General features: G+C 43.3%; 1 protein-coding gene across 1 annotated transcript; it reads left to right on the forward strand.

Annotated features, from left to right (window-relative positions):
- Positions 1 to 6689: 6689 nt before the first annotated feature.
- Positions 6690 to 115145, forward strand: LOC147712369 (fish-egg lectin-like; the record flags this gene model as incomplete). Its single annotated transcript, XM_086920326.1, has 3 exons — positions 6690 to 6945; positions 68507 to 68849; positions 113876 to 115145. Coding segments are annotated over 3 exons (744 nt in total), but the record flags the coding sequence as incomplete, so codon positions are not given.
- Between the last annotated feature and the right edge of the window lie 29034 nt (positions 115146 to 144179).

Below are 144179 nucleotides of genomic sequence, written 5' to 3' on the forward strand. Positions count from 1 at the left end.
TATCACTTAAAAATTATACAAAAGGTAGAAAAACAGTGTTAAAATTCCAGACTTTTTCTATGGGACACAGCTTTTAGAATAAAGGTAGCGGTAAAAAAACAAATATCCAGGGTATCGAGTGCAAATAGTAATTTCATGGCATGAGCAGTTGTAGACACAGAGTATTTCATAAAAACAGGTTTAAAATAACACAAACGAAGGTGCAAATACAGTGGGCAAATTAGCATAAAGTGCAATGTGCTCTGTTTGGTGGTACCATCACACAGACAAGGGCTTGAACTATAAATTTTCATCTGTGGAAATCCCACCAAATTATGGACAATGCCTAATCTCAACCTTGTGAGAACAAACTGATGTGACGGTAATTGCTTTTAAATACTTAGGCATGCCATGACCTTCCTCCTTGTTAGAGGTATAAAAAACATGGGTTGTAAAATTGCTACATTGAACTCTACGGTATTGGATTTGATCCCCCCAAAAACTTTTTTAACCTCCTGTTTGGGTATATTAATAACACATAGGGGGTCATTGTAAATATCCAAATCAAAGATTTCCTTATAGGACGTTAAAACATATTTTAGCCAGGGGATCTTGCGGACTTTGTCCAGACGAAGACAGTCTTGAATAATTCGCCTGGTAAATCCAGTTTCGTCCTTTGCCCAGATTGACCTCCAAACCATAAGGCGTCGCAATCCCGTTAGATCTGTCAAATGTTCCAACCAGGCCTCTTTATGAATCAGTTTGGTGGATGCCGAGGGGGGGAGGCAAAGAAGTCTCTTAAGGAACGAGTGCTCAATTACTTGCAGATCCCCTTGGTTACGATGGCCCCATAATCCTGAGCCATATAGGGCAATGGAAGCGCATCTATGCTGATAGACATTTAGCATATCAGGGATGCGACGACTGCCCAATTTGGAAGCAATGCGAAATACTCCTGAGGACCCTTTACCCATCTTGGTCTTGACATTTAAAATCTCAGATGCCCACGACCCACTACTATTAAAAGTTATGCCCAGATAACAGAATTTATCCACGACCTGTATTCGGTGTTCCTTGAACTGGAATGATTTAAGTTGTTTCACCTTTTTCCCACAGGCCATGATAAAAGTCTTAGAATTATTAATTTTTAATTTCCTCCTCTGAATAAAATCATAAAAGTAATTCATAAGTTTTTGAAGACCTATTGGAGTTCGCAAGAGAAGGACCGTATTGTCTGCATATAGCAGTACGGGTACTGGTTGGCCCTCTATTTGAGGGGCGTCAGCTTGAACCCTCTTCAGTTCGGACTCCATAGAATTTATAAAAAGGGAGAAGAATAACGGGGCCAAGACACATCCTTGCCTTATATTTGATTTAACCCTGATCTTTTTAGTGCATTCCCCCGCCTGGCCAAAGCGAATCTGGGCTGACAGCTTATTATATAGTCTGACCAGGAAATAAATTATAGCTGTTGGTGCTCCCATTTCAAGTAGGGTGGACCATAGGAAGGTATGGTCCACCAGATCAAAAGCACTTGAGAGGTCTGCGAAACAAAGAAATAATGAGCCCTGTTTAGCTTTAGTGTATTTCCCTATGATAAGATCTAGGTTAATGCACTGCTCAATTGTGCCAAGACCGTTTCGGAAACCAAATTGGGAACCCGCAAGGATATCATTGGCTTCCGCCCACTCCTCCAATCTCATCAGTAAGGCCCTGCTCATGATTTTTAATGAGGAATCCAGAAGGGAGATAGGGCGGTAGTTCTTGGCCTCTCCTCTATCCCCCTTCTTATAGATCGGCAGGATTATGGATTCACTCCAAGTAGATGGTGTACTATCACTAACAGATGCATTAAACACCTGGGTCAGGAGAGGGCTCCAAAAGGCATTTTTTGGCAGCCAGGGTCCCAAGAGGCAACCACAGGTCAGCATCCCAAAATGACCACATCCCAGCCAGCACTGAATATACTTTTGTCCACCTTCTCACTGCCCCTAGCCGCATGCCCCTAACTCCATGAGGGCCTTAGTATATCTCGACACCCCTTTGTTGACCCGTACTTTTTTGCTCTGGCTTTCCCTCCTTTTTGATCAATCCTGACTTAGCCATTGAGAGCCTCCCTTTGCCATTCTTCTTGCTGTCCACATTCTTTTTTTACCTTGGCCTAACGTTTCAGAGAGTTCACCTTTTATGCTCTTTCTTCTGATTTCCTCTGATTTAGCCCATCCTTCTTCCCCAGGTTCCAGGAGGGCCTTTTATACAGCACCATCCCTGGGTTGTCCCTTCATGATTTCACCAGTCTTGTGTACTGAGGCACATTTACTAGCACCAAGAGGGACTTGCATTAACTTTTGAGGTTAGACCTAAGATACATATGTTCATCACAAAAGTATACGTGGCTTTTTACGATGTATGTATAGTTGAAGCCAAGATTCCAACCAAGTGTGGATGGTATCTACCATATGGACCTCCCTGGCACCACCAGGTGAAGTGTTCTGGAATGGAGAAATCAGAAGTCAACCTTACATCCGGAGACAACTAGAGTTCAAAGCTCCATTCATTTCATAATGCCTTTATTCTTGTGTGTGAGGCCCACTTTGGAACTGAGTCTCTTCCGACACAAGATGAAGATAGTTGTCCAACCCTCCCCAGTTGGGGTTAGGTGGTGACATGTCGCTAAGTCCTGATGGGAACCACATGCAGAATGAATGGGGTGAGGTGCAGGTGGACATTGCTGGAAGGGGGACAAATTTCCCTTATATGCTCCCAGGCACTACTGGTAAGAGACTTCTTAGAAGGGCAGAATATGATGGGATACAAGCTAAACCTGAAGGAGAAAAGCACAAATGTACTACAATTTAGACCTGAAAAAACTAATCAGCATTTTGTATTGAAATACTCTTACTAAAGGTTTTGCCTTATTAACATTGAGTACACACATCAAATAGCAAGATAATATATGCACAGAAACAAATATAAAGGAATACCCTTGATAAATAGTAAAAGTAATACAAGCTAAGAAATAATGACCGTTCAGTTCTTTTTAGTGGTCTCCACTAGTGAAATCATTTCTTTTTGTTTTTCAGTAAGATACTCGAGAACTGGTGATCTAGAAGTCATGGTCTGCGGCTTGTGACCTATGCTGACGACACTCAATTGATAGTGTCAGTCACTCAAAATGACCTTACGTCTGCTGATAGGTTCTGCGATGGTCTTTCCTCTGTGATGTCATGGTTGGAGGCAAATTTCTTAAAACTAAAGACCGAAAAAAACGAGATCTTGGAATTTGGCAAACAACCCTTATTTTGGAGCGATTGTTGGTGGCCCCCTGAAGCCGGCATTTGTCAATCGCCGGTGGGTATAGCCAGAAACCTCGGTTTTCTCATTGATTAAGGTCTTACCTGTGCTTTCCAGATTAACCAAGTAGTCTTACCTGCTTTTTTACGCTTAAGATACTACGTAAAATCCTTCCTTTTATTTCATTTTCCCTTAGGAAAACGGTGGTCGGCGCTCTTATTCTATCAAGGATAGATTACTGCAATGCACTCTACTTAGGTGCAGGAGTGAAACAGCTGTATAAGCTCCAGTCACTTCAAAATCTTGTACGGTCTACCTAAATATCACTCCACCTCGGCCAGCATCAAACAACTGCATTGGCTGCCAGTCAGGAGCAGGGTGGACTTTAAAGCATTATGCCTTGGGCACAAAGCACTTTATGGAGGTGGGGCGGAAAACATACAACGACTCTTCCCCCCGGTATGCTCCATCACGCTGCCTAAGATCGCTGGATTCTGGGCTGATTCTTCCTCCATTGATAAAGCAAAATACATGGGGCGGGAAACGTTTCTCCTTTTTAGCAGGTAAGTTGTGGAACGCTCTCCCCGCCTCACTTCGACTACAGCCCTCGCGGACCATCTTTAGGAAAGCTATAAAGACCAGGCTTTTTATGCAAGGGTAAAGTTAGTGTCTTCCTCGATTTTGTACCCAGCGCCAAGACGCCTTGGCATAAGAGTGCTTTATAAGTACCTTCATTCAGTCAGTCAGGATGCAGCACAACTCTTCATCATTAGAAAGTTATTGAATGTCTGCATGTTCACATTCTTGACACATCTCTAGGTGTCATAGTGTCTAATGTTTCTAAGTCCTATGCATTTTTCAAAAGTGCTGTAATAAGCCCTTGAGACATATAATCTTAAATTCAGGGCATTCATTGGTTCCCTACGTGACTTCTTTAGACTGGTTATCTATTTTAGGACCCCCTGTATTAAGAATCAGTTTTATTTTGGAATTTAAAACCGATTGTATTACTTCTCATTGCAAAGTATATGATTATACACTCTTTTATACAAAGAGCATTATCCAAATCCTTCCAAAATTGCCCTTTGTTTTTAACACTGTCCATGGAGAATATCAAACATTGTTTATTGGTCCTTTTTTTTGTAAGTGGGATGTGTGAGTGTGCAACTACACAAGAACAGGGCAACAGACGTATATGTGGATATGTGTACATTCAAAGATCTCATGCAGTTTGGCTTGGCAGTTCGGGCTGGACTGTTCCCATGAAGCACAGGGGCAAGACTGATTTGCATATGGCCATGTCTGAACTGGGGTGGTCTGGTGAGCAAAATAACAATGGATTAAACCCAGATCTGTGACTGAGGGTGAATGTTCTGCCATTGTGCAACATTCCGTCCATCAATTGTTGTTTTTGCATTTGCCACCCCGAGTTTGATGGGTATGCTCAGACGTGAGTACCGTGCTCTCCATGACACTGGACTCAAGCTATCCTGGCTGATGAAGGCTGATAGCCAGAAACCGGTCCAGGGATGCTTGATTGCGGTCCAGGGAAGACATGGCTTGGCAGTTCGGGCTGGACTGTTCCCATGAGGTAGTCAGGCAAGGAAGTCCCACAGTTGGCCCTGATTGGGCGGTATGACCTTGTGAATGCCCAAACTTATGTTTTTACAAATACCAATCACACATTGTTGTATGCAAAACCTAACCGTAGCTATGGTAGCTAGTGAAGCGGCCAACACCTAGACACAAACAAATCAGAATATTTTAGGTGCTCTTACATTCTTTTAGTTTAATCAAATTCTAAAAAGGACAGGACGTGTAGGTTTTTAGAAAAATATAACAATGTATATTTATTTCAAAGGTCATTCGCAAAACACAGGTAATTAAAAACAATTTATACAATAACTAGATTAAAAACAAGATTAAAAATACAGTGGTATGTACTTCAAGACAAAAGTTCATTCATAAGCAATATAAACACAACAATTTATTACAAGAACAGGGGTCGACGCGGCGTTTCGGTTTTTTGGAGAAACGATTAAAAACCTTCTTCAGGACCAAGTTCTAAAAAGAAACATATAATTACTTTTTTGCGTATGACAAGTATCAAGTATATATACGAAACATTTTTTCTACTACTTTTTTAACCTAAAACACCTCCTGACTGTTGTAGAGACAGAACACTTTGTTTCTATTCATGGTTGGCCGTGACCTGTTTACAAAACTAAGTAAACATATTGGTATTTGTAAAAAACATGTTAATTCCAAGACGGGGCATGTCACACTAGCTACCATAGCTACGATTAGGTTTTGCATACAACAATGTGTGATTGGTATTTGTAAAAACATAAGTTTGGGCATTCACAAGGTCATACCGCCCAATCAGGGCCAACTGTGGGACTTCCTTGCCTGACTACCTATTCTCCCCTGTCCCAGAACTGACAGTTAAGGGGGCCTCCTTCATTTGTTACCTGTTCCCATGAGGCACAGGGTTAAGACTGATTTGCATATGGCCATGTCTGAACTGGGGTGGTGTGGTGAGCGAAATAACAATGGATTAAACCCAGTTCTGTGACTGGGGTGAATGTTTTTCCATTGTGCAACATTCCGTCCATCAATTGTTTTTACATTTATCACCCCAAGTGGGAGTGGTATGCTCAGACGTGAGTCCGGTGCTCTCCATGCCACTGGAATCAAACTATCCTGGCTGATGAAGGCTGATAGCCAGAAACAGGTCCTAGGATGCTTGATTCCTGTCCAGGGAAGTCATGGCTTGGCAGTTCGGGCTGGACTGTTCCCATGAGGCACAGGGTCAAGACTGATTTTCATATGGCCATGTCTGAACTGGGGTGGTGTGGTGAGCAAAATAACGATGGATTAAACCCAGATCTGTGACTGGGGGTGAATGTTTTGCCATTGTGCAACATTCCGTCCATCAATTGTTTTGCATTTGTTTTATTCACCAGCAGCAGCCAGTGAGGTTGCCAACATTTCTTCTTGGCCAACGTGCTTTCTGAGTAAGGGACGTCTCTGCATGTTAGAGTAAAATGAACTACTGCCTGTCAGTGGAGCCAGGTAGTAGAGAGAGAGAGATGGGGACTACCCAGAGAAACAACAAAACAGGTTTCTCAATGCTGACTCCTGGCTGCGCAGACCCTATTTTAACCACACTGGCTTCCCAGACCAAACAATAACAGCCTCCTTGCAAACTGGGTTAAGTTACCATTAACATAAGACCACTTCTTCCCGGAGCCAACGGCAGTGGCAGTGGTGGACTTAGAGTTGTCATCCTTGAAATTTCCATGAACATGAAACTGAATCAAAGATCCTTCACAAAAAGAACATTAATAAATGACTTACACATATGTTCCAATAAAATCACCAGCATTAACCTGGTCTAAAACTTTTGTCTTTTAAAACTCTCACTTCTAGGTCAGGCTGTTCAACTGAACTGCCAGCAGGTGCCTGGAGCTCTCAAACAAATCGATGCCGGCAACGGGCAGGTGTTCGGAGTGAATGCAAAAGACAACATTTACACCTTCTACAGTAGCGGCTGGATACAGATCCCCGGTGCTCTCAAGCACGTCACAGTGGGGGCTGCTGGAGTCTGGGGCGTGCACAGAAACAACAACATCTACAAACTAGTGGGCGGAGTCTGGGCCCAGATTGATGGTAGGTGTAAGTCAAGGTTACTGCTTTTGAATGAATTAATAAATTAAGTTGGGTGGCTGTCTCGCGAATCCCTATAACCTGCAAAGCCTCAAAGCGCTTTCTTACACGAAGGGGAGCAGAACAGTCCAATAAGGTAAGGTCTCAACCTTTTATGCAAAAAAAGGTAAGGTCCTAAACTTTTATGCAAAGGGCTTCTCAGGTAATAACATGGAAGGCAGTGAAAACTGACAAGAAATAAGAGAACATGGCCAGCAAAGTGTATAGTTCCTGATACAGGCCCCTTGTTTGAGCAAGAATATATTTTAAGACTGTTCTATAACCCCTTCCCGGGACTAAGATATGCAGTGCAACCTACCCCTTTTACTTTCTCTGATTGATATCCCTACAGTAGTGACAATGCCTGCACCACTCACTTATTGTCTTGTCTGGAGTGAGTAGTCTCTGCACTCTACTGAACCCCGCTCCATCACTAGCCTTGATTGATTGGCAGAGAATGACATGAAACAGACTAGCCACGTGGAATCACCCTGCAGTGGTTGGAGTCAGATTAGTGTAGACCCATCCAGCCTTTGGGTACAGCAAGGTTCTGTCTTGCCTCTTCCCTTCCCACTGTGACTTCAAAAGGTGATTTCTGTTATCTTCAGCCCTCCTTCAAGTGTGGCACAGGATCTCCAATCTGTGCGTTACACCGTCTCCATTGCTCCTGACATTCTCAAAAAACTCTGAAACAACAAAAACGTTCCCACTTCAAGCATGATCCAATGAATCTTCAGCAGGCACCACCAATCAACCAGACCACGTATGAACTGTGGAGTCTCCCCCTCTTCCTCCTTTTTCTGGTACACCTGCTCTTTGCAGGCAGAGTACTTGGCATTGAAACATCCTGAAAGTTCTTGCTGTAAGGAAGAGGTCCTTACACCCAGATCTTTCTGACATTGTTAAAGCACCCCGGAGTACCAGAGCAGGGATTCTCACATTTACAAAGGGGTCAAGTCTTCTGCAAATAATGGAATCGATGTCACAGTTATGTTATGTTATGTTATGTTATGTTATGGAATATTTCTATAGCGCCTATCACCGCCGGTCTCTAAGCGCTTAACAGAAGAACATAACACACTGGTACCCATTAGAACCCTCAGCTGTTACACCGCCTAAACTGTCATCAATGCCTTTCTGAATAGATGGGTTTTCAGTTTTTTTCTGAAGGGTAGTAGCTGTGATTCTTCCTTCAGGGTGGCCGGGAGCTCATTCCACAGTTGCGGGAGAAGCACAGACAGGGCCCTGCCTCCTCTGGTTTTTAGTTTGAACCTGGGTTGAATCAGATTGGAGGTTGTTCCTGAACGCAAAAGTCTCCCAGGAACATACCTCTTCAGACGTTGCTTGATGTACTCTGGGGCTTTCCCAAAGAGTGCCTTATGGGCCACACAGAGACATTTAAACTGGACTCGAAATTTCACTGGAAGCCAGTGCAACTTCTGAAGCAGGGGGGTTGCGTGCGAGTTTCTGGGCAAGGAGTGGATCAGCCTAGCTGCATCGTTCTGTACTACCTGCAGCTTCTTCAACAGCTTCTGTGGCAGGCCAAGATATAAGGCATTGCCATAATCAAGTCTCGAAATGACTGTGGCAGATACGATCGTTTGCAGGGTGGAGGCAGATAAGATGGGGACTAGCTTTCGTAATTGCCTCAGCACACCTATGCAAGATCCGACCACAGTAGAAACTTGAGGGGCCATTGAGAGGTCCGCATCGATCCTCAGCCCCAAGCTTTTTACCACTGAATCAGGAGAAGGGGTGGTTCCTAACTCTGGAGGCCAATACAGGTCACTCCAGGTATTCTCTCGGTTGCTGATCACCAGCACCTCCGTTTTATCAGCATTCACTTTCAACAGATTGTTAGTCATCCAGTTGACCGTGAAGCTGAGCAGATTCCTCACTGATTCTTGAGCCTCTTTAGTGTCATCCAGCTGGACCAATAGCTGGGTGTCATCTGCGTAGTTGAAAATTTCGCAGTTCATATGCATGAGCTCCTCCACCAACGGTTGTAAATAGATATTGAAAAGCAGGGGGGATAGAGCCGACCCCTGGGGCACCCCCCAAGTCACATCACCGATCCCGGACAACTGGTCTCCCAGCTGCACTCTCTGAGTTCGACCTGACAGGAAGGATTCCAGCCACTTAAGCACCTGGCCTGTGATCCCCAACTTCGCGATACGGTCCAGCAAGATGGTGTGGCTGACCGTATAAAAAGCCGCCGATAAGTCTAGGAGAATCAGGGCGCATGGCTGTTTATTGTCTGCCCTGACTCTCAGCTCATCGGCGACCGAGGCCATGACTAGTTCTGTGCTATGTTGGGGCCGAAACCCAGCCTGCCTGGCATGAAGGAGATGGCAGTGGCACAAGTTCCATTAGCAACACCCAAGTGAGGCACATAAGCGGTGGTCTATAACTTATGCTTCCTGTTACCAGAAGGACTTTGGGAGGGTAACCTACAAAAGTCTAATCTGCCCACCCTTGCTCACTGGTTGTAATCAAACTGCAGCTACCTCAAAGTGAGTGATCAGGCTTCTCCTACTGCCACTCAATGCCCATGGGGCTTAGTGAGACACGAGGAAATCCACCAGGTGTCTGCACCTGAAGGTTTAATTGGCTCAGTGTGCTCAGCCCTTCAATTTATTAAAGTATCCATTCTAGGAGCAGACCCAACCAACTGGCTGAAAGGCCCCAAGCCTTCCTGACCAACAGCTGACTGCTTCCATTAACTAGTACGATTTGCGGATATTTCATTGCGTTGAAAACACAAACACGCTCTTGATACTGGTGTTTGCCCCACCGGGATGGCCTCTTGCTTTCATATTTTTTAGCGGGGAGTGCCCCCCATCATACCCCTGCTCCCCTACAGGCATTTCTCCACCTACAACCACAGCACCATTTAACTAAGAGCTGCAGTGAAAATGGCGAAGTGTCCGTTGGCAAAAAGAACGCTGCAAGAAATCTGCAATCTATTCTATTATTCTAAATGTATAGAGCGCATGGTACCCAAGAGGCCTACTCAGCCCTGGTAACAAGTATTAACAAATAGTACTGCTTGCATGCCCTAAAAAGCGGAATAGTGTTATATAGTTCCTATAAAACCTATACAGGATCTGTACATTTGGATAAAATACACTGTAGGATTGGTGTCGGACTGATTCTGAACACCCCCACTAGGTATGTTGGCCTTTTGTATCAGCTAGCTCACAGGGCCACTACAATCTCCTCTTATCAAGGAGAGAGTAGTTCTTGGCAACCATCGAACATGACGACCCTTATCCCTCCTGACCTTGGAAAAGCCATACTACTTTATGGTCAGTCACTTGTGCTTACTTAGTCTGTCTTAGAGAGCTACAAGGAATAAACAGGCTGGGCGTTTTCAATAAGTGTTTATTGAACAGTTGTCATTCTGGTGTAAAATATATGAGCTGCAAAAACTGTTAGGCAGTAAAAGATTTAAATAATTAACAGTACTATGAAAGTAAATAGATGGTATAGCTCTACCATCTTGAAGTAATCATGAATACATACAAGTACATAAAATACATGATAATAAAAAGATACGTACTCCTACGATGTTTCCCTAACAAGATGTACCTAAGTGTACCTAGCATGTGTGTAGGTGTTTAAGCCAAGAATCCCTCTAGGATAGTGTGAACCCCATTGCCTGAAGGGAGAGACTGTGGTACCCTGTCCTTGTCTTAAGTTTGACACCACGCGAGGGATGTTAGACCACTGCGAGCTGGGGTGTCTGTATGCAGGAACTTCAGCGTCTCTGGTCAGTGTGTCTGCTGGGAAGTCCTGGTCCCCTCTCTCTATCTTAGCAAGATGTGATGTATATATACCCATAGGTGTCCCCAGGGGTCCTACCTTCCTGTATTACTCTGTCGGCCTAAGGATGACAACGGGCATGAACTTTATACATAAATATTATGCAGGGGATGGTAGTCCTGCTGTGCTTCCAAGAATCCTCATGCAAAATGTATGAGATTTCGAACTAGGGAAAACCCGTGTTCTGAATGCAGTGTTGTATCTAGGTAAAAGGTCAGTCTATGTAAACTGTTATAAATATAATGTAGGGAAGAATATAGGTGAAGGGTATTGAAGTAACCTGGGCCTATATTATGGTACCTATATGGAATATAACAATAGGAAGGTTTTCAAAAGGCTTTCTGAAGCTAAGCTCTGACTGGTCAAGTCTAATATATGCTGGAAAAGAGTTCCAGAGCGTGGGTGCCAGATATGCTATGGAACGTCCTGCCCAACTTTCTCTCTTGATCCTTGGCACCTGCAGTAGTTTGGTACCCTTCTCGGAGTATAAAGAGTCACCAGATGCTGAATTAGCTGCAAAGCATTTTTATGAATGGCACAATGAATCTTGAACCAGTGCAAGGTTTCTAACGCTGGTGCAGCTGATTGGTGCTTAGGAATTTTGTGGAGAACTCGCATGCTGGGATTCTGGACTGTCTAAAGTCATCTTCTCACTTATTTGGGGCTGCCTGAGTACAGGGCGTTCCCACAACAAAAGGGTGGAGAAGGGCGTACTGCATGAGGATATTTACGGAAACATATCAGACCAAATATTTTACTAGCCAGGTATTGATCAGGCACAGCACAGACTGTTGCAAGTGTTTACAGAAATCCAGCCTCAGTAACACTCATGAGGCAGGGTTTTCTCCATGAATACTGGCAGCTACAAGTAAAGGTAGAGACAGGGGTCTGCAAGGCAGAGGCCACCTTGGTATTCTTAAAGTGCCATTGTGGACAGGTCTTGCAAGGGGAAAAAGGACCACTTTGGGAAAGGCACAACAGTAGGAACCTGAAGAGATCCAAAGGACTTACTCATGCAGCTGTTATTCGCACAGTTGACATCTTCCACTGAGTGTATGTTTACCAACTGATAAATGTAGTCATTTCCCGACGGTCATACCATGACATTATCTGGGATAAGCTGCCTTTAACACCTTCGCTGCTAAGGCAATTCCCCTCCTGTGCTGGAAATTGCTATATTTCATTGTTTTATGACGAGCTGGGCTCGTCATCAGCACACGACCACTGTGCACCATGACGAGCCCAGCTCGTCATCAGCATCGAAAGGGTTAAGGGACTATACATGAAATACTTGGATCTACTTAGCTCGGCAAACATTTCATGACTCTTGTGTAATGGTGGCCAAATCTATCAAAATAATTTTGTTCAGCTGATCCTTCTGATTTCGTCTAGCCTGTAGCCAACACACTTCACAGAGATTACCCTTTTGATAACTTTATATATATGAAATTTCTCAGAGTACATCTCATGTTTTATATGAAGTTGAACAGTATGATCCTGTATTCAAAATCTTTGGCGTGACCAAGTCTGAAAGTAAACACCTCAAGAAGTACAAGAACGTCATCAGATTTCTCAACAACATTTCCAGCAAACACAGACATGGATGTTCTGGAGTTAAAAGAATTACTAACATACCAACGTCTCTCAATCCATGTATGCGCTAAACTTCTTTGCAACATATTTTTGGGAGTCATTTATTTCACTATTGATTGTGCAACCTCACAATATCCCAACATATCTTTGTATTTATCAAATGTTTTTGGATTCATATCCAATGCTCTAAATGTTACGTAGGCCTAATATGGTTAATCATATATAACATTAATAGACTTGTCACACTTCACCAAAGATGCTTTCCTTACTAAAATGTAACAGTTGCATGACAGAACCATGCATGGCATTACAACACATTTCTTAATGATGCGGTCATTGCAACTGTGTCTTTACATTGCATGCCTTTGCAACGCATGCCTTCACCACGCATGCCTTTACAACGAAAAAAGTATTTAGTAGGTAAGTATAAATACTTTTAATATTAAAATATATATATAAAACAGGTTTTTAGTTATCTGCAAAATACTTACATGTTCTTTGAAAAGACATGCATGGTAAGAGCATATGCACTTAATATATGACCCACACTTTAGTCACTTGACCGTAAGAACAATGGGCACTCCTGGTAGCGAGTTCAAGTAAGTCTTTATTTTTCCAAGATTAACGCACTGACACATTTCGGCAAAAGCCTTTTTCGAAGTGCATAAACTCCCCCCATCATCACCAGTGTAGATACATGTTTGACAGCAAGACATAGAAAAAATACTATTTTACATATGAAAGGTGTAACTATAAAACCTCAAGAGCAAAATTAAAAACAATTCAAACAATAGCTCAAAAGACACAAATCTTTTCCCTATTTTCTAAACTTCATTTCTACCAACACTCTGCTGTGTCAATGCAACCCCAGTCAGTGTCCACTTTACTGCCCTCATGACCAGAAACATTCACAGCGTTTCCCTCTGGTCCAATTTTGGCAACCTTTAGAATAAATATGTCACTTTCATCACAACTCTGTTCACATTCCATTTTATGTAAATTTGCCATATGTTTGCATTTAACAACCCTTCAAGGGTTCCACAATTTACCTTCTTGTGTCACAGCGCTGTTGGTAAACCCCAATGACATTTATCACCTTCCCATACTAGGGCTCACCTTTGTGGAGTATACCAGGTTTGAGAATCCTCACCCAATCTCCCATTGGTTCTTTAATATTCCAGTTGACATCATACCATTTTTTAGTCTTCCTCTGCTTCCCTTTGACTCTCCTCCTCACACTATCCACATCCACTACGTCTGCTATTACCACATCTTTTCCTGAACCAAGATGGACACAACTTGGAAACAGGATCTCTTCCTTTAAGTAACTTGAATGGACTGCATCCACAAGTTTTCCCTTAGAACATTTCTCCATTAACAACCACTCTTATGTGCATCTACCACATAAATAATCCTTTAAACCATGGTTGAATCACTCTACTAATCCATTACTCTAAGGTTCATTTTACGTGTCAGTGGCATGCCATATTCCACACGATTTGAGAAATCTTTCCATTTCTCTCGACTTCAGCCGAGTTTCATTATCCGTAATTAAAACATCAGGACATCCTTCTCTAGCAACAGTCTCCTTAAAAAACTCAATTACTACTTGAGTGGTGTTTTGCATAGTAAATTTTACTTCCAGTGACTTGGAGTGATAATCTATCATCACTCAAGCAAACCTAGCCTTTTGAGGTAAAGAAGAAAATGGACCAGAAATTTCCAAGGCAATTTTAGCAATGCAACTGGTTTCAAAGGTGCAGGATTAACCTTTAAGGTTTTCTCACCATTAACATATTGATCACACTCTCTTATTACCCTGTCTGGTATCATGTCCATACCTCGCCACCAAAAACACGTTCTGATAAGCCTCTTCATAGCCGACATACGAATATGCTCCTCATGAGCCAGACACAAAATCACTTTTCGCATATTAACTAGAGCAATACGCTTACCTTGTTTGAATAATATTCCACCTTCCACATCCATATCTCTTGAAGCCTTAAAAAATGGCAATCACTCTAGCGAAATCAACTCATTAGGCCCACATTCCAAGACACACAGTTCCTTGCCTGTTGCCATAACGTATCCCTTGTTTCACGCTATGCTCACTTATTCTCTGTAATGGCATAAAAAGTCACAGAAACAACATCTTTTATAGTAGCAATCATGTCCACTTCACTCAAACTTACATTAATATCCTCCAACCAGCAAGGTAGCCTTCATAAGCAATCAGCCATCACATTGCACTTCCCAGGAACAAATTCTGCTTTAAAATAATACTCTTGTAGTCTTGAAGTTAATCTGGAAATGCGTGCAGTGGCATTCAACCCCCCACCAGGTGATAATATGTTCACCAGCGATTTGTGTTTCATCCTTAATGTGGATAGACTTGCCCACATGTAATTTCTAAAATTTTCAATAGCCTATAGGAATGCCAACACCTCTTTTTCAATCACTGCATACCTCCTCTGAGTATCATTTAAGTTCCTGGATGCAAAAGCTTCATTCCACTCTTCTTTATCACACCCAGCGACGGCTCGTGGAGGGAGTTACGGTAGGGCAGGAGGGCGGGGAGGGGGAGGGGCAGGGTGGAGGTTGCTAAAAACCGGCATATGGATAATTGCAGGTAAGTAAACAATTTAATTAATAAAACGAATTTCGTAGTGCGCCTTGCATCGCAAAATGCAATGCAGTGCGAGCTACGAAATTCGTTTTATTAATTAAAAAGCAAGTGTAAAATGATGTCCAATGGATTTATTTCCCAGTACAACTAATCCGTATTTTTTTAAAACAAGAAGCAGGAAATATTGTCCAGTGAACATGAAGATAAGATCACTTTTGCAATAGAAGTTTATTCCTCGGACGACCGACATCTAATAGAATAGATTGCAATTTCCAGCAGTCAGATGGCGTGATACACTTGATCCATACTCTTGAGCAATCATCCAATGAAAAAGCACATCCGCGCACTCGACACAGGACGTAGTACACCTAAACCAGTCCCTCCATGCTCACAAGCATGAGCAAGGTGACACACTTATAAATGCTTCACTCGCCAATTAAACAGTGCACTCAAGCCGGCAACTCTGTGTCCTCGAGTGATCCCAAAATGGGCAAAGGTGGAAATGAAATGTAAGCGAGTCTCCAGTAGTTGTACTAGTTCATCAACTGTTATCACAAAAAGGTTCCTTGAAAGGATACACGGGCAACCGTAGTCACACGTAGAAATCGAAATTGAGTCCATAAATAGAGATCATATTGTTCATGTGCCGCTATGATGACAGAGGTAAGTAGACATAATATCAAGTTTTTAATTTCGACTGGACACAATATTGAGATTTTAATTTCGACTAAACATAATATCGACTAGACATAATATAGACTACACAAATATCGACTAGAATAGCAATAATATTGAATCAAAAATATAGAATGGACATAATATCGACTAGACATAATATAGACAACAAAAATATCGAATTTAAGGTAAGTTAATATTAATGTTTAATTTTTGTGTAATATAAATCTGTAGCGGGTTGTGGGTTTATAGGGGAATAGAGTGGTAAGTAATTTAATTATAGTTGATTAAATATGTTAATTATTAAATTGTTATTTATTTAAAATTAATTGTTAATTAATTATTAATTGGTAATTAATTTAAATATAATTGGTAATTAATTTTAATTGATTAATTGATGAATATATAATTTTTTGTAATTTATTATCTGTAGCGGGTTGTGGGTTTATAGGGGAATAGGGTGGGAAGTAATTTAATTATAATTAATTAAATATGTTATTTAATTAATTGGTAATTATTTCAAAGTAATTGTTAATTAATCATTAATTGGTAATTAATTAAAATATAATCGGTAATTAAATGTAATTGATTATTTGTTTTTTTGTAATGTATTTTCTGTAGCGGGTTATGGGTTTATAGGGGAATAGGGTGGGAAGTAATTTAATTTATTTAAAATTAATTGTTAATTAATTATTAATTGGTAATTATTTAAATATAATTGGTAATTAATTTTAATTGATTAATTGATGAATATATAATTTTTTGTAATTTATTATCTGTAGCGGGTTGTGGGTTTATAGGGGAATAGGGTGGGAAGTAATTTAATTATAATTAATTAAATATGTTATTTAATTAATTGGTAATTATTTCAAAGTAATTGTTAATTAATCATTAATTGGTAATTAATTAAAATATAATCGGTAATTAAATATAATTGATTATTTGTTTTTTGTAATTTATTTTCTGTAGCGGGTTGTGGGTTTATAGGAGAATAGGGTGGGAAGTAATTTAATTATAATTATTTAAATATGTTATTTAATTAATTGGTATTTAATTAAAATTATTTGTTAATTAATCATTAATTGGTAATTAATTAACATATAATTGGTAATTAAATATAATTGATTAATTGATTAATTATTTATTTTTAGTAATTTATTTTCTGTAGCGGGTTGTGGGTTTATAGGGGATTAGGGTGGGAAGTAATTTAATAATCATGAATTAAATATGCAATTTAATGTATTGGTATTTATTTCGAATTAATTGTTAATTAATTATTAATTGGGAATTAATTACAATATAATTGGTAAATACATTTAAATGATTAATGAATAAATATGTTAATTTAATTAATTTAATTTCTGTAGTAGGTTGTGTGTTTATAGAGGAATAGATTTTGAAGTCATTAAATTGTTAGTAATTAAATTGTTTAAATAAATATATTGAGTTTATTTTGTAAAATATTTAAAAAAATGTAATTAATTGATTGTTAATAGGTAAATAATTAGTATTAGTAGGTAATTTATATTATTAAATAATTTTTATTTATCATTTTAATAGAATATGTAATATAATGTACACAATTCTTAAATATTTAAATTAATTTGCAATAGATTTTACTATTTATGATATTTATATTTATATAAGAAGTATTTACTTTCCTTACTGTTGCACTCACTGGAGTTGGAATAGTAATTTTAACCCCTACGCTATCCAACGTTTTCTTTACTGTTACACTCTCTAGAGTTGGAATAGTAAATTTTACCCCTACGCTATCCAACGCTTACCCCACTGTTACACTCTCTGGAGTTGGAATAGTAAATTTTACCCCTACACTATCCAACGCTTACCCTACTGTTACACTCACTGGAGTTGGAATAGTAATTTAAACCCCTACGCTATCCAACGCTTTCCCTACTGCTACACTCTCTGGAGTTAGAATAGTAAATTTTACCCCTACGCTATCCAACGCTTACCTTACTGTTACACTCTTTGGAGTTGGAATAGTAAATTTTACCCCTACGCTATCCAATGCTTACCCTACTGTTACACTCACTGGAGTTGTAATAGTAAATTTTACTCCTACGCTATCCAACGCTTTCCTTACTGTTACACTCACTGGAGTTGGAATAGTAATTTAAACCCTTACGCTATCCAACGCTTTCCCTACTGTTGCACTCACTGGAGTGGGAATAGTAATTTTTACCCTTACGCTATCCAACCCTTTCCCTACTGTTGCACTCTCTGGAGTGGTAATAGTAATATTTACCCCTACGCTATCCTACGCTTTCTCTACTGTTGCACTCTCTGGAGTTGGAATAACGCTTTCCCTTCTGTTACACTCTCTGGAGTTGGAATAGTAATTTTTACCCCTAAGCTATCCAAAGCTTTCCCTACTGTTATACTCTCTGGAGTTGGAATAGTAATTTTTGCCCCTACGCTATCCAACGCTTTCCCTACTGTTGCACTCACTGGAGTGGGAATAGTAATTTTTTCCCCTACGCTATCCAACGCTTTCCCTACTGTTGCACTCTCTGGAGTTGGTATAGTAATTTTTACCCCTACGCTATCCAATGTTTTCCCTACTGTTGACCTTACTGGAGTCGTTACAGTACATTTAACCCTCTCGCTATCCTATGGTAAAAATATTGTATATCTCTAGTTAATTATATATGGTAACAGGGAGAAATCCCTCAGACAATTAGAAAGCAAGTACATTTTACTACTGGACACGAGGATCCCAAACGGCCTTAATACTGGGGAGGACCTTCATTGCTTTTTATAACATCATTTCCATTGATTCAGCTCGCTGACTATGTTAGGTGCATTATTTAGCTCCCCTGGGTGGCCACTATCTAGCATCCTTAAATTTTGGGATAGCCTTCTAAGAGTTATTGGACTTGTAAGAAGTGTGGACAGTCCATATTGTACCATCATACCTGCATCTATATTAAGAACTCCATCTTATTATTGCAGTGCTGTCTGAGGCTTTCACCAGTATGTGTTAAATCAGTTCCCCTCTCTTTTGTGTGTGAATATCTTCTGTTTAACACATCATTGATTATAATTTGGACATCTTGTTGTATTCCATCTTCAATTCTGTGTTTACCAGCTGTCAAGCAATGTCCAAACTGTTACGTTTTGATACCCTTAAGGCACTATGTCGGAATGTTATCTCTTATAGTTGAGATTGTATATACACTCAGGTGTTTATCTGTATGGGGTATCCAATTTGCCAATACTTTTGTCACGTTTCATTTAAGGTTGGGAAGCAGGTTAAGTAGGTGTATTTACTCTTGCACATGCAAACCTCCTAATTGGCGCAACATGGTTAAGCATGAGTATCTCCCAATTTTCATACTTTTGACCAGTGTGTTAAAACTTTAATACTAATCACAAATGAATTTACTTATTTTGATCCCTTTTTTGAATTTTGGGTTATGGGTTTGTCTTTTCCCCCCCCCGTTTTTTGCACACTAGGTGGTCACGTTAGGGGTTCAAATACCAATCAACTCGGGAGTGAGAGAGGGGATTTATATATATATATATTGAATAAGAAATATAACTGCACACCATCCTTTTGATTTTGCAAATATATGTAATGGAATAGGGCATTAAGTTTGTAAATATATGAAAACAGCAATCTCGATGGATTCACATGTACATAATGTATAGTAACAATGATACAATGAATTGATGTTTTTTTCTATAGTGTGTGCGTGTGAATAGTGTAATTAGTATATGGATTGTAAATAGTCAGGTAATTTCAAATCCATTTCTTTGTCTGTTTTCCATGACAGGAAGTTGTGCATGTAGAGATTCTTTCAGTTTCCATTAACTCTCCCGCCCCTTTTCTTGATTGGTAGCCCTATATATACATTTTCATTGGTTTTGTTCGTCATGTGATCAAGGTCACCGTGGAGTGACCGAAACGCGTCATGCTGGCGAAATCGTGTGAATAAACTTGAGAAAATTTCATCTTTGCGCTGTGGAGTGGTTTGTACCTGTGTCATCCGGTGTGGCAGATAGGATCTTGGTCCTGATTTGAGGCAGCGGAACAGGACGTTGAATTGCATATATATATATATATATATATATATATATATATATATATATATATATATATATATATATATATATATATGTATTAAACATTTTTTTTAAGTTACATTAATTATTTCTTAATTTTAGGTTTATTTAAGTATTTTAAATATGTTTATATTAACTTAATGTATTGTTATATTACTTTTAAGTTACTTTTAACATATTTAAAAAATTCGATATTTTGACATTCTATATTTTTTACACTCGATATTTTGGAGTCGATATTTTTGCACTTACCTGTTTGAAGATAGGAAGTCGATATTCTGTCAGTCGATATTTTAACCTTGATATTTTGTCCTCTCAATATTTTGTCTGTCGAGGTTTTGTCAGTGATCAATGACAGAAACACCTCTATAACTCGTCGCCAATTGTTGCAAAGTAATAAAATTCAAGAGGAAGTTGACAGCTCTTCATTAGGGCAGACAGCAGCTGCTTTCAGCCAGGCAGTCAAAAGAGGAATTCACCTAAACATTCTACATTTTAATAGGAAACCATGGAGCCAGTTTCTCAGCTAAACATAAACAATACACGAACCACGATAGCCAATTTAATGTAAGATCAACATCTCCATTCTAAATACCCTCCAGAGATTCTGATGAGGAATGTTTCTAGGTACTTAGCCACTCCCTTTTTATTGAAAAGACTGTGATGACTGCTACATTAACAGTGTAAAGAAAAAAGTCTGTCTTCTTTAAGTGTTTGGAAATATCATATGTATATAGATTGAAGATAAATGAGCTGAGAATTGATCCCTCCCTGAGGCACTCAAGCAAGAATAGGACGTACTGTTGAACACTCCTCTCGTACCATAACATGAAAGGCGCATTATGCCTGGTAGCCAGCTGGTTTGCTGGCAAACAATCTTAATGAGCTTGTTGACCTGTGTGCCAAACCCTGTAAAAATGCTTTGGCTATAATCAGAAACACTACTCCAGTCGATCCGTTGATATTAAATCTAGGACTTGTTATGATCTTAGCAAGATGATGCAGTGTGTGTTTGGGAGCATCTAGAGTGCCTGGTTATTATTCCATTTCTTTCTGGTGCCTTGCACTTTTTCAGTTTTTTTACAAAACTTAGCACGTCATCTCTTGAGCATTTCTCAATGCTGACAGCTAATTGGTTTGAATCAGTGTTATTTCTGCTGGTAACTCTAGTGTAAGTCCACGGTGCCATCTCATCAGTAATAAGCATTTGCAATGCAATAGGTCTCGCATTAGGAAAGTTTGAGCAATTGGTATTGTAAATGACACATTTTTTATTTATGTGTTGGTTTTGAAAATAGCTACATTAATAGCTTTGTCATTACAATGCCAATAGTTTTAACTTTCGCAAATGTGACACCTATAGCATTTGTAATGCAATATGTGTTGTATGTAAGTGACTTAGATGTATTCATATTACAAATAACAATGGCTTTTATTTTTTTAAATAATTATTACTTAAATAAAAGTTTTTGTCATTTATAATGGCAATAGCTTAAACTTTTGTAAATAATTTTTGTGAAGATTATGTTCAGTGTTATTGTGACAAAAATCCAAGAACAGTAGTGAAATATTAACCTCTTTTTGTGACATTTGTAACAAAGCTTGAAACATTGAGAGAACAAATGTGAATAAGTTGTTGTTGAATGGTTGCACAGATTGATGCTGTGGTGGAGCTGAGTGATATTGTGGTGGTGACGAGTGATGCTGTGGCGTTCAATGATGCTGTGGTAGCGCATAGTGATGATGTGGTGCACCTGAGTGATGCTGTGGTGGTGCTGAGTGATGCTGTGGTGATGCGATAGATAGATATAGTGAGTGCTATAGCTAGAGTGAGGGCGATAGATAGAGTGAGGGCGATAGATAGAGGGAGGGCGATAGATAGATAGAGTGAGGGAGATAGATAGATAGAGGGAGGGAGGGCAATAGATAGCTAGAGGGAGGGCGATAGATAGAGTGAGGGCAATCGATAGATAGAGTGAGGGAGACAGATAGATAGATAGATAGATAGATAGATAGATAGATAGATAGATAGATAGATAGATAGATAGATAGATAGATAGACAGATAGAGTGAGGGTGATCGATAGATAGAGTGATGCCGATAGATAGATAGACAGATAGATATATAGATAGATAGAGTGAGGGCGATAGATAGATAGATGGATAGATAGAGTGAGGGCGATAGATAGATAGATAGATAGATAGATAGATAGATAGATAGATAGATAGATAGATAGATAGATAGAGAGATAGAGAGATAGATAAATAGATAGATAGATAGATAGATAGATAGATAGATAGATAGATAGATAGATAGATAGATAGATAGATAGATAGATAGATAGATAGATAGATAGATAGATAGATAGATAGATAGATAGATAGATAGATAGATAGATAGATAGATAGATAGATAGATAGATAGATAGATGGATAGAGTGAGGGTGATAGATAGATAGACAGATAGAGTGAGGGTGATAGATAGATAGACAGATAGAGTGAGGGCGATCGATAGATAGAGTGATGGTGATAGATAGATAGACAGATAGATAGATAGAGTGAGTGCGATAGACAGATAGAGTGAGGGTAATAGATAGATAGACGGATAGATAGAGTGAGGGCGATAGACAGATAGATAGATAGATAGATAGATAGATAGATAGATAGATAGATAGATAGATAGACAGACAGACAGACAGACAGACAGACAGACAGACAGACAGATAGACAGATAGATAGATAGATAGATAGATAGATAGATAGATAGATAGATAGATAGATAGATAGATAGATAGATAGATAGATAGATAGATAGATAGATAGATAGATAGATAGATAGATAGATAGATAGATAGATAGATAGATAGATAGATAGACTGAGGGCGATAGAGTAAGGGCGATAGATATATAGATAGAAAGAAAGATAGATAGATAGAAAGATAGATAGAGTAAGGGCGATAGATAGATAGATAGATAGATAGATAGATAGATAGATAGATAGATAGATAGATAGATAGATAGATAGATAGATAGATAGATAGATAGATAGATAAGCACCGTTCCCTTCAATACAAATATGACAAAAGAATTGGACAGGTACTGGTTCATCAGCTAGCAGACAACAGAGGTAACAAGGAAGCTGAAATAAGATGGGGCCATGTGCAACAGCTGGAAAGCTGCCAGCGAGGTAGGAGGCTCCTCCGAGCAACACGGACATAAACATCCATTAAACAACAAGGTTGATAACTCCACCACCGTGCTGTACGCCTCTCTAAGCAAGCTGCATGAAAAATAATTATGTAACAGTATCGAGTAACCAATAAGGAATTACTAAATATGCAAGGAGAATGTTTTTTCATTTTAACAAAATATCACTCTTTCCTCCTGTAATGTACCGATTGCTACCTCCATGTATTTTGGTTGCTCACTATTGTCACTTTTGATTCATGTAACTTAACGTTTGCTTTGTAATGTGTTCACTTGTAATTTTCTCCTCATGTATCATTACTGTTCCTATTGTGAAGCGCTCTCACACCTTCAGGTAAAGTCCGCGCTATATAAAATCGCATAAATAAATAAATAAAATAAGAAGGTACTGAGGACGGACTACACATCCTATGATCCCAAGGGCAGTTTCCATTCATGCACCATTCTTACCCCAGTTTCAAACACCATACCCCTTGTAAGTGAACACTCTGAGCCTTTCTCTCCGTGTCACTCTCGACTGGTATGCTCCTGCCCTCTGTTTATTGTGCAGTGGCAGAGCCCCTTTGTAGGGTGACCAACCGTCCGTAAATTTCACGGACAGTCCGTAAATTGGACCTCATGTCCGTTGTCCGTTAAGATCCCTCTTACGGACGCCCTTTGTCCGTAATTTGGGGGTTTACTGTGACCTGCACATGCTCACCTTTGTGAAGCCTCAGTGATCTGCGAGCTCCCTGCTGGGGCCGCCTTGCACTCCTCTCGGCTCAAGAGCAGCGCCTCCCCAGCCTCTCACAGACTGTGATGGGCCATTGTCATTCTGTATGCCGGCTGATTGTCGCATACAGAATGACAATGGCCCAGTCTGGGCAGTTAAGGCATGTGGTAATGTGCAGTTTATGTAAGTAAGACTACAGCTGAACACGATGTTTGGTCTAATTTGCAAGGGTGTTTCCAGATTACATGCAGTTTTTATTCACCACCATAAAGGGATTTAGTTTATCACCTTTAGGCAAAGGGTAGGCACGTTATTTCACACTGCTCATGGGCACTGTGCCAGATGTATCGTTAGTGTCCTTTATAAAATGCTAATATTTTCAAGCAACATATTTAGGAACATTTTTTGCAGGATAAAAAGTCGGCCCTATTTAAAAAAATATCTTGGTGTTGTGGGTTCCACCTTCTGTCCCAAGCCCTTTCATGGAGGGCCATTCTTGCTCAGAAACTCTGTGCAAAATGGGTCTGCGGTTCCGGTGCTGCCTTTGGCTGCTTTTCATCCTTTGATGAAGTGACCGGAAGCACAACAACTGCAGAAGGACTACACTATCTATTCCTCATTTGTTGCTGATTCAAGGCCAGAGTATGGAACGGTGTAAGGATTTTTAGCGTTCCAAGCAAAATAGGAGGTTTTTTTGTGTGCTCCCTCTACAGAAGAAATAAGGCTGTTTTCAGACCTTTATTGTGTTTGGTGTAACCAGTGGCAGTTCTTGAAGGGTCCTGTCTTACCTAGCTTTATGAAGTACCGGCCCTGCCTCCTGGCTCCATGTTTCCATTCCTGATATTTTCATTTGTAAACCATTACTATCGTTTGTGTTAGTCTAAATAGGTCAATGTAAATAAAAGTTATTAGTAAAAGCAATCCCAACCAACATGTTAGGTTTTAACTTCTGAGTTTCTAGTTACCTAAGCAACCCACTCTTAAGATATAATACCTACCAATATAGATGACATTCGAATCTTACACCTTGTAGCCTCATTGTCTTATGTAACATTTCCTATACATTGACTTAACATTTATATGAGTCATTGTCTCAATATAATTTGTGTGTCATTTAACGTGCTCTGACACCCTGCCATACATACTTGGCATGACAAGTACTATGTATGGGTTCCAGTGTAGCGTGCTACTCACCGAAAGAAAACACTTCAACCCCCCATCAGGGGTAGCAACCGCTATATAAATGCAAACTTTTTTTACCTTCTCTATCCCTCCACTATCCTTCTCAATCCAAATAATCTGACTGACATATCCACCACTCAAATTACTTTCATATTTTCACTATACGAATTCACCACTAATCCTTTATGGGTTCCAAAGTAGCATGCTACTCACCAAAAAAGCGCTTTAACACCCCATTAGGGGTAGCAAGCGCTATATAAAGCAAACCGTTTTCCCTTCTCTATCCGTCCACTATCCTTCTAAATCCAAATAACTGACTAACATATCCACCACTCAAATTACTTTCATATTTTTCACTATATTCAATTTTATTTAAATATGATTTTGGAACTCCTTGGAGATCCACATATTACATAGTGGCAGGCAAAATATAATAAAATAAGACCACATGTAAACAACTTATACTAGCAAAGAATATACAAATGATCATACCATTCATCTAATACATTTCTAAAAAACATTTGAAAAAGTTAAAAATTCTGTTACAGAAAATTTCATTTGGGGGACTAAAAATGGCATCTATCAGAGATCTTGCAGATAAAATACCAAACTGAACACATACAGGCTTTACCCAAAGACGGCGGTAGACCATTAATGCTGGACAAACTAGCAAGACGTGTATAGAGTCTTGAACTGAGACATTGCAAAAGTTACATACATTACATATACCGTGCCATTTGGCCAACAACTTATTCAAGGGAAGGAGATCCTGCCTAAGAAGTAGCCAAAAACGGCGCAAACCGTGGGGTATATTCCAGGAGACGTAAGGTTGTATTTGTCTAAATAAACAAGAATCAACAACTTGCGTAACCCCCTTCTTTTGTACAATCAAGTTGCGATCCCTTTCGTAGCTTAGCTTCCATGTGGCTTGTTTTAATGTTAATTTTAATTGGTGCATGGAAAGGTCCAAAAGAGTAGCTTCCTCCAAATCCAAGAGTATAATGGCCTTCCTGTAATTCTTTATAAGAATCGAATGCTCTTTTAGGGGGCCCATCAACTCTTTTGTAATTAGGGATCTTAGAGTGGCTGGCTTTCCTTTGATCAGACATATAACCCAGCGGATGACTCCTGCTAGGCCCTGTGCCCAGCTACTTCTTAGACCGAATTCTAAACGAAGGGCTGCTGCACTGCAACTATTATTAACCGAAGTTAAGCTTCTCAAGAGGATGCCCTCGATAGTGTCCAAGAAACCCCATTCGACTAAGTCGATTAATTCTACGCCGTAGAGCAGAGTTGGGGGGACTTTTGCCCGGAAAGCCTCCAGCAGGTAACCAAAGTGTCTTTTGCCGGTTGATTTGTACAATGCTCTTAAACCATTTCCCTGTGACTTTGCCTTACGGGAGCTATTTTCTATTTGGGATTTGTTGCTCAAGTTGCTATTAACAACCTTGCCCAGGAATACATATGCTTTTACTCTTTCTAATTTTTGGCCTCCCAGCTCCCAGCTAATGTGTCCCAACTTCAGTTTTTTTTCGCCCCTCCATACACATTACCTTGCTTTTGGAGATATTTATTTTCAGGAAATGCTCTTCGGAGAAAGTGTATAATGAGTGCAGACGGTTGTTAAGGCCTTTTGGGGTAAGGTCTAAAATTAGTATATCGTCCGCATACATTAGACAAGAGATATATCTGTCTCCCAGGCGTGGCGCAATTCCTTCGCATGCAGATATGGTAAGGGGGAGATCGCTAACGTAAAGGGAAAATAAGAGGGGTGCTAAAAGACAGCCCTGTTTAAGGCCGTTCGCCGATGGAATGAGCTGGGATAGGCCCCTTTCTCCTCCCAATAGCACTTTGCACCACGTGTTATCGTGCAGATCCTGTACCAAACATAAGAGTCTATGAGGCATTCCCAAAGCATGTAGTTTTCTCCACAATACTTGTCGATCGACCTTATCAAAGGGCAATTCATCTGGGCCCATGGCCCCTGAACGCCTCATTTCTCCGATAGCTAAGTCTATGTCCTTTTCTGTAAATGGCTCTAAAGGCAAACTCATTTTGATTGGCCATACTTGAGGGGTCACCGTATTGTTGCTTGCATAAAGGTTGGAGACTAAATCCCTCCATATTTGTTCCTCAATGGGGATGGGTAGAGGACTAGTTCTCAGACCGCACCCCTCACCTATAAGGGACCAAAATTGCCTCATTTCCCCGTTAATAGCAGCTTCTCTTATTTTTACCCAGATGGCATCCTCTTTTTCTTTACGTAATGTGGCTAAAAGCCTTCTCCTTTTCCTTTTTAGCATTGTTATTTGTTGTGCTATAACACCTGATCTATTTAAATATTGGGCCCTTACTAATTTATTTATTTCTATGTTAAGCAGTCTCAGAGGGCTAGGGAATATACCAATGGACTTTTTCTTGTTAAGCTTTTTTGCCCCTGTTATCACTGACTTCAAGAACAGGGAGAAATTTTCAATTTCAAAGCCATGCCAGGAAGGAAGCTCCGATATTGCTACATCGAGCATGGCTTCCAAATTTCGATGTGCCCTTGCATTCCAGTAGCACCTTCCTGATTTGGTACCGAAGTTTATTTGATCACTGTTCAAAGTCCACTGATCACTGTTAGAAGGCTTTACATTCATCGAGATGGAGAGGATTCTATGATCACTTAGCGGTGTATCAATAACATCGATGTCCTTCAACAACTCAAATGATTGGGTCCCCAGTATTACGTAATCAAGAATTGATTCCCCTTGGTAGGATTTATGCGTAAAATTAGCCGGGGAATCCGAAGGGAGTCTCCCATTTGCAATAATCCCATCCACTTCTGCCAACTCGTTTAGTAATAGTTTGCCACGTTTGTTTGTTTTTATATTTTCAGGGAACGTTGCCCGAGGAATATGGAGAGTTTCTTCTCTGATTTTGTCGCAGAATAAATTTATGCTAGAGTTGGAGATCTTACAGTTCAAGTCCCCAACTAGAATTATAGCCGTCCTTGGATCTTTCTCCCTGATACTCTGGATATGCAGGAAGACCTTTTTTAGGGTTGCATTAAAACCACCTTCCGGAGGTATATAAGCATTTATCAGAGCCAGACGATTACCAGCTTTAGGATTACCAGACCCAAATAAAGTTACTACCTGAAAGAGGTTACTCGGGTCCATAAAATGCTCATAGTTCCAATTTATTCGGTTTGATAAGAGGCAAGCTATCCCCCCGCTAGCATGTCCTTTTTTATTTGAGGTGGCGCTACCTTCCAATACATAATAGTCTTTCCTTATTTGAATTTTGTCGGGGCACCATGTCTCCTGGAGGCATATTATATTTGCCTCCAGGGACAAAAGGAATGCTGTTTTCTCCGGACTGTTTTTTAAACCGGCTGCATTCCAGGATATTATAGATAATTCTTTGCTAAACGTGCAAATTAGATAGTTGTTTATTTGAGGATTTTTCAGCGAGTACTCTGGGAAGACAGTTCCATTGGACATTTTCCTCTCCCATATCAGATTGATAAGATAGCAAGGAAGGGTTAACATAGGATACTACACGGGAACCCTTAGACTTACATATTTTTTACTCTGTGATCTCGCCCACCTTATTTATATTACCTGTTGCTGCTTGCAACAGAGAAAAGGGGGGCTTCTGTCGAGTTTGGGATTTAGGAATATTGTTTTGTCTAGTATGCCCTAGCACCGGAATTACATCTATTCCTCTGCTCTGCAGATCTTCTGAGCGTTGCAGAATTAGGTTGGCTACTAACTTAGAGTGAAACTTCACCCTGGTTATCATCCCCACTTCTGATTTTAGTAGTTGAACCCTATCTAGATCGGCTGATTGTATAAGTTTCAGGTTGGCAGATTCTTGAAAATATTTAAGCAGGAGGGATCTATTCAGGATGCATTCAGCATCGAAGAGTGGAGAAAATTCTACCCATACGGTATCTATATTTTTCTCCTTAGATTCTATTGATGAGACACCTCTAGCGGCTGCACCCAGGAAAGATGTTGCTAGGGGGTTAAGTAATGGAGCTACTTGACCAAAGGGGTTTTGCTCATGTCCTGAAAATGTTAGATTTTTAGACCCAATTATATCCCTATTGTTGGTAACTTGTTGACAAAGGGTATTTGTATCGATTGTTAATGATGGGAGTGAAGTATTTCGGGGTTCCCAAGGCCTACACGCTCCAGAGATTACCCACTTACACACAAGAACTGTTGGCACGGAAACTGTAAAATGCAAAGAACAAGTTTATTAAGACCCCATGGGGTGGTGGTACACTCAAACAGCACCCTTCGGTAATGCTAGAGGTATCACACCGAACACCGGTGTGACCCCGTTTATATACAATTTTGGGGCAATAAAAGTTTAGGCGGCACAAGTTAAGACACAGTTTTAGAGACATATATGGTCATGTTTTGGAATACTGCCAGCTCATTGGAGAGTTTCAAACCCGCTGGTCAGTTAGCGGCACATTCCTGAAGGTTTACGGGTCAGTGAGAACTGCGCATGTGTGGCTTGACCAGTACTAAAAATAGCCTGTTGCTGGGCAGATGAGAGTGGTCAGTGGAACGGACAAAGGACTAAAGGGCACGTCGGCCACGAGGCCGCTCATGGTCTAAGATGGCCGCTGCAACATTCAAAATGGCGTTTATCGTATATAGCCAAGTTAAAGAGGACAACGTGTAGATTCGGCTAATCGCTAATCCGGACGGGCCAATTACGACAGACGACCCTTTTAGCGTTTAGCTGAATCTACCTCATAATGAACATAGTCTGGATGTTCGTCCTCGATGTCTATTAACATAATTTGAGTCACCTCTTTGTGTAGCATTATTTTGTCATGGGCAAGAGCTCGCCTCGATGGTAAGCAAGCTGATAAACACATTGAACATAAGGCAGGGCCACATTGGATACACAAGCAGATAAAAAACAGTGCTCCCACAAGTATACAGAGAATTGTCAACAGTTTCCAACCCCACGTCGCAATCATGGACCAGAACCATCCTGAAAGTGTCCAAGTCCCATTGTCTGGATGTATCTCAGCCGCTATCTTATGCAGTTTGGAAATAGCATCATACACAGATGGGGAATTGTCCGGGACGTATACACAGCAGCTGCTTCCGATAATTCTGCATGCCCCCCCACGATCAGCCAAAACAACGTCTAGCACCATCCTGTTTTGGAGGGTGACAATTCTGGAAATCTGTAGTTCCTCAGTAATATTCCCCAGGGCAATGGCAGTGTAATTCGCAACAGCCTCGACAACGCGTGTCAGTCGTCTTATTTTCCGGCTGTTCAATGCAGCCCCCACAAAGGAGAATAGTCCCAGATTAAAATCCACATACTGTTGTAATGCCGTGTCCGTTTGATCAATGTCCTCCAGGGCAACAGTTCGTTTAACTCTGTTCAGAATGAAATCGTGGTACAGAGTATAATCATTATGATACATTGGAGGGGCAATGAATACGGGAGGTAGCACAAACGATACATAGCACGTGCCCAACCACCCCACTGGAAGCTGATGGTACCCCTTCGTTCCACAGATGAAGTAGGTGTTTCGAGATGCAACAAATGAAATGCCATTCGGGCTATCAAACGTGAGAGTAATATTACATTCGCTTTTCCCCACTGCAATCGTGCCCTTGTTTCTAATGCATAAATCGGCTTTTGTGGCAATGACATTTATGACATGAGCACTGGATACATTCACATTTCGCTGATTGCTATATATGCGTGGAGCAGATACATTATCAGGCCTGTATTCTTCCCACTCGAAACGTGTACCCTCAGCCCGGGGAAACCCATCCTTGTCATGGGAACATACTTTATTCAAACGAAAAAGCACCCCCCCTTTGGTTGGCCATCTCAGAGTAAAGAGGAGGGTGTACCAGGCATTGCATGACCCATTGTGCGAAAACGGGAGTGGAATAAGTGGGGTGCCCCCTCTCTTCTGGTGCCCAGGCAACATTCCACACACCCAGCAATTAGAAGTATTGGTCATATTATGCGTGTGGTGAAGAATCTGAATGAAACTGTTATTCAAATACGTTTGGCGATGACGCTCTTCATGAAAAGGCAATGTAAAATGAAAATGTTCAGACGGTGCCGGGGTAGTCGGCAGCAAATGTTCACGTACAGGCACCACAAGTTCGACTACCCAGGCTATAACAGCGATCACCACAATGGTCAAAACAAAGAGAAAGGCACCCAATATTTTCTTATCACGTGATGCCGTTGGTGCCATGGCTCAAGAAAGTTTGTGCAAAGTCTCAAGTGGCACAAATTGTTCACAATGTTTTTCACAAATTGTCTCAGATACACGTGAGTGTATACCTAAAAAAAGAAAAATGCGGTGCTGAACTCCGAGGTAGCCGTTGTTTTCTTCTCCGGGCCAAGACGGGTGTCTCTACTCTGGCAGAACTGATCCCCCCCCCTTGGAATTCCCGGTTTCCGTTTCACAAACCTGGAGCGGTAACCAACCAGTCTTAAAAAGGAACAAAAATCTTCTTATCGCGGTCGTAGATTGTAGCGCTCTCTTCCAGTAGCAGATTGGTCCGGGAAGGCTCCCTCCACTTCGGCCGACGTCACAGCTGGGCTCTTTTCTTTCTCCAAGATCTCCTTATAATCAGTCAGCACAGCAGGAGTCACCAGATCCGGAGAGACTCGGCGACAATGTGTCGAATGCACCCACCGCTTCCTGTTGGTCACTCGTACTGCGGTGCGGGTCGCCAGGAGGACCTGCTCGGGGCCCTTCCACCTGGGCTCCAAACTGCTTGCTCTTTCAAACGAACGGACCATTACATGGTCCCCAGGGCGAAGATCGTGGCCTTCTCCAGTGGAGTTATCAGGGAGCGCTTCTCGAACCTGTTGATGAGTAGAGAGCAAATCATTTGTTAATCGTGCCAAATAATCATTCATCATAACACAAGGCACATCATGTATTAATCGCGGCTTGGGCACCCCCCAGATATTCATAGGGCGGCCAAACACCACCTCATAGGGCGTAAGGCCAGTTCGTGAGTGGGGTACTGATCTGAGAGATAGTAGTGCTAGCGGCAATGCGTCTGGCCACTTCAATGATGTAGACGCCACGATTTTGGCCAGCTTAAGCTTCAAGGTGGCATTATACCGCTCGACCAAGCCTGCTGACTGAGGGTGGAATACAGCGTGGAACTTTTGCTGAATCCCTAACCCCTTCAGTACATATTTCACAATCTTTCCAACAAAATGGGGCCCATTATCGCTCCACAAAAATTTGCAAACTCCAAAGCGAGGAAAGAATTCCTTAAGCAACACCTTAGCTGTTGTCAAAGCCGTATTGTCTTTCGTAGGGTAGGCCTCAACCCATTTGCTAAAAGCACACACCACCACTAGGACATACTTCAGGTTATTGCAGCGCTCGAGTTGGATGTAATCCATTTGAAGCACTTCAAACGGTGCAGAAGGTGGAACGAACCCTCCTTTCGGAGTATAGGTCCCCTTCCCAGGATTGTGTTGCAAGCATACCAGGCAGGTCTGCACTACTCTCTTTGCAGTATTCGCAATCTCAGGATGTTCCCAAACTCGTGTTAAAAGCCGAGTTATTGCAAGAGCCCCGACATGGGCCAGTCCATGTGTCATCTGGACCATCGCCTGTAAGTAAGCCGCAGGCAATTTCCACTTCTCCATGTCTTTGCTTCTCCAACAACCCTCGTCATCTAGTACCCCATCTGCTGCCCAAGCCGCAAGCTCAGATTCTGTAGCTGAATTTTGAATATCCCGTATCTCTGCTCTAGCATCACTCCATCGCTCGGCCTGTGATTGTACCACATACATAGGGGAGCTAGTTCGGGACATAGCCGTTTGCCTTGCTATGCTGTCTGCAAAGGCATTTCCTTGACCCACTTTATCCGTAATCTTCTTATGGGCACTGCACTTCACTATCGCTACTTTTTTAGGACTAAGCAACGCATTTAGGAGATCACGCACTAGCTCTCCATGCATAATGTGCTCCCCGTGTGATGTCAGGAACCCACGTTCCCTCCAAAGAAGCCCGAAGTCATGGGCCACTCCAAAAGCGTACCGGCTGTCCGTGTATATGTTCACACATAATCCGGCACTCAATTCGCAGGCTCTTGTTAAAGCTATCAGCTCTGCTGCCTGAGCCGATTTTTGTGGTATTCTAGCTGTTTCTACCACCGTTTTAAGAGTCGTGATCGCATATGCTGCGGAGGTCGTACCATCTGGCAGCCTTAAACACGATCCATCAACCCACAGTTCCCCGTCCACATCAGGAAGTGGCACATCCTGTAAGTCAACACGACCCTTTGTCTGTTCCTCAGTCAGGAAAACACAGTCGTGATGTTTTTCTTCCTGACCCTCCTCGGCCGGATAGGGCAATAAGGTGGCAGGGTTCAAAGTAGCACATCTTTTCAATGTTATGTGTGGCGCTAAGAGTGTCAGCTCGTATCCTGTAAGTCGTGCACTCGTGAGGTACTGGGTCTTTGTTTGGTTTAACAGGGCATCTACCACATGGGGAACTAACACCAACAATTTATGTGATAACACTATGCCCTCACTCTGTCGTATGGCTACTGCTGTTGCCGCTACCGCTCGAAAACACCCAGGCAGCCCTCGTGCTACAGGATCCAAAATGGCAGAGAAGTATGCACATGGTCTCTGCTTATCCCCGTGTATCTGCACTAACACTGACAATGCACACCCATCATTCTCGTGTACGTACAATGTGAAAAGTTTCGTGTAGTCTGGTGTTCCTAACACGGGTGCGGAACAAAGGGCCTGCCTCAACTGTTCAAAAGCTCTCTGACATTCATCTGTCCACTCAAGAGGCATCGGTGTAGCTTTGGACAGTAATGCTAACAAAGGTTTTATGATATGCGAAAAACCCATAATCCATTGCCTACAAAAAGACGTCAACCCTATGAAGGCACGCACATCTCTCTGCGTGCGGGGGACTGGTGTGTCTAAAATTGCTTGAATTCGATCAGATGTTAATGCCCGCCCCTCCTTAGACAACAGATGACCGAGGTAGGTCACCTGGGGTCTACAGTATTGAAGCTTTTTCTTGGAAACCTTGTGATTGTTTTGTGCCAAAAAGGAAAGCAACGCAAGCGTACTCTGTTCACATTGTGCATAGGAGTCGGCGGCAAGCAGAAGGTCATCCACGTACTGGATGAGCGCCACGCCAGACTGCAATTTAAAGGAATCTAGTTGACGTTTCAAAGCCTGGCTGTAGATGCTAGGGCTTTCAGTATATCCTTGGGGAACACGACAAAATCTATACGATTTATTATTGAGCGTAAAACCAAACAGATATCTGCTATCTGGGTGAACAGGGATAGAAAAGAACGCATTCTTTAAGTCAATAACGCTAAAAGTGGTGGCTGTCGGTGGAACCAGAGTAAGCAAAGTCGTGATATCAGACACCACTGGATATTGGGGAATGACAATTTTATTTATTTCACGCAAATCAATAATAAACCGATAGATCTTGCCATCTGAGTCTCTCTTAAGAATCGGTAAAATAGGGCTGTTACAGACATTATAAGGGACTTCCTCCACCACCCCTGCAGAAATCAAATCCTGAACAATATGTGTCAGTGCAATTTCACCTTCCTTCGAAATCTTATACTGTGGCACTCGTGGTAGAGGGGCCCCCTCCTTAACAGTAATGTGTATTGGTGGAATGCGCATCTCTCCCACATCCGTATCTGACGTCGCCCACAACGAGTGCGGCAGAGAGGCCAAAGCAGGGATATCTAAAATGGCATAAAATCTGTCAGGGTCAGGGCAATCCTCAGGGTCAGGGTAGTTATCATTCAGAATAACCCGCACTCCCTCTGGAGCGCAGCGTATTGTTGCTCGAAAATATTTAAGCAAGTCAATGCCCAGGATATTGTCTGGGGTATGGGGTGATAACAAAAATTGGCCAAAACTAAAGTATTTGTCAATGCATAGTGCAAGGGACTTGGACAATGGGCTGGGGGAGGGTGTGCCATCAAACCCTACACACGTAATCATTTCGCCAGACAGGGGAGCCCTCGGAACCAAGTTTTTCGACAGAGCGCTACGAGTAGCTCCTGTGTCGACTAGAAATTGATCAGTAGAACCTAAAATACCCGCTGTTACATATGGACCTTGCTGATCTACTGGCACTTCGACTGATTCCTTACCCCATCCTACGCAATCCTATGCATGCACATAATCTTGATGTTCCACATTCTCTCCTTCCGAAATCTGATATTGATTCCGTCTATCAAACGTATTTCGTTCGTCCTGGCCACGGCCCCTCTCCTCAACCTGTCTACGATCACCTCCGCCACCTCTCGTTCCAGTATAACCTCCTCTTGACCTTCCACTACCTCGACCACGCTGACTACGCTGTTCACGAAGTACCGGACAATCGTCGGCCCAATGCCCAAACTCCTTACAATAAGCACACTGATCCTCCGCAATGTCCGTACGACCATACGATGCGTTTCCTCCACCTCGTCTACCTCTATCATTCCCTCTACTCTGTGTTCCCCGGACCTGCGCCAACATCACCTTCGTTTTCAATTCCTTCGTCTTTTTCTCTACACTTTCTTTAGCCTCCACTTCCTGCCGCTCATAATATTGAGCCATAGTTAACAAGGACGCAGGGGTAGCCGTGGCCCAGGAACTTTCACTCGACTTCAATCGCTTTGCAATCTCTGGTAGGAGATTAGCCACATACTTATCTACAAACAAATGCCGACCCGTATCATCTGTTAAAGATTGACCACTGTAATCATGAAAGGCCTCCTCGAAGCGCGTAAAGAAATCGGAAACCGTTTCATCGGGTTTCTGCTTGCACGACGTTAACATAGTCCAATCAATCTTTTTGGCGGGAACAAGCGTTTTTAATGTACGCAAAATAGCTGCCGGGAGTTCTAGGATTAGCTGACAAGGCTTGCATGCTGGTGCCCTGTCTAAATCTGCAGCATTTATTTCTTTCCATGTCCCTCCCAATATTGTCTCATCATTATTTTTATGAATCTGCCGCCACATATCAGGGGGTAATATCAACCCAAAAAACAAATCTATATCTACAAGAGTCATCACACAAGACGATATAGCCCCCTCCACCCCCTCATAAAATGCCGCTGGATTTTTTCGGAGATCAGGTAAAGAATTTTTCAATGCCATGACATCTGCTCTATTCCATGGCGTATATACCCAATTATACACAAAATACCCTTTCGCATCCTTCGACAACTTATCATCATCCGTACCTTCCCCTTTTGGTGGAACATACAAAGGCGCGGCTTCACGCATAGGCATAACATGCAACGCAGAATTCTTATCTGAACCACGAAGAGAACACTCCTTAGCCTCCCCGTTATTTCCCGGCTCGGACTCCTTTTGCCTCCGTTTTCGTTCCTGTCGCAATTGGGTTGTCTCATCCCGCAGCTTGATCAATTGCTTGAACAGGTCGTCAACATCTGTAAGATCAAAATCACCTTTAGCTAAATTCTCACGATACACCGACAACACTTTAGGCTCAAGCGTATCAGAAAGTTCACGATATGCGTTTACAACTTCATCCGCCAAACTGGACAGAAAATACATTAATTCAAGATCCGACCACCCTTTCTTCTCTGTTAACAACTGCTCCTGAGTAACACAATGCTTATTCACTTTACGAGCCCAACTACGTAAATGAGCGGACCTATCCGCAGTAAACCTGAGAGCAGATACACCCTTCTGGTTCGACTTATCCTGTCCATCATCCTCGGAATCCGCAGCCGGAGCCGTCGGCAGAACGTACGGAGGCGGTGACCGATCTAACAAAGAAAAATCATCAATTTCATTATTAAGGACAGGATAGAGTGGTCGGCGAATAGGAAACTGACCAGTCGTTTGCAAATTACGCTCCCGTTCCTCCCTTTCTTTCTTCTCCTGAGCCTCCTTTTCCTCAAGCTGTAAAGCCTTATCCCGAGCAGCCTTGCGCTGCTCTTTGTCTGCCAAGGCAACCTCACGCTTCATTCGCTCACGCGCCGCTTTCTCCCACATTCGCACGCAATCAAACATGTTTTGTCTAGACCTGCGTTGAAACATACATTGCTCTACAAATTGGATTTTACTCAAATCGTACGACCCGTGTAGGGGCCATTGCAATTCGGGATCGGCCTTAGTGTACTTATGCCATAATTTACTGTACATAATAGGTGGAAGGCCAAATTTGATATACATGTCCCTATTTGGTGTTCCCTCTGGGGGAGCCGGCTGTGATTCCGCTAACCTAATTGAGGTACCTTCTCCAAAACAACACATTCCCCGGAGTGTGCTAAAAACAGGCATGTTCAAAGAGTATCACGAAAGCGTGACACCGGACAAAATGGCACTTACAGTTCTTCTCACGATTGTGCCACTCAAAGGGAAAAAACAAAGTTAGAGAAACATCTCTACATGCCTGCCTATGTGAAGTGCACTACACATATAAGTTCAAAGATCACAAATTCACAATGTTAGCTAACTCAAATCAAAGTTCCTAGAACTCGGCAAGCGTCCGAAGACTACCTCACCGATCACAAAGCACAGATTTTCAGTAAGCGTCCGAAGACTACCTTACCGAACACAATTCGTAGAACTTCAGTAAGCGTCCGAAGACTACCTTACCGAACACAAAGCTTACCAAATACTCAAATGTCCAGGTTCCAACTGCCAAGGTCTTGTAAGCCAAATCAGCCAAACGGCACTTTCTCAGCGATGCGGACACTTCGAAAACTCAGTCGGAGACCGGCGCCACCTGGAAGGTCAGATCGGAAGGAAAGGAAAAAACACCGTGGCAGCCAAGACTCGGGTCACTCGTGGCAGCGCGCGCCCATGGCGGATTTCCAAGCCTTCGTCACGACCTCTCCTTCGAGCATCCGAGTCGCCGATGAGTCCCTTCGTGGTCGCCAATTGAAGTATTTCGGGGTTCCCAAGGCCTACACGCTCCAGAGATTACCCACTTACACACAAGAACTGTTGGCACGGAAACTGTAAAATGCAAAGAACAAGTTTATTAAGACCCCATGGGGTGGTGGTACACTCAAACAGCACCCTTCGGTAATGCTAGAGGTATCACACCGAACACCGGTGTGACCCCGTTTATATACAATTTTGGGGCAATAAAAGTTTAGGCGGCACAAGTTAAGACACAGTTTTAGAGACATATATGGTCATGTTTTGGAATACTGCCAGCTCATTGGAGAGTTTCAAACCCGCTGGTCAGTTAGCGGCACATTCCTGAAGGTTTACGGGTCAGTGAGAACTGCGCATGTGTGGCTTGACCAGTACTAAAAATAGCCTGTTGCTGGGCAGATGAGAGTGGTCAGTGGAACGGACAAAGGACTAAAGGGCACGTCGGCCACGAGGCCGCTCATGGTCTAAGATGGCCGCTGCAACATTCAAAATGGCGTTTATCGTATATAGCCAAGTTAAAGAGGACAACGTGTAGATTCGGCTAATCGCTAATCCGGACGGGCCAATTACGACAGGAGGGGGGTGGGAGTAGATAATGCTGGGATAGCCAGAGGCGGAGGGGCGATATTTTCTTTAATACTCTTATTTTCGGGGTTTTTGTCTTTTTCAGCTGCCACCTGAATTTGATATACCTCGTTCTGTAAGGGGGAATTTAGATGTTTTCTAAAGAGGATTTTCCTCCGCCTATTTTTTTTATCCGTCTCAATAATTTCCTCTTATTCTTTCCGTTCTTTTTTATTATCTAAAAATTCCCTTTATTGCTATTCTCTTCCGGGATAGCATCCACATCTCTGTCCCCTTCTCCCTGTTGCTTCTTAAAAATAGGGAAGAGGTCATTCCCAGTTTTTGGCGGGAGTTCCCCATAAACTTTAATTTCAGAATCATTAACTAAAGAACAATTTAGGGTAGGGGATGGCTGGGTAGCACTTGTTTTTACATCCTCATGTACTCCATTTGGAACATTGTTAACTGCGAATGATTGATCTTTTATTCCTACCTCATCTGGTGCTAAAGAGGGTGAGGACAGCTCCTTTGGGACTGTATCCTTCTCTTTTTGAGTCCCCAATAAAACTTTCAAAATTTGGGTCACTGTATCAAGTACACAGTCAGATCCCCCCCACAAATTTTTCCAGCAATTGTAAGATGGACGACAGTAAGTGTTCTAGTATATGGAGGGAATCAGAAAAAGGTTTGTCTGTCCCCTTACATTGTAATGCATTTATCCCGGTCAGATTTAAGTTTGGGCTCATGGAAAAATTTGAGTGTGAGGACTTGGAAGGGGTACTGCTGTAGAGATGCAAGCCAGCATGGTTCGATATTACTGGGGTATTCTGGTCCATCTCGGCTTTGACCGGGACAGTCTCTAGATACCTTTGACATAGGTCTTTATCAAGGATCATTGGAGACAGCCCATTGTTGAACGAAACTTTTGTTGGTGATATATTTACTGTATGATGGGCGTCATCATGTGGAATTATCCCTATATGCAAGTTATCTTGTTCTATGTCTTTCTTTGTTTTTATGACTACCTCTGGTACAAGATCTATATTATTTTTCATTGTGGAGAATAGGGGAGGAGAGAAACCACACTCAGAGGATGATGGTGCTGCTCTTGTTGCCACTGAACTATTTTCCACAATTGCCTTGCTATTTTCAGGCATCTCTCGCAAGGTATTGGGTAAAATGTCCAGATGGATAGCTCCAGAATCCTTAATAACCTCTGCCTTATTGTCCGCCCCTGTAGCTTTGTTCTTGCCCCTTTCCCAAAGATTGAAAATCTGGCAAGTGCTTTTCAAATTAGTGGCCTGACTAAGTTTATTTCGGAGGGGATTAGATCTGGTTTTTGAACCTGATCTTCCTACCAGTATTCTCCCAGACCTTAATTTCTTTGTCATCATCTCAATCAAACAATGGACAACGGTTAAGAAGTGTAGGAGAAATTTCTATTGGTACACCTAAGCTGAACTACTTGGTAGTTTTTCTGAGATCTGAATTTAATGAACTGATCCTGTATCGAACAGTCTATGTCTGCAGAATCTGTATAGGTAGCATAAACATTCTATAACATTTCTCAAATAGGTCGAAGAGGTCAAAACAATATGTAGGTAACCAGATTTTAGAGGACTGGCCTAGCCTAGCCTTCTCGTGCCTCTGAGGGCCTCAGAGGGCCCGCCCTTGTCCCGGGCTTCTCCCAGGCGCTTCCCGCGCGCTCCCGCGCAGCGGTGTAGTGACACGTTAGATATAGGTTAGGAGTGGAGGGGGGCGTGGTCTACAGGGAGAGCGTCACCAGGTGGGTTCGGTGAAGGAAACTGCAGGGACTCTTGGGAGATGGAGTCCTGCAGTATTCTCGCTCGCAGCCCTGTCTGCCAGATGCCCTTAGTGCGATGTAATCAGGAATCAGCAAGTCACAGCTCCGTGAAGCGGGACCCGCGGAGCGGGTCCGGCGAAAGGTAGCGCCTTACAATGCGCTAGTGGTTAGCCTAGAGACGCTTCCACAGTCCTCCAGCGTCAGGCACAGACTCCAATACAGCAAGTAGCAAAGGAATGGTATCTGCCGAAGTTCCAAGTCTGGAGTCTTTTCACTGATTTGCAGGGGGCGTGGTCTACAGGGAGAGCGTCACCAGGTGGGTTCGGTGAAGGAAACTGCAGGGACTCTTGGGAGATGGAGTCCTGCAGTATTCTCGCTCGCAGCCCTGTCTGCCAGATGCCCTTAGTGCGATGTAATCAGAATTCAGCAAGTCACAGCTCCGTGAAGCGGGACCCGCAGAGCGGGTCCGGCGAAAGGTAGCGCCTTACAATGCGCTAGTGGTGAGCCTCGAGACGCTTCCACAGTCCTCCAGCGTCAGGCACAGACTCCAACACAGCAAGTAGCAAAGGAATGGTATCCGCCGAAGTTCCAAGTCTGGAGTCTTTTCACTGATTTGCAGGGGTCGTGGTCTACAGGGAGAGCGTCACCAGGTGGGTTCGGTGAAGGAAACTGCAGGGACTCTTGGGAGATGGAGTCATGCAGTATTCTCGCTCGCAGCCCTGTCTGCCAGATGCCCTTAGTGCGATGTAATCAGGAATCAGCAAGTCACAGCTCCGTGAAGCGGGACCCGCGGAGCGGGTCCGGCGAAAGGTAGCGCCTTACAATGCGCTAGTGGTGAGCCTCGAGACGCTTCCACAGTCCTCCAGCGTCAGGCACAGACTCCAACACAGCAAGTAGCAAAGGAATGGTATACTAATTCACCACTAATCCTTTATGGGTTCCGGAGTAGCGTGCTACTCGCCGAAAAAGCGCTTTTACAGGGGTAGTAAGCGCTATAAAATGCAAATACGATACAATATAATACAAGAAATTAAATGCCCATGAGAGAAGGTCTAGGTGAAGGTGAAGGGCACCATTGGCAGATGGGCCTTACCAGGCATCAGGATTTTCCACAGGAGGCTGGAAGGGTAGGAGGCTGGTTTTGTTACTGGGGGGCGGTTTTGTAGCGGTGTAGTAGTTTTGAAAGCATTGCTAAGTTCCTTGTATATCCAGCAGTTTTCAGGCAACAATAAAAGTGTCACAATACTTATGGTGATTAATGTACCTGCTGGGGAGAGATGGGAGTTTTGTCCAGAGGCAGTTTTGGTAAGGTAGTGCAGAGGATTAATATGCCTGCTGCAAACATGTGTACTGTGCATATCAAAATACAGTATTTTATGTACGCAGCTCACTGGGTTACTGCTTTTGTTACAGAGATTCTTTAGTTATTGTGCAGTTCATAAATTACAATCATAATCTAGCACAGTGAGCTATGAACGGCCATCAAAGAGCAGCTTTGTATATGTTAGAAAGTTATGGCTTCTTCCCAGTCTTTCATTAGCCCGATGTTGCTAAAAAATGCATGTTTGGGTTGAAATAAATTCATATAATTAAAGTCAACCCTAACCACGATGTTATGTTCTGAATCCTGAGTTTGTGCTTCTACAGACCAAACACACTTACAAAAATGCCTACCGGTATGGGTGACATGTGCATCCTACACCTTGTAGTCTCCTTTGCCCTATGTAGCATTTTTTATACACTGATTTACACATGTATGATTAATTGTCTCTGTATGTGTGTGTGATGTAAAGTGCTCCAACACATTGGTATGAGAAGGGCCATAAAACAAATTAAATTCATGTGAGAGAGGGACTAAGAAGAGTTAGGAGGTAATGTTGGTGATAGTGAGGGAATCGCTGAAGAGCCCCAACAAAGATTGTCCTATCCTGGTGCACAGTAAAGTCATCATTTACGATGCTTTAGAAGATAATACAGTTGAATATCTAATGACAAATGTGTTGTAGAATGCACCATGCAATCCCACATTTTCTTGGGGATGTGAAAACAAAGGCTGTAAGCTGGCAGTATTTTGTAACACTCAACAAACTTTGAATACCTGTAAATCAAATCATACAAATCAAACAGCAATTGTAAAGTGCAACACGGTCACCCCTAGGGGTATCTAGGCGCTGTGCCTCAGTCGAAGAGCCAGGTCTTGAGTCTCATTCTGAAGTGTACCAGCGAAGGGGCTGTACGGAGCTGGAGGAGAAGGTTGTTCCAGGTCTTGACAGCGATGTAGGAGAAGGAGAGGCTACTGCTAAGGCTGCAACGGATTTGAGGTGTGTGTACGAGGGAGAGTGAAGAGGAGCGCAGGTGTTTAGCGGGTTGGTGGAAGTTCAGTTGATGGTTGAGGTAGGCAGGTCCTCAGTCCTGGAGAGCTTTGCAGCTATATGTGAGGATCTTGAACTGGCATCTTTCCTGGATGGGGAGCCAGTGGAGATTGTATGCGAGGCGAGGCGAGTTAACTTGTGGAGGTCTAGGATGACTCTGGCTTCAGCGTTCTATATGGTTTGGAGCCTTATGAGAAACTTATTGAGATGCCGGCGTAGAGGGCGTTGCCATAGTCGAGGCGGCTGGTGACGAGGGCCTGAGTGATGGTCTTTCTGGTGTTGATTGGGATCCATCTAAAGATTCTGCTTGTCACATGAAGTATGTGGAGGCAGGAAGAGGCGACTGCATTGACTTGTCATTTCATGGTGAATTGGCAGTCATGGATGATGGTGAGGTTGCGTACATGGTCGGTTGGTCGGTGTGGACATGGGTCACAGTTCTCCAGGCCAGCAGCTGTGGTCTAATGCGAAGGTGTTCTTCCCAAAGACCGGTACTTCATTTGTGTTGGAGTTAAGTTGGAAGCAGTTGTCTCTCATCCATTTGGCTACGTTGCTCATGGCGTTGCAGAAGTTGGTTTTGGCATTGGAGGGGTGCTCGGTGATCGAGAGGATCAGTTGAGTGTCATCTGCGGAGGGGATTTTGTTGAGTCCATGGGATCTGCGGACGTCTGTAATGGGGGTCATGTAGGTGTTGAACAGGGTGGGGCTGAGAGAGCATTCTTGTAGCACACCGCATATGATGTCTTTGGGTGCGGAGGTGAAGGAAGACAGTAGGATGCTCTGTTTGTGTCCTGTAAGGAAGGAGGGGATTCACTTGAGGGCGCCTTGGCGTATGCCTGTGTTGTAGAGTCTGTTGATGAGGGTGTTGCGGGAGACTGTGTCGAAAGCTGCGGAGAGGTCGAGGAGGATCAGTGCCATGGTTTCTCCACAGTTGAGGAGTGCTCTGACGTTGTCTGTGGCGCCAATTAGTGAGGTCTCAGTGCTGTGGTTGGCACGGTATCCTGATTGAGAGGCGTACAGTAAATGGTTTTGTTCCAGGAATTCTGTGAACTGTTGGTTAATGGCTTTCTTAAGAACTTTGGCCAGGTAGGGATCAGGAAGATTGGATGATAATTTTTGAGATCATTGTGGTCAGCGGATGGTTTCTTTCGGAGCGGTTTGAGGTCTCGGGTTTCCATCTGTCTGGGAAGATGGATGAGTTAAGGATGCTGGTGAGTTGAGTGTTGATTGGGTTCATTGCCAGGTTCTAGAGGTGGTGGAGGCTGCAGGTGGTAGGCGTCCCTGAGTGGATGGTAGACAAGATGGCTGAGGTGGTGATGTTTTGGCTGGTTGGTTGAGGTCGTCATGGTTGAGGGTGGTAGGTTGGATGTTGAAATTGTTGTGGATGGTGGTCTTGCTGTGGAAGTAGTCTGAGAGGGGTGAATGGTCTTCATGGCTGTCGGTTTGGAGAATTCTTTCACTATTTTGAAGAGTTCCTTTGTGTGGTTGGCTGTGGAGTCAATGAACTGTGCAAATTTCTCAAAACATGTCAACAGTTAGGAAACCACAAATGGACCACTTGTTTGTAATTCAGAAGTGTGCTCACAACAAAGTTTTAATAGGATAAAAACAATCAAGGCACTTTACTTGGTGATGTACAAATGATACATATTTGCTGAAACCACATTTCCAAACATTATTATTTGTGCACCATATGGTCTGCATGTTGACATTGTTCTTCTATTTCAAAAGAAAATGTTCTGTATGTAAAAGAAAGTGTCTCCTTCTGACCTACAATAATGTCTCAACAAAGTATACAGTTTGTAGTCTGTGCACTAGTGAGAATCTGCAGTTTAAACCTTACAGAAATGAAACAGCCCAATCATATATAGGTAAAATAAGGAGGGCTAATATATGGCTAGCCAGGACATTATATAGTAATGTCAACTACTATCTAATCGTTCTGGCCCACAATAATGCCATACCACTCAGCAGTGTGCAGCCAAGCATAACTCATGCAGGGTGGTTAATAACTCAGTTTTCCTGCTTCATGCTCTTACCCTCACATAAGACCTGTCCGCTACAGGTCTTATCCATCACTCAGTACTGTACCAGCCCCATAACCAATCATCACCAGCTGAACAGAAATGGAATACCTGACGCGATCTGAGACATAATGCTGGCCACTCAGAGGACTGCATTCTAGTCCAGCACTGCAGATCCCAATTAGTTAAATTCTATGCATGCTGCTTTACATCTCACAATGGAACTCAGATATGAGATGCTGGTAACGAAGTCCATCCATCCAACCAGTTCTGTCACCAAACATGCCTTCTCAGGACCATGAACTGTAAACGAAATATCAGACTGGACAACCCAGCGCAGTAACCATATAAATAGATCATGATCATATGAAATACCACAAACACCTACCCAGTTGCCCAAAGCTGCACGAAAAACTGTGACATGCACAATTGTCTCTACCTAATATAAAAATATTTTGACTTGTACTTATGTTGGTTGTCTATTTCCTTATATATTATTGCGCTACCTCCTCTAATGTGTCTGTAAAACGTACCTTTTGTCCCAAAGTTTTGTCCTGAATTTTGACCTTCTGTCCTGAATATTTGTCCTGAATTTTGACCCTTTGTCCTGAACTTTTACACTCCCCGTCCTGAATTTGCACCCATGCCAGTTGGTCACCCTACCCCTTTGGGGTGGTGGGAGATGAACGATCCTCATCGGTAGGCCAATGGCACATGAATGGAGGAGGGTACTGCCCTGTATAGAAATATTACACCACCCCGAATACATACACACATGACTACCAATACTTCCAAGTTCACATGGCACACACTACCCTCATCAGGTAACGATACAGCGCTCCTACAAAAATAGCTCATTTCTGCATTTAAACAAGCAATCGTAAGGGCTAGTAAATCAGAGGACTAACGCGCAATGCTTTCAGGGAATACACATTTGTAATGGATGGTAAGTGAATCATGCAGTCTCTTAGGCCTGCACAGTAAGTGGTGGAGCTGGCAGGAACAGAGAGACCAGTATGAAATTGTGCCCAGAGAGACCAGGGAACAACGGTTCTGGGAGGGGGGGGGGGGGGATGGGGGGAGGGTCTGATTGACCGAAGAGTGGCTGAAAGTGAAAAACCCTCTTGGGGCCATCTTGATGCCTGCCCAAACGCCCGGGATGGCATGCAGTTGACAATAAAGAGTACCGGGTGACTAGCAATTGGAGCTCGGCCGGGGAATGGCTCCAGAGTTGGAACCTGGTTGGCAGAGGTTTGGCGGGTAGTGTGGCTGGCAGAATAGCACTGTGTAAGCTCAAGGGTCGGGGGAGGATGCTGAGAGGGGCCCCTTAAGCGTGAACGGGGAAAAGGCTAATCATTGTGCATTCCCCATGAGTGTAGTTAAAGGAAAAGGGGAATAAATGCCTGCAGTGATGCGCAACTGATCGCGCGTGTCGGGAAGCTGCTCACATATTTCAACCGTTATTGGAAACCAAATGACGTGAGCTATACATGCTTTGCAAATGTTTACTTGTCTGCCAAGTAGGTGCGAACGTTACAGTTGAAGGATGAAAGGGTAGGTTTAGGGGATGTTCCACTTGTGGAGGAACGAACACAGCAAGAGGCAAATCGATGGCGACATAGATAAGAAGGTGCTTTCCTGCCGAGTAAAGAAGTTGTAAAAATTGCGCTATGTGTGGTAAAAGTTCAGGACTACTTGCTTTCCGCGGTGAATTTAGAGGTAGACAAGCCGGTGGACATGTAGTATATCATTTCTTGCAAAAGGGATAGCTTCCAAATGTGTACAGACAACAGCGGAATTGCTTTACTAAAAGAATGTTTACAAACTTTAATACTAATCCCAAAATCTAAATCGCTTTGATATAACTCCCCCTTAAAAGGTTCGGAAAATATTCATGTGTAAAAGGCATGAACTATGTTGAGTAATGTATGTGTAAAATGTTATTAATAAAATGATTACCATTGAAGCAAAACATGTCCACCCTTTGTAAATTGTTTTTATTAGGTCTAATATTGCAATGCTGGTAAGCACATTTAGCGCCATGAAGCCCCGAGTAATGTGATAAAACTTATGTTGCCCATAAATCAACATGATGTAAATAAAAAAAAGCGTTTTTTTTTAGGCTGTGCTCTCTTCAGGTATGCTGAGCCAATGTTAAGAAAAGAAAGCACACGCACAAATAGAGTGTAACAAACCCAAAAAATAAATGATATTTTCCTTTTAGTGCGAAATCAATACAAAACACATTATACATCAAATATATTTTTAATTACATAAGTATAGACATTGTGTTTCGTAAAGAAAGGTACAAGAACTGCAAGTGATATTTTTTTATTTATTTTGAAATGTAAGTGAAACCAAAGCCAAATCAGTGTTATCAAATAGAAGGGGGCTGTAAGAATATGCGTAGTAATGGTGAAAGGGCGTCCAAAGTTGTAGCTTGAAAGCGCATATTGAATGAGTTGTAAAAGGCTGGCGCCGTCGATAAGAATGACTCTACTTATGACTGTGCGAAGGTGGCAAAAAGTCATTAGATTGAATCTTCCACTTGTGCAGTATGAACAAAGCAAGAGGCAAACTGATGGCATTAACAAGAAGGCTGCTTCCCTGCCTTGTAAAGTAGTTGTAAAAAACACCCAGCATATGTCGCCAGGAGCTAAAAAGAAAAAACAAGCTCTCTGCATTGCTGTAGCGGGAGGGTGGGCGTGGTAGCGGCAGCCTTTGAAGTCTAATGCCGAGGCTCAGACAAATGGTGGTGTGCGAGCGGCTTCCTTTCAAGTCTGATGGGGGGGGGGGGTCAAATGGCGAGCGCGTGCCCAGCGCACATGCACTGGCCATAATCCGCATTCCAAAGCCCTCTTGGTAGGATTTTCTGGTGCCCCTCTTTATCTCTCGCCGGCAGGCGAGACCTAAAAATAGACACTCCAGAACACTGATGGGCATTTTGTGGCATCTCATGTTAAATGACTGATTCCTTCCTTGTGCAGTGATTAATCAGCCACTTGGCTCCCTTTTCTACACAATGCCTACTGTTCCAATAAACTTTGTATGGTTATCATTTCACCCGTAATTAACCTGCTTGTTCTTCAGGCCTCTGTAACTGACGTGTCTTTATGATCAGGGCTACCAACTTCGGAACTGGAATAAGGTACAAGTTCTGGCGTGGGCTCAATATTCTTTGGTCTTGGGCACATCACTTAATCTACCCGTTTCTAAGAAATTAGTGTGATCTTGTGTAATGTAACTGGTGCTCACATAAAGTGCTCAAATGGCCCTTGGACAGAATTTGTGCGTTATATTTAAAAAAAAAGGTGGCACACGGGCAAGACAACAGAGCATGGAGTTTGCACAGAAGCATACTGTGCTTCAGAACTTTTGAATGCTCTGGATCTAGCCTGGCACATGGGATAGCTCTGCAGATGATGAATTTGCAAGGAGATAGAGTATCCACCAGAAATATCATTACCCCAGGTAAGTAACTTTTTCTTCTGATGGATATTTCTAGCTGCAGATTTCTCACCTGCAGATTAGATTACGAAGATATAAACTACTTTAGGAGGAGCTGGTGGAGGTTATACAAGGCAGTCCTGTAAGACAGACATGGTAAATCGGCAGTCCTTGAGCACTTCCCAATCCAGGCAGTAATATTTGGATAAAGTGTGTAGATGTTCACATAACTGTCTTACATATCTCTGCAATTAGCACTCATCTTGCAAGGGTGAAAGTGGGTGATTTGGCCCTGGTAAAAATGGTCCCTAATCTCTTCTAGAGATTTATTTCTGGCCAAAGGGGAGCAAGTCTAGATGCAGAGGATGATCCACTGGGATAGGGCTGTTTCTGCACCACTTTGCCTTTATTGCCACAAACGTATTCAATGAAGAGCTGGTCGTCCAGTGGTGTTTCCTTGCTGCCGACTAGGTAGAAGCTCACTGCTCACCTGGGATCCAACTCAGCAAATGCTCCTCCTCAGTGGGATGGAGAGGGGGATAAATAGTTGGGAAGGTAATGGACTGGTGAAATGGAAAGGAATAACTACTTTTGGCAGGAAAGCAGACTGGTTTACAACACCAACTTGTCTGGATGTAAGGAGGTGAATGTTGAACGGGAACTAAGAGCTTCTAGCGCACTCAACTCCGTTTTTGGAGTCAACATCCTTAAGGGAAACCGTGCAAGGGCTCAAGTGGAGTCGCACTGAGAAATGACTAAATTAAGGTTCCATTAAGTCACACCAAAGGAGGTTAGAGGATACAGATTTGTGGACTCCTTTACAAAAACGTATCACAATTGGAGACCTGAACAACTAAGAGTTGTCTGAAGTCAGGGGAACGCCAACAACACAGCCAAATTCCTCTTGACAATGTCTGCTGCTCATCCCCGCAATAAAGCTACAAGTGATTCCGATGGGTAAGTACCACAAGGTGCTGGTTTAGACCCTGATTATTTCTTTCACAATCAATAGTGATTTTGTACTAGACTTTTATAAATGTACCACACCTCAGTAAGTTTTTATCAAAAATATATATATTATTGCATTATTTGTTTAGTTTCTCTATTTTTCTTGCCAATTGTGCAAATAATTTTATACAAACAGATTATACCAATGGGGCTGTCTGACAAATCAATCAATCAATTAATACACTTGTATCAAGGTGCGGGGGGGGGAGGGTGAGTGACGCTACTGCTGGAAGAGCCAGGTCTTGAGTTGTTTCCTGAATGTGAGGTGGTCCTGGGTCAGTCGTAGGTGGGAGGGGAGGGAGTTCCCCATCTTGGCTGCCAGGTAGGAGAATGATCTTCCTCCGGCAGTGGTTCTGCAGATGCATGGGACTGTGGCGAGGCTGGCGGAGCGGAGTTTGCGCGTTGGAGTGTAGAACGTGAGGCGGTTGTTGAGGTATTCGGGACCTATGTCGTGGAGCGCTATGTGTGCGTAGGTGAGGAGCCTGAACATGATCCTTTTGTTGACGAGGAGCCAGTGCAGGTCTCTCAGGTGGGCTGATATGTGGCTGTGGCGGGGGATGTCGAGGATGAGTCAATGAATTCCTCTTCAATCCAGAGGTCCCCTAGGGGCCAAGTAGTCCAACAGGTACCTCCATTTTGCGTCACGGAGCTGCGTTGCAGAGTACTGTAAAAAGGGGGCGTGCCCTCTGAACACCTCTCTACAACACAGCTTCCTGGCGCATACTGGAGGTACCTGGTGGGCTAGTTGGCTCACAGGGGACCTCAGGATTGAAGAGGAATTAATTCCCCAATCTAAAACGGGCCACAGGGCGTGTTTGCACACATGTCACCTCAGGTTTCGCCTCCTTCCTTCACTATTGAGCACAATATTCCTCTAAAATCAGCGGAACTACCAATTCCGATTTACTCACCTGCTATCACGAGAGACGTCAGTGCTGCATCTTTGAGCCCAGTACCGACCCTGAAAAGTAAATCTAAGCGTACTTACCAGTAACTTGTATTTCCTTCCATAGGAATCTATTGTGTGGTTTTCACCAGCAAAGTATCTAAGTGTCTATTTTTGAAACATACAGATATTCCTCTAAAATCAGCCGAATTACGAATTCGGATTTACTCACCTGTTATCAGGAGAGACCTCAGTGCTGCATCTATTTAGCCCACTACTGATCCTGAAAGGTAATTCTAACCATACTTACAGTAACTTGAATTTCCTTCCATAGGCTAACATTGGCTGGTTTCACTTGAAAATTCTTCGAAGTGTGGAGTTTTGGAACTTTAAAAAAAAGCAGCCGAACTACGAATTCCGATTTACTCACCTGTTATCAGGAGAGACCTCAGTGCTCCATCTTTGAGCCCAGTAATGATCCTGAAAAGTAATTCTAACCATACTTACAAGTAACTTGAATATCCTTCCATAGGAATCCATTGTCTGGTTTTCACCAGAAAAGTTTCTGTGTCTATTTTCACAAACTAAAAATATTCCTAAAAAATTGCCTGTATGACTTAAACACACTCTTTCAACTGTTTACAGGAGATGCACCAGTGCTGGAACCAGGATCCACCACTGAGAAAGAAAAAGTAATGATAACACTACTTACCTGCTAAGTGAATTTCCTCCCATAGGATAACAATGGTGATTCTATGTGAAAAAAATGTGAAGTGGCAACCTTTAAAATACAATAATATTCCTTAAAAATCACTACTGTAACTAAAACACTTTTAATCAACGGTTTACAGGAGATGTCCAAGGACTGAATCTAGGGTCCAATCCTGTGGTTAGAAAAGTAATCCATAAAGTAACCAATCGCATTTAGCTAGAAAAACACATTGAGGTCAATTTTGCATTGTATTTGAAATTGTGTGGCCCATTGCAACAACTGTAACTACTGTACTTAAAAGTCTATTGCCTATTTGCAAAGTATTTAAACTAACGTAATTCATTCTGAGAAAGTATATTTTGTAATGTAATGTATAATGTAATTACAATGTAATTTAAAAAATAAAATATCTAAAAATAAATAGTTTAAAAAATGTAGTAAATCAGTATAAAAAAAAATATAACAATTAATACATTTAAAAATTGTCATTTGAAAAACCTTCGAAATTCACTGAAAAAAACCAAAGGTTTCAGTCCTGATATAGTTAGGAATTAGCATTTAAAAAACCATTGAAATTCCCTGAAAAAAACATAGGTTTCAGGCCTGATATAGTTAGGAATTAGCATTTAAAAAACCTTTGAAATTCACTGAAAACACCATAGGTTTCAGGCCTGATATAGTTAGGAATTAGCATTTAAAAAACCTTAGAAATTCACTGAAAAAACTGTAGATTTTAGGGGTGTTATAGTTAGCTGGACATTTCACTCGTACAAAACCATTGAAATTCCTCCAATATAGTTAGTTGTACTAACTATATCTCGCGCGCCCGCAATCCACTGCTGATGATGTCACATATTACATCATTCATGACATCGTCAGTGACCTCACTGATGACATCTCAAATGACATTAATGATGACATCATCCACGTGACAATACACCTCATCATACACTAGTATAACCTTTCATCACTCACAGTAAAATACAGAGTACCATATTTGAATCATTTGGCACACCAATACAAGTTTCTAAAAACCCACTCAGTGACTCCTAGATCTATACACACATCTAATCACTTACCTACAGATTCACTCATACATGCAGTCAATGATCAATAGAACACTATCAAATATACTTATTCACCTATATCGATATTACACACCATCACACATCCTATTCACTGATAAAGTCATCTTATTCACTAATGCAAACAATGGATCATACTTGACATTTACTTAGCTATACACTTATACAAACACCACTTTATCTATTCACTAGCAGCCCGTCCCGACGTTGTCCGGGTATGAATTGCTGCCGGCCAGTAGTATATTGTTTTGTAGGATTTTGTTTTGATAGCATTTCTTATCTGTGACAGGCCTGTGAAACGCTCTGATTCACAGTGCACTGCTGATGCACTTAAGAGTGCGCGTTCAGTAGTGTGTGAACTCAAGTTTCCCTACTTTATTTTTCCTTGCAATATTATATCGCACGCACTCGACAACATGGCATTAGCACAATTTACAATACAGAAGAACACATTCATTTGTGGTAGGCACGGGGAGACAAAGCGATTTGCCTGGAATCACAGGATGTTGAGCTGATGCCGAGATTCGAACGTAGCTCCCCAGCTCTAAAGTTCGTAATTCTAGATCTTGTGGCGGGAGGTGTGTCTAAAAGTGTATGTCGGTGCTGGCCATCAATGAGAGAGACCTGTGCATTTTTCAAATGGGTGGTGAAAAAATATGAGTATGTTGCTGGAGATGTGGGCCGTCGTGCCACCAATGTACTTACCGGGGGAGGGTAAACACCCATTATTCCGCAACTTTCTTTCCGCATACCATCACTCCGCATACTTCCATTACGAAATTACCATGACTCCGCAATGCCATTATAACGCATGGCATTACATTTTATATGCTTTTACCACGCATACATTTACAAGGAAATTCGTTGTAAATGCATGAATGGTAAAAGCATGTTTTTTTAAAATGTTTAGATAAGGTAAGTATGGGTATAGGGTATATGTTTTGGGGTACTGAGGTATATGTTTTGGGGTGTTTGGGTATTTTAAGGGTTCAGATATAGTCTTGGGTTATGGAGTACAGGGGTAGTTTTAGGGTTTAGGGATAGGTATGGGTTTTGGGGTACAGGGGAATTTTTAGGGTTTAGGGCTAGGTTTGGGTTTTGGGGTATAGGGGTATTTTTAGGGTTCAGGGGTAGATTTGGGTTTTGGGGTACAGGGGTATTTTAAGGGTTCAGGGCTAGGTTTGGGTTTTGGGGTACATGGGTATTTTTAGGGTTCAGGGCTAGGTTTGGGTTTTGGGGTACAGGGGTATTTTAGGGTTCAGGGGTAGGCTTGAGTTTTGGGGTACAGGGTTATTTTTAGGGTTCAGGGCTAGGTTTGGGTTTTGGGGTACAGGGGTATTTTTAGGGTTCAGGGGTAGGTTTGGGTTACAGGGGTATTTTAAGGGTTCATGGCTAGGTTTGGGTTTTGAGGTACAGGGGTATTTTAAGGGTTCATGGCTAGGTTTGGGTTTTTTTTTCTCAAAAACCTTTATTGTACTTTCAAAGTTACACAGCGGAATGCCTACAACCCCACGGGCTGGCCGCTATATCAATTTGTTAAGCATATTGCAGCAATTAAACTTCTTTGCAGACATAGCCGGCACATGAAATAAAATCGGAACTGCCGCAGTGAAAAGGTACAGTACATGCATTATAGTCCCAAACTGTGCTGGTTTTTGGTTTTCTAGTTTTTCAAAAAACAACAACAAAACAAACCAAACTTCAGGAATCACAATGCGGTCATATACTGATTGGTATCGGTCGAGTACGGCTCCTTCGTGAAATGTTACCCTTCAGTGTCCCCCCCATGCCCACTAACCTGCCTAAGGTGAGTGTCCGTGTACGTGAGTATATTCTGTCTGACTGTGTTCCCTTGCACTCCCCCTCTGCGCCTCTGCGCCTCTGCGCCTCTGCGCAATAACGCCACTTATTAGTCGCTCCCATGTCTCATGTCCTCCCCCTCAGTACTGCTCGCTAGTGACACTAGCCCTCCTCCTCTTCCTCATCCGACACATCCTGTTCTTCCTCTGGCAAGGGATCACAGATCTCCCCTCTGTATATATTCCACTTGGTCCAGATTTTGTTCCACTTCCCCGGGCAGGCCCGGTTGGAATAGACCGCCCTTTCTGTTACCATCACCCTGTCCATATTCAAGCACCATTGTGTCTTAGTTGGTACTTCTGCCACCCCCCAACGTTGCGCAATATCCCTTTTGGCTACCATCAATCCTACCGTAACCCAGAGTTGACCATGTCTAGAGAGATCAGTAGGTTCCCATATATTCAGTAGGCACCGCTTTGACTCAGGTAGTAATGATATCTCCAGTGTCTGCGAGATTGTTCGTAGTATTTGTTTCCAATATTCCTGAATCTGGGGGCATTCCCATATGGTGTGAAAAAATGTGCCCTCCTCCCCACATCCACGAAGACAATAAGGGTGTTGTGACCTGTGGATGCGATGTAGCATACTTCTTGTGTAGTACACCCTATGTAATATTTTCAGCTGCACAAGTCTCATCCGTGCGGAGACGCCCACCTCCTTAGGTGACGCTGTCGCCTCATTCCACTCATGTTTGTCCAGTTCACAGGTGTCCCCCTCCCATTTCTCCTTTAAAGATGTCATTGGGTCTGGCAAGTTGTTGAGTATTTTACGGTATGTGAGGGACGTTGCGCGTTCAGTCATGAAATCAGTGAGTAGGCGGTCTTCCAGCGGGGAAGATTCTGGTAGATCTGTGTGTGTGGGCAGAACAGAGCTGTAGAGCTCTCTTTCACTCAGGCTGTACAATTCTCTCAGTCTATTGAAAGGTATCACCTCTCCCCTCTCCCAAAGGTCTCCCACCGTGGATATCCCTATAGTGTCCCTGGCTATTCCTCATGTTACCTAAGGCTCGAGTATCCCACAGTGGGGTGAGCTTCGTTATTCTCCCCTTCCAGCCCAGAGCCGTTGTCGCTGTATGCCATAGTATCACTGTTAGTCTGGTGGGGCCCACCAGTTTGCGCATTCTGCGTTGGTCATACAACGGAGCCAACATACTGTTAGTACCTAATTGCGCCCTATCCGCCTGAAAGGCTGGCTCAGTCTGTGGAGTATGGAGCCACTGGTTGATGGGTTTAAGATGTGCGGCCCAATAATACAGTTTTAGATTAGGCAACGCAATACCCCCGTCGTACCATCCTCTATGTAATTTGGGTTGTGCAATGCGTACTGGTAGGTTCCCCCATAGGAGATTGGAGATCAATGCTGCAACTTTTTGAAAGAATCTTGGGGCCACCTAGTAAAGTGTGTTTTCAAGAACATACAGAAATCGGGGCAGCGTCATCATTTTATATAATGCGGCCCTTCCCAGAAGCGTTAGTGGTAGTCCCGACCAAAACTTGACGTCTTGTTTGAGTCTTTCCAGGTGGGGATTCAGATTCTTGTCCATAAATTCTGTGGGGTCTCTAGTTATCTGGATGCCTAAGTATTTAAAGGAGGAACCAGCTACCTTCAGAGGGCAGTCTGCATCGAGTGCCGGGACCTGTCCCTTCAAAACATACATTTCCGACTTGCTCCAATTTATCGTATATCCGGATATCCTCCCATGATTATTGCAGAGATGTAATAGGGCCGGCACCCCACTTTCTGGATCCGTGAGATATACCAGCATATCGTCTGCATAGAGCGATAGCCGGTCCTCCCAGCCCTCCTTCCAACGTATGCCCTTCAGCAAGGGTGAGGTTCTAATAAGAGTGGCAAGGGGTTCTAATGAGATCGCAAACAACAACGGCGAGAGGGGGCACCCTTGTCTCGTGCCCCTCCCTAATGAGAATGTTCGCGAGATATGCCCATTCGCCACCACCTGGGCAACCGGATCAGTGTATAACAATCTAACCCATGCGATGAAGCGGGGGCCAAATCCCAAACGCGACAGCGCCTCAAACAAGTAGTGCCATTCCACAAGGTCAAATGCCATCTTGGCATCAAGGGCCAATATCACTGCTTGGGTTGCGATCGAGTCTGCCCTAGCCAACACTCCGTGCAATCTACGCAGGTTCAATGCCGTATTTCTGCGGGGCATAAATCCGGACTGGTCCGGATGTATAAGGGACGGCAGATGCGGCAAGAGCCTGGTTGCAAGGAGTTTGGCAAGGATTTTGGCTTCTGCATTAAGCAGTGAGATGGGGCGGTAGGAGGAGCATTCCTCAGGCGGTTTCCCTGGCTTGGAGATGGCCACTATAGTTGCCATTCACTGGTCTGTCGGAAGTGTACCTTTTTCTAGACAGTCCTTAAACATCCCTAGTAGATGTGTACTGAGGGTTTCAGGTGCTGCTTGGTACCATTCTATAGGTATGCCGTTGGGTCCTAGTGCCTTACCCGGGTTTAAGGCTTCAATAGCCAGTTGGATTTCATCAGCGGTAACGTCCGCCTCTAACTCATTGGACATGTCCGGGGATAATGTTTGGACCACTATTGGTGCCAATGCTTCTCTGGCCATCTCAGGGGTATTCACATTGTCAGGGGTGTAAACTCCCTCGAAGTGGGTTGCGAGCTGGTCCACTATGTGCGCTGGGTTCGTATATACCCTCCCTTGACTGTCTCTTAATCGTTGGATTCCCCTGTAACTGCCTTCCCGTTTGTCAAGCCAAGCAAGCATTCTCCCCGCCTTGTCGCCCACCTCATAAATCCGATTCTGAGTGTCGGTTATTTGCCCCCTCACTTGGAAGCGCAAATGATCGTTGTACAACCGCTGCTGAATGTCAAGTGCATGTAAGGTGGCCGGAGTCGGGTGTTGTTCGTGTCACCGTCAAATTTCTCAACGTTAATTCCAGTTTAACTAACTCCTGAGTTTGTTCCTTTTTGTATCCCGTAATTGAGGTTATGGCTTGCCCCCTCAAGACCGCCTTATAGGCTTCCCAAAGTACCTCGGAGGAGCGCACCAAATTAACATTCTCATTGAAGTAGTGTGTCGTTGCTCTTTTAAGAGCCTTGCGAACTTGGGGAATCTTTAGATAGGTAGCGTGTATGGGGTATATGCGTTTACGGGACCTCTCTTGAGTGGAGAGCGTGAGAGTGATTGGGGAGTGGTCTGAGATTCCCCGGGGGTGTATTTCTACTGTGTCTATAAGTTGGAGTGCATCTCCCAGGGTCAGGAAGTGGTTGATTCTCATCATACTGCCGTGTACTGCGGAATGAAATGTGTATTGCTTCAAATTGGGGTGGAGGAGCCTCCACACATCAGTAAGACCCATGGCTGTCAAGAAGCGCTGGAGGTGGGGGATCCCTGCCGTGGGGGCCAGTGCCGGAAACCTATCAAGTTGTGTATCCAAAATAGCATTGAAGTCCCCCCCCAAGGAAACCTCCCCCTCGGGAAGAGTCAGCAGAAAGTCGCCCAGCTTCGGGAGTTGCACCGAGTGTAGTGCCGGTGGGATATATACTGACACTATGTTAAGAAGCCTACCTTCCCATTGCCCCTGTAAAGCAGCAAAGCAGCCCTGATCATCTGTCTTGGTCTGTAGAGGGATAAACCGTGAGGCCTTTTGGAACAGTATACCGGTTCCCCTAGAGCCCGACGTGAAGCCTGAATGGACTATCATCTTGTAGCCTCTTCTATCCATGGCTTTGGTAGCCCCCCCCCGTCAGGTGTGTTTCCTGCAATAGTGCTATGGTGGGTTTCTGTCTCTTAAGGGCGGTCAGTACTAGGCCTTGTTTCACCTTATCCCCCAGTCCCCTCACGTTCCAAGTCAGCAACTGTAGGGATGAACCCTGTTTCCCCGAGTCTATTCCCCTTGCCCCAAGGATCGGGTTCTCAGCCATTTGGGATTATGGGGTCTATGGTGTGATAGAGAGGAGGTGAGTCATGGGCGTGCGGTACGAACTTGTTCAGTGAAACGCTGAGGGGTCTAACCAAGGAAGTAAACCGTCGTCTTCCCCACCAATCTTTTAGAAACTTCTGTGAAAACATAACTTTCTTCTTTGACCGCACATGTGTACTCCCAACTGTGTTAAAACAATCCCTCCCCTTTCCCCCCCTCCCTGCATCCCTGCCTAACGGACTTTCAACTGCCCGCCCCCCCAACTGAGCAGAGTGCTTAATCCATCCCACAACCAGAGTACTTGCGTGTAGGGGGGAGAGCGTCTCCCTGAGCAGGCGGCATCCCTGCGTGCTTCCAGGGCTTTATCATGCCAGTGTCCGTTTGCAGCTATCACACAGTGTTTCAATGTTCAGCGAGTACAGTCATTTCAGGTTCTAGAGGTCGAGTCATTCTTCTCCACCAGCCCCTGCAGATCCGAGGGGAGGGGAGCCCTCCGCTCCCCCTCGACCTGATGTTTGGGATCCTGCCCTGCTATCTTCTCTGTGACCGTAGTTGGACCTATGTGTTCTTCGTGGGTGGTCCGCAGTGCGCCATCCTTCAAGCCAGTCTCGGGCCGTTTACGGGGAATCAAAAAACCACACTTTTTTGTCTGCTACTACTCGCAGCCGGGCCGGGAAGAGCATCGAATAGGGCAACTCCTTTTCTCTCAGTGTCTTTTTCACCTCCAGAAAAGTCCTTCTTTTCCTTGACACCTCAGCCGTGTAATCCGGGAAGAAGGCAATCCTTGAGTTCTGAATCTGAATGGCAGGTGCTACTCGTGCCACTTGTAAGATGGCGTCACGGTCCCTGAAGTTGAATAACCTTGCTAGTATTGGTCTTGGCGGACCTCCTGTCTTAGGTTTCCCCCCCGGCACCCTATGTGCCCGCTCTACCGAGAAGAAATTCGAGAGTCCCTTCGGTTGGAGCCTGGTTTTGATCAGTTCCTCCACATAGAGGTCCATAGCACCCGTGTCTTCAGATTCCGGCACGCCTAAGATTCGGACGTTGTTGCGTCGTGAGCGCCCTTCTTGGTCATCCAGTTTGTCCCTGAGTAGTTTGTTATCTGTTTGCAGTCTTTCCACTGCCATTTGCAGTTCGGACACATCCTCTTCTAAGGATTTGGTCACCACCTCAACCTGCTTGACCCTCTCGTTGATCTTCTGGAGGTCCGCCCGTATCAAAGTTACTTCCGTGGCCGTGGCGCCCACCGTTGCCTGTACCTGGGCCAGCGCTGCCAATACGTCCTCTAGTGTGGCCTTCTTTGTTCCCTCCGCTTCCGTCGTCTTCCCGGTGGGCTTGCGTTGTTCTTGGGGAGGAGTCTGCCTTTCATAAGCAAATTTATCTAATTTTGCCTGTGTTGTACCGTGTTTGGGGCCTCTGTTAGACATGGTTCTCTTCTTACCAGCGTTCCTGTCCCCCGCAGTTGCTATATGTCAAGGCCAATAGAGGGCTAATCACTCGTCCACCTGCAGTTTTCCGTGTGATGTTTGCGACAAGTTCTCCACAGCAGCCGGAGCCAGTGTCTCCCAGTGGGTTTTTGTTGTCTGAGCCTTTTTCAGGTGTCAACAGGGGCTCGTGCAGTAGATTATCCCAGCTAAAGGCAATCGGGTGGTCTCCCTTCTCACGCTCGAGTGCAACGTGCTCCGCACTCTCTGGTCGCTGTGCTGAACAATATGTCTACTGAGGCGGCAAGCCGAGCCTCCACAGCTGTAGTGCGCCGTGTTCAGATCATTCGGGGTTTGCACTCCAGCCTGCGCTGTTCCGGGTATCAAAGGCTCTCAGACCCGGGGCCTCCCCTCCCTGTTGTTGCGCTTCTCCCTCTCCTTGTGTGCTGCTATTCGTGTCCCTTCTGTAGAGGGGGCGGGGGGAGGGGGGTATTCCACAACTCACCACTGGCACTGAGGTCGGCCGCCGCTCGACCCGATGCTTCCGTTAACCCCGCTGAAGCTGCCGCTGACCTCCGTGTACTCTCCGGTGCGCCTCTCCGCCTACAGCGTGGGAGATGGAACTGCTCCGTCACTGTATGCTCATGGTCCCGATGGTCGGGACGGGTCCGGCACTCAAGATGGCGGAGCCGCCCCCCTGGATCCAGTCGTCTTGTTCGTCCCTGTCCGGGCCGGACCTGTTGTCGCGCTGACCTCCGCTGGGCACCGCAGGTCGTCACCCCGTCTTCTGGGGCTCAGGATGGTGGTCCGATTGCGGACAGGCAGGTCATCCGCGAGGCCGGCACTTCCGGCCGGTCATGCCCACCAAGGCACCACTTCCGGTCGGGTCCGAACCGCTAGCCACACCGCTGCTTTCTGGAGGACAATAGGCCCCTCCTCTGCCTCGTCCTGCGGGCTGATTTCGGGTTGATTGCTGGCCGCCTCCGTCTCTGAAACGCTCCACTGGGCACTACAAGGACTCCGGGCACGGTCCGCCCCTTCGGACACCGATAGTTTACGGATGGAGATCGCGGATTAATGTGGGAAGCCGCCTTTCCACGGGAGCCTCCCTAAGCTGCGGCCGCCATCGTTGGCTGCTAGCCACGCCCCCCTAGGTTTGGGTTTTGAGGTACAGGGGTATTTATAGGGTTCAGGGCTAGGTTTGGGTTTTGGGGTACAGGGGTATTTTTAGGGTTTAGGGATAGGTTTGGGTTTTGGGGTACAGGGTATATTTATAGGGTTAAGATGGGTTAGTGTTTAAGGGTGTTGGGGTATTTTAAGGAGTAAGGGTGGGTTATGATTATGGGGTGCAGGGGTATTTAAAGGGAGCAGGGTGGGATTAGCACACGATATGAGACATGGCATGAAGGGCGTAACGCACCACACGCCCTCAGCGTTTGTCACGCCCCCAGCACACGCCCACAGCACAACGCAGACATGCCCACAAGGGACTACTTTGATGGCATGGTTCTTTTACCTTTTAAATGTATATGGTGGGCGTCTGCATAGCCTATGTCCTTCTGCTGCAACTGCCCTTTCCAACGCTGTATTGGGTGTTGTGATTGGTGCTGTGGTTCCTGAGATTACCCGCCTCAAAGGTTTCGGCTCCCTCTTTATTATATTAGTATAGATATAGATAGTAAATTATACTTAGTGTGTTATAAAATCACTAATACAAGTATACAGTGATCCATACAGTCACGCATACAATCACTGAGTCTTATGTATAGTTATTTATAAACAACAACTGACACATACATTGCCTTTTATTTTTCTACTTTGTTGGACATGTACCATTAAGAGAGATATTTGCTCATCACCACACCCATGAAGATATTCACTCACCCAAACAACTGGTATAACATGTAGTCTTAATGTCATATACCTACTAAATCAACTATTCACACAACTTTGGGCAGTCAAACAGCTCCCACCGAACCACATACACATTCACTCTCCCATACAAATACTCAGTTAACTAATCAATAACTAATATAGACTTTCAAATAGCTAGTAACCAACTGGAGAAGTAGTTTTTACAACAACTGACAAAGTGATACAGATGTTCACACAGTTTATTCACTATCCAATATATTTAGAGAGACACTTTAAATTTGTCAAGTAAACAGTCAATCACACTGCTACTAAATCCTCCATCCAGATATTTATATTTATATATCCACTCATTCTTCAATGCAAATTGCTACATATATATATATAATACATATTTAAATAACAAAGCAAACCACATTCACTGGATGATGTACTCAGTGATGTCATCAGTGATGTCATTTGAGATGTCATCAGTGATGTCACTGACCATGTCATGAATGATGTAATACGTGACATCATCAGCAGTGGATTGCGGACGCGCGAGATAAAGGGCCAGATGTAGGAGACCGAATACCGGTCGGTAACTTGCCGATTTCGGCCGTTACCGACCGGTATTTGGTGTTTGACATGTAGGGGGCTTGAGATTTACAGAATCGGTAAATTTACCGATTCGGTAAATTACCAAATCTGTAAAATACCGAATCAGTAAATTTACTGATTCTGTAAATCCAGATGTAGGTGGCACAGTAAACAGTGCCACAGGCCCTTAAGCATTCGTTATTTACCACCCAATGCTATTGGGTGGTAAATAACAAATTCCTGTGTACATGCACATCTGTGCATGTACACCTGTGCCATGTGGCACACATACATGACCTAAGGGCATGTCTGTGTGTCACATGGCACACAAGCCAGAAACAGGGGTGCTACAGGGTGTCAAAGTGACACCCTGTCCCCCTTGGCAATTCGGTATTTTTACCGATTCGGTAATTACCGAATCTGTAGTTGCCATTGAGTCCTATGGGCTTTAAGGCCCATAGGAATCAATGGCAAATACTGATTCGGTAATTACCGAATCGGTAAATACCGATTCCTACCGATTCGGTATTTGATACAGAATGATTACCTACATTACATTTACCGATTCATGAATACCGAATCGGTAAAATTCGGTATTTATGAATCGGTAAATCTAATCCATAGTTAGTACAACTAACTATATCGGAGGAATTTCAATGGTTTTGTACGAGTGAAATGTCCAGCCAACTATAACACCCCTAAAACCTACAGTTTTTTCAGGGAATTTCGAAGGTTTTTTAAATGCTAATTCCTAACTATATCAGGCCTGAAACCTATGGTTTTTTCAGTGAATTTCAAAGGTTTTTTAAATGCAAATTCCTAACTATATCAGGCCTGAAACCTATGTTTTTTTCAGTGTGTGTGTGTGTGTGTTTTTGTAGATACATTAAGTAGGGTCTTCTTCAGGACAAATGAAGGAGGTGCAACAGCCTATTTCAAGGATAATGAAATTCCTATTAGTATGGTGTGAAATAAAAAATGTACAATGTGTGAGCCACCATACTCTTGGGGTACTCCCCCTTACTGGTTGGGAATGCACAAGATTAAATCTATTAACTACTCTGAGCCGGGAATGAGTTCTCATTTTCTTTTTTACTGAATTTTATATAGCGTGAACTTGAACCGGTATCGGGTATCAGAGCGCTTTACATAGCACCAGTTGTGTTACATGAGGACACATAAATTTTTGTTAGACACAGGGAGATTGAGTGAATTGCCCAGAATGCAGGATGTTCAGCGTCATTGCGGAGACTCAAACCGGGGTCCCCAGATTTGAGGTCCTATGCCCTAGCCGTTAGGCCAACTCCTCTCCCCAAAGATCATCTTATTCAAAGATCATCTGCAAATTTATGAGATTGCCAGTTACTATCTGCATCCCTACATGTGTATAGCTACTACTCTATGCGGTTGTTGCATTAATTACATGTACTTACCAATCAACCAGCTTTTCAAACTTTAGCTGTGTACCTGTAATGAGAGGGAATGACTAAGTGTACTCCTCTCCCTTTAATAAAACAACTTCACACATGGACTACTAAAGATGACCCCTCAATGTACGGTCTTAGAAACTCACCACTCTGGATGTGCTCGTCGGCCTCCAGGAGGTGGTGAGTTCAAACGTATTCCGTCATTAGAGATAGTAATTTATTGATGCCAAAGTCCATCAGGGCTTGCTTCCCAAACCTCTTAAATACAGAAGGCAACATGGACATAAAATTAATTCAAGAAACTAAGCGCTCATCAGTGCAAAGCTACCTGCTCCTTCCTACCCCCATTCCAACAACAGTCATATTCTCCTTACGTGTATTCTCGAGTGTCTCTCATCAACTCGTGGTCAAGTGAGCTGCGTCCACTGTTCCCTACTTAAATGGATTGCAAGGACCCCATGTGCCATGTTAGGTCTGCTGTCCGTGAATGCTAATGTGGCAGCCATCTGGACCTCTGTTGCCCTGTCGGGATACAAATGAGTATGGAAGCAGTGAGGTGAAGTGAATGGTAACTACCACAATGCGAAGTGAAAGAAATACATTTTCTTGATAGACGCATGTCTAGCAGAGGCTCGTGATAATGTGAGCCGAGGCTGGAAATTCGTAATTCTATAAATCAGTGCTTATATCATGTGACAATGTCACATGGTCTAAAAGAGGTCTGACACCCGTGCTAGAAACATGGCGGCCATCTTAACCTTGGTTACATCATGTAGAGTGTAAAGGCTCAATGATGTGTTAAATGACTACTCACGCCCCAAATTGAACAAAACAATCACTAGAGAGATGTGCAACACCTGCTCGTGGTTGTGCGGGTTAAGAAGAATTTTTAGGGATTTTGCACACGTAAAAAAAAAACGTGTTGGCTTTCTTAACATCTGTTCCCCCTTACTGATGAAGAAGGTTAAACAAACATATATCAGAGGGTCATACAAAAAGGAGTGACTGGGGCCTATGAATGATTTAACATATACATTCACAAGATTACAAAGTAGCACTTGAGCCAGGACCTACAGCATGGTTGTGTATGTTCAGAGCATGTCCCTCTAAACATGATTCCTTGCTGAATCAAATGGTTAGAAAACCACGGCAGAGTAGATTACATGCGACCTGGTTATGTCATTTTAATGGTGGTGGCAGTTCACATAAAAGGGTGCATAACCAAGGGGTAGTATAAATAGGTCATGCATGGTAGGTTAAGGGCAAAAATCAGTTGCATATCAGACATGTGTCAAAAGGCCAGTTTGCCTATTCATTTCCTCAACCTCATTTAAACCAGTACTTACTAAATCCAAGACATGTATCGACTTGCACTCCCTGGTGTTGAGTTTAGACTCTATGTCTCCTCCTCTTGGGTCTCGTGTCACTTTCTCAATGACCCACCGCCTTAGGCTTTCCACTGAATGTTTTTGTTCATTGAAGTGTTTCTCCAGTGGTGCCCCTTGTGTTCCACATCTAATCCAGCTGCAATGCTGCAAGATGCGTTTCTTAACCTTTCGCTTCAATTGGCCTACATAGATCCTATTGCAGGGACACCTTATTGTGTATATAACCTCCTTAGTGTTGCTGATGGTATGATGGTGTGCTGTGTATGTATGACCCAAGTGATCAAAGTTCCTGCTTTCCGTGTTAAGTTCACAGGCCTTGCCCTGCCCACACTTAAAATGCATTACTAAGGGAAGGAGGTAGGTTGTGTGCGAATATCTGAATTCTTCTCGGGTTTTCAAGAAGGAACTCACCACATAATCACAGATGTTTTTGCTCCTTCTGGAAGCAAAGAGAGGTTTCTTGTGTTTCATACCCGCTAGGCAAAGGAAAGTGCTAACTGCAAGATCTGGGACAGCTTAGACTGTAATGGGTCCACATTGTTGTCCATGCACCATCACACTGCATCCTCCTGAGTAAGCAGACTTGGCGGAGGGGCGTTGGGCTGACAATATAACGTCCACCGTCTCTGGTGTCAGTTGAGAGGGGTTCATATGTACACACTCCAGACATGAAGGTGGTGGCCTCCGGTCTGACTGACAGCTTGAGTGGACGGCAAATAGAGAAGTGCAGAAGGTCTGCGTACAACACCCTCCTTGGCCAATCCAGGGCAATGAGAACGACTTACTCCAGGTCTTTGTGAATCTTCCTCAGAAAGGATCAAGGGTATGGGGGGACCATGTAATGCAGCTAAAAGTTCCACCTCAACTGAAACATGTCCCTCAAGGCTCCTCGCAATGGATACTGGAGGGCACAGAATGTCTGGCAATTGCAGTTTTATAAGGAGGCAAAAAGTCCACCTGAGTAGTGCCCTAATGGTCAAAGATGTTCTGAACTACGCACCTGAAGACTATATAGGGGAGCTAGAGCAAGGTCTGGACAGATGACAACTACACCTGTCGTCTTTGGCCTGAGACATAAAAAGCTTGGCCTTACACTCTTTGATGGTCTTAGGTGCAGCTTCTACAGGATTCACAGGAGCACAAGTTGTGATCTGACCGAAGGCACCAGAGTCCATTTGAGGGGGTTTAATAATTGATATCGGTAGGGCTTACAACTCGAGTGCTTGGACATTGTACTGCAATTATTTTTTTCTGTGAAGATAACTTGCAGCTCTGATTAGTGAGCTCCTGATCCATGTGGAAAGTGGGGAAAAAGGGGAACTGATGTTTTGTGCCAGGGTGGACGTGATATGACTTCGCTGAGGTCATCTACTGCCATTTCTGGTGTTGACACAAAGCCAGCATCACCTGCTGTAGATCTTTGAAGTTCAGGAAGCAGTTTAGCGCCTTGGAAAGTTCTACAGGTGAGGAATCTGCAGGTAGAAATATCCATCTGAAACTATATGTATATATATATGTGTGTCTGTATAGATGTTTATGTAAGAATATTAATGCATGTTTAAAGAAACATAAATTTCCACTCAAAACCACAGTTAAAAAAATGATGGTTACAAAACATTAAGAAATTATGAAAATTTGACACTTGTGTCTTACTGTGCAAAGAATAATGTCCTCAATGACTGTTCATCACCTCACTCCTGTCAAAGATGACATGATAAATGTCTGTGGCAATCACTGTTGACATCACTTATCAATGTGCCACTACACTCAACATCTGTGCACTCAGCCACTGCGGTCCATGGTCTTCAGCAGTGAGCAACAGGAGATGGGCTCATGGCCTGGCCAAGCCACTGAGCTGTCAACTACAGCTGCACCTGGTGTTTTGCCATAAACAATGGAATTGACCATAGGGCTTGGCCTATGGCTAGACCTTGCAGCATACCCAGTGTGTGGCTAACATACCATTGTGCATGGTGAAAGGCCATGTGCAGTGGAGTTTGCTACAGATCCTGCCCTCTGAACCTGTCCTGCTGCCAACCTCGGCTATTCGCAGCCTTTGGCTACAGCCAGTCCCCTTAGGCAACCTTCTATTTGTCCAACCACACCTGCACACTGCCTTTGATTTACACAGCAGTGGTTGTCCACAGGGTGCGGCCAATCCACTGTGCAGCCTTACAATGTGTAACGAGGGTTGGCAGCAACTGGCCCGATGCCAGACCTTTTCCACTCCAAACAGATGTATATGCTCTTTGGCTACATTGACTGAAAAATCAGCATTCACAAATGTAATACAAATTGCTTACAGGATCTGTGAATTCCAAGAGAAACTGTTTTTTATTTAATTTTTATGAGTAGGATGTTCCCGCATCCATGTCCAAAACATCCTCCTTTGGGTGAGGAGATGCTACTATGCTCCCCATATCCATCATTGCACTTTTTTCAGGATGCAGGTTCAGTGTCTGGCATCTGGTAATGGATGTGGCAATACATATTTTTACTTGCAGTCAGACAATCGAAGAGTGAGAATTTGCGTATCCTCTGTAGTAAAAAGAGAAACGTTCCCTCATCCAATCAGTTACGTTTAATTTTCAAAATTAGCAGCAGTCAAATTCTCTGAGGATCCTGATCTAAGGAGAGACCTCAAGGTAATATGCCAGATACAGCTCTGAGCCCCCATCACTCTTTTATACCAGAAATATCCAAAAACTAGTAAACAGATTAAACCAGCAACAAAAAACTGCTGTCAATCAGTTTTCGAATTTAACATTTTTAAACATGTATTTATGGCTTTGCTGCAGTTTCAGAGCCAATAATTAAAACATTTAAGTTCACAGTGAAACTCCACACTGCCGAAGGACCACTCAGCGCATCCAGTGAACACATCTTACAGCCAAATGATTAAATATATTTTTATGGATCCCCAAAATTTCACTGAAAATAACATGCATGGTAAAGTAATTAGAAGACAAAGAGCATTGGTTAAAAAGTTTAAATACTCTAAAAAAAGTATTGCTATGAATCAAAGCATAAAAAACACTGAAATGCACCAGTAAGGGAACTATAACTCCTCCTCTCCTCTCACCCAATTCACTGAACATGACTTAACATATGACAGATAATGCTGGCCACAGCTGAACGCCATGCCAGCTCATTCCAGGAGCTCATCTGCGTTAAGTGCCATTTGTAGTGTAGGCATTCGGGGCTTGCTGTAACTCTTTGAGAATCTTTGGAAATATGCAGTCTTGGCCGGCATTATTCGTGGGTGGGGGCTAGTGCGGGGACGGGGTAAATTTAATAATTAAAACAAAAAATGTACCTGTCTGTCAGCCGGGTCCTGCCTTTTCTCAGCTCTGATTCCTGCTTTCCTGCCTCTGTCAGGAACATGTAGCAGGCAGCCTCCCTCCCCTCCCCTAAACCAATCACAAGGCTGCAATGGCAGCATTGTGATTGGTGGGGACACCGCCCAGCCAGGGGCTTACTGGGAGGCCCTTTTTTCCATGCAGGCTGCATAGCAGCCTCCATGGAGAAAGGGCAGAGTGCGCACGACTGGTTTGGGCGGCCCCAGACGGCCAGCCAAACTAGTCATGCTCACTGAGGAGTGGGCACACCACTCCTCCCCTGCCCAGCCCTGCTTGCAGAGCAGCCCCATCAACCAAACCCTTCTACTTTCTCACAGTGCAAGAAGCAGAAACATAAAATGGTAGTTATTACCATTTTATGTTTAAAATTTTCACACTGCGTGAAAGCAGTAGTGGAGGAGCCACCCCTGGAAACATTTGATGGAAAACATCTGCACTGCAAATCCTTATTACGGACTCTGATCTTTGTATATTTGTGCATGTGTAACATTTGTTTCTGAGGAATGTTAGTAAATATCCGATTTTAGAAAATAATCTAAGATTCTGAATGGTTTGAGATATGTTATTTGCAGATTCCCACCAGAAATCTGAGGCCCTACTTGATAGAGATTGTTATGCCATTTGATCTTGATAAATACAAAGTTTCATAACGTTACCCACATTGCAGAACCAGTTTCCAGGGCAGTGTGTAGCAAATCTACACACATACTGGCCAATGGGGAGCAAAGCACACTTTGGTGGAGAGGAAAATGTCCTCAAAGGTTGGAGGGGGAAAGGAAGTCAGTTAGTCCATTCTTTCTCTGGCAGAGAGGTAGGTATGCCATTGCACTAGCATGATAGTCTAACATTGTCACCCACCTCAAATGCATTCCAATTGATGCAGTCAATGTTTGGTTGGGCGTTTGGGGCGGTCAGTCCACCTAATCTTCAGTTGTCCTCACATATTTTGTTCTTCATTTTACTTCCAGGGGGTCTGAAGCAGATTGATGCAGGTGGAGCCCAGTTTATCTCTGGTGTTTACATGAATGAGGAAATTTATTGCCTTCACAACCAAGCAACAGTATCAACCAATGATATGTCGCCTGTTCCCTGGTCCAATATTGAAGGGAAGCTGCTGAAGTACTACAGCTGTGGCCCTCTGGGCTGCTGGGGAGTCAACTCTGCTGATGACATCTATTTCCGATCTTCCGTAACACCATGTTCCTGCAGTGGTTCCAGTTGGCAGCAAGTGGAAGGCAAGCTCTCCATGATTGAAGTGGGCAGCGATGGTTCTGTGTACGGTGTGAACAGCGTGGGGGATGCATTTCGCAGGTATGACAAGAAACATCTTCCAAGATCTGTTACTGAGATAGTTTTTCTGCCCCAAAAAGCTCAAACTTTAAGTGTTTACATATGGGCCGGGATGCCCGCCACCCCTCCCAACACCAATTCCCCATGGGAGGAGACAGACACAGATTTGAACTTTTGGAAGGCGGGGGGTCTCACGACCCCCCCAGCCGTATTTATTAAAATATGAAACAAAATTTATAACTTTAAATTAAAACGTTTCATGAATCATGTACAAATACAACTTCATATACATCTTGATGAAGACAGGTTTTTCAGGCTAACCTTAACAAATCTCTAATACAAAGGTTTCCTAGCCGAGTCTAGCATCCTGATAAATGCATTACATTTGAATTTGTACAACCTAACATTAAGGGCCAACGGCAAGGTCTTAACCGGTGTCAGACCCCTATCACCAACTTCCCGCCCTCACGGTGTGAGTGGCGCATGCGCAGAGGACTTTACCCTCGCCGCCAATTGTAACTTCCCTTGTCGTGGGGGCCCCCTTTCACTCGACGCCATCTTAAGGTCGTCTGAGTTCATGTGCGAGGTATCCGTAAGAAGGACAGCGTGGACTCCCCCCCCCCCCCCTTCCCCACACTCTCTTCCGCCGGAGCGGATATCCGGCCCCCGGGAAATTCGTGGGAGGGGCATATAGTTGTCTCCCCCTGGGAGGGGCCTATGGCCGTCTCCCCCTGGGCGACCCATCCGTAGTGGGTGCCGCCACCCCGTGGGAGGGGCCAATGGCCGCCTCCCCCCGGGCGCTCCCATCCATAATGGGTGGCGCCCCCCCTAGGGACCTTGAAATCACTGCTCACCGATTATGACCTTACCGCCACAGGCCAGATAGTTGACCGACTATCTGGCCCCCCCACACCTCCTATAGGTCATGTCTCCTCAAGCCCACCAGCCAAGCTACGATGTCTCCTATCAGTAAGTCATTACCAGTCCTGGACAGGTGCACCCCATCATTCGAATAACCGTGATCGTCCCTGATACACCCATGAGAAATGCTTTGGAGATGAGCAGAGCGAAACAGTTTCTCAATTTTATTGTTGACCCTCTTTACCGAGTGGTTCAACGCTGTCATAGACAAACCTCCCCGCCATATCCTCCTGGAATCATGTGGGACCAGGCAATCGTACATCCCGGGAGCCTTTTGGCTAACTAGCTAACTACAGACAGTATGTGCTCAACTAACACCCGTCTTCCCAGTCTCACCAAGTCATTGCCCCCTACGTGCACTATGACTACAGATGGCGGTGACCTGTGCCGCCCTAATAGTTCCTCCACAAAACCTTGCAATCGGTCAATACAGAGGCCGCCCTTCCCATGGAAGGTCACTCTGAACCCATATTCCTCAGATGTGTGGATCGCATCACCTGCTTTGAATATGTCCCCGGCACGCCTCACGTATGAGTGGCCCACGACCCAGACCACTTGATCTCCATTCCGTGATCCTTTCCCGCTGGTCAGCTGATGCTGGGCCGATCCCAATTTCCGCCCCGCGTCACAGGCTCGCGAAACTGTAATCCAAACAAAAGACAACAAGCGTGAGTGCATTTCATCAGTCTTTTACAACATGTGCAGTCGCACATATCTCTTGAAACAATTCAAGGACCAACGACCTAATTGTTTCACCTCGTCTGCCTGCAGACCCCGAGCCGTAGCTTCTGTAGCGGCCCCTATTCTAAATGAATGGGTCTCAAAATCACACGGGTTCAAGCCCGCTGCTGCAATCGTAATTGCCAGCACCCTCTGAAATTGAAATCTTGTCAAAGGGGTCCCGTCCATATGTCTAAGCAGGGCCCCCCCATGTTGTCAACCTTTGTTTCAGGTAGGCCTCCACATGCCTCACTGGACAACCGGGATTCCCCAGAGCGCGCTGCAACACCACACTATTCCACAGGGCCTCCTGGTCCGTTTTTGACCTGGCTATCGAGATCAGCAGAGAATCCCCCCTTATCTGGATGTGATCCCTGCGTAACCCTCCTTCCACATCTTTCTTATTCCCTGCCACCAGTTCACTCACCCGCAGGGCCCCATAGAATGCCAATGTGAAAGCTGCTCGGAATAGTATTACCTTGCTGGGCGAGGAGCATGTTTCGTCCAGTTTCGCCAGTAAGGTGGTCAATTTATCAAACCCAATCGGGTGCCTGTTATCCTGTCTGCGACCTTCCAGGTGCCGCCAGCCGCGGAGAGCCTTCCTGACTAAGAAGGAGTTTGTCGGGTCCCTTATCCCGTGGAGCTGTGCCATAAATGATATGGCGGCCTTATACCTATTGGCGGTTGCCGCCGACCGGCCTTCCTTATGAAGCGCCACCAAAAATTGAAGCAAGGACTCAACCTGCCCCCATCTATGCTCCCCTACCAGCCCCAGAAAGGCGCAGTATGAACGGAACGCCCCTTCATATGCTTCCCTCGTCCTGGGCGCTAAACTGGCTGCCACAAGGTTTTGTAGTCCGGGGCACCGATCTGCCATAGTGCTTCGGGAAAGGTGCCGCCACTATCTCCACTGAGGGTAGACAATACCTGAAAGCCTGCATTTTGGAACAAGAGAGAGCATCAGCCGCATTATTCAGTACACCCGGCACATGGTTTGCCCTGAACTGTACGTTCAATCTCATGCATCGCAATACAATCTCTTTCAACAGTCGTAAGATCCATTTGCAGCGTGCTGCCTGCTGGTTAATGCACTCAACCACTGTCATGTTATCTGACCAAAACACCACCGAGCGGTCCCTAAAGTCTTCTGGCCATGCCACCAGAGCCACCGAGATGGGGAATAGTTCCAGGAAACCAATGTTACTCGTCAGGCTGCTTGTTCGCCACCACGTCGGCCATGTTTGTGCCGACCACCGGTTTCCGAAGATTGCACCAAACCCCACGCTGCCCGCCGAGTCGGTCCATAAGCCGAGTTCCACCGACGAGGCTGGGGGTTTGCTCCATACTACTCGGCTGTTGAAGTCCGCCAGGAATGCCAGCCAAATGAGCATATCCTGGCGAACCTCTGCCGACAGTCTGGTGCGGTGGTGCCCTTCCCTAAGGCCCACCGTGGATTGTGCAATGGATCGAGAGAAAGGGCGAGCCATCGGTATCACTCTCAATGCAAAGTTAAGCTGACCCACTGTCTGTTGCAATTGGTGCAGGGTCACCTTCTCCGTCCGGAGACACTGTAACAGGGAAGCCCTAAACTTGGCACCCTTCTCCGTTGCCAAACGGAAGCACCCCTCCTCCGAGTCTAGTTCTATACCCAGAAACTCGAGGGAGGTAGTCGGCCCTACCGTTTTACCTGGCGCCAATGGAACCCCGAAACCCCGCATGAGCACGCAGAAGTCCTGCAATGCCCGCGCGCAGTCCCGAGTGCCCGCTGGGCCAAGAAAGAGGAAATCATCATGATAATGCATCACATGTTTGTGCCCTGTGGCCTTCGTGAACACCCATTGCAAAAACGAGCTAAACATTTCAAAATAGGCACACGAAATTGAACAACCCATTGGCATGCACATATCCATGTAATATTACCCTTGAAACGTGAAACCCAGCAGGCGCTGGTCGCGTTTTTAAATGCTTTGGATGACATTTTACCTCACAGTGCTGCTGTAGAAGGATGCTCTCTTAGCCGCCATCACCTCCCTCGAGACCCGAGGCCACGCCCCCTGAACTAGCCACGCCCCCTCCTCCTCCCATAACTATGATCACTCCTCGGAGGCGCAGCGGACGAGCGCAGCGGTCGAGCCCTCAGCACGCCGAAGACACTCCAAAGACTAGCCCGTCTGTGCCCGTCCGTGCCAGTACGGGACACGGGGCTAGTGATCATACTCCTCTACCCAGGCTCTCAAAGGTAATGTCATCTGACCTATTAAAATCTTTGCGCCCTGCCCAACATGACAATTGCACGTTGCTTGAAATCCCTCGTCTGGGCACTGCTTCCTGCCCATTTTGTAGCTACACAATTATATCATATCAGCCCTACCCCCCTCGTAGAACTAAACGTAGTAAGCAGATAAAGCCAGCACACCCTTCTAACGAAAACCATCTATTCTACAGTTTAAATTGTCGTTCCCTACCTATGCATAAGGTTGAGATTTTCGACCTGCTAATGGACGACAAACCTAGCGCCCTGTTTCTCACTGAGACCTGGCTACATGAAGGTTCAGGGCCCGATATAGCTATGGCCCTTCCTTCCAACTATGCGATCGCCAGATTGGATAGAACCCTTAAAACCGGAGGTGGAATCGCGATTGTTTACAATAAACAATTTAGTTGCACATTTGAATCGATAGTTATACCTGACAGTGAGGCTGCATCTTTTAAATTATGTCTTAATCCAAACTTCACACTGTCCGGTATTCTTGTGTACCGACCTCCCGGAAATGGCACCAAATGGGCTATGGAACTAGTAAATCATATTACCCCTTTTATATTAGCATCCAAAAACTTCTCTATCATCGGAGATTTGAATCTTCATTTAGAAGATAATTTGAACACAACATGCATAAATTTGCTGGATGATCTTTTAGCCATGAACATTTACCTTATTAACTCAGGGCCCACCCACAAGGCAGGACACCTACTTGACCCGATATTGTCAAACCTTCCCTCACTTAACTAGATAGAAAACATCCCTGTATGCTGGTCAGACCATTTTCTAGTTAAAGCCTATCTTACTATACCCAGTACCTCAACAGACCAAAACAGGTCACTGCCGTCTCTGAGGAAAAACTGGAAAGCTCTAGACATCTCTAATCTTAACGCGAACCTAAACTCAAATCCCCCAAATAAAAATCACAATATGGAAAGCATTGCCATAGCTACTCAACTATGGCTTACCAATGCGGCAGATGGCTGTTTAACCCAGACTAAGACCAAGGGGAACCTACATCGTCCCCCGGCCCCCTGGTTTACTGACTCTTAAGGAAGAAAAAACTAAATGCAAGGCACTTGAGAGAGATTGGCGCAGAGATTTCGATCCTGAGAAAAAAACAGGTATCATATAGCTAGAAATCTCTACCATACTGCTTGTAGAAAAGCTCGCACTACATATGTAGCCACGTCCATAATGGAAACTGCGAATAAATCAAAAACGCTGTTTAATAGAGTTAAAGACCTCGCAGGGGCTCAAACTACTAATCCAACGCGACCCCTAAACATGAAGCAATGCCAGGACTTAGCTCAATTTTTCTCTGACAAAATTGACAATTTGATTGTCGAGATAGGTAAAAACACTTCTACAACCGCCCCTAAGGAAGATTGGGAGTACACTCCGATCATAAATCAGACCCTTCATAATTGGCCCCCTATCGTAACGGATGCTCTCATCTCAATTATGAAGACGATAAAATCTGGTTCTCCTCAGGATCCAATTCCTATTAAGGTAATAAAATTACTTGACTCGCCTGCCCTCAAAATCATTGCGGACACCCTAAATTCATCTTTGGAGCTTTCCACAGTGCCAAAGATATGGAAACATGCTATAGTGACACCCTTGTTGAAAAAACCTACAGCCGATCCGGATAAATTAGCCAATTATAGGCCTATTTCACTCCTTCCCACTTTTTCCAAATGTTTGGAAAGACATGTGCATTCAGCACTGACGCTTTTTTCAGAGGAAAATGCCTTACTTCACTCCACCCAGTCAGGTTTCCGAGCGGGCTTCTCTACAGAAACTGCCCTACAGGGTGTTTCTGAAACCATGAGGAAACTCCTCGATGACGGTCAAACGGTTGCGCTTATTTTACTTGACTTAAGCGCAGCCTTTGACACCGTATCGCATAAAAGGCTAATCGCTCTACTAGGAAAAAATGGAATAGGCGGAAACGCACTCCAATGGATTAGATCATTCCTGAGTCACCGGACCTTTCAAATATCATCGTCAGCGGCATGCTCGGAAACCTTCAATTCCCCTCATGGAGTACCGCAGGGCTCCATCCTTAGCCCGCTTTTTTTCAATATATATCTTAGACCCCTAGCGGACCTAGTGGAAAAAGCGGGTCTAACCTTCATGTCGCATGCCGACGATTCTCAGATTGTGTTCTCACTATCTGAACCCCAAACTTCTTCTCCATCTCTCCTTAAGGCTGGCCTGCTATCCATTTTCAACTGGATGTCAACTAACCAGTTGAAATTAAATGGAGATAAGACGGAGATTCTCCTTCTGGGCAGGAAACCAGAACTTTGGAACTCATTGCATTGGCCTGCCCAGATGGGAAATCTCCCGACTCCAGTGCCGCAGGCTAGAAATCTGGGGATAATCCTGGACAATTCCCTGTCCATGATACAGCAAGTCAACAAAGTAGTGAGCATCTGCTTTACCATCTTGAGATGGCTCAGAAAGATCCTGTGGATGCTGCCCAGCCCTATGCAGAAAACGGTGGTCAATGCCTTAATTACATCTCGGCTTGACTACGGGAACATCCTGTATCTAGGTGCAAATAAAGCAGTCACAAAAAGACTGCAGCTTGTACAAAATGCGGCCGCTCGTCTTCTTTGTGACATACCTAAAAACAGCAGCGTGTCCCCTTACCTGCGTGAACTGCACTGGTTGAGGGTGGAGAATCGCATTAGGTTTAAAGCACTAAACTACATGTCTAAAATTAAAGCAGGTATCGCTCCTAAATATTTGCAGGCACTAGCTTCCCCCTACATCCCTAATAGGAATTTACGATCCAAAGCAGCTGATAAATTCTGTGTCCCCAGATTTAAGCTGGCCAGGATGGGAGGCAAATCTTTTGCCTACCTGGGTCCCGTCATTTGGAATACACTCCCAATTCAAATACGCAAAGAGCAAAACCCTCTCAGGTTTCGAAAGGAGATAAAAACCTGGTTGTTTAACCAGTAATCCGATCACCTATGCTGTCTACACTCTATACCAGGCTGTGTGTTAGGCGCCGGGAAACCCTTTTTGGGTAGCTGTTGCGCCATATAAGTTGATAAAATAAATAAATAAATAAATAAATTGAGGATGTACTGGGAGCAACCTGATGCAGATTCAATGTCTGATTTAGCTAACAATGCACCGGGGCCCAGGCGATTCAACAGTACTACTGCGTCATCGAACGATGCATACTTTACTGAGCATACCTCGGGGTCAATCGCCTCGTTTACTGAAGCCCCCCTCGGGGCCGATAGATTGTGAATGAGTCTATACTCCGCCGGGTCCTTCTTCGGTAACACTCCTAATAGGGAACACACAAAATCAGCCCCTGGTGGGTCGCCAAATGGTCCTGCCACTCGCCCCAAGCTAACCTCTTTCGCTATCTTTTTGGCGGAAACTGCTGGGTTGTGTTGAATGGACAGCTGATTTTTACAGGAAGTGCTCCCATGAAAATTGCCCGCCGGGATCCTGAAGCCATATGAGAAGCCATCCCTCAGAGTCCCGGCGGACACATGATCAGGGTAACCGTTTAGCCAAGGGGTCAAAGCCAAGATATCTACGGGCAAAGACGTTTTCTACCGGGGCACTGTATCAATCCTGCTTGGGCCCTGTTATGACCAGATTCTCAGACCAGATAGAACCAGCTCACCAGAGCAACACCAACCTGGCCAAAACGTAACCACCTCCCTCCTCAGGACCCATCTATCCAGGCACCTGAGTACCTACCTGAGGATGGGGAACTCACAATATACAAGCTCATATCATCAGAAACACCACTAAATCTATAGGGATTACTAGGAATACTAACTGATTACTAAGGACATCCATGCCCTACACCACACTCATACCTCATAGTCTCGGGACCACATGGGTCCAGACTAATCTACCCTGGGGCAGTTCTGATTATTTACCATTACACACTGACTACAGTCAGTGCTCACTCGGCACCTCTGCAATCCTGCGTGCCTACACACCGGTCTGCAGCCCTAGTGCTCTCTTCCTCACAGCCCGGTCCACAATCCGGCGGACCTAAGCACTGGTGTCCTCCCCAGTGTTCTCTAACTCACAGCCCGGTCCACAATCCGGCGGACCTACACATCAGGCTTCCACCTGATGCTCTCTTTAACGCCGCTTACCAACGACGATCACTTTCCTATGAATACCTTCAGCTCTCTCTCTCTCTCTATGTTGGGAAGTTTCTCTCATTGACTACTCAGGATATGATACTACAATATTATAGTAAAGAAATATCAAGGAGTAACCCTTTCAGAGAAAAGGGATGGGGTCATTAGATGCTCTAAAACAACAAAAGTTCCCTTTTCATAAGTTTTTTGGAGAGGGAAAGCTCCCTCTGAGGGATTTTCGACCGACAGGTTAAGGATGGACCATATGATGTATTTACGGTTGCATAGAGAATGACAAATTTACACAAGTAACATTATTTAACACCCGTGTCCTAATGAGAATATGCACAATCACAGGAGAAATTTTATAAAAATGTCTTTATTGGGTGATTTAACCGACCAATTGATTAAAAACAAGATCATTCACATTTATTTATCAAAAACATTAAAATCTTAAAAGGGCTGAAAAAGTGTCGACGAGGCGTTTCGGTGATGTCAGTTGTCACCTTCTTCAGGACAATATTTCACATATTAAAATCACTACTTGGTAGTTCATAGATCGCTTTTGTCAATTTGCGATTTCTGAGCTTATTGTTCGTTTGGCACAGTTACTTAGTTCTGTGTCCTTTCCCTTGAAGATAGAGTTTTCAATTCTCAATGTGATTATTGGGTCTACTCAAGGTTTTTCTCTGGATTGATTTCGTTAAAATCCTACGGTAGACGGTGGTATTTACTCCTTGCCCAGCCGAACGGGGAAGTTTCCCTTAATTTAGATATCAAATGTATATCTCTGTATCCTCCCACTATTTCTTGGGCAGCGGTTTATGTTCAAGCCTGGGTTTTTTTCAATTAATTTTGTTTTAGAGGCTTTTTCTGGCGTCTCGAGTGGGCATCTGCACAGAACTAAGTAACTGTACCAAACGAACAATAAGCTCAGAAATCGCAAATTGACAAAAGCGATCTATGAACTACCAAGTAGTGATTTTAATATGTGAAATATTGTCCTGAAGAAGGTGACAACTGACATCACCGAAACGCCGCGTCGACACTTTTTCAGCCCTTTTAAGATTTTAATGTTTTTGATAAATAAATGTGAATGATCTTGTTTTTAATCAATTGGTCGGTTAAATCACCCAATAAAGACATTTTTATGAAATTTCTCCTGTGATTGTGCATATTCTCATTAGGACACGGGTGTTAAATAATGTTACTTGTGTAAATTTGTTATTCTCTATGCAACCGTAAATACATCATATGGTCCATCCTTAACCTGTCGGTCGAAAATCCCTGAGAGGGAGCTTTCCCTCTCCAAAAAACTTATGAAAAGGGAACTTTTGATGTTTTAGAGCAACTACAATATTATAGCACACAACAGTTTACCAAATTAGATAATGTACTAGCTATTCTCCTCCTCAAGGGGCCCCTCTCTCCCTCATTGCTCAGTCACTACTTACCTGACCGGGAATTACATCCGTTCATGAAAACAATGCCTGACTAGAAGAACAGGTTACCCTGATTGAACAAGAATACAAGGCACATGCTGGTTCACTACTACAATAATATTATAGAATGGCCGAATTACTTAGTGTCTATCTATTTTCCTAGCTCAAGGGCTCCTCTCTCTCCCTAATTATTCAGTGGCTACTTACCTGATCAGGGGCAGCATCTGTTCTGGCTGTAACACCTGACTAGAAGGAAAGGTTACCTGCGCTTTAAGAACAAGAGACACACACTGTATGCAAGAGTTATTCCCTGATTTAAACGCTCTCTATCATAAGAACAACACATGCACACTGGTTCACTAAGAACTGGGGTATCTTTATTACAATAACAATTAAATGGGAATTGACACATACACAGATCTGCGGGGTCTCTGTAACTAACAGGAACTGTAACACACCGCTGAAAGAAAAGGGATTAGACATACAGTATAAGGACAAGGTTATCTGCGGGGTCTCTGTAACTAACAGGAACTGTAACACACCGCTGAAAGAAAAAGGATTAGACATACAATAGCCTAGGGAATAAAGACAAGATTAAGGTGTAAGTGTAAAGCAAACTAGTTTAGACTACCTCACCTATTAGAAGGAATGTTTCTCTCTCTCTCTGGTGGGATCAGGGCTCTCTCTCTCTCTCTCCGTCACCACAGCTTCACTCCTCTGGCTCAACTGCTTCAGCTAGCAGCCTCAACTCCTCCATCTGCTTTAATGCATTCTGATAAACTGGCAGCCCCAGCTGATAGTTCCAACTTTGTTCATATGAGTGCTCTCTCCAGCTTCAGCAATCATCTGCCTTCTTTCTCCATTCCAGAAAACCAATTGAACTGAACTATACTCTTCAGCTCCAGCAAACATCCTACTCTTCACTCTTCAAGAACCAAACTGACCACTCCTCCTCTCCTGCACTTCGCTGATATGGAATCCTCTCCTCTAGTGGAAAGCTCCAGCCAGTAGCCTCCTCCCACCAGGTCCATGCACCGGGCTCCTTGCTCTAGACGCTCCCACAGTGATCAGCTGCTTGTTTCGTCTAGAGACCTGAGCCCAGGGACACTTCTTGATTAGATTCAGCTCTGGCTGGTTCTCTCCGGTTTGCTTAGGACGAACAACAGCTCAAAACTAAAATATTACCTTTACCCTTCAAGCATCTCAGCTCTGCAGGGACAGAAAGCAAAATGGAGTCTCTCTAGTTCTGGGCCTTGTAGGCCTGAGAAGGATGAAATAACCCTTAGCTCTGTCAGAATACCTACACAACCCATACCAATATGTAATATAAAGTCAGGACCACAGGAGCCACCCTCTACTATAGGCAGGATAATGAAAGAACACATAATTATGTCAAAGCCAATAGGCAATAGATGGATTAGAGTCAAGAATAAGGGATCTATCATCATATAAAGCAGCTATCCTCTTCTAGGTCTGGAAAAAGGGCTTAAAAGGGCCAACACAAGGTTAGAATACAGACTATAGATGTGAGCAAGCTTAAAGTCTTCATCACTCCGAAATAGAGCCAAAAACCATGTCAGAACATTTTACCCTAGACTTTATCTTGCGAACATCTATAAACAACAACAAACTAATAAACAAACATCAACATAATCTATTAACAAAAGCAAAATCCAAAAGACTCCCTAAAATAAAAGACAACTTAAGGAAATTCCACCTAAAACATGATGTAGGGAATACAAATCTAACAACCAACTGAAAACAAATCAAAGCACCCCCGACCTGAATGCTGAAATGTAACTAAGATTGATCTGATAACAACAGAAACTAACCAAAGCACCCTTGAACTAAATGTGCCTCAACTTCTAGTGATAACTGATGAAATCTATTGATGTAGGGACATGTTTGTGAAATGAAAACAACAAAGGGCCTAAATGGGGCCTACCTACTTCGGTCAACTTAAGAACTAAATGTGCTTCAACTCCTAGTGATAACTCATGAAATCTATTGGTGTAGGGCCATGTTCGTGGAATAAAAACAAGAAGGGGCCTAAATGGGGCCTACCTACTTTGGTCAACTTAAGAACTAAATGTGCCTCAACTTCTAATGATAAAACAACAAAGGGCCTAAATGAGGCCTACCTACTTCGGTCAACTTAAGAAAGAATTTGGTGAAATCTGACAAATAAACATGACAAAGGGTCCTCAAGGTCTGGGCAAACATTACTAATAGATGTAGGACATAACCTGACTAAAAATCACACTTCCCAGGACAACTTAAAGTCTAGGGTGACCACCCTTGGAACTAATCCCACTGTTCTAAATAAGAGTTGATGAATCAAAGTGAAAGTGTAATAACAATAAATAAGGGTAACCCCATTCCTACAAAATACCTGGTGTAGCACTATGCACATCAAGCAATAAATCAAAGAAAATTATCTAAATGTGGTGTATATATTGTCTAACAGATCATAGAATTAAATTTGAACCATGCCAAAGGCAATAGGTAAAGGTCACAAATCATCTAACTCAGAAAACAGTTTGCACCTAGTTCCTCTGTAGCACATGTGTTCACCATCATTTACTTAAATTTGAACCATGCCAAAGGCAATAGGTAAAGATCACAAATCATCGAAATCAGGAAACAGTTTGCACCTAGTTCCTCACTGTATCACGCTGTGGAACACATGTGTGCACCATCATTTAAAACACTGCTTTCTCTTCCATTGGCAAGACTGTTTTGCAGAAAACAGGAAAACTATGAAATAGGTGAAAGATAAACACGTGTATCCATAATGAAATAGCGTAGCATACTAAAAGCAAAATATATATGAATCTTGAATGAATGTGGCACTGCATAAACATCAAAACCATGAACAGGACTGTGATTTTTTCAAGTGGGGCCTGTATATGGTAACTGCAAAAGTGGCATAATGTCCATCAGAAATAGAAACATAGGAAAAATGCAAGGCTCAAGAATGGAGGCCAAGGAATTACTTTCAGGGCAATGAAAATTTTTTCAAAAATTGAGTATCTAGAAATTAAGCCTGACTGCTGAGGCAGTCAACTGTCAATTTATAGTTTAAAAGTTTATTTGCAAAATCCATGATTCTCCATCTTCATAAGTATCCGTTGCTAAGGACGCACATCCTCCAGTCTGGTCAGCCGGGTACGTTTTCTTCTAATCCTGGATTCAGCCTGGTACGTCTGCTTCTAATCCTGGATTCAGCCTCGGGGGTTTTGGGGGTTGGGAAACAATCATTCCGAAAACAAAAAAAACACTGCACTCCAAAATAAGAAAATGACACTCATCCAGGGTCCCCACACGACAAAGCCATCTGAAACAAGAAACACGCATCATCAATCTTGCAAAAATACATTTTCCATTTAAAAAGCACCCCAAGTGCTTTTTATTTTCGAAAGAAACCTCCTAAATCATGAAAAGAAGTCTTCTAAATCCAAGGAATGATTTAAACATTCTATATAAATCATATTCTTTAAATTTGTTTGGGCAAAATCTAATTTTGTCATACACAGCCAGAAGGGCTGGGGCCTAGCTACTCCTTACTCATCTGAGAAACAGCCCCTCCCTTCAGAAAAATGTTCGCGCTCAAATTTTTGAATCAGCTCCAACCATAATAATCAGGAGCCGGGCTACACTGCAATGTAATTTTGAATCACTGCCAAATGCTGATCTCATTGCAGGAGCAAAGCTACTGCCAACCATTCTGTTTAAGCATCTCTAATCACTAGTCAGGGAAGCTCACTGGGCCTACTGTATTTATCTAACTCCAAGGGCCAAGCGTCTGCCAATTATTCTGCATGTGCAAGGATCCCTTATCTGAAGTCAATGAAGCTGTCTGCGCTGACAGCAAGGAAGAGCGACTTAACCCCCCCCTTATATAAACATTTCTCCGCGGAAAGAAATTGTAACATAGCCAAGAATAACAAGCTGGCTTTCTCTGCTCTCAGAAGTTACCCACGGCCTCCGCCCTTTCAAAACTTGAGCCGTGAACAGATGCCGGGCTCATATCAGTCAAGGTCAAACAAATGCTTTCAAACTGAAAACATACAGCCGTTCCCAGGGCAGAATGACTGACGATTATTTTCTAACTAACTGAAGCAGATTTAAACGTGGTAAAAAGAAAATTATTAAAGACATATTTTTTGTAACTAAGTCACATGCTAGCATTTTAAAATAATTCTGTCATGAAGTATTGCTACTAGCTGAAAGGGGGAAAAAAAACATTAGAACAACGTTGCATACAGACACATTTCATTTTTTCTTTTTGAAAATAACATGTGAAACACCATCAAATTAAACAAGGGGCAACATGTAATTTTGCATTGCATAACCAAGAATTCATAATTTAGTGTGCAAGCTTTTCTACTCTACCTATTAAAAGGACCAGATTCATTATTTTTATTTTTTCAAATAGCCATTTTTTTCTAACTGAGTGGGTTAACTCACACACGCTGTTCTAAAGGGCAGCTTGCATTGGAAAAATAATAATGCATAATTTCTAGAACACATTTTTTTTAAAAGCACACGGTTGCATTTCACTAATCAAAAGCACATTCCATGATGGGTCTGTTTTATATTTTCTTCACAACTGTGAAAGCATTAAAGCACCCTCCGTGCAAGCCCTTATCTCAATCCGACTGGTTGATTTATAACTTTCCGACCTCCGAGTCAAACACATTAAATCATGTGTTCCAAGGCAAACCCACACAAATTCGTGGACGCATTTCAAATAGAAAGTTAAATGAACACTGCTTTTTTCTCCATGCAAGATGTAACCATTCTGTCAGCAAGCTGACAAAGCACATAGGCAGACCCAGCAACCAATGAAAAAGTTAAATCAAACCATCATTCATCCAAACACTCACTGACTTTTAGTGTCAGCTCACATAACCATGCATGTTAAACAGCATGTTAGAATAAATACTGCCGTCTCAATCCAAGATATTAACCCTTTGGCAGCTCAAACACAATCATTCCCCAATGTCTGCAGTACATGGGAAATTCGAGAACTTATCACTCCACGTTTTCACATAACACGTGCGCACATCTACAAAACATTTTCTCCAAGCATTTGAAAGAGATCCAGCTCTCTCCTGCCTAACGCAACAATAGCATGCTCTGTACAAGCCATATCCACATGGCGCTATTCACAAGCCATATTTACAAGAAAGTCAACAAGTCCAAATAGTGACATGCTCTTCACAAGGCATATATAAAAGGCGCAATTCACAAGGAACACAGCAAGTCAAAATGAGAACACACTCCTCACAAGCCATATTTACAAGGAGCTATTTACAAGGAAATCCACAAGTCATATTACATTGAACACAGTTCACATTGCACAGCATAGGCAAATGCAGCAAGCAATTTAATGGGCAATTTAAAAGCATTTTTCACACACATATGTACAATTGCATCATCACCAAGATGGAATTGGCTCCCTCATGTAATGTCACCCTTCAAGCCTGACAGTTCAAACACCAAGATGAAAAGCATTTCTTCCACCCTGCATACCGTATTTTCCGGCGTATAAGACGACTTTTTAACCCCGTAAAATGTTCTGGAAAGTCGGGGGTCGTCTTATACGCCGGGTACCAAATTTTATGGTATGTTTTCATGCACTTTTTCATAGCGAGGACTTCACTCGAAGGTGTCAGACCGCTTCACAATAGGAAATAACAAGAAACAACACACCTTATGTTAAAAAATACAGCCACCGGCACTGGCAACGTCCCCACCCAGGCCCCGCGCCATGAACTGTGCAAGTATCGAAAGCGAGCGTTTTTTTCATAGCGAGGACTTCACTTGAAGGTGTCAGACCGCTTCACAATAGGAAATACGTAACAAGAAACAACACACCTTATGTTAAAAAATACAGGCACTGGCAACGTCCACACCCAGGCCCCGCGCCATGAACTGTGCAAGTATCGAAAGCGAGCGTTTTTTTCGTAGCGAGGGCTTTACTCGAAGGTGTCAAACCGCTTCACAAGCGAGCAAATGGCGCCATGAGTCTTACCTCGACTGCCGCTGCCGCTGTACACGCGCCTCCAACCGCTTGCACATCCCAAGGCAGACGAGGCATCAGGACGAGGCAGCAGGACGTCCGAAATATATAACGGGCAGCCAGCGCCGAAGATGGCAGCCCCCGCTGTGTTGACACGTTTGGCACGCGCTCCTCTCTCCATGACATGGGCATGGGCATAGAAAGGGGACTGTAGAATGTTCCAGAATGTTCCCGAAGGCAGTAGAGCACTTGCCGTGATTGGCTGGTTGTTGCGAAGAGGAAAGGCAGTCTGGTGAGCAGATATTTGCCGTACCGTACATGTGGTGGTGAAGACAGTACAGCACAGCACCAGTCTCTGCACCTGTTCATACTGTACAGCACCAGTACATCCAGTGCAAATAGCTGACAGTCAAGAACCAGGCAAGGCTCCAGCAGCACATCTAGTGCAAATGGCAGACAGTGAAGAACCCGGCAAGGCTCCAGCAGTACATCCAGTGCAAATGGCTGGCAGTCAAGAACCCAGCAAGGCTCCAGCGGTGGCAAGAAGAAGGAAATATGAAGCCAGTTACAAACTTAAAGTTGTGGATTTTGCCACAGAACATAATAACTGTGCTGCTGCAAGACAATATGGAGTGACAGAAAAGATGGTTCGGGCCTGGAGAGCAAATGAGAAAGCATTAAGGAGTATGCCAAGGGGTAAGTGTGCATTAAGAAGAGGCACCCCACATTGGCCAGAACTCGAAAAGCATGTGACCGAGCATCGGCAAAGCGGTTATGTCGTGACCCGAAATAAAATCCGATTGGTTGCACTTCAGTGGGCCAAAACTAACCCAGATCTCAGCAACAGGTTTAAGGCCACTGTATCCTGGTGTACCAGATTCTTGGGAAGGCATAATCTGGTATTGCGGCAAAAGACAAAAATTGCCCAAAAATTACCTGCGGATCTTGATGCCAAAATGCATAGCTTCCATCGCTACGTTATTAGGCTGCGCAATGAACATGGCTATGCGCTAAGTAGCATCGGAAATATGGATGAAACTCCAATGAATTTCGATATGATTGCCAACAAAACTGTCCATCAAAAAGGTGAAAAGACAATTTTAATAAAAACAACAGGACATGAGAAGTCCAGTTTCACAGTGGTACAAGCATGCACAGCTGATGGCGCAAAACTGAGACCAATGGTGATTTTCAAAAGAAAAACAATGCTGAAACTCAAGTTTCCTGTTGGTTGTTTTGTGCATGTGAATGAGAAAGGATGGATGGATGAAGAAGGGGTAAAGCTATGGCTTGATAATGTATGGAGCAGGCGACCAGGTGGACTTCTACAAAGACGTAGTCTACTGGTGTGGGATATGTTCAGGGCTCATTTAACTCCAAGCACCAAGCAAAGGCTGGCAAGACTAAAAACAGATGCTGCAGTTATACCTGGAGGATTGACATCGTTGGTGCAGCCACTGGATGTGTGCCTAAACAATCCATTTAAAGATCGCATCCGAGAACAGTGGAATGAGTGGATGGTTAGCGGTGAAAAAACATTCACAAAAGGAGGAAACATGCGTGCTCCACAGTTGGATGTTTTGTGCACCTTTGTCATAAAGGCCTGGAACGACATCGATGCAGAAACTGTCATAAAGTCTTTCAAGAAGTGTGGCATATCAAATTCATTGGATGGTATGGAGGACGACTACTTGTGGCAAGATGAAGAAGATGCCGAAGCAGAGACCACATCATCTGATACGGAATTGGTACCAGATCCATACGATGACTGCCTTACAGATGTACCACAAGATCTCATTGACTTACTTATGAGATCAGATGACGAAGAGGAGGATTTTGAAGGCTTTTAAAGGGAACGTTGTAAATCCTGTAGAAATCGCTTGGATTTATGAAAAGTTATGGAAAGTTTAATCCACTTGCACTGTTTCATGCACTAATTTATGTTTACGGTACCGTACATGTTTGATGACAAACAGGTATATTCACAAGTGACAGTTTTTCATATGGTTCTAAATAAAAAATATTGCGAGTAAAGCAATATTGTTTATACAACCAATTTGTTTGAGTTCAGTCTTTGAGTTTGTAAAATAAACGCTTAACACTGTCCACTGATAAAGCCTTACTGCTCACCCACAGGGAGGAGGATTAGAATCACTAATACGGTAAGTTCAAAATACATTCTCGGAATTGCTATGCAGGACTGCGTTGGACTGCGCTGGAAGTGGGGGTAGTCTTATACGGCGAGTATAGCACAAAACCTAAATTTTATCACGCAAAGTAGGGGGTCGTCTTATACGCCGGGTCGTCTTATACGCCGGAAAATACGGCAAGTCAAATGCCATGTACTGCAATCTCCTTACACTCCAACTGTTCAAGCCCATAGGCCAATTTTCGTGCCGAGTGCCAACCAACAAGATAAAAACAATACAGCGCACATAGGCTACGTAAACATTTTCGTGACGCCAGATGTTATGACCAGATTCTCAGACCAGATAGAACCAGCTCACAAGAGCAACACCAACCTGGCCAAAACGTAACCACCTCCCTCCTCAGGACCCATCTATCCAGGCACCTGGGTACCTACCTGAGGATGGGGAACTCGCAATATACAAGCTCATATCATCAGAAACACCACTAAATCTATAGGGATTACTAGGAATACTCACTGATTACTAAGGACGTCCATGCCCTACACCACACTCATACCTCATAGTCTCGCGACCACATGGGTCCAGACTAATCTACCCTGGGGCAGTTCTGATTATTTACCATTACACACTGACTACAGTCAGTGCTCACTCGGCACCTCTGCAATCCTGCGTGCCTACACACCGGTCTGCAGCCCTAGTGCTCTCTTCCTCACAGCCCGGTCCACAATCCGGCGGACCTAAGCACTGGTGTCCTCCCCAGTGTTCTCTAACTCACAGCCCGGTCCACAATCCGGCGGACCTACACATCAGGCTTCCACCTGATGCTCTCTTTAACGCCGCTTACCAACGGCGATCACTTTCCTATGAATACCTTCAGCTCTCTCTCTCTTTATGTTGGGAAGTTTCTCTCATTGACTACTCGGGATATGATACTACAATATTATAGCACACAACAGTTTACCAAATTAGATAATGTACTAGCTATTCTCCTCCTCAAGGGGCCCCTCTCTCCCTCATTGCTCAGTCACTACTTACCTGACCGGGAATTACATCCGTTCATGAAAACAATGCCTGACTAGAAGAACAGGTTACCCTGATTGAACAAGAATACAAGGCACATGCTGGTTCACTACTACAATAATATTATAGAATGGCCGAATTACTTAGTGTCTATCTATTTTCCTAGCGCAAGGGCTCCTCTCTCTCCCTAATTATTCAGTGGCTACTTACCTGATCAGGGGCAGCATCTGTTCTGGCTGTAACACCTGACTAGAAGGAAAGGTTACCTGCGCTTTAAGAACAAGAGACACACACTGTATGCAAGAGTTATTCCCTGATTTAAACGCTCTCTATCATAAGAACAACACATGCACACTGGTTCACAAGGAACTGGGGTATCTTTATTACAATAACAATAGAATGGGAATAGACACATACACAGATCTGCGGGGTCTCTGTAACTAACAGGAACTGTAACACACCGCTGAAAGAAAAGGGATTAGACATACACTATAAGGACAAGGTTATCTGCGGGGTCTCTGTAACTAACAGGAACTGTAACACACCGCTGAAAGAAAAAGGATTAGACATACAATAGCCTAGGGAATAAAGACAAGATTAAGGTGTAAGTGTAAAGCAAACTAGTTTAGACTACCTCACCTATTAGAAGGAATGTTTCTATCTCTCACTGGTGGGATCAGGGCTCTCTCTCTCTCTCTCTCCGTCACCACAGCTTCACTCCTCTGGCTCAACTGCTTCAGCTAGCAGCCTCAACTCCTCCATCTGCTTTAATGCATTCTGATAAACTGGCAGCCCCAGCTGTTAGTTCCAACTTTGTTCATATGACTGCTCTCTCCAGCTTCAGCAATCATCTGCCTTCTTTCTCTATTCCAGAAAACCAATTGAACTGAGCTATACTCTTCAGCTCCAGCAAACATCCTACTCTTCACTCTTCAAGAACCAAACTGACCACTCCTCCTCTCCTGCACTTCGCTGATATGGAATCCTCTCCTCTAGTGGAAAGCTCCAGCCAGTAGCCTCCTCTCACCAGGTCCATGCACCGGGCTCCTTGCTCTAGATGCTCCCACAGTGATCAGCTGCTTGTTTCGTCTAGAGACCTGAGCCCAGGGACACTTCTTGATTAGATTCAGCTCTGGCCGGTTCTCTCCGGTTCGCTTAGGACGAACAACAGCTCAAAACTAAAATATTACCTTTACCCTTCAAGCATCTCAGCTCTGCAGGGACAGAAAGCAAAATGCAGTCTCTCTAGTTCTGGGCCTTGTAGGCCTGAGAAGGATGAAATAACCCTTAGCTCTGTCAGAATACCTACACAAACCATACCAATATGTAATATAAAGTCAGGAGCACAGGATCCACCCTCTACTTTACACAGGATAATGAAAGGACACATAATTATGTCAAATCCAATAGGCAATACATGGATTAGAGTCAATAATAAGGGATCTATCATCATATAAAGCAGCTATCCTCTTGTAGGTCTGGAAAAAGTGCTTAAAAGGGCCAACACAAGGTAAGAATACAGACTATAGATGTGAGCAAGCCTAAAGTCTTCATCACTCCGAAATAGAGCCAAAAACCATGTCAGAACAGGCCCCCTCTTCCCTTCTGTGCCATTGGCCTTAGATCGGCAACTCATTTCCGGGTGTGAGGAGTTTCCACAGCTCGAGCATGCGTGCCGGAACCTACACGTTCCATGGGGCCTGTTACATGTGCTGAGTGATGATGTTACACCTCAATCTGTGAAAGATGTTAGCAATCCACAAGCTAAAACTGAAGTCCATCATTTAGTTTCTTTAGAAGACAGCTTGGCAATAGAAGGGGGGAGCTGTGATGTCTCTGGTGGAATCAATGACTCAAGTAATCTGGAAAAAGCATGTTCGAAACAAAGCAAAGAAACAAGGGTTCCACCAAAAATGACAAACCTGTCAAAAAGGGCTAGGAAAAGGCTAAGGAAAACTCACAATAAAAAAGCATATGAACTACAAACGCTTAGTAAAAAAGTGAGTATAGATCCTAACCCATTTAAAGTAAAGGGATCTGAAATAAATTCATACTTTCCGATCTTTGGCCCCAATAAAAAAATCAGGACTTATTGTAAATGTAAACCAATTATTGGAGTGTTGTACAAAAAAAACAGGGGAGGTAGAGGGCACATCCGGTGCAGTCCCCATAGGGGATGCACCAATAATAATAAAGGAAAAAGTATCCGATAAAATGATAAGTGTAAGTGCGGAAGTCCATAATTTGCAATTTGGCCAAATTAAGAATCCAGCTAAGTCTAACAGTTATTTAACAAGCCGGAGTAATGATCGAGGTACTGAATTAAGACGTAAATCAAGTAATGAACTAGAGGTTGACCAAGAAGCTCAAAACAACATTGCTAATCAGATACTAGCAAATCACACTGCCCAGCAAGGTGATAATAAAATTTTTCAAGAGGTCCATTTAGGGACACAAGAGTTATTAATCAAGGATGTCGAAGAAGGTAATTTGCCGACGGAAAGAGATGGGTCGCCAGTTATGGAAAATATATGCCCCCCTGTTATTACGAAGAAAGAGAATAGTGAGTATTTAAACCTGTCGCCCGAAACAAGGAAAGTAGCCTTCAGCCCCCAATACATATCTAGAGGCCCGCACGATATTTTAAACCGTGGTAATATTTTGAAATTACTACGTGTTATTACAGATCTTAAAGATGTGGTAACTACGGATCTCGATTCAGTGGAATTTAAGGAAGAAGATGCACACTCCGATAAGGAGATAACAATTACAACTTGGCTAAACAGGGCCATTGCAGACAAAATAATGGCGAATGTTAGTGTATTTGAGAAATGGCGTATTAAAGTTTGGAGACCACAAGAATCTTGTTATCCAATGGTGTTGATTCCAAATGAGCCCAATGATATAATGCAGCAAAAAAGTGATGAGAATAAAATATGTCTGGCTAGTCAAAAACGAGATGATAAAAAAACAGCCAGAACAGAACAGGTTAGAGTTTTAAAAAATGCATCGGGCGCAACTAAGGAATTAAACATAGCATACGGCATTAAGATAAGGAGTAGCCAATCTGGTTTGTGGAACTGTGAAGCATTGAAGAAAGTCCCAGAGTTACAAGACGATTGGAGTTGGCTTCCAGGAATATTAATTAAGCAAAATCATGAAAAGAAGGATTGATGTAGTTCAAATCCCCTGACTCTATGTTCCTGGAACACCAATGGCTTAAAATCGATAATTGAAGACCAAGGGGTAATGGATTTCCTGAAAGCGTCCAGTATAATAATGTTGCAGGAAACCTGGTCGACGTCTAATAAACCCCTGATCGGCTACATAGAATACTGTAATAAAGCAACACATGAAGCCAACTCAGGTCGCCCACGTGGGGGTCTTTCTATATACATCTCTACAAATCTTAAAGCATCTCACTTTGAAATTGACCTTCAAGTTAAATGGCTCCAGTGTGTTAAACTAATAGCCAGTCACTCAATTATCTTATTAAATGTGTACTTAAGTTGTAAAAAGAAAGTTAGATCTTCTCAAATAATCCTGCTTTGGGGAATGGTAAAAACTTTATATTATGAGCATTTGGATTCAGTATTTATTATTTCAGGTGATTTTAATATGCACTTTGATCCTTTTAATGGGCAGACTCTTGACTTAAAACGGTTAGCTCAATGGACAGAATATGAGTTCAAGAAATACAACTTAAAGATTCTGCATGATTCTGATAATAGTCCTACATTTAACAAGGGTGAATGTTCCTCTGTAATAGACTATACTATACTGTCTGAGAAATTAATTAATTTAGTAAAAAATTATGAGATTGTCCCAAGGATCGAAAGCGATCACAATCCACAAGTCATTCTCTTTGACATTGACCCGGAGTATCTGCCAGAAACTAGGACTATGATAAAAGTTCCAACAGCCTTTAATCTTAAAAGGTTAGTTTGGAATGGAAAAACTGAGGATAAAATCTTGGGCGTTCTTGGCTGTTTAATTCAGGATACGCACTCTGCCTATGCTGAAGGGCAGTCTATGGTTGAGCTTTGGTCTCATTTGTGTGATAAATTAGTAGCTAAATTTGCTAGAGATGAGCCCTGTAAGGGTATAACACTAAATCCCCGGAGACCAGGATGGTATTCTTTCCACTTAGTTTATCAAAAAAGAAAACTTAATAAAGAAATAAGATTACTTCACAGGAATAATACCAGGCTACCCCGTCTCAGTATATCATGTAAAATTAGAGAGTTAAAACAGAGATACAAGAAGGAAATATGCATAGTAAAACAAGGCTATTATGAATCAACTTGGGCAAAAGTCCATCATGCATGTAAATCCAAAGATCTTCGGTTATTCTGGAGCATCATTAATGATATTGCGAATGGTAATAATAGAGGTAGCAGTGCTAATGTTGATGAAGTGAGTTGGGTGAGTTTTTTTAATGAAAAAATTGATACAGAATATTTAGAAAATGATAAATATCATAATAATAGATTAGTTGACATGCAAAAAGTGAAAGATAAGGGGAGTGGGGGCGGCATCTCTCCTCCTCATTGTAGAGTGGATATGGAACCCTGGTCGCTCAATAAAGTAAAAAAGGCGATAAAAAGGATCAAATCCAACGGAGCACCGGGTCCAAATGGTATCCCGAATGCAATATTTAAGGCTGAATTGAGTAATTGGCCTGAATTATTAATGCTTTTATTTAATGAAATTCTTAAATCAGGTCTTCTTCCGTTATCCTGGCACGGGAGTATTATCCAGCCGATTTACAAATGTGGCCCGCAGGATAATCCGGCTAATTACCGTTTAATTACACTCACTGACGTAGAGGCAAAAATATTTGGTAGTTGCTTGCTGGAAGACTTAGAGACTTGGGCCTCACAGGAGGAGCTGATTCCTTAACTTCAAACAGGGTTTAGAAGGGGCGAATCAACCCATACGAATTTGATTTTATTAACGTTATTAGGTGAGAGAGCCAAAAGTAGGAAGCAAAGATTATATGTTTGTTTTATTGATTTAAAAGCCGCTTTTGATTCTGTAACATGATATAGACTTTGGAGGAAGCTACAGAATTGGGGTATTCCAGAGTCTATATTAAAAATGATTATATTGCTATACTCCAACACCTGGGTGCAAATCAAAATAGGCGATGGTAAACACATGACCCAACGTTTAGTTACAAATGTGGGACTAAAACAGGGGTGTGTCTTGGCTCCTTGCCTTTTTAATCTTTTTATGGCTGATTTACCAGCCCATTTAAAAAATATAAATTCGCATTCGCCTTCTATTCATGGCCAGGAAATCAAATATATGCAATATGCAGACGATACGATTTTAATGAGCCAAACAGAAATAGGATTAAAAAGATCAATTAACTCTTTTAATGGTTATGTTACACAAAACAGTCTGACAATTAATATAAAAAAGACAAAGATAATGACTATGGGAAAATGGAAGCCTAGGATTAAAGAGTGGAATATTAACGGTATGATAATTGAAAATGTGAAATTATACAAATACCTTGGAATCATGTTTGACGATGGTTTGATTTTTAGACAGCATTTTAACAGTCTTGAAGCTAGGGGTTGCTCACTTGCATTTGCTTTTAGAAAATTAAGAGACATACTATTATGCCCCAATTACGACCATCTGATAAAGGTGATGCGAGCAAAATTAATGCCATCTTTGGAATATTGCTCATTCATCTTTAGGGGCAAAGACGCTAAAGTGCTCGACGATATAGAGATTAGAATATATAAAACTGTTTTTAAAATCCCCAAATATATTAGTCGAGCAAACATAAGACTGGAATTTGGTTTGAAAAAACAATCTCTGGCGCGTCAATCTACATTCTTGAAGTCTCTTTTAACATTAGTCCGTTCAGAGGAAGGCTCACTGGCAAAGTTATGCTGGCTTGAAATCTCAGAAGGGGAATTTTCAAAAATTTGGCAGATGTATTTTAATGAATGCATAAGTAAATTTGACTGCTCTAATTTGGCTGATGAATTGAGGAGCAGGATAGTTTTTAAAAAAGAAATGAATCAAATGGCCGCATTATTAACGACTATAGCAGACAAGGAGGAATTAAGAAAAAGAAGTCATTTCTGGACAGTTGCTAACTCTTTCGGTAGGCTGTCACCTCAATCTTACTTGTCTTATCATTTAAAACCTAGGCTTAAGAATAAATTCATGTATCTAAGGCTGGGAAGATATTCGACAAAGGATGGTATACCAAAATGGGAAAATCAATGGGCATCGAGCATCTGCAGGCTTTGTAGTCAAAGGGAGGAAACACTAACACACATCGTAACCTTATGTCCAGCTTTGGCAGAGGCTCGGAAGATGATCCTAAAACCAATTTTTAATGAATTAGGAATTAGAACATGTAGGCAAGCAATTATTACCTGTTTGAGTGGGGCCAATATCAAAGTTACCTACCACTTTGTTAAGTTCATTATTATTGTTGAGAAGAAACTCAAAGACGAAGAACAAGTAAATAATTGTTTATTGTGATCCAAAGTTAAAAAAAAGAAACTTATTTTAGGAATTGTTTAAATCAAAATGTATGCCAGTTGAAGGGTCTATTAGTATAATTAACTATAGTTATGCACATTGCACTTTACTATAGCTAGCAAATGGAAAACAGCAAAAAATGTATTATACTAGTATTTCCTACTGCTAACACTGTCACTTTAAGTTAAATGCTGCTATAACAGTGATTGCTGCTAATATATTGTACTCTAGTTAATACCTGTATTTTAATCAGTGTGTAAACGCTTAAACATTATTATGGAATTGACTGTATTAATGCAATTTTAGATGATTATTTTAATATGATTATAACTCTGTGCATAGTATATGTTTGTTTATGTAGGTTGCTTTTATCTATTCTTGTTTGTAATGATTTTAATTAATCAACAAATAAAATACTTACTACTTACTACTACTACTTACTACTACTACTACTACTGTTACATGTGCCTTTATTGAAGCCCCAACACACCCCTCGCCTGCTGCCGTTCCCGCCCGACCTAGGCTGGGACTCCCCCCCGGCGTTCCCTCGAAAGGGCTGTGACTGTCTCTGAGGGAATACCCCGGAGCCGTTCGTGCTCGACCCTGAACCACTCGCTGATCCTGGCAAGAGCTGTGCATGCCATGATACTGTATCCAGACAATCCCATGTCAAGGCCTCATTAAACTCCTTCGCTTTCCTAAACGCCATATCATAGCCTTTCCATTCATCACCTCCATACTTCGCATGGAAATTCGTGATCCTGCTCTGATAAAATGCCAAGTCACTCAACACATCTGGTGTCCGCTCTGCGATAATCGCCACAAAGATAGAAAAGGCCCTGATCCAGTTCATCATTGTCTCCTCGACCCTGAATTCCGCCATCTTGGCCGGCCATACACTGGGGTTCCATAAATCCTTCTGGGTCTTTGCATACTCTAACTCTCGATGATCAGTCAACAGTGAAAACATATTAATGTACTTGTTGGCCCACACCATCTCTTTCGTAGCCATGGGAACATGTTGAGCCAAACTTTCCCGCCTTGAGGGTACCGTGCCCTCCCCCACCATTGGTAACGATCTCTTACCGGCTTCCGCCGTGCTTCCAGCCGCGTCCGTTGCTTTCTCCTGGTTGACAGCCGTGACCACCTTCGCCCCCTGCAGGGAAATAGAAGGCACATTCGCTGTCTCGGCATCCCTTGCCTGCCGCAACTGCTCGATAATTATTCTGGCCTCTTCGGCTGGGTCTCCCGCAGCCGCAGATCCCCCGCTCCCTTTTTTAGCCACGGTAACACTGCCGCTAACTGACGCGCTAATTCCGGGGGCATCTGGTCATCCACCAGCGGCGTGATAACCACGGGAATAGGCAACCCTCCATCCGGTCCCGGTACCGGGCTAGCCACTGGCGATACTGGAATTGGTGGAACTGGGGCCTCACTAGGACCCGTTTTCCCCTTCCTCTTCTTACCCTTCTCCCCTGGGGTGACGTTTGGCAAAGCCGGTCCTATGACCCTCTTAGGTCGTCCCGAGGGGGCACTCTGGGCCTCAACCTGTTTCCTGAGGGCCGCCAAGCCGCGATCTAGCCGGTCTACTTTACCGAATTTTCGGTCCATCACCGCAACTTGGTTCACCAATGTGCGCAGCATTCTTTCCATCTCGGAGCTCTTTTCGGACTTCTTGCCAGGCATGTCTGTGTTCGATCCGCACGACCTGTCTCACGGAAGCGACCCAATTTCCAGCTACGCCTTGATGCCTGAAAGAGAAAAACCACCGATTACAAGTTCTCAAAAAAGTGCAGCGTGTTCCCTTGAGGGGTCAGGAGCGACGAGTGGTGCAGCCTTCAGAGCGCAGGAACAAGAGGAAGCTTCGTTGGATTCCCGCGCCTTTTATCCAGCTGCGGGAGGGCGGGGCCCCGCCTCAAGCACGCCCATCAGTGCACGGACTTCCGGGCGGGTGTTTAGGACAACCTCTTTTGGGCGGGTGGAGCGTGTTCCGGCCACGCCGCTTCGGGCATACCAGCCGGGACACGCCCCCCGCCACAATGGTTTCCCGGGGGATCGGGGCACCCATCCATACGTTCGGGGGGACCGAGTGGTCTCCCCTTTCCATTTGAGATTGTGCCTTCAAAAGATGAAAGTCAAGTGCAGTGCTGTAGGCCTCACTGCAGCAGTACTCGGGCCTCACTTCTGCAGTGCAAAAACATAATCAGTCCCAGTGCAGACACTGCAAGAAAGGTGACAGGCGCTGATCCCTTAGTTTTGAATTAGAAATTGAGCATTAATTGGCAGTGCTGATTTGAGCACAAACTGCTTTTGAATCTTTTCGAGAAAATGCACAATACAGTGGTGTAGCAGCACAAAAACGTCATGGAAAACTCACATCTCCTGAGACTTTCATGGCTACCACACTTCTCCATGAGACTTTCCAGGGTCCTTGCGGGTGCTCTGCAGGGAATAAGCATCCTGTCTCTGTGGCACTCAGCTTTCTACACATTTTCAAATTCTCATAAATTAATGTAACAAGAGAAACGTGGTCTATAAATACATTAAGTAGGAGACTCAGATGTAATGAGAGATATTCTTTGGCCGTTCCTGTTCTGTGCTATCAAAAGCGCCTCTCAAAGTAAAAACTTCTTGCTAAAAAAACAGTACCTGGTCTTCCACTCTATCTGTGTGACAGTGTTGCTCTCAGACCTACATATTAAGTGTCAGTTTATAAAATACATATCTGTGAGCAGACCAGACAGACCGGGACATGGTCTAAACATATTACAGTTTCCAAGTCTTGCAAAACTGATTCCGCCTCACTAGTCTACCCTGTAGATTTAGAGGTGATTATTTGATTACATTTATGGCTTTCCTTGTGAAACATAGCATGAAAATCCATTAATTACTAGTCTTGCCCTAGAAAGAGTGCCTCTCCTTTCTTTGTGGGTGACACTGAAAGCTTCAATTTTTTTCACTTTTTCCAACTGTCAGACATAGTGTTTTACAGAGGTGTTGTCTGTCACACTTAAGAGATTTGCCCCAATGTCTGGATGACAAGTCTTGCAGAAGAATTGGTTCCACTTTGAAATAAAAGCTAACTATGTCATACAAACAGGCTGCAGCTTAATCATTACGTATGTTCACTTTGGGATACTAGGTTGGCTTCAATACAGAACCTCATATTATCAAGTTTTATTAAGTAACATTCTTTATTGTTTGATTAATAAAAATCATTACAAATAAAACAGAAATGCCATGTGTAGAACCCAGTTCATTAATTATATGGAATTTAAATATGCCAGTTAACTAGAGCCATTAGAATTTCCATAACCGTTACTCACTATGCAATTAAACAAAAAATGCTTCATTAGTTACATACCACACTGGGACATTAATTCCACATATGCACACTTTTATCACAGCGGTAGACCCTTGACCACAATAAGCATACCAAGTGGTTATTTGGATTGTACCAAAACACACTTTAACTAAACTGTACTCAGAATGTACTATTGTGCAAATGAGCTGTAAAGTGTCTCAGGGCCTACACATAATTATAAAACCTGTTCTTGGAATAAGTGAATGACTGCCCAAAATAGGACCATAGTATGTAATATTATAAATAAATTGTTAAAACATTTTTACTACACTCCATGTCAATTTATATAGATTTTAAACAGAATTCAGCATGTTAACAGCTAGAGGGATAAACTTAGTAAACTGACCAGTCAAACAAATTGATCTTCAGATAGACAGAGAATTATGGCTTGACGACATGTTCTCACTCCATGTTCTATAAATAATGGTTTCGGCAAAGTTTTTCGTACATGGAGTAATCGAGGGCAGGCACACAGTCTGCAGTAAAGATTCTTCAGAGAAACTGCAAAGTCTGCAACTGTTTACTGACCATTGTTGTATCCATTTAGAGGTGCCGTCCTTTGTTGGAATCTGCCAGTTCTTAGCTTAATAAATAAGTCCCTTCTATATCGTTGCAGACGAGCCCGTAGATAGGATTGGAGCTCAAGTTTCTCAAATGTATTAATAATGTTCATGCATGCTTTTTTTTGCTGCTAAGGCCTCTTTGTCCTACATAAAAGATAATACATTTGTTGATCTGTTTAGGCGATGTCTAATTAGGGCTTTACTTACATCCAGTTATTCAAAAGGCTTTAGATTAAAAGTATGTAAGCTCTCTGCCCAGTATATTCTTCAAACATTTGTATAATCATATTTTGTAAGTTCTTGCCAGCACAGATTGGAAGGGTGCCATGGTCGGATAAAAACAAAGAATATAAACTTTTTAAAAATACAGATTGTCTTACCACATTTTGGCTGGTAAGGCCAAATTCCATTCAGGTTTCTAAATGATCGATGTTTCTTGGAAGCTTAAAAGTAGATTTAAAAGCTTTATTTTGCAATGTATCCAAGTGTATGGATTCCTTGCCTCGAAACATTACTGATCCATAGGCCAAAGAAGGAATCAGCTTCGCCTTCAGAATCTTTACTGAGGGGCCCATTAGGATAGCGGGCGGATCGCCCCCGCCAGGCTGGCGGTAGCCACCGCCCGCCATCCTTGCTGTAATGACCCCCGCCATATTAACATGGCCGGGGGTTCCGCGGGGGACGGAAAGACCGTCTGCCGCTTTTCCGCCCCAGTCGCCTTGTGACCGGGCCGGAAAAGGGTTATCAGACACCGCCAGGATGTGCTTCGTCAGATGCCTTTCCGTGGCAGCATTGCAGTCTTCACTTTGGGGGCCTGTTGCAATGTTAAACATGTATGATGCGCCTGCCACTGTGGCGGGCGCATCCTAATACCCCCCACGGGACCCCCGCCCTTATGGCGGGCGGTCCCTTACTCCGATGGGGTGATGGGCGGACTAAGTCCGCCCGTCATCCTAATGACCCCTTAAGTGTTCATAGCTGGAGAATAGAAGCTTAAAAGTGAATGTAAGAGAAGTAGTTTTGCCTCTAAATTATTAAAATGACATCTAAAAGACACTCTATCATCAAATGTAATTCCTAGACACTTATAGAACTTCACTAATTCAATGACTGTTCCACTAACTTTCCACTCTCGTGTTTGTGATTTAGATCCGTCTATAGACATGATTTTTGGTTTTCTTTATATTCATTTGTAATTGGTTTAAAATTATATAATTATTAAAAAATGGTATACTTTGTAAAACTGTTGGCTTAGTAGTATTATTAGCATATTGTAAGTATTTTATGTTACAACCTGAAAGATAAGGGGAATGAGCATTAAAATTTTGCGGAGAGGTTCATCAGCATAAATAAATAGAAAAAGTTTGCAGCCTTTATTTAAACTGATTGATGTTTACAAAACGTCGTGTCAAACAGCTGCTGTCCCCCAATTTTACCTGGACTCAAGTGTTTGTATATAGGAGTATTATCATATCTAGCAATTCCTGTGGTACTCCACATGCTGCCAACTTTCACCATTTCAAGTTACGAGGGACAGTATCAAAAGCAGCTTTCAGATCACCAAAGCAAATGTATAACTTCTGCTTTTTATATATTGTCCTCTAACCCATCAGTGTGAGGAATAGTAGATTTGTAATTGCTGGCTGTCCATTCCGGAATCCTGATTGATGTATTTGTATAATTATAATATTTAATGATGTTGCCCATTCTTCGAGGTCTTAAGCAAAAAATAGACAAAGGCCTTCGCATCTGTTAGAGCTCTAAGCTATAGATAGCTGGATTATCTGGAGTGTCCTTTTTAGGTCTCGCTATTCGATGCGCACGCATCGAGCTTGTGAGGATATAGGGCTTTAACCAGAGTTTAACCAAAAAGGCGATTTGATACAGTGCACGTTGCTTTCAGGCGAGGCCTAAAGCGCGTGCACAGCATCAAATCGGCTTTTTGTGTAAACATCTGTTACTTAGCTCCACCAGCAGCTCTTCCCGCTCCGCCCCTTGCTCTCGGCCCCCTGCCTCCCCAGCCGCCAGCACCTCCCCTCATCAGTTCCCCAGCAGCATCTGTTCCCCAGCCTGCCGAGAGCAGCTCTTCCTGCTCCGCCCTCTCCCCACTCTCTCTCCCCTCACGACGCTCCTCCCGCTTTGCCCCCTCCCCACTCTCTCTCCCAGCACTCTAGCATACAGCACGGACATGTGGAAAATTTCCCAGATTCTTATAGCGCAACTTGTAGAGATTGCATAAACTGCTCGACACTATTTTGTTCTGTGATGTTGAGATCACTCACACTGACACATAGACCTTGGTCAACTCTTACTCGAACAGCCTATAATCCACTTTACAGCAACACATCGGCCATAACAAGGATGCTCCGCCAGCAGCTCTTCCCCTCCCCACTCTCTCTCCCAGCACACCTCCCCCTCGCTCCGCCCCTTGCTCTCCGCCCCCTGCCTCCCCAGCCGCCAGCATTCCACACTGACACAGCCTGCCGAGAGCAGCTCTTCACGCTCCGCCCTCTCCCTACTCTCTCTCCCCTCACGACGCTCTTCCCGCTCCGCCCCCTCCCCACTCTCTCTCCCAGCACACCTCCCCCTCCAGCATACAGCACGGAATTCAGGCATCAGCTGGACATGCGGAAAATTTCCCAGATTCTTATAGCGCAACTTGTAGAGATTGCATAAACTGCTCGGTAAAGAAAGAAAGTTACACACAATTTTGTTCTGCAGCTCTTCCCGCTCCGCCCCTTGCTCTTCGCCACCTGCCTCCCCAGCCGCCAGCATTCCACACTGACACAGCCTGCCGAGAGCAGCTCTTCACATCCGTGACCCCAGCACAGGCCCTTAAGTGTTGCTCAGTGACACCAAACTATGACACAGTACGCACTCTACGGGGATACTGCCTTTCCTACCCTTTGACCTACAGTCTGTCCCTACTCGAAGGAGATAAACTCGTTATCTTAAGACTCTAGAGTAGATGTTAACACAAGGCCTTCACACTGCCACCCCCACATACCCGTTCAATCAGTAACCACGCTCACCAGGTCGCCGGCTACCTCTCCGCCCGCACTCGGCCTCGCGCAACAACAGGATCGCCCGAGCAGTAGGACAGAGCAAGGGTCTTGAAACAAGCACTCTGATTGGCGCGCTGCAGTCGCCTCGCGAGTAGCCCACTGCCATTGGATGTTGCCGTTAGCGAGCTGCGTAGCTGAACGCGCCAACTTCTGCTGTGCTTAACTAAATCATGTGGTTTGTATATCAGCCTTAATTATCTTCATGTGAAATGGCTAGAATGAAACTGGAGTTTTTACTTCTGCTTGTCACACCACTTAATGAAGTAGTACTCTGTGCTGCAGATAAACCGCAGATGTGGCCTAACGACCAGAGCTGCCATCTAAGTCATGTAAATACAAAACATGTTGCATTACAAATGCTACAGGTGTCACATTCGCAAAAGTTATAACTATTGGCATTGTAAATGACAAAGCTATCAATTTAGCTATTTTAAAAACCAACACATAAATAAAATATTTTTCATTTACAAGACCAATAGCTACAACTGTTCTAATGCGAGACCTATTGCATTTCCAATGCTTGTTATATATGGGATGTAAAATACTCCCTTGCCATGCTTCTAGAGCCGCGTTTGTTGCTACTACCTCTCCGAATAACAGAGTCAATACTCTTGCCCACAGTCCAGGGTTTGCTTTAAAAACTGCATTGGAGATGCCGTTAGGGCTGGGTGCTCCATTTGATATAATTCCTTCTATAGTTGTTATTTCCTCATTTATTATGCCTATTAGTTAATGGCCTTACTTTAAAATGACTTGTACTCCCCATATGGTGATAGTTTATTTATTTATTTGAAAAGGTTTTATAAAGCGCAAACATGAACCTTGCAGGTATCAGAGCTCTGTACACAGAGGCAGAAGCATGCATGAACTCAGAACAGTTGTGGTCAACATTGTAAAACAACAAGAAGTAAACAATCAAAACCAGATACTGGGTAGAAGACCCTACTAGTTCAGTTTCTCATATAGTGCAAAATATTTCCCGTAACATTTGGTAAAACAATCATATAGTGGCTCGTCACAGCATAGTAGAGTAAATGACAAATCTGTAAGTAGCCCAAGAAGTCTTCTTCTATTATAGGTCCGCAAGGGCCCTAGAGTAAAATAACAGTTTAACATTCAATCAAAAATACGTAGCGAAAGATAATTTTGGGATAAATGTCAAATCTCTCAACAAGAGGACTAGAGAAAGAGTACATGATGATGCAGTTAATGTCCACTCAGGAAAAGCCATTTGGCCTGTTTCCTGAAATGGGCAGTGGAGGGATTGGTTCTCATCTCCGTAGGAAGATCGTTCCAAGTTCTAGGTGCAATGCCGGAGTTTATGTTGCTTGAGGTGGTTATCATGTTCTACTGGAAAGATTTTTATGTGCTTTTTTCAGTGCAGGCCCAGTCGGGAAACATCCTTAACAACGAAGTCAGAACAACGACTAACCGGAATAACGAAGTTTAAACAACGAAGACTCACATTCAACTAAGTGATGTTATCACGAAGGCCTGAACCACGATGGTTGGAACCACGAAAGTCGGAACCACGACTTTTCAGAACAGCAGTATGTGTTGCAAGTCACTCCTCTCGGCCTATATTCCCAACATCCTCACTTCGATTCGGCATTGCTGGAGTGTTACGTCACTCAGCTCTGCCCAATTACAATTCAGTCTTTTTCGCCAGCCATACCTTTGGAAAGGAATTTCTGCAATCATATTGACGGGCAACGTGACATTCTGAGGTAGGACATTCATAAGAAATGTTTTTTAAAAGCGTTAAAAAAATGTTAAGTCACCCCGGACTAACATTAATCTCCGCCCCCGGACTTGCTGTTAAGGCACGTCAATGTTCTCAGCCCCCACCCCTGCCGTGGTTTGCCAGAGAGGGTGAGTGCGGCAGTGCCTGTGCCCGCTGGTGTCGCCCTCTGTTGTTCTGGATTCTGAAAGCACCAGCATTCGTTCTGAGGGCGGTGTCGGAAGACAAGGGTGGGAAATCGCGCTGTAACGTTCCTCTGGCGGAGGAGGAAGGAGGTGCTATCACACACTCACAGAACCACACACCCTGCCCACCATGGGAACGGATGACCCAGCAGCAGCGCCGGGCACCAGCATGGACCCCTGGTCATAATATTCTGTGAGCCCAGTTACATCAAGGGGAGACTACGCCATTTAGGTGGGTTTGGTGTATCCCACAGTAGTGACCCACTCCCACAAAAGCAGGAGCGGAGACGTGATTCTGGGGTTTGCACTCAAAAGGGAACCCGGGTGAACCGCACCTCACAAAAGTGTCTCCAGATAGCGCTCAATCATGAGGCGCACTTTCTTGGAGATCAAAGTAAAATTTAGCACCAGCTTAGCCCCCGGGATGTGAGGGTAGTTTTAGGGTGGGTGTAATTCGTTTTTAACGGGTGGGGGTTGGGGTATTAGATGTAAAGCATTTTTTTAAACACGCATTCCTTCACAAAGAAAGAACGTGGTAAAGGAATGCGTGGAAAAAAAAGTTGTGGTTTAGACGAGGTCGTCTTTGCAACCTCGTTGTTCGGTAAGTCGTTCTTGTGGAACTCGTTGTTCCATCATACAATCGGCCCATACTGACTAGAGATTAAAATGCCCCAGCTTGATTCTGAAATATTTGCACTATTTAATAGGGTTTCCCCTAGCTGACCCTGTTGATGTAAATTTTCTTATTAAGGATGAACATAAATAAGACCAAGTATCTGTCATTGATTTTCCATTTTGAAATTCATAATGGGCGTAGTTTATCTGATTCTCCACAAATTTCAGTTTTTCCAGTTGTTTTGTTGATTGCCATGTCAGCCTTTCCAAATTAAAAGCAGTCAGCATTTGTTGTATATTATTGAACTTTGGTTAATAATGTGCTGTTAGAGCCAGTATAATGGTTTGAGGGTTATGATTGCTTTACAATCCCAGAATGACATCATATCCATTAATTCCAGACACCAAATCCTTGGAAATTATAGTGTAATCAATTATAGAATGGTGCTTTGAATTTCATATGTTGGCACATTTTTGGAATTATGCAGTCGGTGTTCTTGCAATATTACTAGCCATATTTTTTTCAGTTGTGCACAGCCCAACTGTGTTATGTCACTATTTGAATTATCCGAACAATTTCTAATGACCTTGTGCATATTAAGGTCTCCTAAGATAATTAGAATGGCTGTTAGATATTGTTATTTTAGAGGTTTAATTATTTCCCAGAAGAAAGTAATCTGGGTTGTTTTGATCAATTTCGTTGTACTCTGGCATATATTGAATAAAATAATTAACATCTGAAAATTAATTTTGATACATAGAAGCCAAGGCAATTCAAGTCAGGGACATTTGTATTGCCTACATATCACTGCCAAGAGTCTCATGCCTTGGCATCTAGTTCTAGTGATAGAAACATTTAAATCCCACCTTTTGCTCGACCAAACGGAGAAGAACATGTTGCAGGAATGAAGAATTCTTGAAAGTCAATAATGGCAGTAGGGTCATTTTTCAAAGTTTCCTGGAACTTTAACATTTTATAGTTCTGTAAAAAGTCTGTTGCCTCCCGATCTTCCAGTAATCGTGTAAGTCCATGTACATTCCAGGAACAGGATCTACAGATTTAGGTATATTTCGACAGAGGAGCCCAAGGCGCTTGTGTATAATTCTAGAATTCCTTGTCCTAAAATATTGTGTATGGTTTCCCGCACTACCTTACCTTGTACTTTATGTATGGCTTTTGGATTGACATCCTTCTTTGGTTCTCTTAAGAGGTAGTGTAGTATTATAAGGGCCTTCCCTCAAAAGTTTAAAGAAAACATCACTGTTACATTGGACCAACAATTCACTTTTGGTAATTCATAGTTTTTCCTAACATGACACAGGAATGGTACCAGAATATTGTATATGACATATTGTCTGCAAAAATATTGCCCCCATTAAATTAATAATAGAAAATCTAAGCTCAGTAAAGAATATTTCTGCATACAATGTTCTTACATACAACCATCACAGTAACGTCTACTTAGCAGGATATATTACACAGCTCAATCCCTTTTTCTAAGTGGTCCATGGTGCTGAGAGCTATCAGCTACAGAACTATTGAGAATAATCCTCGTGATGGTTTGAAGAAGTTTATATTGTAAATTGGGGGCACATTTTGCCTTTCAGGTAATAAGAAGAGTTGGTTTCATTGGTTCCTGAATCACGCAGGGACACTAGCACTCAACCTTGTGCTTATTTTCTGAAGTGCAAAACGGAACTAGATCATTTTCTCTTTTAATAATGCTTCAAAGAGGTTTATTTCTATCATAATAAATAGTCAGCTATGTTGAGGGGTTTTCAGTGTTCAACGTAATATGTTATACTATTTGCCTCTGTGTTTACCCCTTCTCATGACCATGTTTCTCTTTTTTTACATATTCATATTTTTTATTCTTCAACCCCATTCTCCCCATAGGGGAAACAGAGGGGCTGCAATATCATAGAGGCAGGGTTGACTGCCAAAGCTGTGTACCATGTAGAAGAAATGGAAATAGAATTGGATCTGCTGTCCATTCTGATGACCCTACCTGCAATGTTTCTATTTACTATTAATATTTTGTTGATATTGTTAGGTCCTCCTGCATCCGCTTTTTTGTTTTCAATTAAGGGGGGCTCTCCTTCTCTCCACTGCTATTTGTTTTCCTTCTGGTGTACATCTGCAACTGCTATTTGTTTTCCTTCTGGTGTACATCTGCATGGTGCTGTGCAGGCAGGGGAATAACTGGTGGTAAAAAGTCAACAAGATCTGGAGGACCTATGTCAAGAGTGGCATTCTAGTTTGTTATTATTTTTCCAATTCTCCTTGGCTGTGTCTCTACAATTTCTGGATCTCCTGCCAAATACCAATTAAGAGAAAAATCTGTGGATGGTTGATGAAAGCTAGATGCAGAGTACAGTATTTCGCATAAACGTTGATTTGCCAAAATACCATGGTTAGTGGAACGCATGTCGTACACCCTTTGTCTTGTGGAGACATCACAGGGTTGACTTTTTCTCCAATTTTTTACTGCTCAACAGCCTCCTATTTGAGGGGTCAGGGAAAACAGAAAGTGCACTGACTGTAGAAATAAAATGGATCCCTGTTTACTTTTGTTTCTACTAGTGCATTTGTGCCCCACTCTGGAGACCAGGGGTAGCAAGCGCAGTGCCAGGCCTACCAAAAGTCAAATAGCAGCTGCTCCCCCTAGATATTCTGAATTTACGTCCATGATTGTTCCAATCTTCCATAATTTCTTCTCTGCAAATGAGTTTGGTCTGTTTGTGTCTCTCTACTAGCTCTTCGGCTTCTGGTGGTAGGCTGAGGTCCTAGTGGCTTTTGTGTCAAAAGTGGCCATAATTCAAGCAGCTGTATTTAGACAAAGGGAGTGCACTGCCTCTTGGAAAAAGTACCCTTTTATAAAAATGGAATCAAAACAATACATAGTCCAGCTATGGCAAGATTTTATTGGGGAATTGCTTTGAAAAGTGTGGAGCATGATCAGCTGGCTCAGTAATTATTTTCACAGGTTCTCCACCAAGCTGAGATTAAGTCAAAACGCTCTGAATACTGCTGCTAGAAGGGACAGGCAAAGACAAAAGCACCAAAATCAACCATGCTGCTTTACAGGAGCTAGGAAATAAAAGGAAAGCTCATTGCATCCTGCTGTGGAAGTCAACAGTAAAGTACATGGAATCAGAATTGACTCATTTATTGTCCCTTTTGTCTAGTAAAAACAAGATGTTTTGGCTCTACGTTAACACATTAAATAACAAATCTATTGTCAGAGGGAATGGTGCTCCAGTAACGAAATGTGTAAAATATGTACACAAGTTATATGTAGACCCAGGCTCCACGGTTTGCCATAGTGTAGCTGATATGTTGAAGGGATCAGACTTGGACAATGAAGAGGTGGCAACGGGGTCTACAATATTCATTCAAGACTCCTTATCTCTGAAGTCATTAATGCCCTGAGATCCAATGGGCCCCGGGTCCTAACGGGCTGCCAAGGGCACTCTTTAAGTCTGATGCAGAGTTCTGGGCTGTCCACCTCACTCCCCTGTATGTGGACTGTTTCCAAAGTGCACAATCCTGGAAGGGATCTATCCTTCATCCAATTCATAAAAAGTGCTGAAATGTCAACACAGGAAGCCTCAGGCTAATTGCGTTGCTGGATGTAAAGGCTAAAACATACGCAAAAATGTAACTCCATGAACTTAAGACATGGGTGGCTGAAACTAACAACATACCCTTCTATCAAACTGGCTTTAGACAACATTCTTCCACCACTGACAATATAGTCATGGTGTCATATCTGACACACAGCGCTCTTATTCTTTCACTGATGAAACTGTTTGAGTTTTTTGTGGATTATTCTGCTGCTTTAAGCTGTCAACCTGGGGTATCCATGACAGCCTACTTAGTGCTGTTATTGCATTGTACTGTGGCAGGTGGGTCTGTGTCAAGTCTAGCGAAGATAACTCCGGGACTAAGACAATTTCTACCACACTGGGCCTAAAGCAGGGGAGCATCCCAGATCCAATGCTGTTTAAACCTTACACACCACAGACAGAGGTCATTCACTAGCAAGGGCAAACTCAATCAACCAAAGAGCAACTCCATTAGGCTCCTAATGATTCAATATGCAGATGATATGCTTACACTAGCTCACAAAATTTGGTCTGCAGCGTGCTCTGAATGAGCTTTATTCTTAGAACACAGCGATCAAACAAGTGGCGAACCCAGATAAAATAAAGGTGGTGATTCTCAACAGGTATAAAAATAAGAGGAACCCAGGATGCATGCTTGGCAACCAATGGATAACAGCAAACATCTAAATACAATGACTTTGGTGTCTGGCTTATGGATACAGACTCCCCACTATAAACAGATTAATAGGAAGTCCTAGGCGTTTACATATGCCTTATGCAAATGATATCACCAGCTTCGCTCCCCAACAACGGAGGCCATACTGCAAGTTACTCAGGCAAAGCTGCTACCTAACCTCTGATATGGTCAACATACCTACGCAGGGGGATTTATTTTCAGCACTGAACAAGTCACAGTGCCACACTTGTAGGAGGCTGTTTCATCTTCCAAAATATCCTCGATGTGCGGTACTTCGCTTATGGTTTGGCCTGCATGGCCAAGATATTGGATTTAAGGCTGCCTGCCTTAAGTATTACTACGCAAAGCAACGAGTAATTCGAACTCCCTGAAAAAAAGGTTCTCCAAGTGCTTTATACTGCCTCTTCTACTCCATGGTCCTCATCCCTTAGAAAGGCGGCTTCTGATCTAGATGGCAATTTACTATAGCATAAAGGTTATTTCGAGGAAACAGACTGCATTCACCTCAAAGAGAGCAAATTTGGCAACTGTCCACTCTAGTATCTATGCTGCTCCCATTTTAAAATCATAGGAGGACACGAAACTGCATCCATATTTTTAAAGTCGGCATTAACCAAGGAAACCAGTCACTGCATCCTCAGAGCACGACTCATAGTTCTCCGAATTAATGAATTTCGTCTAGACTAGACCGGTACACCGGGGAGTATGCCTTTTAGATTCAGAGAGTACAAAAAAGAATCCATGTTACACTTATTATGCTGCTGTCTGGAGTTTTTATCTGATGTTCAGGTCAAATGGGGTCTCCACCTGTAAGGAGGTACTGGAATTTTGCATGGCCACTTCTTTGCCTATGCATCTTTCTCGCCTCAGCAAATTTCTCAAAAAGGTCTTTATTGGCACCTGGAAGCGAAGGATCTGACTTTGAATGCCTATGCCACTGTTGAAGCACTAATGTCATAAAGTCTTAATATTTGTTCTGTAATGTTCATGATTTTATCTCTTGGTTTAACCTCAGATTGATTTTACATTTTCCAAGTCGTTTTTTCCGCAATTAATTGTATAGATTCTAATTAATTAACACTAATAAAACTTACTTCAATACATTCTTCCACAGAATGCGGATTGTTACATTTCTGCTGAAGATACCACACACCTCCCTTTCCACAACCATGAAAGTAACAATACAACTAATAATGAATAACATGGTAAAACTCCCAACCACACCGATTTAAACATTAAAACCCATACTAGGTTAAAAAAGTTACTATTATCACTTATAATGACAACATCTTTACATTTCTAAGGTCTTCTCAAATCCGTAGCATCTTCTATGCTTGTCTTTTCATTGTGGAACTGTCTCAAGAAAACCTCTTGATCACCACCTTAGCGTTTTCCCACTTTGTTGAGATTCTAAATGTCGGACTCTTCCATCTGAACCGCCTTTCTTAAGATCTTTACTATCCTCATAGTTTTGCGGAACTTAGAAGACCTACTAGAGCTTTGACTCTCACTAAATGGCCCACATCTACATTGGATTTTCTAACAGCTTTCTCATGATCCACATATTCATTACTCACTTTCAACTTTTTAACTTCTCTCACTCTTCACTCTCACTCCCATTTTCCACATTCTTTCTAATATTAGTTGATGCAGAACAAAGTATGGAGTTAGTGTTTCTCGATCCGTGGAGCTATGAGGTGTGACCTTCAATCCATTTCATACCTTCCACTTTCCAACTTTTCCCACTATACTACATGGTTTGTTTAAATGTTTAGTTCAACCTCGTCACTCTGCCTTGGACTTCTGGATGGCGTTAAGAGCATGCCTAGTTTCAATCTCGTTGGCATCATACAACATTTCCCCAACACTCTACATTCTGCATTCTTCCAGAGAATGTGGAATGTTAATACTCTGAAGATACCACACCATGCTGTAGATTTTCTTGTATGGCTGGGCAGTGATATTTGTTACCATGCATTTAGACCCTGGGTCAGGCATTCACATGCAGCCAACAAGTCCCAAGCCTATTCGCTGAAACTGTTGCCTTACCCAAAAGCATAGTGTTAGACATGTCAGCCTTAGGGTGGTCTTCCCTAAAACATTTTGCTCATTTCCCTCTTATGTTTTTTCGTGAATTTGTTGTTTTAGTGGCCATAGGACTCAGTGCATGTTACCTCTTCTAACCAGTGTTAAAGCGCTCTTCCCTAAAACATGATAAAATGGGCTTACTCCTATTGGCAAATTGGGGCCTAGTAAAGTGATATACCATATACAGAGGGTTGGTAAACTAAATGTTACTAGGGGGCTTGTAGCACTCATTGTGCCACCTAGTTAGTTAGCCCCTTAAAACATTTCTCAGGCCTGCCATAGCAGCATGTGTGCAGTTTTTAACTTCCAATTCGGCTTGGCAAAAGTAACCCATTGCCAAGCCTAAGCCTCCGATTTCTTTTTATATTAGTCACCCCTAAGGTAGGCTCTAGAGAGCCACAAGGCCCGGGTGGATTGTAATTAAAAAGCTGGACATGTACTTTTATATTTTACATGTCCTGGTAGGAGAAAAGTCCCAAATTCATTTTTCACTACTTTGAGGCCTAACTCTCCCATAGGATAATGTTGGGTTACTCTATCACACTTTAAAAGCGATAACTTTTCCTTAGGAGCATGTAGAAATGTCATGTGTTGTCCCTAAAAAATTGGTATTTAAAATCATTTTAATGGTAAAGTCAGACTTTAAGTCACAATTCTGAAAATGCCACTTTTAGAAAGTTTGCATTTTCTAGTCCTACCTTCGATGTAGTTGTCCCTTGTGTATTCCTTCCAAACAGTCACACAATATTAGGATAGGGTGTTGGCAGAATAGGCCACCAAATGCAGGATGGGGGGGGCTGAGCTGTGCCCAGCCCTAATCGCACTTTAAAGACACTGTCTCAGCTCACACACAAATAATTTTACACTACCCTATTGTTACTGCAGACACACTGGGACTAAGGCAGGGAGGCAGAAAATTCCAGACACTTGAGTAGGGGGGAAAACTCCAGAAGTCTTTCCACTTAAAAGCTACTATCAAGTATTATTATTATTATTATTATTATTATTATTATTATGCATACTTGTAAAGCGCACTGTAACCCTACGGGCATCCTGGCGCTGAAGTATAAAAATAGGACCCTCAGACCCACTCTTCAGTTTACTTCTGGGCCTGCAAAAGGACCCTCAGAGGACTGTTCTGCTGCCTGTGGCCTGCTGTATACTTTAGAGGGCTGCCCTGCTGTACCATGAGGACTACCCTCCCACCTGAAGCCTGCCCCGTGCGCTTAGAGGATGGCTTGAGATCTGCTTTTTTGTTTGAACCCAAGACTTTCATAGTGACTCCAAGGTCTAGTTGGCTGGCCTCCTCATCAAAGCCTCAGGGACAGAAAAGGCTCCAAAGATCTTAAGCTCACACCTGAACCAGGCCTAAGTGAGTCATGTCACTCCAAGTGGTGCCCCCTCCAGTCCTGGATCCTTGGAAGTGGTGCTAAAGGTGCCCAGATAGCCCACATCCGAAACCTAGGATTTTCCTGCCAAAACATGCACCGACAACTGAGAGAAGACCAGGACTACCCGCTCCAGATCCACCCGAAGGTGCATTTTTGCTTGGCCTGAATTAGCTACTGTTACATTCTTCTCCTCAACAGAAAATCCTGTTCAGCGCTTCTCACAAAATAGGTATCCAGCCACATGGAGCGCTTGCAGCTTCATTCCTCTTGAGGTTTTCCACTTCTATAAAAGTGGCTAAGTCTGAACGTAAAAATCTTCACTGCAACTTCATCCAGCAGCTTCCCAACAATGGTGCCTCCTTCTCAGACAGCCTCTGACGCCTTGTCCCTCTTTACTTTCCCTTGTCAGACATTTTTCTTGAAAATTTCTTCTAAGTCCTAACGTAAAAAGAGACAGAGCCTAGAACTCAGTCCACTCCGTGTAGCCGAACAGCTCACCATTACGGTCGGCCATACATTTTGACTTTGCCCTGGTCTTGAGAGACTAGATGTCTGGGGTTCACACTTTGATCTTTTAAGTACTATTTTTCACTTTAAACTTTAAAAAATCATAACTCTGTTTCTACTGATTACATTTTTTTCGTGTAAATAATTTATAAAAATTAACTCTATTTCTTTAAATTAGAGTGTGATTTTTCTTGAGTTGCGTTTACACTTTGTTACTTTTTATCCATGAGTCTCAACCCCTCAGCACCACACCCGAAATCAAAGAATATCTGAACGCAATATAAACCCCGACACTAGATAATACCGATAGACTGGACTTGTAGGGGGACCTGCCATTAATGAAGTGAAGGAAGTCAATTATAAATTACGATCTGGGAAGAGCCCAGGACCAAACGGCCTACCAGCTGAATTCCACAAGAGATGCACAGACCTGTTGAGTCTACATTTGCGGAATCTCTTTCAGGATGTATGTACTGAAGGCATCCTCCCGCTAGACCTACGCCTAGCCACAATTATACCAATACACAAAGAAGGTAAACCAAAAGACAGATGTGAATCATATCGCCCGATCTCCCTCCTCAATATTGAGGTGAAAATACAGGCGAACATTCTGTCCACAAGACACTGCTGTGTTATAACAACATTAGTCCACTGTGATCAATCAGAATTTGTGCCCGGCCAATCGACTAGTAGGAAAACATCTGTGGAACCCATAAATGGATGATGGCAGCCAGGGATGGAGACACACTTCATATACTTCTGTTCCTAGACACTGAGAAAGAGGATCTGGTGGACATAGAATATGTGGATTGGGAGGCCGTTTAATGCACCCCAGGGAGATGGCAATCAAGACATAACTATAACTTATCCAATATAAAATTCTTCACTGATCCTTCTACGACCGGGTCAGACTAAACAGTATTGGTAGGGCTGACAAGCTGAACTGCCTTAGATGTGGACAAGACCAGGGAAACTATTACCACACAATATGGGACTGCCCAGTCATACAGATCTACTGGAATGAGATCGTAGGACAACTCAGAAAAGTAATCCAGAGACCATTTCTATGGATCCAAAACTTATACTGTTAGGGATTCCTAGCGATGTGGACATTGACAGACCGCAACTGATACTCAACTCATTAGGAATGACGCTAGCGAAAAGTGATATAGCAAGGCATTGGGGCACCCGACCCTACTGACAATACACAATTGGAAGACAAGAATGGGCATACGCATGGCAGCAGAAAGGGTCGCATACAAGGGTAGAGGCTGCCCAAGAAAGTTCAATAGGCTATAGTACAGACAGAGGAAATATTATGGGTTCGATCTACTGGATGAAGACACATAGACAATATACACCTAGGGGGTAGGATAGATATCACCACACTATTGGCTCAGGTATGCTGTGATATCCAAAACAATGATAAAATAATGAAAAAATGAAACTGTAGTTATGGGACATGGATGAGATAAAACTGAGATACTGCAGATATGCTGTACAGAATATGTATTAAGCTTGGAAACACTCCAAAGACCACAGGAAGTTGGGGGGACCGCCTATGACTATGTGCGATGACAGTTATGTTTCAGAATGTTTGTTCCTTGTATTCCTCCTATAGAATTGAAAATCAATTTAAAAATAAAAATTAAAAAGAATACTTTTTATGTGTTCATAGAAATTAATTTGTGGTTCAGGTATAGGGCAAACTCTCAGTATTTTAGCTCACATGGCAGTATGGGTGAATTTTAATGTGTGATACCCTGAACGACCTAAGATGCTTGTATCTGACATCACCCACTTTCCACTGCATTTTAAGGGCACTGAAGTCCAAGTGCCTTCAGATATTTCAGCACTCACAGTGCATCATGAAAATGTTATTTAGCGTGTCAGTTCTCTTTACTGGACTAAAGCAGCAATTTCACTGAAAAATACATTAATAAAGATACTATCTCGCAGCTTTCAATATTTTAAAATCAGAATATGTGTCAGCTGAAAATCCGCAATAAAATTCCTCTCCAATTTCTTTTAGGAATGGGATAAGTGCATGGAACCACATTGGAAAATCTTGGACCCAGCTTCAGTACAAAAACCATGCTTTCAGACACCTGTCACAGGACCTGGGCTTGCTGTGGCTACTCACCAAGGGCCATATCATCCTGAGATGCAAACTGTAAAGCAGAAGAGAACTCACTAGCTCAACCGCGGCAGAACTTTTTCAGGCACAAAATGGATCACGGCCCTCTCCTGATCATCTCTTTAACTGAACATCTTCTACTGTTGTGTAGTCTAGCCCACTGTGTCACTGATGTTCCTTAGCCTCTCCATATTTCTTTGCCTCTATTGTACTATAAAAGGCTGCTATTCACATAGAAGCACACTTTTTTCCTCTGTCCTTTTTACACCTATTTTCCTTTTCCATAGTCTATGATTTACCAAAATGCCAGGGGTGGAGAATGTGACATCACACACCATTAAAATCAAAGGAGTGTACCCTTCTACCACAATTACTCCCACAATAACTTCGTGTTTATTGCTGAGAGACTAGTGGAAAGACACGAATATGGAGAATACAGAAAGTAAATAGGGGTCATCCAAATTTTATCTTCCTTTCCCGTCACTGCCTTAATATTCTGTTCAGAATAGACATTTAAAAGGCAATGTCAGGAGTACCAATACTAATCTCCTAGGGTTTGACCACCCTGCTTAATGTTACACAGGTGGGAAAAATCTGCCAGCCGAGGCAGCTCTGGCTCCACCAAGGTTTAAGTCAACTTAAATGGCTAATCTAGGACCTGTATTCCACCACCAAGTCTGGTGGAGAAAGTCTGCTAGGGGAAGTAAGCAAGGTGTCAATGAGCCACTAGCACCGAGCCATGCATACTAGGAAGACCTGACATGTGAGTAATGTACCCATGTTTTGAGGGTCAATTTCAGTGTTAACATTTGGTGGTGGAACTTCTGCCCGCAACAACCATCCTTGGTCAACTGTCTTCTACATGTTCTCTCCATTAAGTGGCTTCTCCCATGGCAAAGCAGTCACTTTGGTGAAGAAATGTTTGTTGCCAGCTGAAAAACTCACAAAATGTGGTAGATATACCACTATTGCTTTTTGCAGAAAAGAGAAAATCAGTAATAGCGGCCACAAAAAAAAATGTGTTAAAATTTGAAGCAGCCTATCTTTCACTTTCACCAAGCTCACTTTCTATTTCCCTCTTATACAGTCTCTTCCGTTCTGGCAAAAGCTCTTCTTCTCTCTTTTCATTACATCCATTGACCTCTATGTTCGCCATGCAATGTAACTGAACAATTTCATTAAAGTTAGTCAATACAAATCTTCATTTTAATCATATGTGGAATATTTTTGGCCTTTTTTTATGAATACATTTTACTGAGTTTTCTCCAGACCTTATAACATTGACAAAACATAGTTCTCATCCCAATCAGTATGCAATCAAAGGCCACACATCTGCCAACACTTCCTCTGTGTCTTTCCCACCCCTCTGCAGTTGTTACATACATAATACCCGTTAACTGTTGGCCAAAAAAGATTGCATTCCTTGTCCAAATTCCATGGTAAGTGCCTGCAGGGTTCATTTAGAATCCCTCTAAATTAGGCCCAGTCCATCCATATTCTCAAATATGTGTGTGGGCAACACTTTGCTGTATATATTGGGCATTCCATCCTCATGTAGTGACCCATACCCTTCCTCCAACCCTCCAGCGAGGAGAATGATTTACCTTTCTAATTTTGAGAAATTTCCCTGTTTGCAGCCACAAGAGCAATCCTGTCATCTGCTACTATCTAGACCCACCTGTGTGTGTAAAATGGCCATCCATGGGTCTTACAGGATACGCCATCAGCCCAAGATGTCACTTATTGATGAAAGAACCCATTCCCAGGAGGGTGCCAAGACCCTTCTACTCTACACTATAGCTAGCACGACCCCTCAGAACTCTAAACAATGCAGGCAGCATGAAGAAGCCAGACCCTTCTCTCCATAACTGTATCTCATATAGTATGTGCAGTGAAGATAGTGCAACTGAATAAGTTGGAATTGTTCTGCCACCCTTACCTCTCTTCAGTGATGATCTGTGCGAGGTCCCAGGTCAGCCTCCCTTGCATCCCATACCTAGGGGAAAGAATCAGATATGTTAATCACCAGTGACCAATTAATGTGAGAGATGTTATGCTCTCAGAGATCATCCACCAGTATTTTAGCCTTCAGTTGATTGAAATCTAGCAGCCCGAAAAGTCCCCCTCATAAGGCACCAGGGCGCAACACAACTGGAGGTACCTCAAAATTAACAATGGTAGAGGTCAAACTCCACCTGCAACATGGCAAAGGACTTCAAAGGCACTCCCTGCATGACACCCCCTAGCTTGGTTATCCCGATCATATTCCATTGCCGGTGTCCCTTGAGTTGAGCACCTGGGGAGTAGGGCTGTCATCCCCGAAAGTCTCTCCCACAAACCTAGCAACTTCATCGCATCATCCCAAGTCTTTATTACCACCTTCATGGCCGGGGGAAGAGTAAACATAGTCATCCCCATATAGAGGAGGTGTAATAATTGAACTCTATGCATCGCCTCCGATTTGGAGCAAAAGTCGGGTTGGTTATCCACCATTTGTTAAGAATCACAAGGTAGGCAACTTTGCAATAAGAACCTATATCGGCTGTTGCTAAGCCCCCCTCATAAGTGGATTTATAGCATTTATGTAGGCAAATCTGATCACTCCCTACTGCCAAAGAAAGCCCCTCAGGGTTCTGATAATTTTAATGAAGAAACTCTTAGGGAGTATGTAAAAATAATTCTGTAGCCCCTACAGCACTCTGAGTAGAGAGACCATCTTCAAAATCGCTGAGTCTAATAGAGGATGGATATTGTGCTGCCATGCTCTATGGGGTCTTGTCTGATGTATAGGCATGCCTGGTGGGTGCTCCGAGCCCAAGTCATCTCTGAAGGTTGGTCACTGAGGAGTAACAAGGGGGACTTAGTCTCATTTAGATGCAGGCTGGAAAAAGGCACAAGGGGTGCTGAAAACTCTGCATCAGGCTCAGACCAGACCATTGCAGGTTCTTCAGAAACACAAGACCATCGTCAGCATATAATGTGGTTTTGTCCTCAACACCTAGTGCCCACTCAAACCCTCTAATCTGGGTATCAACCCTGTTCTAGTCTGCCAGAGCCTCTGTCGCTAGCATGAAGAGAAATGGACAAAGTAGACTCCTCTGTCTTGTGCCCCGCAACTCTGGGAAAATCCCTAACATAGGCCTCCAAATCCTAACCTGTTTCATTAAATCTGTGTACAGAATCCTTACACAGTGGCAAAACCTTTAGCCAAAGTTGAGCCGCCCCAGTAGGAGGCCGAGGTAAACCCATACCACAGGGTGAGAAGCTTTTCCAAAATCTGCCAGAAAGAGCGCCAATGGGCTTGAAGCTTGTCCCCCAGTACGAGTGTGTTTGAGACCCAAATAATGTTGAGTGTGGTTGCCCATTTCAGCACAAAGGCTGATTAATCTCTTGCCACCAATAAGCCAATGACTGATTTCAGGTTGTTTACCAGTGCCTCAGCATGAACCTACACCTCCACATTCAATAGTGAAATCGAACAATAGGACAGGCAACACCCCATTGGCAGTCCATGTTGATGTATGACCATGATCTCGGCTAAACAGATGTCTGTGGGCAGTACTCCCTGCTCCACCGTCTCTATCAGTATTGAAGTCATGGGTGTAAACATTTCAAATGCGGGTACCTTAAAGGATCCCGTTGGGCATGGACCTTCCCATCAGTAAGCTGACTGATGGCCTCTAAGAGCTCATCTGTTGTAATGAGTACCTCTAGAGATTATCTTTCCAAGGGATCCAGACCTCTGACCGGGAGGTCTCTGATGAAGCTCTCTGGTCCCTCATCATCCTCTGGGTCAGCCAATTATAATTTGTCATAGTAAGAGGCAAACACGTGAACAATGGCTGTGACTCCCCTAAATAGGTCCCCTTAAACTGTATCGATAGAATGGGGTACCAGCTTACAGTATTAGAGCATAACCATTGCAGCCCTCTGCTTGCTTTATGGCCCCGTTGGTAAATACAATGTTAAGTCTCTGTTCAGAACTTGCAAGCTTTGTCTATTTTTATCTGTCTGAGGGTCTAAGGGTGTGTAACAGGTGACGGAGGGAGAAAATTTCACTGCATAGTTATCCAAGGTCCCTCTTATCATTTGCGCAGCATGAACCCTGCGTAGGCCCTGCTGCTTGAGTGTTATAGGCCTCAGTTACGTTGGCCTGAGCACTGCCATTTTCTTTCAGTTTAAAGCAGAAGCAGAAAGCAGGTCTGACCCAAGCTTCTCCCAGCTCCACTTCTCTGCTTGGCTCCGCACTCCTTCATTAGGCCCCCACCCTGTTGTGCGCTAGGAACGATAAAGTTCAAGTTCCTCTCGAGTCTTGCAACACACCCCGGAACACCACCTAAAGCTGTGAACGGGGAAAAGGGAAGTTCCCACCACAGCTAAATGCAAAGCTGTCCGATAAATGAGGATAAATGTGGCAAATTAGTATCACAGACTGGCACATACACGCATGAATATAATCCTTCAAAGCAATAATAACACATTTCTGTCGTCCATGATAAATTAATGACAAACTTCCAGTCAAAATGGCAGGAACTCAGTCTAGACTGGTGTACGTGCCACAATTACGAGAAGGGGCCACATTTGCACTTATGGATGGGAAAGGTACCGGGCAGGCCAGTAAGTGACGATGGAAGGGTATGTGGTTCGAGGTGACGTGAGATGGCATGACCATGGGCTTCTCACCCCTGAACAATATAAAAAGGAGGTCAACAGGAATATCGTTGAACTACTCCTCGTCTGCACTTGGGTGTCGGACAGGAGTTTTTCCCAGGGGTTACTCGAGAAGCCCCTGTTACATGTACTTAGGCTCTGCTGCTCTGTTGTATATTCTGCTGTATGAAATGCTTTTTTCTTTTTGCATTTAAAGTTATATTTCGCCATTCGAAATGTTATGTTTTGTCTGACCTTGTTTTATCTTCACTGCATTTAAGGTGTTTAACTTGTACTTGCAGGATATCTAACTTGTATACAGTGGTGAGTGTTCCCAATAATATGTGCTTAACCTTTTCTATGCAATCTGCCTCTAAGCTCACAAGTGTTCTTAAAGTATAGTCTCTCTCTCTCATAGCAGCTGTAAGCTGTATTTTGTAAATTCAAACTGGTCCATGGGACTTTCAAGAGAATGCTAGGAGCAGGACCAAGTACTATGTGGTTTTTATGATATCATTGAATATTTCTAGAAGCTGTGCCTTCTAATAAAACTTATACAACTTTCAGAAACAGTCTCCAAGGCTCATATATCCATTTTTTCCTGTTTTTAGAGCAAGAGTTCCAGGACTACTCCGGTACAAATTAAGCTGTCCCATTAGGTCCCTTGCTCTCTTTCTCAACATCCCCCCGGTGCAGGCATTGAGCCCTGCACGAGCCCCCCCTTCCAGACCAATAATTAATCTTCCCTCCAACATTTGGTGACCCCGACGTGATGGCAGAAACTAACTGAACAGGATGCAGCTGGGTTGAAGAAGGAAGTACGAAGCTGCTAAGCGATTCTGCATCACTCTCTGGCCGGACCATTGGGAAGAGCACAGCGCATGAGTAAGCATATCATTTGACTGCCCGTCGCTGCTCTTGTTCTCTCTCTTGGGTGCGGTGGAAAGGTGTGTATTATTGTGACGCAGCAGTACTCCTGCCAGTACTCCGTGCTCCCTGTCTGTTAGCCTCGCCATTTGATCTTGCGCAGAGGGAGGGATTGTGTGCTAAGTGGAGACTGAGCCTGACAGTTAGGTCATTACTGTGATTTACGTGTTTTTCTTTCTACAAATAGCTGCATGAAATTGCTAAGCCTCGTGTAGTTACAAAGAAAGATTGTATCTGTCATCTTGTAACGCTTATTTTTACATTTAGCTTTTTAATTCAGCATTTATTTAGCGGTTAAAGGGATCCCCTGTTATATAATTCAGGGAAGGAGAGATCGCAGTTGGTGTCTTTCAGCGTTTATTTAGCTTTTAATAAGGAATCCCCTGTTGCATATAAAATACAGGGAAGGAGAGAATGCATGTGGCAGTTCTTTCAACATTTAGTGTTATTGCGGTGCCTCTCTGAAGAGAGGACCTTTGACGCATCTACAGATTGTCAAGGAAGGAAAGGTAGGATTTGCATCTTTCAAGCGCTTATTTTTGCTCTCTAAGGAATCCTCTGAAAAGCAGAGAAGGAAAGGATTGCGCCTGGAATCTTTTCAATATTTATCGTGTAAGGAGATCCTCTGTAGAGATAGGGTGACAGAGAAGGGAAAGATTGGAGCCGTCGTCTTTCCAATATTTATCTAAGTGAAATATTTTTAGGAGATACTCTGTATAGGAACACAGGGAAGGAAGAGATTGGAGCCGTCGTCTTTTCAATATTTATCTAAGTGAGAAAGCCTCTGTCTGGTATACGGTGACAGAGAAGGTAACCCTCTATTTCAATAGTCAATAGGGATGAGGCAAAATCTAAAATGCGAGTAGCTAACGGCATTTTGGATGGCGCCTGTGTTGTTTTAAGTTTAAGTGGTACCCCCGGGAAGATTAAGTGTTTATATATATAACGGTGAATCGTGTATTTTCGCCAGTTAAAAGTACCCTCTGTGTTTTTCTCTTTTTTTGCGTGCGCTGTTTTACATTGCTCTTTTTTTTTAAAACACAGGTACTAATGCTGCTAATTATTAGGTACCTTTTAAAGGACTGTATGTTATTGCTTAGTGTCTAGTATCTAGTATAGAGGTTTTTATCAAGTTCAAAAGCGTAATTTTTTGGTTGTTTTTTATGGTCATTGAATGGAAGTCACTGGCTGGTACAGAGGCTGACCTTGATTAGACCATAATATTTAGGCGCACATTGTTTGTTTTTTGTGATTCTGTGTTTGATTATAATAACATGTATATTGATTGTTGAAGAATATTATTGTGCCAGGCCCCATACCAATACTATCAATGAAGGGTAAGGGCCTGCTTATAGAAAGCTGCTAGAAAATATTTTGTTAACATTATTGAAGACCACTGCCAAATGCAGGAGACTGGTTCATGAGTGAGATTCAATAACTAGGGAGATTGTAAATGCATTTTTATGTATCCCCATGTGTATTGATCTGCCACTGATTAACTGAAGGGATTCTGTAAGCTACAGTATAGTGAGCGCTACAATTGTTACAGATATATCAGAGTTGCCCCCCCCCATGAGCACTGCAGTCTTCGCTGAGGGGAAGATAGGGAATTACACTGTGCCAACAACTGACACATAAGGGCAGCGATAGTATATATATATATATATATATATATATATATATATATATATATATATATATATATATATATATATATATATATATATATATCTCACTACAAGATACAGATGAGCTATAATGGACAACAACCAGTTGAGGTATTTCTGCACATATTAGACAATAAAATTATATCAATACAGAACGTTAGCGCACAAACTCTGAGAAAATTTAACACACAGGGTACTGAGATAAGGGCATCTACATTGCATCTAGTGAGACTGTGCCTCCCAGTGCCAACATATATATCCCTCACTGATAACACACAACTCACACTTGAGGGACCACAGTACTCACAGAGATCCCCTTCTGTGGAAGTCACTCAAGACATACCTTTACACCTATCACTGGTGTCCCCATCAACCTCATACCCTACTGAAGGGCCCCACCCAACAGAATTAATTCGGTCAGTCAGTAGGTAGTGCAGTAAATAGCAAAAAGCCCTGATATTGCCCAGATTTTTTTTTCTTGGTGATACAATTTTGGGCGTGCAGCGTTCACTTACCGTCAGTCAGCGTTTGCCGAGTTGTTTTTCTCGATGTTTTGCGAGTGCTGCACCATTTTGGATCTTGCTGGGGGATCCCGCAGGAGTTTGGCGACGCATCACGAGAGTTCGCAATTGCGAACATGTAAGTGCGGCGGGCAGCAACAATCTCGCACTCGCGAAATTACAAAATTTGCAATTCTGCACAAGAAATCCACTAGCAAGCAGCATAGACCTTCTGAAAATGATGATTTTTTTCAGAATAACTCCTCCGGTTGACATTTGCCTGCACTTTTTTGGATTTGAGGCCTTTTGACTTTCTTTGGATCACTTTTGGATTAGAAATCAACTTTCACAAGTAAGTTTGTTTGGGGCATTACAGTTGCTGTTCTGCAGAAAAACGAGTTTTGCAAAACTGAAAGCACTCAGCAGGTGCAAAAGTTCACTCATCATTAGTAACCATTCCCTGTAGTACTTCCTGAGGGGCCCCTCCAGAGTTCAGTTGCCTATGTTTGTTTGGGGCATTACAGTTGCTGTTCTGCAGAAAAACGAGTTTTGCAAAACTGAAAGCACTCAGCAGGTGCAAAAGTTCAAACTCGTCATTAGTAATAGTAACCATTCCCTGTAGTGCTTCCTGACTGGGGCCCCTCCAGAGTTCAGTTGCTAGTTGCAACAATTCTATGACCCTGCTCTGACCCTCACAGCAGGCTCATAGAATAGCTACAAGTATGCCACAAAGGTCCTGAAAAAAAAAATTGTACTGCAACAGAAAGCAAATTACAGATAAGGAAGTAGGTGCCAGACTGTTTTTAAAACAGTGACACATTAATAAATCAACCCCAAATTAATTCATGTCAGTTGAAGCAGGGCAGGTGTGCTTGCTTTCCCCCCCATAATCTACAGTGATGATGAACCAGATGGTGTCATGGGTGAAACAGAGGGTGGCAGTGGTAAAACAGAGGGTGCTGGGAACCTGTGATGATGAACCAGATGTAGAAACAACATAGTCGCGACCGTTGCGAGCCGACAAGTAAGTTTGCAATTGCGAACTGGTACAAAACCCTCGCGAACTGGCAGAAACCCTTGCGAACACAAAAAAAAAATTGCGAGAATTCGCGGATTTTGCGGATTGCGAGTTCGCAAATACGCAAATTCGCGAACGCCAGATCCGCAAAATTCGCCCATGCTTACTCAAGAGGCCCCACAGGAAATACAGCAACACTCCAGCGACTGTCATTACATATAGACAGTGTAGAGGATAGAATGACTGAGCTGATGGGTGACTTGGAACGATTTAGTAAAAAGAAACAACAAGCACCAAATGAATTAGCTAGTGGTGTGAAGGAGGTAGGGCCACACAGTGGTGGGGTTCCAACTATCATGCCACAGCAAGGGCCATGGGTAGACGTACATCAGGAAGAACAAAGTGTAGCCACACCACAGAGCAACACAGCAGCCTCCCTCACAGCCAACTTAGGTGTACCCCAAGCTCCACCATCAGACGCTAATTACAACACACAGACATCACCTCCAGTGGTTATACCACGTAGACCAGTAACACCACAGCTAGAAAAGGATAATTTGGATCTGTCAAAAATGTTCGAACAGGCAGAAAAGAGCAGAAGGCAGAGAAGAAGAGAGATAGAAAGTATTGCAGTGTTAGGTAACTATGGGCGACTGGATGACGTCCAACAGGAATATGATGCATCAGGTACAGCACGTCTGCACACCACCAGATCTAGAGCACTGCACCACATGACCCATGACAGGCCAAGACCACCATTGATCAATGGTCTGACGCCAAATGAGATAGTAGTACTCGGAGAAGGGTCTGACTACTATGTCAATCCATTCTCAGATAAATTGGCAGACTGGACAGAAGCTAATGCATCTCAAATGAAGGTTTGGCCCCAGGAAGGGTCCTTTGAGCCAGATGAAATGGTCACTGCTGAAGAATGTATCTTGCAAAAAGCAGGAGACAGCGATTGGAGCTATGAGTACATGCGTCAAGGCCTAAGGGTCTGGAAGAAATACGCACGCAGGTACGGTCGCACAGGACCTACAGGGGAAACACACCGCCTGCCCCTGCTGTTTAAAAATGTCAAGGACACCCCCCACCTATGACTCTTGGTCCCTAACGGACAAAGAAAATTTGAAGAAGGAACTCCCACCCCTCACAGAGGGTGCAGGAAAATGGATACAAGCCTTTGAAAAGCACACTGCTGGTGTGCCATTGGCTATTAGGGATGTGAGAAGTTTGCTCACCTCCCTGATTGGACAGGATGCAGAGAAAATGTTTACACGCATCAACACAAGACTTTCCACCACTAATACAAAATTAGACGGTGATCCTATGGAATGAACTGCGCTACAAGTTCCCCGATGTCCCAGACATTGCATCTTTAATGCCACAAGCAAGGCAATTAGAGATTAAAAAAGAAGCTGCTAAATTAATACGGCAAAAATTGAAGGAAAGAGAGGCTCTTGATGCAGCTATGGTAGCTACACCAGTGAGTCCAATGACTGCTGCCACTAGTATTCCAGAAAGTGCCTTGAATATACTAGGATGTGACACACAGGTAACAGCACAATGCATACCAGAAGAGCAGCACATGCCTGCGTACCAAATGGTGCCCCAGATACAAGCCCTTGTACCACAGGGAGCTTCAGTTCTGCCCCCCCATTGATTCGGTTTCACAGAACACCATCCAGCAGCACCAGGCTGGAGGCAATTCAAGTTAGGATAGCCCACAGACAACTCTAGTGTGTCCCTTGTTGTCATGTCTCACAAAGATTAGAGAGGACCCAGTTGTGAATGTCATGATTAACAACAACACGTATAGTTTCTTGATCGACACAGGGGCAACCTTCTCTTGTATAAAAGAAGGAGCATTGCCCATTTCCGACCATAGCGATGACACACAGGGTTTCTCTGGGGCAATAGCAAGGGTCCCTTTCACCGAACAAATACGAATAGAGATAGGAGGTAAATGTATTGAGGAGTGTCTACCTTATACACCACAGTCCCCAGTAAATCTCTTGGGACATGATCTGATGGCCAAATTAAATATGAGAATATATTTCAATGAAAACAGCACAATGACCTTCTCCATTCCCGATGCACCACCGACTAGAATGATGGCTGTCAGAAAAAAAAATTCCTCAAGATACACAGTATTTTTACATCATAGGCCTGAAGAATGCCCTTATCGGTTCCCAAGAGCATGCAGACTGTCAGTTCTATGTTTGCATTTTCATTCACAAACAGACAGTTATGTTATGTGGATGGTCAATTATAATTCACACTGTAAACTTCACCAAATATTGCAAGACTGAGCAACTGAATAGAATGATTTACTCCTGCCTCCCAAAATTCAGCAGCAGCTGACACAGGCACAAGCCAGAGATGAAACGATGGAATGGAATGCACACTATTTTCATCACATTTCTTTTCAGATAAATATAGGTCCAATACTAGAATATACCGCGTTTACACAACATGCATGACACATAATTAACATGGGTTGGGTTTGTGAGAGCCTTGACTTGATAGTCACGAGATCATGTGCTGCTAGGTCTATTGAGCATTTCATCCTTCTAAGGTGGATTCAAGGAATACCTTGAGTTGGGGACAATGAGGATCTGCTGTTTATCATCAATATACCATTCTGAGTGAACATGTGCTTTACAAAAAAATAAAATAAAAAGGGCCATCTTTTATAATACGATACACATATTTTGCATATTGTTTTCAGATATTAAAAAGTGCTGAAAAGCTAATTGAGGTTTTTTTTTTGTTTTTTTCGGGCCACGTTCATAAGTAGCATTCCTGGCCGACTGCATATTCTGGGCGTAGAGCCAAACAGGAAACAGGCTTCCTGTACTTGGCAGAGAACAATAAGATTGATAAGAAAGAAAAAAAGTCTTGTGAAAAAAAAAATACGTTGGTCTTTGGAAATGAGCAAGAGAAATGAGTGGCCTAAGACCACACAGTTTGGTAAAACAGTTAGTAAGGAATATGTATGTGCAGATGGATAAGAAGAGATAAGGAATACGTTTTCGGATATGCACCGATGTATACAGTTATTACGTCACACATGCCCAGTGCTGGGAAAGTACAAATGAATGCAGATATGAAGTAAATTTCAATGTTAAAGGACGTATGCAGGGAGTAAGCAATGCTCAGTATTACAATGTTGTCAGAATGGGAGGCCTTTTGAAAGTAGAGTTGCAGACTTTAGAGGTGATTATATATTTTTCTTTTTCAAGTCCTTTTGTGCCACATACTGCCCAGATGAGTCAGGAACAGTGAAAGTGGACTCATTAACAGACAGTACTTCTCCCATTAATAAAGGGACAGGGATCAGATTTTATTTACAGACAGACAATGACAGGAAAGCCTGTCATGCCACAAGCTTTTTTTTCAATTAGCACTCAGTCAGTTGCACCCTCCTACACATGTCTCTCGTGATATCATGTCCACAACTTTGCTGACAGAGTGGTTCATCCCCAATGCATATAAGCATATACAACTCTTTGTTCATTTATGCCTCATGGTATCAACAGTATTCCCCCTAATTCAGCTATAGAAACAGTTGCATCAACAATACCAAGGCCCAAGGGTCCTTTAGAGAGCTCCACATTGACTATGTAGACATGAGTGACAGATGCCAGAATTACTGATACCACATTGTAGAGGTGTGCCCCTTTTCACAACGAATTTAAGTTGGACCATGTGTCCATTGTGACACAAAGGCCGCAGCTACATTCCTGCTTTGTGAGGTCATATGTCACTGAGGATTACTGGATGCCATTCGCAGTGACTCACAGTGACAGTGGCAGTCATTTTTTTTCAAACATCATTTTTTGACACAACTGCGACAATGTTAGGGTGAGCGCCTCAACGGCCTGCTCAAAGCCAGGATAAGCAAAATAAGTGCCCCAATTGTAAAGAAATGTCTCTTATCCCTTCCCATTGCTCTATTTACACTAAGAAACACTCCCAGCTCTGATCATCACATCACATCTCACCGGCTTGTCACTGACAGATCAATGAATGTGGTTGTTCTCCCCACCAGACTTAAAACAAGACACTGGGCCCTCTTCTGATATTGTAAGCGATGAATTGTTGTTCATTTATGTGCACTAATGCGTGCTCCAAAGTTCCTTTCGATTCAGATATCAAAGACAAAGAACAAGGGTCCTATCTCTGATGAACTTCCGCCTATCTGCTTTGGGACACACATCTTTTTAAAAGAAGCAGTCCGGAAGAGGAGAGACCTCAAATTCAGCGAACACTTGCAAATTGACTTTTCACCCACAGCTGTCCGAATAGCCAGAAAGGAATGGATTCACACGGCACCATCACAGATTTGAACATTGACCGAGAGAAGGGCATCATGTACCAACTGACTATCCAAGATCAAGAATGCGGAGATCGTATGATGGCCTATGGACTGAGACGCAGCAACAGAACCACCCTCCATGTCAAGCATTCAATGAAAAAGATATGTACAATTGTAATTACTTTCTTTGTTATGTTTGTAGTTTCAGTAGCAGCATTCCACTGGTTAGCAGTGCGATCAGAGAGAGAGAGAGGAGCTACTAGCAATATTAAATTTGTCACGACCATAGAGCTCCCTATGCCCAAGACACTTCCTGGTAACAAGCAAACTGGGATAAGCACCAGCAGTAGCTATGACACCTATGCACAACTCACCTTGACACCTTCCTCACCCCAAGTAGACCCCACAGATTGGGACTTGGTACCTGATCTCACCCTGAATCCCCCTATGACAGGTATCCCTAAACGTGCCCGCCAATATAAACGAAGTATCAGAAATTAAATAAGTCATGAGGAAGTGCCATTTAGATATACATCGTGTACCCAACGTGAGGAGGAACAGGCTTTGCATATTCCAGACTGGGTCAGTAATCACCAAAAGACAGTTATTTTCACCTTCGACTAGCACTCTATGCCTGATTTCCACTCCCAGCGCCCTAGTGAGAGAGCAGAAGATAATGGGATTCTCAACGCACTATTAGATAACATGTGGTACAGAGACATGAGGGAGGTTGGAAGAAAGGTCACAAATGAGTCCTGCTTTTTATGTTCTTACATTCCACACGCTGTAGGCGCAGATAAATTGATCTTTCCTAAAGAAGTCCCACCACCCGCAGCCAAATGTCTTTTACACTTGTTTCTTTGCCGCATACATGGTCAGATACAGCTCCATTCAGCCAAAGTGGAAGATGCATTTGTAAATACCACAGAGTGGGATGACAAATATGTAACATTTACGGTCATCACTAATCCATTGGAAATTGAAAGGAGAATGGAGGTTTACCATGATATGAAAGTACCTGCCGACATAATGCAGGTTTGGGAACGTCACTATAAGAAACTAGGGTACTTCACCTTCCCAACACCCCCATCGAAATGCCACTCACCCGAACATCGCCGATGTAACCATACCCATGACACATGCCCTTGTCAGTGGAGACCAATTCTGCACCTGAAGGCCAATATTTATTTTAACAACAAGTGGAATGGTCCACATGACTTAATATGTAAGGCAGCCTCCTTAGGTAGCACAATTGTAGGACAAGAGCACAAACATTATTTAAATGAGGATATAGAGAGGGAGTGTGCTGAGATATGGGGTAAGGAAATTAGAAGATACACTTTCAATGAGGGTACACCATGCAAAGAGAAAAGAGCATACAAGCTAAAGTCTCCTCTCCTTTGCTTCCTAGGTAATGGAACAGTTCCTGTGGGTCGGAATACTAATTGCAACAGCACTAGTTTTAATTCGAACCTGAAGTACGGCACCTCCATCCTCATGGACATCTATTGGATATGCGGGAAAAAACCTCTATCTGCAGTTGCCTCCCCACTGGCAAGGACTTTGTTCCATCGTGACGATACATGAATTGCATGTATTGAATGCAAGGGTGAAGCGGTACGGAGTTTGACAAACTTTGATTGTGTGAATGAGTTTCGATTTACACTGTTTTACTCTTGATGTAACTGACAGCTTTTTAGCTTTGTTTGTGTGGAGGGCTCAGGGAGGCACCTTCTTCCGGTTTCACGGCCGAGGCAGGCACTGATTGGCCCAGCACGTAGAGGCGGAGCTGATTAACAGCCCGTCATCTTCTTAAGTCCATCGGAGTCTGACACTCTCCCTGATGACAAACGCATGTATTGAATGCAAGGGTAAAGCGTTACGAAGTTTGACAAACTTTGATTGTGTGAATGAGTTTCGATTTACACTGTTTTACTCTTGATGTAACTGACAGCTTTTAAGCCCTACGCGCACTAAACGATCTATGTTTAGGTAGCACTAGTCTTTTTTAAACCACACTGCGCCGATTGATTTAAGAACCTGCACTGTGTATTCTGTTGTTATTTTAATTCTGACTCACCTGTAACTTTATTCACTCCTGCTGCCCCGGTCCACCGCAAGCGCTAGGCTTGTTTGTGTGGAGGGGGCAGGGAGGCACCTTCTTCCGGCTTCACGGCCAAGGCAGGCACTGATTGGCCCAGCATGTAGAGGCGGAGCTGATTAACAGCCCGTCATCTACTTAAGCCTGATGCCCTCTATGACGCACAGCGAATACGCGCTGCGACAGCGCCAGAGCCGCGCCAAAGACAAGCCTAAGACCTGCCCGTCTGGGCCTGTCCGGGCCAGGACGGGGCATGGGGCCGAAGGCTATGCTCTACCCACAGTAAAAAGGTTGGTAAGATCCCCTAGTCAACTAATAGCGCTACGCCCGCCCACTAACATTAGGTGTACAACGCTCGAACTCCACAAAATAGGAGTCACTTCCTGCCAAAACTGCAACATCACCCTTACCATTTGCCAACCTCATCCTGACTCCGGGAGGAGGCACAGGAAACGCAAACAGCCCCGTAATGTCAAGGCACAAGAATACCTGTTCTACAGTACTAACTGCCGTTCATTACCGAATCACAAATTAGATATTTTTAATCTCCTACTGGAAGACAGACCTAGCGCCCTCTTCCTGACAGAAACGTGGCTACACGAGAGTGCTGGCCCGGACGTTGCTACTGCCCTCCCCGCCAACTATGCAATCACTAAGATAGATGGAAATCAACAACTTGGTGGTGGAATTGCAATCATTTTTAATATAGACTTGAAATGTACGTTAGATCCAGTCGACATCCCTGACTGTGAAGCCGACTCTTTCAAAATATCCTTGAACCCGAACTTTACGATGTCTGGCCCATTGATATACCGGCCCCCCGGCAATTCACCCCAATGGGCGTCAAATCTAGCCAATCATATCACCCCGTATTACCTAATCTCCAAAAACTTCTCAATTATCGGGGACCTTAATTTACATCTTGAAGACCCTTCTATCCCCTCTTGCTCGAATTTGTTAGAGGATCTGACGGCCCTTAACCTGACGTTGGTCAATTCTGGACCTACTCACAAAGCGGGCCACTTGCTCGACCCCATCATTTCTAACATTAACGATTTAAAATGGGATGACACCACCCCCATCTGTTGGTCTGATCACCACTTAGTAAAATTCAGCATCAATCTTCCATCTCCCACTACCACGCAACCTGTTTTTCTAGCCGCGTCCAGGAAAAACTGGAAATTATTGGACATGGCAAAACTTAATTCAGCACTCCATGAAAACCCTCCTAGAACAGGTCACAACATGGATAGCTTGGCAGTAGCTACTCAACAATGGCTCAGTGACGCCGCTGACCACTGCTTACCCACCTCTCTTGCCAAAGGAAATAGACACTGTCACCCTGCCCCATGGTTTAATGACAGTTTGAAAATTGAAAAATCGAAATGCAAGGCACTTGAGCGTCAATGACGTAAAGACTACGCCCCTGACATAAAAAAGACCTACCATGAAGCCAGAAATTTATACCACACTGCTTGCGCGAAAGCGCGAGCCTTGTTTGTTTCAAACACCATCAGGGAAGCAACCAATAAGCCTAAAACTTTGTTTAATAAGGTTAGAGAACTTGCGGGTGCACAAACCACAGCCACGGCTCCCCCCTTAAATACTCAACAATGCCAAGATCTAGCCTGTTTCTTTACCGAAAAAATCGAGACAATTATCAGGGACATTAAAACTAACAACATTGTACCATCTCCTTTGGCTGACACGGAATATGTTCCCCCTACTGAGAATACCTTGGAATCCTGGCCCTCCATCACGGTTAACACACTGAAGACCATCTTCAAGACCATCAAATCCGGTTCCCCCCAGGACCCGATTCCCATCAAAGTACTTAAACAACTGGACGATCGCTCCCTGGAAATCATTGTGGATATGCTCAATTCCTCGTTTGAGCTTTCCACAGTCCCGTCCCTCTGGAAACACGCTATGATAACGCCATTGCTAAAAAAAAACACAGCAGATCCGGAAACCCCAGCAAACTATAGACCTATATCTCCACTCCCTGCTTTCTCCAAATGCTTAGAGAGACACGTCCACTCAGTCTTATCCACCTTTGCTGAAAACAATTCTCTCCTGCACCCTTCGCAATCGGGTTTCCGGGCTGGTTTCTCGACAGAATCCACCCTTCTAGGAGTTACGGAACATATCCGGAACCTCCTTGATAATGGTCAAACGGTCGCGCTCGTACTTCTAGACCTGAGCGCGGCCTTTGACACCATTTCTCACGAAATACTCATCAAGGTGTTATACAGAAACGGTGTCCGTGGGTAAGCGCTCGAATTGACTCGGTCCTTCTTGGCTCAACGGACATTCCAAATAACATCCTCCTTGGCCTGCTCCGACACCTTTGAAGCCCCTCACGGAGTGCCACAGGGATCTATTTTGAGCCCCCTGTTTTTTAACCTTTACTTTAGACCCCTGGCTGACCTAGCGGAAAAATCTGGTCTCACCCCCATGACCTACGCCGACGATTCTCAAATTATTTTCTCCCTGTCTGAATCTAGTCCAATATCTCCATCCCTTCTCAAATTAGGGCTTCAAAACATCCTTAATTGGATGACAAGAAATCAATTAAAGCTTAATGGAGACAAAAAAGAGATTCTTCTACTAGGGAAACAACAAGATCTTTGGAACCCCTCACACTGGCCCAACCAGATGGGACATTTTCCCACCCCAGTTACTCAAGTACGTAATCTGGGAGTCATCGTGGATAGTTCTCTCTCCATGAAGCAACAGGCCAGCAAAGTTGTCGGCCTGTGCCTTACCATCATCAAATGGTTGAGGAAAATCCTTTGGATGCTGCCCTCCTTCACTCAAAAAACCGTAGTCAATGCCCTCATAACATCTCGGCTTGACCACGGCAATATTCTGTACCTTGGTTCCAACAAAGCGGTAGTCAGTCGGCTGCAGCTTGCCCAAAACGCAGCTGTTCGATTACTGTGCAGAATTCCCAAAAATTCCGGAGTCTCGAGCTACCGTCGTTAGCTCCATTGGCTCAGGGTTGAAAACAGAATCCGCTTTAAAGCCCTGAACTATATGTTCAGAATCAAAGCAGGAATCGCACCCAAATACCTTTTAGCTTTGGCTCATCCTTATGCTCCCAAGCGAACCCTTCAATCGCGATCAGCCGCCAACTTCTGCGTACCTAGATTCAAATTGGCTAGAATGGGTGACAGATCCTTTGCCCATCTAGGACCATCCCTCTGGAACGCACTCCCTCTCTATATTCGAAAGGAGGAAAACCATGCTAGGTTCAGAAAGCACGTCAAGACCTGGTTATTCTAATAATATCCTGATTAACCAGTAATCCCCTGCCATCTTTATGCTTTGTCTCGGCGCCGGGAAACCCTTCTTGGGTAGCTGTCGCGCCTTATAAGTTAAAAAAATAAAAATAAAAATAAATCCCGTCGTCCCAGCAGCGAACATTTCCCACCTCCATGCACACCCAATGGCAGGTTATGTCACCCTGCTCCACCACCGAAAAAGTGAAGTCAAAAAGGGCTCCTCAGATGAAACATTTCATGAGATTCTGGAAGATTTAAACGATGCTGAACTTTACTTTCGGGGAGTTATCCCCATGTTCCAGACCAAAGCCAATGCTCGATGGCTCCAAGTAACGAGATATGAACTGATGCAGCTTGTTAACAACACCCGTGATGGGTTCAACGCCGTGAAAGAAGATCAACAACTTTTGAGACTCATGGTTCTGGAACAACGCTATGTTCTAGACCAGTTAACTGCGATGAATAGTGGTGGATGCGCCAGAATGGGAAAGTCGTTCTGCTGTGCCTTGTTATTGGCCGATGATGCGGACAATGTAACACTTACAAAGGCCGTTAAGGACTTGGACAATTTGGGACAAAAGATGCATGAGGACGGAGGTGCAAAAGCAGACCTTTTTGCTAATTGGTCCAACTGGGACTGGATGCCTTCATGGCTGTCTGCAGTACTAAAATTTGTAATGCCTACCCTGTGTGTATTGTTGCTGTTGTATTTTGGAACATAGATCATGTTGCATTATGTTGGAAGATTAAGGTCTAAGAAAGTTGAGAATGAACTACACAGGTGTGTACACAGGTATATGCAGGGGACAAGGGGAAGATGAAGAGATAGCAGTGTTGAACATAGAATGTACCATCCCTGACTCTCACTTAGCGCAGGTCCCTTCAGAAAGTCAGTACCAGGCCCAGGTGCATAGAACACCGTCGCTTCCCTCAGGAAGTGACTTGGTACATCCCTATGAGACAATGTGTGACAAACTAGGGGGACCACATGAGGCCTTAGCAACTGCCCCGAACACTGAAGAGCCGCCTCTTCTTGACTCGCCCTAGCCACTTCCCCCATCTCCAGCTAAGTATGCAGTTCGTATGATGTTTAATGATGTTTGATTGGTTCAAAAATAAACCAGAGGGGGAATAACGGAGGGAGAAAATTTCACTGCATAGTTATCCAAGGACACTCTTATCATTTGCTCAGCATGAACCCTACGTAGGCCCTGCTGCTTGAGTGTTATAGGCCTCAGTTACGTTGGCCTGAGCACTGCCATTTTATTTCAGCTTAAAGCAGAAGCAGAAAGTAGGTCTGACCCAAGCTTCTCCCAGCTCCACTTCTCTGCGTGGCTCCGCACTCCTTCATTAGGCCCCCACCCTGTTGTGCGCTAGGAACGATAAAGTTCAAGTTCCTCTCGAGTCTTGCAACACACCCCGGAATACCACCTAAAGCTGTGAACGAGGAAAATGGAAGTTCCCACCACAGCTAAATGCAAAGCTGTCCGATAAATGAGGATAAATGTGGCAAATTAGTATCACAGACTGGCACATAAACGCATGAATAGAATCCTTCGAAGCAATAATAACACATTTCTGTCGTCCATGATAAATTAATGACAAACTTCCAGTCAAAATGGCAGGAACTCAGTCTAGACTGGCGTACGTTCCACAATTACGAGAAGGGGCCACATTTGCACTTATGGATGGGAAAGGTACCGGGCAGGCCAGTAAGTGACGATGGAAGGGTATGTGGTTCGAGGTGACATGAGATGGCGTGACCATGGGCTTCTCACCCCTGAACAATATAAAAAGGAGGTCAACAGGAATATCGTTGAACTACTCCTCGTCTGCACTTGGGTGTTGGACAGGAGTTTTTCCCAGGGGTTACTCGAGAAGCCCCTGTTACATGTACTTAGGCTCTGCTGCTATGTTGTATATTCTGCTGTATGAAATGCTTTTTCCTTTTTGCATTTAAAGTTATATTTCGCCATTCGAAATGTTATGTTTTCTCTGACCTTGTTTTATCTTCACTGCATTTAAGGTGTTTAACTTGTACTTGCAGGATATCTAACTTGTATACAGTGGTGAGTGTTCCCAATAATATGTGCTTAACCTTTTCTATGCAATCTGCCTCAAAGCTCACAAGTGTTCTTAAAGTATAGTCTCTCTCTCTCATAGCAGCTGTAAACTGTATTTTGTAAATTCAAACTGGTCCATGCGACTTTCAAGAGAATGCTAGGAGCAGGACCAAGTACTATGTGGTTTTTATGATATCATTGAATATTTCTAGAAGCTGTGTCTTCTAATAAAACTTGTACAACTTTCAGAAACAGTCTCCAAGGCTCATATATCCATTTTTTCCTGTTTTTAGAGCAAGCGTTCCAGGACTACTCCGGTACAAATTAAGCTGTCCCATTAGGTCCCTGGCTCTCTTTCTCAACATCTCCCCGGTGTAGGCATTGAGCCCTGCACGAGCCCCCCCTTACAGACCCATAATTAATCTTTCCTCCAACACAGGTTCTGAAGGGTCATTGGCGAGTGGCACGCCAGCTGTGGGGACTTCAACTCCGTCACCTGGACCTACAAGTACAATACCATTAGTTGTTGTCTTCTCAATAGGGAAGGCCTTGAATGCCTTCCAGAGGTCTCCCGGGAAGGCCACAGAGCCCATGTTTAGCAGGAAAAAGGAATTTCTTGACTCTATGAAATGGCGTTTGTAGTCTGGGGTCACCAGTAGCCAAGAGTCAAATTGCTATTCCTGTCTGTCATACCTAAGGCCCATCCTCCACTCATGGAGGGACGGTCAGTCAGTCCACGCGCCATAATCTGTACACCCACCTCTCGACTAATGTCCATGTAAGTTACCAGGAAATAATAAAGACAGGAAAAGGATTCATAGGCCCCTTGAATCGAAGCAGTAACCACGCTCCCTCCCCCAATGCACCGTCCATGAGCCCGTAAGGCCCAAAGCCATTGTGAACTTAGTCAACGGAGTTGCCCCTGTAGTGAACTTGACTGTATCCCTAGAGCATTCCCACTCTCAGCTCACCACACCATTAAAATCACCTTCCCTGAAGCCATGGTCCCTGAGAGAATCATGCCAAGAGTGTCCCTATCGCTTCAAGAAAAGTCACCGTCAGGGGTAGAGGGCATATACGCAAAGTTATGAAAGCAGCGCTCTGTGGTTGGGACCTATTATGTTATATATCTACCAAGTGGGTCATGTCACACCTGGTGATCCTCAAGAGGCAAGCCAAGTGAAGTGAAGGAGAATGGGCGCCCCCCGGGATTTACTGGTAAATCCAGCATGGTAGACCTGCGGTAAGTCCATTCTCGCCAAAAAGTGACACTTGTTGCCCACAAGGTGGATTTCTTGTAGAAAAAAGTATGCCTAGGTTCTGGCATTTTGCTGCTTTCAGAATTGCCCGTCTCGCTTAATGTTTCCAAGGATATAATTCCCATTCCAGGAAAGGACCGTCACTAGCCCCAACAACAACCTCAAGATTTATAGCCATCCATTGGGGGTCAAGGCTGGGATGCAAGACGGATCCGCAAACCGGGAGCGGCCTGCGACTACTGTACAAATAAAAACTATCAGCAGGTGCGGTTTCCAATCCCCCCCACCTAGCAAGGAGACAACTCCCCCACCCACCAGAGTAGGTTGTCTCCTGGATTGTATTATAGGATCCAAGAATAAACAAGAGACCCAGCAACAGCAGGCCCGGACTGGCCATAGCGGGCACCGGGCAATCCCCCTGTGCGCCGCACGGGTGGGGGGCGGTTTTGGGCCCCTGGGGGCCATTTTTCAAAATCGTCCCTGCGTCTAGACTGCCAACTGCTGAACCTCCTGCCGCCCAATACAGAGCACGTCGCTTCCGCTTTGCTGAGTCAACAGTTTAGGGGGTCAAAAGGCCCAGAGTATGTCCGCCTCGCATGCTTCGACGGAGGGTCTGGGAGCTCTGCTCCAGCCAGGGTTGGATTGGCAGGGCGGGCAATCGGCTGGTTTCGAGGTCCCTGTGGCAGAAGCCAGCTTGTGGGGCAAGTTTTTCTGTGGATCAAGCAACTCCATATACCTGGGCTGATTTTTTTCCAGGGGAGCTGCAGCTTCAGGTGAGAGGTAGTCTGAGCAAGCCACATATTAGGCCCATTGTTATTTGTAGAGTAACAATAGAGTGGCCGGAGGACACACATCATGTGGTGCAACTCCTTCCATCCAATGCCTTGGAAGGTGACAGTGAGCCTTCGTGGGAGATGCACCTTTTGAGCAGCAAAATTAACAAGTCTTTGGTGTGGGGAGAAGGCTTTTGTCCCCCACAGCTGGTCACAATGCTCAGACAGACAAGCCGCAGGTGCCTGCTGCCAGTTTTCTACAATTGAAGTTAGGCTTTTCATTCAAATATTCTGCAATGGAATGAGAGAAAAAAACACAAAGAACCACCAAAGTTTTAAATAACTGTGCAATTATAAAAAAAATCTGAATATAAGAACAACCTTTTTCGTCACTTGTAAAACAAAACAACTCATTCATCCTTCATCCTGGGGTGTAAAGAGGGAGGAAAGAGGAAAAAGGAAGGGAAAGGGAGAGAGACATGAAAAGGAAGCGAGAGACAGGGAGAGGGAACTGACAGAGGGGGAGAGGAAAGACTAGGTTGAAAGAAGGAGTGAATGTTAGACTGGGATAGAGAGAGAGTGAAGGATGGGAAATAAAAGTGGAGAGACAGGAGATGACAAAGGGAAAGAAAGAGTGACCAGCGAATGATGAATCAAAGCGTGGATGGAGGAGAGGATGTCAGACGTTTCCTGATCAGTGAGAATAAGGAACAGGTGGATTAGTGCCTCATACTCACCTTAGTTCTCTGACGGTTCAGTAGTCTATTGCTTGATTTAGAAGTTGGTGTGCACCTATAGGAAGTGCTGAATCTACAGCGGAACCCACAAATGGTGTTTCCTTAAACAAACATAGTACAGTAATGGAAACACCAGTCGATTCTCCTCTCCAGAAATAGGTGGCAAAATTGCTATATATTGCTATGGCAGTGGCTAGATCTCTTTTATTACAACTATGGCGTACAGAGCAGATACTGAAATCAGGCTGTGGGTCTATACACTACCAGAGCTAACCCAAGTTCCCTCCACTTCACCGAATCACCTTTAGAATACAGAACTGAAAGTACTCACAAAGACCAAAATCCATTGAATTTCTATTGAGATTGGTGGTCTTCTGCAAATGTTGAGGTTTGCTAAAGCAGGTAAGTACTGACTGCAACAATCAAATAAATAGAACACCACAAAATATAATATTAGGTATTGAACAGGACACATTGGAGTTCAAGGGATGTATGAAAATGAGTGTGAGTGACAAAGAAAAACACAGCAGAAGAAAGGGAGAATTTGCAAGACAGAAAATAGAACTGAATTAAAACTCAAAGTGGAGTCAGATATTGAGAGGGTTGGAAATAAAGATATTGGAGTTAGAAAAAGAATGAAAGAAAATGTACATGGCAGCCAGAGGAATGAGAGAGAGGGTAGATGTTAGATGGAAGAAGAAAGAGAAGGAAAGGGATCGAGGTAAGGGAAATTGGGAAATGAAAGAAGAAGGAGGAGCGAAATAAAAAAGATGGAAAATGAGAGAGAGGGGACAAGTGGGAGGGAGAGTGCCAAAGTGAGAGAGTAAAATGGATCAGAGCAAGACTGAGGGAGGGAGACAGAATGAAAAGTTGGTGTTATAGCTGGGGAGACGGAAATAGAAAATCCAGTAGTTGCACTGGGTGGGAATGAGAGATAAGACGTGAAAAGAAAAGGGGGAGAAAAGAAAGGTGAGAGAGGGATGAGTGCCAGAAAAAGGAGAGAAAGACTGTTTGTGTATGTGGTTCAGCAATGGTACAGATAATATATAGAAAATTAAATGAAAGGCTACAGTTAGAGTGATTTCCTTTTTTTTAATTACATTTTTTATTGAAGTCCTTAAAAACAATACAAAATTATAAATAATATACAGTTCATCAACAGTACTTCATCTCATTTAGCCTAAAAATTACATAAATCTGAAAGAGAAAACATATATTATATATCACGCCTTATAAGAAAAAATATTCGAATCACAATGTCTGCATATAATATGCTATAGAGCGTATAAAAACTACTATTTCCCGTAATATCAACGACTGCTCTCAAAAACATTTTTAACCAAAGAAAGTCCCCCAAATCTTCTCAAATCTTCTAATACCCCGCTCGTTTAACCTGTTTCATCTTATGTAACCATTTATCAAAAGAGGGAATCTGCTCTGTACGCCATAGTTGTAATAAAAGAGATCTAGCCACTGCCGTAGCAATATATAGCAATTTAGCCACCTGGTCTGGGAAAGAGAGATCGGGATCATAACCGTACAAAATTAATTTCTCGTTCACTACAATTTGGATACCACATTTAAGCTGTAAATGGCTGAAAATTTTGCAATCTTATCACAATAAACCATGATATGTGACCAATTAGCTGAAGAATGATGGATACATCTAAAACAATGTGCAGAGTGATTAGGATACATTTTGGCAATAGAAAAAGGTGTACGATAAAGTAACCACTTACTAAAAAATAGCATTCTCCGCCAATTAGACCCCCCCTAATGTAGTAAAATTGAGTCTATTAACCCCTTCCATGCTCATGACAAGCTCAGCTCATCATGAGGCACGGTGCTCGTGTGCTCATGACGAGCTGAGCTCGTCATGACCACACCCATTTGTATTATGGTCCAGCAGAGCAGGGGAATAAGTCAGGCAGCCAAGGTGTTAATGACAGACCAAGCATTCAAAGGCATTGCCTGATTTTCCTGTTCCAACCATTTTTTAATCGCCTTTAGACTAAGATCCAGCTTCCTATTTTGAGCAAGATGGAATTTCTATACCCCTGGTTTTCTATCGGGCACGTCAATTAATAATTCCTTTATTAGCTCACTTTGTTGCTCTAACTGAGTAATATCCAGTTAAACCAGAAATTTATAAACTGAATTATATGACCCTAATAAGATGAAATTTCGGAAAACGAATTGAGACATTTCTGTCAGAGTGATCCATTTCCCATTTCTCAAAAAGTCTGAAACTTTCGAAAACCCTGCCGCCGCCCAATTAACAGTGAGATCTAAGCATTGTGTAACACCTGTCAGTGGAAGAATACTAGATAATAATAATGTCTTAAACATAGCCTGGCGTTTCTTAAAAAACAACTGGAGGGACTTATAGCGAACAAATTTGGAAGATTTAAACACATGGAGAGGAGCATATATCTGATTTTCTTTGCGGATTAAATCAAAAAATGTATTTATGAATAACTTTTTTGTATGGAGTTGAGATTTAAATCTGGATAGGTACTGGGCGAAATAAGCATTATAGTAATCTCTAACATTTGGCAGTGCAAGCCCACCCTGATCCAGATCTTCATATAAAGTGCTAAGTGCAATGCGAGGTGTTTTCTTTGCCCAAATAAAGGCTGTAAACATTGATTCTACTCGGGTAAAGAAAGAACCTGACAAAAACATGGAATAGTTGAGAACAAAAAATTAAAGAGGGGAAGAACAGACATTTTGATTAAAGCCACCCGACCTAAAATAGATAATGGTAGAGAGTTCCAGCGTGAAAACATCGTTTGGACTCTTCGGAGAAGGGGATTAAAATTCAGATCATCTAAATCCCTTACTGATGCTGAAAAAAAGACTCCATAGAATGTGGGATCAGTGGGTCACTGGTCCCATCCTTGGGTGCACACTGTAATTCCTCTATTGTTCACAGAGGTTCCACACTTAGTTCATTATAATTGTTCATATTTATTTGGCGTGACAAATAATTTTTGTAAACATGTTTTGTAGAATTACTCCATTCTCAACATATAAACTTTTTGTTTTGCGACAATCCAATGCATTTCGGGGCTATAGACTGCCCTTTCATCAGGGAAAAGGTACTGTAATAAATTTAAAGAAACAAGGTGTAAGTGGTGATAGTTAGGAACGTTACGGTGTGTGATGTTGGGGAAATGCTAAAGAGTGTCGAGGAGGGGGGGTGGGGTGTGACGATTAGCAGGTCACCTTAAAAATTTCTATCGACCCGTGTTGAAAACAAAATCATACTCTCAATGTGGCTTACATATGCTGAAGTTGTTCAAGATGCACCAGTATCCTGAAAAGTAAAAGGTGCGTTTTATAAGTCTACGTTTCAATCCCTTAAATTCAATCGTGCAGTTATCAGTCGGGTGATGCACTAACCTGGTGAGGAGAAAGCTGAAAGCTCAATGTTGATCCGCTCGTAACGCCGGTCAGGACGAGAACGTCTACTGCCGCGTTTAATCAGTTACAAGAGTAGCGGTCACGTGGGTGGTAAACAAGAAGAACAGACTCGCGTTTACAATCTAAGATCGAGTGCTAGGGTAAACACGTGAAATTAAAAGAAAGAATTCAGGGTGCGAATGATTCATGTTAGTGCCCAGGAGGTAGATTGAAATGCTGGAATTGTGGATGGGGATAATAAAAAAATAAAAATAAAAGATGAATTCTGAAATTGTGAATGGGGTTGATAATAAGAAATGAAATCACAGGTACCCAATAGGGTGAGGCGTGAAGATGTAACAAACGTTATATACATAGACGTGAGATAAACAATACAGTACATATGTTATGAAACGGCAGAAAGCCTGTTAAGGCTCCATTGGCAAAACTTATAGGTAGCAAGAGAGTTCGATTCTGACATTGAGGCCCATTGGCTTCTGTGTAGATAGTCTATGAATCCAAGTATTTTCTCGCTGGAGAAGGTATTTGGTGTTGTCTCTACCTTCAATTTTGGTAACAGTTTCTAGTACAATGAATTTTAATTGGGAAATATTGTGTTGGTGTTCTTCAAAATGTGTGGCAATCGAAGATTTGCTGTTTTTCAATCTTATATTGGACTTGTGTTCTGTTAGTCTGATTTTGATTTTTCTTTCGGTCTTGCCGATATACAGCTTCCCGCAGGGACACTTGAGGGCATAGATTACGTTGCTTGAATCACATGTAGCATTAACGTGAAGCTTGATTGTGTTGCCCTTCATGGGGTGGCTGATTGTATTGCCCTTTATAATGCTGTTGCAGTTCCCACAATTGAGACAAGGTTTGGTACCAGCATATTTCACAGTCACAATAGGTTTATGTTGAACTAGTTCCCCTAAGTTTTGAGCTCTGGTGAATGCAAATAGTGGGGGTTCCAAAAAGATCTGGTTGAGATCCGGTTCCAAATTGAGTAATGACCAATGTTGGTATATGGTTCGTTTGAATTTCATGGTAGCTGTGGAATATTTAGAAACTACCACAATCCGTGTCTGTTGTTTTTTAGAACCGGGTTGTAAAAGTTTTTGTCGGTCCATGTTCATGATTTTCTGTTTGGATTCTTCAATGAGGTTGGGTGGATATCCTCTATCCTTGAACTTGGTGGCAATTTGTTCAATTCTCTGTGAAGATTTCACGGGATTCGATACGATCCTTTTAGCTCTGGCCATTTGGGAGAATGGAAGGTATCTTTTTAGATTTGGTTCATGAAAGCTCGTATAGTGGAGCATATTGTTTCTGTCGGTGGGCTTCACAAATAGGTCTGTCTCAAATCCCTGTTGGGTGATAGACACTCTGACATCTAGGAAATTAATGCTCTCTTCCGATATTTCCCACGTGATTTGTATGCGTTCATCAATGTTGTTAAATTGTATCAATAGTTCTTGCAATTTTTCCCTAGAGTTCTTCCACACAATGAAGATATCATCGATGTATCGTGTTAGTAGTACTAAGTTGTTTGTCCATTCTGGTTTTTTGAAGATATGTGTTTCTTCATATTGTTCCATGAAAAGATTGGCGTATACAGGCGCCGCAGAATTGCCCATGGCCATGCCGACCAGTTGCTGATACCATGTTTCTTGGTGTTTGAACTTTGGTATAAAGTAAAAAGTATAAGTTCCATCAGGAATGTTTGAAATTGACTGTCTATGGTGGAATTCAATAAAGTTTTTTCGATGGCTTCTATGCCCAGTGAATGCGGTATAGAGGTGTAAAGGGATCGTACGTCCGCAGTACATAGAATCAGTTTGTCCTCTGAGTTGATTTGCAGGTTATTCAGTTTGGAAATGAAGTCTGTAGTATCTTTTGTATACGTTCTCATTGATTGTACTGCTGGTTGGAGATATTTGTCAAGTACTTGTCCGATCGGTTCATGAATGCTTCCACATGTTGAGACTATTGGTCTCACGGGGGGATCCATGAGATTTTTGTGGATTTTGGGTACCATTCTTAAGGTGGGGCTCTTGGGGTTGGTCTTGATAAGGAAGTTCTTAGTCCTGTCGTTTATAATACCATTGTCGTATGCCTTATCAATAATGTTTTTCAAGGTAATCATGAACTCCGATGTGGGGTTCTTTTCCAGTTTCATGTATGTTTGGGTATCTGTAATGTGTTCCATTACCTTGGATTCATACATGTTATAGTCCATGATCACTAGGGCTCCCCCTTTGTCAGCTTTGGTACATGTTATCTGATTGTTTCTTGATATCTTTTTTAATGTATCAAAATCTTTTTGGGTGATATTTCTCGTGTGCTTTTTGTCATGTTTGATGTTAGTTAAATCTTGTTTAACTATGTTCTCGAATAAGTCCAAGGTTTTGTGGCTGATTGGTGGTTGGAAAGTACTGTGTGGTCTTAGTCCAAGTAGTTGATCCTCCTGTTGATTCGGTTGTTTGGGTAGTACATTTTCAAAAAAGTGACGCAGGCGTAATTTGCGCATTAGCTTGAAAAAGCTGACTTCTAATTCCAGATTATTTGTGTTAGTCGTGGGTACAAACGATGTGCCCTTTTGTAGTAGACGCTCTTCACTTTTGGTGAGTTGGCATTTACTAATGTTAATCACTAGTTGGTCTGTGTTGTTTTCTTTGATTTCTTCTCCTTGATGGTCGCTGTTACGCTCCTCGTGGTAGGTGGTTCTGTTTCCTTGTCTTTTTCTTTGGTTCTTTCCTCTCCGGGGTCTCCTTGTTGGGCTTGGCCCTGTTCTAAAAAAGGACTCCTTTCAGTTGCTTGGCTAGTGGTTGGTTGTTGATCTCTTTGAGTATCCGGTCTGGTATTAATTGGCTGCTGTCTCTTAGTTCTTTGTGTGCTGTCACTATCCGATGAGGGGGTTTCGGTTTGTGAGTTATATGGTTTGTTTCTTCTCTTCTGCGCATAGACCTCGGCCCATGTGTAGACCTCTCCAAGACGATAGTCTAAGGTGTCTCTTTTATATTTCCGGATTTTTCTTTCGTTTATGTCACTGGTATGTTTATCCATTTGCGTCTTGATGTCTTCTAGTATAGTTGTTAATTCTTCTTCAGTGAGCATTTTAGATAATTCAGTTCAAGTTTCAGTGATTTCCGTAGCCAATTCGTCCAGTATACCAGATAGTTCCTCGATGATTAGGAGAATAAGGTCTAGAGAACATTTATTCAGAATTTCGTACCACCTTTCTTGGAATTTTTTCGAATTCTTACAGAGCGATGGTTTTAGAGCTATCCTGAGGCCCCTTGGTATACGTTGGTTGCGATGATATTTAACCAAGGTACTAGCATGTAGTTGCTGATTAATGCGTCTCTTACTAAGGTAAATCAATTGTTTGATGTGTTGTTCTTTGGAGCGGATATTGGTTTCCTGCACGTTTTCTTCCCTAATCAGTGCATAGATTCGGTCAGCTTCATCAGGTTTGAACGCAAACGTGG

Source organism: Lissotriton vulgaris, chromosome 5, assembly GCF_964263255.1.
Source record: "Lissotriton vulgaris chromosome 5, aLisVul1.2, whole genome shotgun sequence".
NCBI classification, from domain to species: domain Eukaryota; kingdom Metazoa; phylum Chordata; class Amphibia; order Caudata; family Salamandridae; genus Lissotriton; species Lissotriton vulgaris.